Source organism: Phascolarctos cinereus, unplaced genomic scaffold (assembly GCF_003287225.1).
Source record: "Phascolarctos cinereus isolate Bilbo 61053 unplaced genomic scaffold, phaCin_HiC Scaffold_7;HRSCAF=346, whole genome shotgun sequence".
NCBI lineage: Eukaryota > Metazoa > Chordata > Mammalia > Diprotodontia > Phascolarctidae > Phascolarctos > Phascolarctos cinereus.
In genome coordinates, this window is record NW_027556180.1 from 386,677 (window position 1) to 529,945 (window position 143,269).

Consider the following 143,269-nt stretch of genomic DNA (forward strand, 5'->3'; position numbering starts at 1 on the left):
CTAACCTCCCCCTTCCCCCACCACTACCTTTTACTGTAGAGGACAAAACCATCCATCTATTCCCTCGGGCTCCCAACCTCAAGGATTCATCCTGGTCTCCTCACTCGCCCTCCAGATTCAACCTTTTGCCAATTTCACCTCTGTAACATGTCTCCAATCTGCCCCCTTCTCTCCTCTGACCCTTGCCCATCCTGGTGCTGACCCTCATCCCCTCACGTCTAGACTATGGCAGCAGCCTACAGGGAGCTCTGCCTTCCTCCAGGCTCTCCTCACTCAGTCCTTCTTCCATTAAATCACTAAAGGGATTTTCCTAAAGCCTAGGTCTGACCATGTCACCCTTCTACTGGGTCAACTCCCCACTGTCTCCAGGAGCAAATACAAAATGCTGTTTGGCATTCAAAGCTCTTCATCACCGGCCCCCTTTCCTCCCTCTCCGGTTTTCTGACACCTCACTCCCAACCCCATGACCCTGGCCTCCTGACCATTCCATCTCTCAGCTCCGGGCATTTCCCTGGCTACCCCTCTCCCCATGCCTGGAATGCCCTTCCTCCTCATCTCCTACTCCTGGCTTCCTTCAAGTCCCAACCAAAATCCCATCTGCTGGAAGCCTTTCCCAACCCTCTTAATTCTGTGATTTCCTTCTGTTAAGTGTTTCCTATTTATCTTGTCTATAGTTTGTCTGCATATATTTGTTGGTATCTTGTCTCCCCCCTTTAGATTGGAAGCTCCTGGAGGGCTGGGATTCTCTTCTGCCTTTTTTGTGTCCCCGGTGTTTAGCACAGTGGCTGGCATAGGATAGCCACTTAGTAAATATTGACTGACTGAGTTAGCCCTCAGTGGGCTTCTGGGTGTTGAGGTGGGGGTAGTCAGTGAAGGGTCAGAGGACAGCGCTTGCCCCTTTTCTGGTCCTCAGGGAGAAGGCCAGGATGTCACGGTGGGGGGGGGCAGGGGAACAACCCCTCACTGTGTCCTGCAGTATTTCTCTGTCATTTCAAAAGCCTCCAGGGTGGTCTCCAGGGCTTGGCTTATTCAGGGACCTAGCTGCTACCTGCTGGGATCTGACTGTGCTTTGAGCTCTTCCCACGTGGCAGAGACCAGACCAGAGCTACTAGTCAGCAAGCCCAGTCAGACTGGTGTCAGGGTCCTAAGAAAGCCCCAGCCCCCAGGCCCCCAGCCCTCCAGGCCCCTGGAGCTGGGAACAAGGTAGAAGGGCATGTGGAGAGGCTGGAGATAGCAGTGTAGGGAGGCTGGTGAGAAAGGAAGCCCAGAAGAGCTGGATACACCACTCATGTGCTCACACGTGAGATGTCTGTATTTTGTTTGGGCTGTGATTATTCTTAGTCAAGAAGCATTGATGATGCACCTACTATGTGCTAGGCACTGTTGGGGACACAAGGAAAACAAAAGTGTAGCTCTGCCCTCGGGGAGCTCAGAGTCCAGGGGAGGAGGTAACATTTGTAAGAGGTGTTTACAGGGTAAATGGAGGTGGTCTCAGAGGGAAAGGAGGGGGAGGAGGAAAAAGCCTGTTGCAGAAGGAGGGCTTCTAGTTGAATTTTGCAGGAAGCCAGGAGGTGGAGGCAAGGAAAGAGCACATTCCAGGCCCTGGTGGGGAACGGTTGGTCCCATATGAGAGGGAGCTGAGGAACCAGCAAAGGAAGCATCTGCATCCAGGGAGGAAAGTCAGGTCCAGGGCTGGCCAGAATCACCGGGAGCCCCCGGTCTTGGTTGTGAGCTAGTGTATACCACGGAGTTGATCTGCCTGCCTGGGCAGGCATGGGGAAGGGAAGTCACTGTGGAGTATAGTGTGTGTGGTGTGGGGGTATATTGTGTGGTTTGTATGTGAATACATGTGGGAGTGTGTGTATGGAGATGTATATGTATGTGTGTGCGTGAGTATATGTGGGGGGGGTGTATGGTATATTGCGGTGCGTGTGCAAGTATATGTGGGGGGTGTGCGCAGGTGCATTTCGTGGTATGTGTTTGTGCAAGCGTGCACGTGTGGGAGGGGGCGGTTATGATCCTCGCACTGGTTCCCTGGGTCACTTGCACATTGGCCCTGGATGTCCACTTGTGTTCCGGGATCAGTGATTTCTGTCTCTGCACCATCGAGCTCACTTGCGTGTCGCTGTGTGACTGTCTCGCTGGGTGTCACTGTGGTGCGGCTGTGATGTCTCAGTCACTGTGTTTGTCACCGTTTTGCGTGGCTGTTGTGCTCCCATGACTCTGTGTGTGCCTGGTGTCTGTGTGCCAGTGTGGGTTCTCTGATTCAGAGGGCAGAGCTGGGCACTACCTCTTCCCAGGTAGAGGTCTTGGAGGGCGGGGGGGGGGAAGGAGGGGGGACGCTGGGGCGGAGGCGACGGGACGTGGGGGGCTAGGGTCGAGAAGCCTCTGCTGGAACGGTGCCTCTAGTACCCGAGCGGGCCACTCATTGCTGGGATGCTGGGCATGTGCAGAGGAAGAGGGGGGAGGGAAGGAGGAGGAGCCGGAGGGAGGCGGAGCCCGAGCCCTAGCCAGAGTCTGTGCAGCCGGGCTGTGCAGGGCTGGGTTGTTCTGTGCTGTTCCGTGCAGGGTAGGGCAAGACAGACCTGGGCTGGGCTGTGCGAGCTGAGCTGAGCTGGGGCCACCGAGTGACTGACTGACTGACTGACTGACGGATCAGAGCCCCCCAGAGCTGGGCCGGATTGTGGAGGTGGAGGCGGGGAGGCTCCCGGGACCCTCGAGGTGGCAGCCGGCGGCGTAGGAGACAGCGGAGTCTGCTGACCGGACTGGAGAAGGGTCGGGAGGGCGGTAAAGAGAGAGAGGGGGTCAGGCAGGTGCGGCGGCGGTGGAGGCGCCAGCCCCCCTTCCCCCAGGATGCCCTCTGGAGCCCTGACGCAACGCGCTCCATCGCCCTGGACCGGCTGCTCCCGGACCTGCTCTCTGAGGTGAGTGAAGCGAGCAGTGAGCGAGCCTGGGCACGGCCATCGCTGCCGCCGCCGCGGCTACTGCTGCCGCCTCCGGGCCTCCTCGGGCTCTCTTGGGAAGAGGGCTAGGGGAGGCTCTGGGTCAGGGCGCCGAGATAACCTTCCACACATAACTTTGTGTGCTCTTCCCCACCCTGGGTCCCAGATGCGACAGTGTGCCCACTCCGGGCAGCCCCCTGCCGCTGGCACTCCTGCTCCTCTGCTTGGGACTAGAGGCAAATTTGGGGACTGGGTGGGGGCTTCCTTCCTCTGGAACGTGGAAGTGTGTGTGTGTGTGTGTGTGTGTGTGTGTGTGTGTGTGTGTGTACACAGAATTTGGGGTAAGGGAGGCATTGAAGTGGCTTGGGTGGGCATTGTCACACACACTGGTGTGCATACCCACCAACATAAACATACTCGCAGAGATCCGCTCGGAGCCCTGCCTGTCTTTCCTGGAGAGGGACGTAGGGCAGTGTGCCTGCGGCAGTCCCCCTTTGGTGGAAGGGCTGTGCATCTTCCTTCTGGTCGGGCCAGGAGCCCTTTGCCTGGTCCCCTCCCGCCCCAGGTTCCCAATGAGCTTGGATTTTTCTCTCATTTCTCTCTGAAAACTCCAGCTAAGGGACTGCTAGAGCAAACCTGGGTTTTTAGAACAGCACAGAGGCAGAGCTAAGCATCTGCCCAGATGTTGGCTAGCACTGGCTGAATGGGCCCCAGCAATGGCTTAGTGGGAGCCCATGATGGGGCCATTTCTGCCCGGGACTGTGGGCAGGGTGCCATCCTCCTGAGGGTTTGGGCACATGCCCAAATAAACACCAGCCAGATAGAGGTGTAGAGGGCCTGGCAGGGTCTCCTCTGCTTGCCCAGCTGTCACTGGGGCAGCAACACTGGGGAAGGCAATGGGGACATCTCAGCTAGCCTCTCCAGGGAGGCTAGCTGCCCTATTAGCCATGCTGTCTGCAGCTGCATTAAGCCCAACAGGACTGGCAGTTTGGGCTTCTCTGATGCCCTCTTGCCTTCCCCTCCTCCCTGTTTCTATCCCATGGGGACAGGGAGCAGAAACAATGTTTTCACCCTTACACATGAACTGCTCCCCAAATCAACCCCTTCCAAAGAAATAGCCAAAACCCAGGCTACTTGGAAGATAGCCCCTCTTGTGTGGGAGAGCCACAGGTGCCTGACTGACTGAGGCTCACTCTCCTGGGGTTGGAAAGAATGGCCTTTCTTCACCCCCCCCCCAACCCCAGGGTGTTACTATAATTGCGCTTCCCCAAGGCATCGCTGGTGTGGTGGCCTCCCTGCCTCAGAGGTCCCCCATGTTGTTGTGTGGAGCTGAACCAGCTCTTTGCTGGTCACTCTCTCAGGCCTCAGAGCTCAGGGGCCCAAACAGGCCAAAGACAGAAAGCCAGATCTAGGCTTCTTCTCAGCATCTTTCCCAGTGTGGAGGTGGAGAGCATGACCAGGCCAGCCCTTCTCTGCACCAGAGTCTGTCTAGCCCTGAATTGGCCCTCAGCCCTTCACATCATCAATCTGAAAGTGTCTCCACTCTGCCTGAGGACATGTGGCAGAGAGGAAGAGAAGCTTGAATCAGTGGAGGCTGAGAGCATCCTCCCCCCACCCCTCCACCCCAGCCACTTCCCCCTGCCCATGGGGAGCTGTCTACAGAGCTGAGTGTGATTGAGAAGTCTCTCAGGCTCCCAGAGGGATATGGGGAGAGCCCTCAGAACCCACTGCCTCAGGACATGTCAGGAGGGTGTGGATGGCCCAGTGTGGAGCAGCTGGTCACAGGAAGCACCCTTGAACAGACCCACTAAACCAGCTAGCATTGCCTGGTTGGCTATGGGGGTGATGTGGCACTGGGCTAGGGCCCTCATCCATCCTGGTTGTAGCTTCAAGGAGTCTGTACCCACCTCTGCCAGGCATGGCCCTCTGCCCCTCTTCTGTGCTGGAGTTTTCTATCCCTCAAGGCTGGACTCTGTGGCCAGGGAGGCTGGGATTCAAGCTTGCCACTTCAGGCTTTGAAAGGGAAAAGATGAAAAACAGGCTTCTTTTCTGGTCCCTCTTGTCCCTTCCCAGTCTCTTTCTCCAGAATAGACCAAACATTCCTGCCTACAGCAGGTTTGTGGGGTGGCCATTCTTGCAGTGACCCCACACAGCAGAAATGCTGCTCACATTGCAGAGTGAGTAGGGAGGGGTCCCTTCTTACTCTCAGGACTGGGTCACTGTCCCTAGCCTGCCCCCCACATTGGCTGGTCTTGGTTCTGCTCCCCAGTTACAGGCAGATGCTTTCTGGACCCCCAGGGACCCTGGTGAGAGGAGATCTACTCTTCCCATTCACCACTCAAAAGCTTCCTGATTCCACTATCTGTCTCTGTCTCTCTCTCCATGTTCAACCTCAGGGGACCTTGTCTGACCTCTTCCCCCAACCCTCAGAAAATAACTCAAGCATACAGTCATTCCTGGAGACCTAGCCTGATGACTTCCCCAAAGTGTCCTCAGCTCCCCCTCCACCTGATATTGCTAGGAGGGATTCTCCTCACCAGAGGTTGGCCCCCTCCCCCCAGATGCCTGGATGACTGGCACAGGGAATGGTAAAGAGTTCAGGCAGGTAGGGCAGCAGGTGCAGTGTGGACAAGAACCTGTGGGCCGGAGGTTTCAGAGTCTGGGATTTATCTGCCAGGATCCTGTTGTTAACAGGAGGATCCCAGGTCTAGAAGGGGCCTCAGAGGCTGCTTTGTACCCCCCTATATCTATGGCCTACTTGGCCTCTGTTTCCAGCCCTCCAGGAAGGGCAACCCCCTCCCCACAGGCTTCCCATCAGACTTACTGACATCTCTGAGAGGGAGGAAGTTCCTCCCGGGGATCTAATCAGCAAACACTTCTTTGCCACTCTCCCCCTCCCTCCCTGTCCCCCCTTTGCTTTAAGCAGCTTTATGGGGCCTATTGCCTAGTTTGCATTGGTGTGTCTGCATTGGCTGGGGGGTGTGGGGGCATCCCTGCTTTCTCTCCTTGCTTCCTAGAGCTGCTGTGAAGGTCATGGAAGTAAATGTGAGTGACTCACATTGTTACTGTCAGAGTCTACAACTTAGGCACCACTTGACAGGCATGGGCAGGGGAGCCTTCTCAGTACACTGCTTGGGTCTGAAGACGTTGGGGGTCAGAGAACGTGGGACACAGAGTTTGGGAAGGCCAGACTTCCTTCCATGAGCACCTCTCCTTGTCTCTCCTGAATCATACTCTCTGGCTGCATGGCCTTGTTGCAAAGGCATGAATTATTTGTTCTGGCAGGTGGTGGGGGGCACAAGGGGAGAAACAACCCAGTCTCTCTGCTCCTGTTCTCATCTTCACAAATCCTTGCCTCAGGAAGGGGTTGCCAGGGAAATATACCTTAGGAGAGAAGTTAGCCAAGCTTCCCAGGCAGGGGAATTGAATGGGGGAGGGGTGGAGAAGCCCAGGGGCAGGACTGAGGTCTGCAGCTGGGCTTGCCAAGGCAGAGGGAGCCTTCAATCAGGTGTGGAGAATCAGGGAAACTTGGCATGGGATGGGATCCATTTCATCTGGCCTCTCAGCAAACCACTTTTCCTTTATGGGTCTCAGTAAACTCACCTTTAAAATGGGGATACTGTTTCTTGCTTATCCATCTGCAGAGAGTTTGGGGAGGATGAGGCAATCTCTGTCTGGCTGGTGATTAAGAACAGCCAAGTGTAGAGAGGACCCCAGTGGAAAGGGTGCTGGTGGGCATTCTCTTAGGGAAATGCCATCCTCCAGGGGGAATGTTCTGAAGAAGTCAATATTTACAGGAATGCTGACCTGAGGCAGGCTGGAGACAGAACAGCCAATACAATGCTTGTTATTCCTGATCAGCTGGGGCCAGTGCCAGGTCTGGCCAGCCGAGACAGGGACCAGGTTGATAACATTCTCTGTCTGGATAACTAGCTCTGGAAGTCTTTTCCATGTTCCCATGGAACTTGCTATTGTATCTTTAAGACAGAAAGGGATCTTGGGGAGTTACAGTGTATCTGCCATCTGGGAGGAGCCTGACAGAAGTCAGTTTAGAGGAAGGCATGTGTGAGACAGCAGAGGAAGGACCAGAGAACTTTTCTCCTGAGAGACTGTGTGATGGGGCTCAGTGGAGAGATCTCCATGCTCTTCCTCTCTGCTAGATTGAGGAAACACTAAGATAGGTCTGTATTGTTTCTAGCTCAGCAGTTGGTTGCTGTCCTTCGTTTTCGTGGAGGACAAAATTGACATCACTGTGTTGGGGTCAAGGTACAGGGTGCATGACTGTGGTGGATCAGACCAGACTGATTGTTGATAACAATGTTAGTGAATTGTATAGTCGGTTACACTGACGTTTACTGAAACCTTCGAGACTGCGGCACTTGAGATACACATGTATGTATGTGTATATATTACATACACACATACACATGTGTGTGCACACCTGCACACAAACACAAACATGTTTCAGCTCAAACAAAATATTCCAGATCGAATGTTTGATGAACTCTATCCTAAGAATGGGAGACAGGATGGGATGAGGGCACTGAGCAGAAGGTAGGATCTGGTAGGGTCCTTACCACCTGGCCCAGCCCCTTCACCTTTATAGGGAGGAAGCAGGTCCAGAGGAGGTCACACATGTAGTCAGCCTCAGAGCAAATGGACCCAAGAACTCTGATCCCAAATCTTATGCTCCTTTTGCTGCTCCCAGTTTGAAAGTTCTGGGAGGGCAGAGTTGGGGCCAGGTCCTGAGGGGTAGGATGACTAGTTGCAGTCATTTCAGTGGGATGATAGATCTAGGGCTGGCAAGGTCACCAGATGCTTTTTAGCCCATCTCATTCTCCAGAAGAGGAAACCCAAGTTCAGGTTACACTACTGAAATCACAGCCAGAATTGGAATCCAGGGCTTCTGATTATACCTGTGGCACTTCTCCATGCCACCAGGAAGGGCTATAGTGAGTCAGGATTTTTCCAAGGCTTGCCCAGTCCTGCTCTCTAACTTTTTAGATAATGAATGTCTCACAGTATGAGTTGAGCTGGGCTTTGGGTTGGCGACCTGGTGTCATGTCCTGGCTCCTACACTGACTAGCTGGGTAAGACCTTGGGTCAATCACTGAGCCTCCGTGGACCTCAGTTTCCTAATCTATAAATGGGAATGATAATGCTTGTAAAAGTCAATCAGGGGAATGAAGGGAATAAGTATTTCTGCAGCACCAACTGTGTACCAGGCAATGGGCTGAACACTTTTACAGATATCATCTAATTTGATTATTAAGGCTCACTGTAAGCATCAAATGAGATGGAGGCTGTGAAGCGCTTGGTAAAATTCGGAGACAAGCATGATTTATTGTCATTGTCATAGTTGTCATCTTTGTTGTCATTGTCATGTTTGTCATCACCATCACTGTCATCATTGTCATCATCACTCCCAGGTTGTTGTCATCATCACTGTCATCATCCTTGCTGTCTTCATTGACATGGTTGTCATCATCATTGTTGTCATTGTCATCATTGTCATTGTCCCTTCCATGGTTGTCATCATCACTGTCATTATCATCTGTGCTATCATCATCATCATTGTCATTGCCATGGTTGTCACTGTCATCGCCATCATGGTTGTCATCATCATTGTCATCGTTGTCATTGTTACTGCCATGGTTGTTGTCATTGTCACTGTCATCACCATCTTTGCTGTCATCATTGTCATTGTTGTCATCATCATCGTTGTCGTTGTCATCACCATCATGGTTGCCATCATCATCGTCATTGTTGTCATCACTGTCACCATCATCTTTGCTGTCATTGTCATTGTCGTCATCATCTTTACCATCATTGTTGTCACTGTCATCAGTGTCACTGTAACTGCTGTTGTCATTGTCATTACTGATGTTGTTATTGTTGTCATCGTCCTTGTTGTCATTGTCCTTGTTATTGTCATTGTCATCATTGCTGTTGTTACTGGTCAGCATCATTGTGTCACCATCCTTGTTGTCATTGTCATTGTCATTTCCCATGTGTGAAGCTTCTCTCCTTGAAGCTGGGAATGCCACTGAATGTGGGAGCTGTGGCTTCCTGGGCTGCACCAAGAGCCAGCGTAGCCTTCTTGAGAACAGGCCGGGTTCTGTCTGCTCTTCTTCTCTGACATGACGACCACCCTGGCAGACTGGGGGTGGGGGATGCTGCCCAGGTCAGTTGTACAAATTTTAACAAAGCATCTGACAAACATGTTGACACTATTTTTCTAGAAACTAGACCAAATGGTAACAGGATGGGATGTCTTCAGAATGAATGGAATGGCTGTACCCAAAGAGGAGTTATCATGGTGCCCAGGGCTCTGTGCTTGGCCTCAAGTTGTTAGACATGCTTATCAGTGACAGGGAAGGTCTTTTTCTAGAATTGGCCCAGACAGAATATCTCATTGGCCTTCCCTACTGGCATCCTGCTGGCCTCACTGTGGAACCCAAAGACATGGAAGGTGATGGCAAAAGGGCATGGCCCTGGCACAAGACTAGGGGTTAACACCTTTCCTCTCTTCTAGGACAGGAATAGTCACAGATGGCCTGAAAGAGAGAGTAGGGTGTTCCAATAAAGGAACAGCCACTGTCTTCATTGATGTGCTTGCTGGAGAAGAGACCATGACCCTGGCCCAGATTAGGGACTGATGAGTTAAAAGGCTCCTTCTGACCTCCTCTTCCTCCCCTCCCCCAAAACTGACTTAGAGTTGTGAGCTACATTCTTCTGACCATCACGGCAGAGCTGGGAACCCCACTGGCTCCCTGCTGCGGGAACAGTCCGAGCCCAGGGTCAGAGCCTTAGACGCCAGGCCTTCTGCCATGGATGAAGGTCTCTGAGCCCAGCCCCAGTTTCTCTTCCTTAGCCTACAGAGGACTGTCCTCATCCCTTTCCAGGGTTGTTAGAGTTAGGGGAAGAACAGCCATAGATACCATATGGCGGAATCAAGAATTTGGCTGGGATTTCCCTGGAGATGGGATTGGTTTTTGTTTTCTCTCAGGGCCTGGCACAAATTAGGTGCCTAAGAAACATTGGTTGGATTGGATTCATCCAGGACATCTGACTTTGGTCAAGTTGATTTTGGTAGGCAGATGAATTTGAGAATTCAGGCAGAAAACACTCAAAAGTCTCCTCCCTTCCCCCCTCTCTTCCCCCTCCCTTCCCCCCTCCTCTTTCCTCTCCTTCCTCCCTCCTTGCTCATATCATGAATGCAGGTCCTGGGTGCTCGACAATCACAGACCAAGGGGCTGACCTGCCATGCTGTGCAGCCTTCAGGGTCCCTCTGCACAGTAGACTGTATTGTGTCTTCTCTCCATGACTTTCCTTCAGAGGAGGAGGGGATTTGACTGGGGAACTTCTTTCTAAGAACTCTCCCAGTGCAACAGCTGATGAATGTGCTCTGCATCCAGTCCTAGCCCAGAGCTGGGAGATGCCCACAAAGTGCTGAAGGAAGGGGAGCTGGCATGGTGCCCAGCACTGAGACCCAACTTTTCTGGTCTTGCCATAGATACCATAAGGAGGAATCAAGAATTTGGCCATAAGAAAGTCACACTCAGGGACTTTTGGAGAGCCCCTCCATTCATCTCTCCTGGGCAAGGGGTGGGGTGGAGAGGGAGGAAGGGGGAGACAGAGACCAGCAGACAGAGACAGAAATGGGGAGGGAGAGAGAGAGACAGAGAAAGAAAGGGGGAGAGAGAGAGACAGAGAGAGAGGGAGAGAGAGAGAGAGAGAGAGAGAGAGAGAGAGAGAGAGAGAGAGAGAGAGAGAGAGACAGAGACAGAGAGACAGAGAGAAAGAGACAGAGATGGGGCAGAGAGACAGAGAAAGAGAGAGACAGGGAGGTAGAGAGAGACAGAGATGGGAGAGAGAGAGAGAGAGAGTGAGTGAGTGAGAGAAAGAGATTGAATATTAGAGTGAGTGTAAGGGACCTTTAGAGTTGAGGAGAGTAGCTCTCAGAGAAGGAAAGAGAAGTACCTAAGGTCACACAACCTTGGTGTCCTGATTCCCAGGCCAGAGACCTGTCTACTCTCGCTGCCCCCCCCCCCAAAGTCCAGCACTGCAGAGAACAAAAGCTCTGACCGTGGTTGGGGGGCTTGGGCCAGGCCTCTGTTTGATTTCATTGGTTTGGAGCAATATAAATTAAACAGGAAGCAAGTGCCTGGTTTTGCATTAGCAGAGATGACCTCATGTCTGTCCTGTTCCGCATGTGTTTACTTCATTCATCCACAATGGTTGTATGTCTGCTCCTCCAGACAGATCCTAGCAATCCGGAAACCTCAGCTCATACAAAAACCAAGTAGCATTGGGGAGGCAGTGGTCAGGGGGAGGGGAGGGCAGTGGCCCCCGGGGGGGGGCAGCATCCATGCCCCGAGGAGGGACACACGGAAGGTCTGCCTTAGGTCAGACAAGTGGTCCCTGAGCACATTCTGGGCTTCAGCTCTAGCTTTACGGTCCAATCTTTCAGGGTTGATTTGGTCCAGGCGGCATCAATAAAACTTCCCTCACTTCAATGTGGGTCGTGTTGAAGAGGGACTGTCTCGACTCCTCCTCTCTTTCTCCCCACTGCAGCCCCATGCATAGGTCATGAGTTTAGGTTTGGGCCAGAAAAGGAGGTGATGTTATCCGTTCAGCACCGAGTTCTGCCAAGGCAAGATGGCCAGCCAAGGTGACTGGGTCAGGCAATGTCAGGTTAGGGTTCAGCTTAGTAACATCCTCTGTGTGCATCTGCCCCGCCCATGCAAAGGGATCATGGCATTGTCACTCTCAACTCGGGGCTCTGAGCCGGCAAAACAAAGTGTCATTTTCCAGAAGGTGAGAGGCAAGAGAATAGGGCAAAGCCCGAGGTTGCATGTTAAAAGTCTGCAATGATTTGTCAAGTCTCCTGCCTCTAGATCCAAACGGGTCGTTTTGCTGATGATGAAGTCAGCTCAGAGGGGCTGCCTGAATGTACCAGGGTCATGCAGCTGCCAGACGGAGATTCACATCTAGCCCACCCTAAATCTCAGCAAGGGCAGAGTCATAGCTCCTATGCTATTGGCTCTCTTTAAGTAAATGAACAAAGCAGGACTTCAAAGCAAGATGACTGGAGGTCCCAATGAAACAGTCGTATTCCCAATGACATGGGCATCACTGAACCTTGCTGGGTGGGCTCCACACCTGGTCTGTGTATCTGGAACAGACATGAGGCTGGCTGGTAGCACAGTCTAGGGGACCTCACAGGTCAGCCCTTTTCCCTCTGCCCTTTGGGAAAGGTGGTGTGCTGATAAATGTTTAACAACCGGTACTCCAGAAAAAAGTCTACACAATACACTTTTAAGTTTAATTTGAGATATTAACATTTTCTTAAGTCTGGATAATCAGTGAAACAAAATAAAGCACAGATTTGTAGTGTTGGCTAATTTCTGAGGTGTAAATGCTCGGGCTGAAAATTTGACAATCAGCTCTCCTAAGCCTGAGCAACAGTGAACAATTTCATAAGCTGGTTTGTGCTGACTTTATCCCCCGGCCTTTCCTTTTTCAAATCAGAAGCTGGAGATTTAAGTAGATACACCTTGTTACTGCAACTGGCTCGGTTTCAGTCTGGGAAAGACCCTTCTGGCATTTATTAGAACACCTACCACTGGCAGGCTCAATCCCTGTCCTCAAGGCACTTATAATCCAATGGAGGAAATAACTCGCTACAGAGAGGGAAGGTGCTAGAATTCAGAGGGCTTGGGGAAGGCTTCCTGTAAAACATGGGGTTATAGTTGGGACTTAAAAGAAGCCAGAGAGGTCTGTGGGAGGAGTTGAGAAGGGAGAATATGCTAGGCATGGAGGGTAGCCAGAGAAGATTTTTGTTGTTCAGTCATGTCTGACTTTCTGTGATCCCATTTGGGGTTTTCTTGGTAAAGCTTCTGGAGTGGTTTGCCATTTCCTTCCCCAACTCACTTTGCAGATGAGGAAACTGAGGTCAACAGGGTTAAGTGACTTGCCCAGGGTCACACGGTTAATAAGTGTCAAGTGTTTGGTCTGAGGCCGGATTTGAACTCAGGTCCTCCTGACTTTAGGGCCGGTGCTCTATCCACTGCACCACCTACCTACCCCTTGTGAGGGGCTTTGAATGCCAGTCAGGGTGTTTTGTATTTGATCCTGGAGGTGATAGGGAGAGACAGGAGTTTATTGAGTAAGGGACAAGATGGTCAGATCCGTGCCTTAGGAAAATTGCTTCAGTGGGTGCATGGAAGATGGACTGGAGCAGAGAGAGACCTCAGGCAGGCAGACCCCCAGCAGCTATTGCCATAGTCCAGGGGTGAGGCGATGGGAGCTTGTACCAGTGTTGAGGCAGGACCAGAGGAGAGGAGGGGGCATGTTGGAGAGATGCCGCAACACCTGTGCACCTCTGCAAACGTGAAATCAACAGGCCTTGGCACCACATTGGATATAGGGGGTGAGAGAGAGTGAGAAGCCCAGTATGACTCCTAGGTTGGGAGTCTGATGGTCTGGGAGGATGGTGGTATTCTCCGCCATGATGGTGCCCTCTTACCAGCTGGGAAAGTGTTAGGGGGAGGGTTTAGGAGGAAAGTTAATGAGTTCTGTTTTGGACATGCTTAGCTTAAGGTGTCTACTGAACATTCAGTTTGAAGTGTCTAAAAGGCATTTGGAGATGTGAGTTTGGAGGTTAGCAGAGATTGAGATAGATAGATAGACATGAGAATCATCAGACTAGAGACAGTAATTAAATCTAGGGAAGGTGATGGCATCACCAAGTGGAGTAGTATAGAGGGAGAAGAGAAGAAGGCCCAGGACAGAATCCTGAGGGTCACCTATGGTTAGTGGGCATGATCTGGAGAAGGATCCAGCAAAGAAAACTGAGGAGTCACCAGGTAGGAGAAGACCCAGGAGAAAGGGGTGTCTTGAAGACCTAGAGAGACAAGAATATCCAGGAGGACAGAGTCTCAGGCTTCAGAGAGGTCAAAGAGAATGGGGATTGAGAAAAGGCTGCTGGATTTGGGCACCAAGATCCTTGGTAACTTTGGGGAGTGGAGTTTCATTGGAATGATGAGGTCAGAAGCTGGGTTGGGAGGGGTTAGAAAGGAGTGAGAGGAGAGAACCTTTCAAGCAGTTCAGACACAAAGGGCAGATGAGAAATAGGACAACAGTGGAATGAGGGATCAAGTAAAGGTGTTTTTTTTTTTCAGGTTGGAGGAGACATGGGCATATTTGTAAGCAGTAGGAAAGGAACCAGCAGAGAGGGAGAGATGGAAAATAAGTGATAGAGATGGCTGTTTTATGGAGTTTATTTTAGGGAAAAAAGTTACTAATACAATCACAATAGCTCGGGGCCCCCAATAAAGAAAACTGTTAATGTTCTGGTAGAGGTTTGACTCTTTACCTTAATTTAATTTAACTTTTATCTCTGGCCAGCCCCATCTTCTTTATGTTTGAGGCAAAGATCAAGAGGTGGGACATGCTACATTACAGAAGTGAGCGGAGTGTTATGGTACCTGTAACTGGATGGACACGGGGAGGGGAAGTAGGAAAAGAGCAGACTTTCCTTTTGGGGAAACCTCTCTGTCCCTGTAGAGGAGAGCGCAACCAACAGCTTCAGCTTGAGCCCTAAGTTGGGAGACTTCTGCAGGGCCCTCTGGCCTCCTTGATGTCCCCCTTCCCTGCCACAGCCCATAGCCCTTCTCTTTTCCTCCTTTTTGGTGGTCGCTGCACTGAAGAGCCTTTCCATCTTGGTCATTTCCCTGCTGCTGCTGCTTCTCCTGAGCTCTTGACATCCCTGCCCCTTCCTCACATTCTCTTGCTATCTGTGTGTGTTCCTTTCATGGGAAATGAGGAGAAAAGGAATAAGCATTTATTAAGCACCTATTGTATACCAAGCATTGTGCTAAGTGCTTTACAAATCTCATCTTTTGTGATCCTCACAATAGTCCTGGTAAGGCTTATAATTATCGGGAGGGTTATTATTATTAGCCCTCTTTTTACAGTTGAGGAAATGTAGGCAAGCATTCAATTAGGGGACCTGCCCAAGGTCACACAGCTAGAAAAGTCCTAGCTCAGATTTGACTCCAGGCCCAGCTCTCTTACGAACTCCTGGGGCAGACTGATGATCATCTTCTTGCTCAAAGATCTCCATTGCCCCAAAGCGCTTTCAGAGCTGAGATGGTATTTGTCCCTCTGAACTGAACTTCCCAGAATGCCAGTCAGCCCTCAAGCATCTATTATATCATGGAGATGTATTTATACAAGGAAAACAATTAACTAGAGAGGGAAAGTGAGGCAGGGAGAATTTGGGTGAAGGTCAGTGAAGGAAGAAACAGAAGTAACTTTTGCCACCAGAGTGTAATATAGATGACCTGGACAGCATGAGGAAATCGAGGAAGCATTTGGGAGCCTTAGCACCAGCCTAGCATAGAGGCATTACAAAGTAGTAGAGAGACTCCAGTCATGAGGCATCTACTGGAGGCCTCTCTTTTTCTGCCGAAACCTAGAACACCCCATAATTCCTTGACTTCCTTCATTGATAACCACATCCTTCAAAAGACAGAGCAACCAATCAGGAGAAATTCTATTCTGAATCTGATTCTCACTGGTGGAAGTGGGAGATAATTGGTTGGTGGGGCTAGAAATGATGGCAACCCTGCTGTGTGGGGGGGTGACTCCTTCCTAAATCTGTCATGTAGGGTTTTTGATGTGCCCTAGATTGGGGAAGATCAAATTCCACAGGGTTACAAGGAAGAATAGGCAGGATCCCATGAACTAAAAGTCTACAGAAGTCACCTGGGATGGGATGGGAAGCTCTCACAAATGAAATTCTGAAGCCAAGGAGGTAATTGTCTAATGTTGAGGAAAAATGGGTCTCTCCAAAGAAACTGATGTGGATGCACAGAGAGCTCTCTAATTTATGTTCAATGGCCACAAACACACACAAAGACAGGAACAGTAATGGAAGCAAGGTTAGGTTTAATTAATTAATATAAAATACAAAAGAAAGGATTAATACAAAAGTATGACACGAGGTAATAGCATGAATGTAATATAAGGGGTTGCTCACCACTTGCATCTATTTGGGCATGGGGCACTGGGTTTGCATGGACTGTGCCTCTGGTAAGGACAAGGGGAAGTGAGGGAAGTAAGCCTTGCTGTAGTGCTTGACTCAGCCAGAGGTAGCAGGAAGGTTCTCACGGTCAAGAATCCAAAGTGGAGCTGGTGTAAGGCATGCTTGGTGAACGGACCTCACCCCCACCTCCTGGAGCTGAGGTCACTTTTTTTTTTTTTTGGTGAGGCAATTGGGGTTAAGTGACTTGCCTAGGGTTACATAGCTAGTGTCAAGTGTCTGAGGCTGGATTTGAACTCAGGTCCTCCTGACTCCAGGGCTGGTGCTCTATCCACTGCACCACCCAGCTGCCCCTCAGGGCACTTTTACCTCAAGGGCTTAACTCTGCTGGTCTATGGGTCAATTCAGTCTTGTTCCTCCTTTTCCCTTTATATAAAGTCTCCTGCTGGTAAGCATTTGTGCTGGCTTTGGAATATTCTATTGGTGCATCTCCATTGTGTCTGCACTCCTGCTTGGAATCACTGTCTGCTTGCCTGCCTACCCCCTCTGTGCCTCAGGCTGAAGCCGGGATGTTTCTCCTTCATCTCTGCCTTTCCCCCAAATCTGCACCTGAGCTAGCCGCATTCATCACACAACAAGGATTCCTGGCTACCAGCCAGGTTTTCTTTTATTTAAAGGGGAACAAACAGTATGAAGGGGAGTGTCAGCAAAGGGGAGGGAGGGGGAGATGAGAGCTGAAGCCGGCCTCTTCCCCCTGTGGGAAAGAGAGAGAGGCGGAGCTGGAGAAGGGGACCAGCAGCAGAGGAGGAAGATGAGGATGGAGGGTCTCCCCAGGCATCACTCAGATCTTGGTCAGTCTTCCCTCTGTCCCATACAGCAGTGACCCAGCAGCAGCAACAGTGGCCGCTGCCCATCAAAGTCTCAGGAGGATGGAGCGGGCAGTGCATATCTGGAAACCCAGCGTGATGCTCAGCCCTGGCCATGCCAAAGTGAAGAAGGAACCTCAAACCAATGCCTTTCGATTCCCATCTCCCCAAATCTCCACAAAGCCGTCCCAGAAGTCCAGCTTCAGAACGTATCACCAGCTGGTGGACCCTGGCATCACTATCCAGTAGCAACCCTTGTAGAGAGTATCGTAGCATGATTGGCAGGTTGCCCCTGGGCCCGTTAGCAAAACACAGGTCTGTAAGCTAGCTCTTCATGGGTAGGTCCAGTCAAGAAAACAGACTTGCCAGGGCACTCTCCCATGAGGAGTCCTTCCTGAGGGTCCAGAAGGAAATAGGATATTCAATCACCGTCCCCTCCCTGAGCTGCCTAGCTGGTAGCTGTCCGTTATAGAACCAAGACAATACAGGAAGCCTCCTGAAGGTGCTGGGCAACCTGCTCCTAGAGCTGGCCATGGACTCCACCTCCCTTATTTTGCAGACGGGGAAATGGAAGCACAGAGAGATCAAGTAACCTGCCCAGAGTCCCTCAGCTAGTCAGTATCTGAGATGGGATTTGAACCCAGATCTTTCTCACTTTAAGTCCAGCCCTCTGTCTACCATTCCTCAGGTACTTTTCACTCTCCTCCTTGGTGCTTCCTTCTCACCGTGGATCATCCATCAGCCCCGGTAGCCTTCTTAGCCTGGACCATCCCTCTGCCACGACAGTCCCTTTCTCCCATTGGTGAACTTCTCCAAAGGACTCCAATTTGGGGAGGGACCTAGAATGCCGATGTCCATTCCTTTCCTGACTGCGCCTCTTGTGACCTTGAGGACTTGGCCCCCATGGCCCCCAGGGACGGGGTGGGGTACCTTTCCCTCACCCACTTTCTTGTGGTGTCTTTCCCATGAGCTGTCTGGCACACAGCAGGCACTTAACAGAAGCTGATTGCTTGGTCGCTGTGTCTTGTCTCATGCTAACTCCCTCTCTCCATTCTCGGTGGGCTGTCTCCTGTGACTTTGGGCAGCCCTGTGGGCAGTCTGTATAGCCAGGTGACCTGTAGCAGCAACATGTGGGCCCATGCTATGTGGGGTGAAGCTCCACAAGTCTTTGCTTTGGGCCAGACACTGGGGGCTTCTGAGGGAGCCCCTGCCTGGTCCAAGAATGAACACGGGCCTTGTCTAGGACACCTGCTACAGGCAGGTAGGCGGGGCCACCATCTCCACCTCCTGAAACCTATGCCGCAAGTTTCCTGTTGGGCCCATGGTGTGGCCTCTCTAGTGGGTCTGGGGCTACCTTTGGTGTGGTCCTGGGGTCTCTGGAGAGGCTTGAGCAAGAGGGTGGGGAGACAGCTGTCCCACTCTGAATGGAGTCTGTGGAGGTTGGCCTGGTTGGTGTTCTATACCTAGGGTTCTAATTCTGTGACCTCATTGTCCAACATTTCTGAGACTCAGTTTCCTATCCTTTTCATCCCCAGTGTTTTATTATTCTAGGACTGTATGAAATTATTTTTAACTGTTCCATCATTTTTCCCCTTGGTCTGATATGCTTTTCTCCCATTTGGAGAGCTGAGGCCTGAGGTGTCATGGACTGACAGTCCCTGGATCAGGAAAAGTATGTGCCGAGGGAAGTTTTCCTTCCCCAGGGTTTTCTGAGAACCACATTCATCCTATCTTCTTCCAGCAGGGAGGCCAGGGTGTACTAGTTGTGGTGGGCTGTGGTCATGTCCTCTGGGCTGGTGGGGCTCCACAAGAGAGGATTGGATAGCAGGAGTGCAGGGGCTTGGGGGCGTGTGTGTGTGTGTGTGTGTGTGTGTGTGTGTGTGTGAGAAAGAGAGACAGAGGAGAGAAAGAGAGAGAGAGAGAGAGAGAGAGAGAGAGAGAGAGAGAGAGAGAGAGAGAGAGAGAGAGAGAGGAAGGACAGATGGAGCTGCCCTGATGATGCTCTTGGCTGGCTCTCTATTTCCAATGCTGACTGGAGATGACCCAGGTAGTTGCAGGCTTGCTACCCTTCCCTTCTTTTCTCCACTCCTTCCTCCCTGCTTCCCTCCCTCCCAGAACAGGATCTCTCTGCAGTTACAAGACAGTTAGACCCCTTTAAGTAAGTGAGAGTCTCCATTAGGCACATGATGATTCCAAATGTTTAACTGGAAAGTCCAGGAGAGCTGGGGAGGGAGGGGGTGTCCCCCTCCCCCCTGCCTTGGCTTCCCCCACCTGCCTCTGGCTGCTCACATTTGCAGGCAGGCAAGGGCCTGCCCATGTGAGGGGCACAGAGAAGCAATTGACCAGGAGGCTGGGGGGCCTCTGGCCTGGCCCCAGCTCTCATTAGTTACTGGCCGAAGGGTTAGTCACAGCTCACAGGATCTTTTCTTCCTGGGACAATCCCCCACCCCCTGTGCAGGGCAGCCTTCCTTATTGCTCAGCCAAGACGGAAGGCAGCTGAAGAGGCATCTGCCAGCCTTCTCCGAAGATGCCTGGCCATTGGAGAGCCCAGCCTCTGCAGCCAGCGGGTGGCGCTCTGTCCCTCTCCCCACACATTCTCCTCATTTGAATACAGGTGCACTGCCCCCGTCCAGGCCTGGCCTGTCAGCTCCCCACCCCCTGCATTCAGCCAAGGAAGGAGGCGGGGTCAGAGCAAGCCTCTCTGTTCTGTTCATTCCTCTCCTGTGGCCAGTTATGTCCAAAGGAAAGCTGAGGAAAGATTGCATTTGGTGTCTTGGAAACAGATCCTTCCGAAGTCATAGGACCCTGGGGGCTGTCCCCTTGCCCTCCCCAGGCTCCCTCAAGGGGAGGCTGTGCTCACCCAGTCCTGAAGCTGGGTCCCTCCTGCTGGCTCTGAGTATCTGTCTTTGCCCTTCCAGGATCTGTCTTGTTTGAGGGTCTGATGATGGAGTCGTCCCAGAGGCTGCTCAGGAGATGTCCGCAGCCACCAGGCTCCAGGGAGAGTTGTGATGGGGCCCGAGGTCTGACAGAAGCAGGACCCCGGTGATGGGATGAGCCAGTGGATGGAGCCAGCCCCAAGCCAGCCAGGGATCTGAGTGCCGCACAAACCCCCCCACCCCCACCCCAGCAAGGGCATGGCCAAACCATTCTTCAGACTCCAGAAGCTTCTTCGGCGTACACAGTTCCTGCTCTTTGTGATCACGGCTGCCTATCTGATGGCTGGAAGCCTCCTGCTTCTCCAGAGGTCCCGCCTGGCCATGATGCCCCAGGGGCCAAGGCCAGCACCCAGCCCACTACAGGCCCTGCCCGTGGCTGCCGTGGCCCTGGGTGTCGGCCTCCTGGACAGCAGCTCCAGCCCCCGAGAAGGCCACAAGCTCCTCCTGGGCATGGACATGCTTCGGCGGCCACCCAGGGCCGAGCCAAGGCTTGGGCCCCGCTGGCTCATGGCCCGCAACTCAGAGCTCCGGCAGCTGAGGAGGCACAGATTTCGTCACTTTGTGAGTGACCAGGAAGGAGCTCTGGGCCCAGGGTCCCATGGTGGGGACCCCAAGGTCCTGAAAGAGGCCTCTGAGAGCCAAGGTAAGCCTGGTGGTTCTGCCTGGGCTGTCGGCACATTTACACGTGTGCACAGGGAGGGGGCGCTGTTCATACCTGCACCCAAGAGCCCTCACCTCTGCTCTCTGGTCACAGGGCATCGTTTGTGGGCAGACTCTGAGGACCTGGGAGGGGGAGCCCCCGGCACCTGACACCCTCTGTTCCCGTCTTCCCTCCTCCCATCTCAGGGATCAACCAACATGCTTTACTAAAGCCTTGCCTTGTGCCTGGCAGTGTGCTAAGGCTTGTTTCTCCAATTCTAGTGCAGGGCTAGGCATCTAGAGGGCTAAGCCTCTTCTTGAGGTCTGAAAGGGCCAGAAGGGTCTTGGGCATGGGTAGGTGGAAATCCCTCATTTGACAGTTGAGGACCAGAAGGTTTGTGGGTCTGCGCAGTGGGGAGGGTGGCTCACGGGGCAGTTCTGCTGTGCCTTGTGTCAGCAGCTGTGCTGGGGCCCTTGCTTCTCTCCCTCATAGCATTCTTAGCCCCCGGGGCTCACCTCATCGGGTCCCGGGCAGGTCCCTGAGATGGAGCAGTCATTATGGTCCAAGGTGAACCTGGCTTGGGGCACAAAGAATAGAGCACTGGACTTGGAGTCAGGAAGACCTGAATTCAAATCTAGCCTCAGACACTTACTAGCTGTATGACCCTGGGCAAGTCGCTTTAGCATTTTGCTTCAATTTCCTCATCTGTAAAAATGGGGATAATAACAGCACCTCTCTCAAAGGGTTGTTGTAAGGATCTAATGAGATAATAATTGCACAGTACCTGGCATGCAGTAGGAGCTTAATAAGTGCTCATCCCCTCCCTCCTTGCCCCACTTCTTGGCTGTGACTCTCAGATAACTCTTAGGCTGCCAAGGGCTAGTAGCACCCTGGCCCTGGTGGGTGGAAGGCTTATGAATTACCTTGTCTCAGCTTGTGTTTTTGGACCTATCACATTCAGGTGCCTGGGCCAGACTCCAGAAAAGCCTGGATTTTAGGGGGGGCAGAGAATGTGGCAGATTTTCAGTGTCAGAGTAGAGTGGGGTGGGCCTTTTTCATGCCCCTCAGCTCACACCTTGTAGGGCACCCCAGCTGCTTCTGTAGATAGGACAGGTCTGGCCCCCAGAGCGAGAGTGAGCGCCTGCTGGGTTCCATAACAAGTTCATTTTGGGGTTGGGGGTGGGGGGGCAGATCTTGGGATCGCATGGGGATGCTTAACCTGGAAGAGAAGGCAGGTGGGGGCTGACTGAGCTGGCTTCAGACCAGGCCGTAGGCCCCGGCCCTGGCCTCCTTGCCCTTTCCCCAGCAGTCGGCCTGGAAGAGGAGGAGTTGGTGCCTAGTGCTTGGCTGGGGGTGCCACAGGGGCACTCCTGGGGTAAATGGCCACCTCCTACCTGGAGCCAGCAGAGACCAAGCCCAGGACCCCCTTGAGGCCACACTGCTGCTCTGGCTGCCTTGTGGTCTGGCCTTGTTTGCCTTTGGGTCACTGCCATGATCTGAATCTTCTCCAGCACTCTGACTTGTGGCCAGTGATTAGGGGCCAGGTAGAGTATGGTGGGCAGGGAGGAGGGGGTGGCTGCTGCCAGGGCCCGACATGAGGCTGGAGGGCATGGGGCAGCTCTCCCTACTCTAGATAGGCTGCACAGGCTTGCTGGGGCCCAGACCTCTGGGGATGTGGTGCAGGGCCTGGTCCTGCCAGGGGGAGGCTGCTGCCTGGGTCCTGGCCCTTGGCAGAGGGGGCAGAGCTCACCCTGCTCTGACTGCTGGTCAGAATGGACAGCTGCATTCTGATGACCTCTGGGTATGGGGTGCAGGGCCCGATGAGCACAGAGGGAGGCTGTTGTCTTGGTCCTGGCCTGAGAGCAGGGAGCTAAGCCTGCTCAGGCTGGGCTGACAGCCCTTTGGGGACCCTCTGGCTGCTGCTGCCACTGCCTCCACAAGGCCATCTGTTGTAGTTTTCCAGAGCTTTATTCTCACTAAGGTAGGTCAAGGAGGGGAGGCCTCAGCCTGGGAATGGCCCTCCTGTGTGCCCTCCATGAGAGCAGCATTGTCTTGGCAGGGGCCTCTTGGAAAAGGAATTTACATCCCATTTTTCATGCTGTACTTTGGGGTTGGGAAAAAATGAAGCTGGCCAAGTCCCAGCCCCTCGGTCAGCCATTGGGCCAGCTAGGTTTATTCCCAGGGATCCCAGGGTTCGAAAGGCATCTGCTCCTAGGCTGTCAGATGCCGTCAGAGAGGATGAAAGGGGTCCTGAAGGTAGATCTTCCAAGGCCTCCTGGGAGTAGGTCAGAGGGCATGAGCATTTCAGAGAAGGAGGGGACTGAGACACCGTGGACCTTCCGTTGGCCTTGGTGCAGGCAGACCAAAAAGCCCTGGAGAGTGGCCTGGGTGGGGAAGGGAAGACCCCTGCCCACTGCAAGCACCCTCTAGCCAGGGTGAGGGTCTTTGAGTCAGCAGTCTGCCCTAAGCAGGTGCCAGAGTCCTGCTCTGGGCCTCATCCTTATTCCAGTAAGGTGGTGATGGTTGCTTGGTTGTCTCTGGCTCTCTGTGACCCCATTTGGGGTTTTCTTGGCAAAGATACTGGAGAATTCTCCAGGATTCTCATTTTACAGAGAAGGAAACTGAGGCAAGCAGGATAAAGTGACTTGCCCGGCTAGTGTCTGAGGCTGGATTTGAATTCAGGAACATGAGTAAGGTTACAAGCCCCAAATCCTGTTTTCCAGGACAGGTTTCACTCCTGCTGAGATCCAGGTCTCCTTCTCTCTTTCTGTCTGACACCAGATCATGGTGGATATCTGTCCTTCCTCTTCTTAGCTGCCCTTGCTCTGTGTCCTGCATATGCCCCTCTGAAATCAAGGCTGCTGCAGCCCACGGGCAGTCTCAGATGCACCCCCACCCCTTCCTTATCATGGGATATGCCTTGCTTCTTTCTTCAGTCGAGTGATGGAGAGCTCGCCATTCCTGCAGGGATGACTTCTTTTCCTTGGGGAATTTTGGTCCTCAAGACTCTTCCTATCCTAAGCTCCTAAAGTCTATACTATTGACAGCATCTGTCAGGGCTGGTCACATCTGGCATGGGACATGGCTAATTTATGGAAGGGAGGAAGGAGGAAGGGAAGGAGGGAAGAATGGGAGGAAGGCAGGAAGGAAGGAAGGAAGGAAGGAAGGAAGGAAGGAAGGAAGGAAGGAAGGAAGGAAGGAAGGAAGGAAGGAAGGGAGGGAGGGAGGAAGAAGGAGGGCAGACAGACAGGCTTCTCTAAGATATTACATGGAAAGCTCACACTTACTTACCTTAAAGCACCATATTTATATATATATATGTGTTGCTGCTGCTGCTGCTGTCACCATCCATCCATCGCAGCCACCACCACCGGGCCACCAGCATGGCGCACAGGCCCCAGGACTGGGGGCTTCAGCCTAGCCCAGAGCATCGATGCCCTGGTGACACTGAGCATGTGCACGCCTTGGCCGGGGGTGGGTGAGGGGCTGGGGCAGGAGCACCCTCAGAATGGTCCCCAACCATCCCGCAAGCACTTCCTCTGCAGCAAGGACCAAGGGATTCAAAGGGCAAAGGTCTCCAGGAGCCCCCAGCCCAATGGAGGAGCCAATCTGCGAACCCCATTATGCAAGATGGAGGGCAGGGAAGCGAAGAGACATTTATTAAGTCTTTACTGTGTTCCAGAAACCGTGTTAAGAGCTTTACAAAAATTAGCTCCTTTTATAGAATGGTAACATATAGGACAGGCAGCTTGGGGTGCCAGAGCACGTGGGCTGCCAGGCCTGGAGTCAGGAAGACCTGAGTTCAAGTCTGGCCTCGGACACGTCCAAGCTGTGTGACCCTGGGCAAATCACTTCACCCTGTCTGCCTCTGTTTCCTCATCTACAAAATGAACTGGAGAAGGAGATGGCAAACCGCTCCAGTATGTCTGCCAAGAAAACCCCAAATGGGGTCACAGAGAGTGGGATGGGACTGAAACAACCAAACGACAACATATAGGATAAAGCAGAAATCACCTCAGGAGGACGTCACTAGAGTTTAGGAAGATCCAGAAAGACTTCTTTCAGAAGTGAGAGGTTTGATCTGAGACTGGCAGGAAGCCAGGAAAGCCAGGAGAAGGAAGTGAGGAGGGAAAGGAAGGGAAATGCCTGGGGCCAGGCGATGGAGAGTCTTGGTGGTGGAACCTCCAGAAGCCTGGTGTCCCTGGATGGAAGAGAAGGTGGGGGGTGGAGAGTGAGGGGTAAGAAGACTGGAAAGGGGGAGGGGACAGGATGTGAAGGGTGTTGATGGAGGCCACACGGAGCCACTGGGGTTTGCTGAGTGGGGGTGACACTAAAAGCTTGTGCTTTAGGAAAGTGCCTGTGGTGGCTGAATGGAGGTGGACTGGAGTGGGTAGAGACTGAGGCAGGCAGCCCCGGTGTGGGGTGAGTCTGCAGCAGGGTCGGGGCAGGGTTAGAGGAGAGGAGGGGGCGCATTGAAGAGATGTTGTGAAGACAGAAATGATAGGTCTTGACAAAACGTGGATATGGGGGGAGGGGGGAGAGATATTGAGGAGAAGACCTCAGACACACAGGTTGATGTCTACCCTTTTTGGGAATAGGGACGTCAGGAAGAGGGGAGCACAATGAGGTTTTTGCAGTGTTGGATTTGAGATGCCTATGGGACATCCAATTTGAGATGCCCAGAGACGGTGGGGGATGCCCTACTGGCAGTCAGCAGAGACGTCAAGGCTGGATCTAGAGGTCTGGAATTATCTGCTCAGCAATGATTGAGAACCCAAGGGAACCGATGCCATCCCCAAGTGAGATATCCTCGAAGGAGGAGAGGAGGGTCTGGACAAGGCGGTGTCTAAGCAGGGGCCTTTCTCCCAGAAGCTACTCCAGATGCCCCAGGGCCCTCCCCCTCCCCCCTGCCCCAGCCCCAGCCACATGGGGATGTGAGTCCCCTCCTGTTCTGGGTGACCTCTGGGGACTTCTGAGTAACATGACTCCTTTGAGGTCCCTTCCAAGTCTGGCTATAATCCACTGATCCCATCCAGCAGAGCTCAGATCTCGGCGGTGCTGGGGGAGGATGAAACAAGCCAGGACTTTCTTCCAGGATGGGGCAGGCACCTGCAGTATCCTCCCTTTACCTTGGGGCATCTGCCTGGCCTCGTATAGGCCTGGGAACAATGAGGGAGAGAGCAGGGGCAGGCTGCCCCTCAGGACAGAGCCAGGGACTCCCCGGAACCCCCCAGGAGTGACCCAGGGGAGAGCAGGGTGGTGGTAGAGGTACCTGGCCAATGGAAGGGCTCCCCCAGCCACGTTCTCAATTCAGTCCAGTACAACCTGGCTCCACAGACAGTGTCTTCTGTGTGCACAGCCCCGTGCTGGTCCTTACCTTCTGCTGGGGAATGAATAAATGCGGGACAATTTGAGAAGAGGCTTAGAAGCTGGGGCCTGTAGCAGTCAAAGGGGAGGGGGAGGGGGAAGAAGGTGTGTGGAGCTATGAGATGGGCGGAGGTGCGCTCTCGTTAGCCATGAGGAATGAGGAGTCTGGAAAAGTCCGGGAGGGCCCCGGGATGCTGGGCTTCGAATGCTAGGTCAAAGCAGCAGGGAAGGAGCCTCGCTGCTGGCCTAGGACTCATTATTCTGGGAGAGCTTTGTCCCCATCAGGCCCCTGGGCTTCCCGGCTGCCCAGAGCTGTTAGAAGAGTACTTCAGACAAGACGATGCGGGAAGAGATGAGAGGAGGCCCAGAATCCTCTGTGAGGGGAGCTGGCCAGGGCTCTCACCCCCGGGATGGCATGGGATGATGGCACGGGCCGGCTCCCCAAGCAGGGTCAGCGCATCTGCAGGAGGGGGGTGCCCGGGTTCTCCCTGGATCACAGACTGACCCCAGCACCGGCTCAGCTTGGATCTCAGGACTCACCAGCCGAGACTTCAAGATGCCACACCAGGACTTGGTTACGGTTAGCATTTCATGGCAGCTGCCCAGCGGCCAGCCTTACAAACTCATTGGATCCTCACCACAGCTCTAGGAGGGAGGCGCTGCTGTTCCCATTTCACAGATGAGGAAGTTGAGACAGATAGGGTCAGTCAGAGATATTCTTGGGGAAGGCATGCACGTCCTAGGAAAGGCATCTAGCACAGGTGGGATTTGTGGAAGGAGCCAGGGATGAGGTCAGCGGCCGACCCATAGAGTGAAGAAGAAAGGGTTCGGATAGTGTAGACAGCCTGAGAGGGAGAAGAGGTCTCAGACGATGGCTGGGATGGGATGGGGGAGGGGTGTGGAGTCATTCAGCCAATCAGAAGGCATGTGTAAGCACTTTCTGTGTGCCAGAGAAGAAAGGCAAAGCCCTCTGAAGGGAGGGGGTTTGTATGCAGGAAGGAAGAACCGGCAGTCAGGGAGAGACTGAGGCTCAGTGAGAGGGGAAGGAGACGGCGTGCTGTGGTGGCGTGGTGGTGCGCAGGGCAGGGCCCCCCTTTCCATGTGAGACAGGGGAGGAGGGGATGGTGTGGCAGATGGCATTCGAGGGGCGGGAGATGAGGGAGCTCTGTGGGAGTCACCTCCAGCCTTTCAATGAAACAGGAAAGGGGAGAGAGTTGGGGGGGGGGGTCTCCAGAAGTTTAGGGAGAGATGAATGGCTTTGAAAAAGGTGTGGCAGGGAGTGGGAAGGTGAAGACTTGAATTCTTAGCTGGCTTCAGGATTTTCTTTAGCTTCGTTCAGCAGCCCAAGTGGGGAGGAAAGCAGCAGATGGTGGAAGTGGTCTGAGGCTGGGACTTGGCAGGGATTTGAGGGAAGAAGACAGTGTAGCATGGCCCTGGTTCTCCAAGGGGTCCAGATGGGGAAGGGAGGGCAGCATACCTAGTGCCAGGGATGGCCCGGGAGGGCACCGAGAGGCTGAGGATGGGAGGGAAAAGGGCATGAGGTCACAAGGCCGAAGGAAAGGAGGGATGACCCCAGAATTGGGGCAGACCGGGGAATTTCAGCATTCATGGACATGTGGGTGACAAGATCAAAGGTACACCCATCTTTGCAGGTGGCTGGGGTGCATGGGGAGGGGGTCGTGGGAAGGTAGAGGGTTTGGGGGGTATCTGTATGTGTGCCGACATCCTCTAGTGAGAGCACAGGAGTTGGGGAAGGAGCTGGACTGTGAGCTGGCACTGACCTCCAAGGGGAAGAAGAGGGATGTCCCAGAGGTCTGAGGACAACAGTGGTCAGAATATTGTGTGGGTAATAGCGATGGAGGAAGCCACTGAATGCTGGTGATGGAGGGAGAATGTGGAGGTGGCCGTGGAAAAGGAATATTCTGACTGCCACCCCAACCAGCAACTGGGGAGGGGAATGAAAGGGCAGCCCTCGCTGCAAAGGAAGGCCAGGGAGGCTGGGCCCCGGGGAGGCTCTCCCCCAGAGCTGCACAGCCCTCATGACTCACAGGAGTGAATGGAGACCAAGCCCCACCCCCATCTAGGAGGCTGGTTCTGGAGCCAGCTGGTTCTGTGGGACCAGCCTGTTCATATCTGCAGGTTTCCCTTCTCCAGAGATCCAGTCAAGCCTACGGAGGCCTGCACCCTTTCCCATGCTTCAGTCCCAGAATGCAGCCTCCCTCTGCAAACGTCATGACTGCCCTTCCTCCCAGCACACCCTGCTAACCCCACAGCCCTCATCAGCTCCCTCCAGGCTCAGATCAGCCATTTCCCTGGCCCTCTTGGCAACATTGCCATTCTATTCCCACCCCTGCCTACCTCACCCCAAGTGTGGAGCTCCCCTTCTTCCAACTTTCTACCTAAATACCACCGCCTGAGTGTATCACATATGTGCACACACATGCACATATGCATGTATACACGACACATGTATGTCTTGCATACAGGGCCATGGGGGTTCACCCACACACGTGTGTATTTATGTGCACATATGTACACATGTGTACATACACACATGTATATAAACACATAGATAGATAGATAGATAGATAGATAGATAGATAGATAGATAGATAGATAGATAGCTGGTCAGTCAGTTAGCCTGAGTGCATGCTCTCAAATTGAGGCCCCTTTTAACCTACATCTGTAGAGATTTAGATACAAACAATATGTGGATGCTTCCAGGTGAGATACTGAGTAGGGTCAAAATGGACTAAAACTCTGAGATTTCCCAGGAAACTGTAGGGAGTGAGCTGAGCCGTGACAAAAGGTGGGGGCCCCAAAAGTGGGTCTTGTCAGAGTTTCTGGAGCTTGGGCATCTGAGCCAGGGGCTAGCAAATGAAAACGTGAGGTGCCATCTGCCACCAGGGAGCATCCTGGAACTCGGAGCCCTCCCTTTTCCGGCCTATATCTGTAGAGCAAATCATGATTCCTGACTTTGCAGACCACGGGGGATGCTTCCCTGGCCTTGGCCTAGAGGCCTCAGTCCTAGTGAATTCTTTTCCTAGCAAGTCAAGGTCACCATCCAGAAGGATGGGCCTTAGGACTGAGGGCCAGAGGTGAGCAGAGACTGAGGTGGGATCAGAATAGAGGCCTTACATCCCCTCTCAGCTGGAGAGGCCCCATCCTCGCAGTAGAAGACCAGGAGCCAAGCCTGACCAGGCTATTCCTCACTGGGCCTTAGCCATGCTCAGTTTTTTGGTGGGTGTATGGGCCCTTTTCTCCCTGGACACAGGTAACTGGATTCACCTCATGCTGTAGTAGTTAATAATAATGTTAGCATGCATTTATATAGTGCCTACTGTGCACCTGGCACTGTGCCTTTGAATGCTTTACAATTGTGATCTCACTTGAGGCTTACAACAACCCTGGGAGGGAGGTGCTGTTATTACCCTCATTTTACAGATGAAGACACTGAGGCAAACAGAGGTGCGGTGATGTGTCCAGGGTCACACAGCTAGTGAGTGTCTGAGGCTGGATTCGCACTCAAATCTTCCTGACTCAGGCCTAGAGCTACATCCTCTGTACCACTGAGATAGTTAGAACAATGATCATGGGTTCCGATCCAGCCCCTGTTGGCTGTGTGGCCTCCCTGAAACTCCATTTCCTCATGTGTCCAACGGGTGTAATAACAGCAGGGGCATCACAGGCTGCCAGAGAGAGTCAAGCGAGGGAGCAGGCATGGGGCAAGGCTGGAGTTCTTTGGTCAAGATGGCTTCTGTCCCGTCCAGTGCATCATCTCCGATGCTCTCACACTTCAGCCGGACCCCCCTCCCACTTGTCACTGCCACCCTGCTGCCTGTCCCCATGACCACAGGGAGCTTGCAAGACTGGCCTGACCCCCACTCTCAGGAAACACCCTGCTTGGCTTAGCCTGGGGTGTGTGAGAAGGGGGAACACTGGGGTCTTTTTCCCAGGGAGTCATGGGCCCGAAGCCACAGACAGGGAGGCCGTCTCTCCCAGAAGAACTTTAGACGCCTGGCAGCTGGCCCAGGGAACTTTGAAAACCAGGGGCTTTTGCGCTGCCTGGGTCAGACGGGCCTTCACCAGCTATTCCTGCCTGTACCTGAGAGTCGTGTCAGGATGGGCTCCCTCCCCCAACCCCGGGCGAGTTGTATGAGGGGGACAGTCTCCATCTCTGCAGAGTCTCAAAGGAGACAAGGGGAGCTAGTGAAAGCAGGAGGGGTCATGGTCAGACCCCTGCCTTCTGGAGGGCTTGTCCAGAAAAGGGGCCTGGAGAGGCCTTTACCACAGGTGGATGGAGGCAGAAAGGTAGGAGCTGCCTGCTGAGGCATGCAAGGCCCGTTATCTGTTGGAAGTTTGTGGACATAAGCCCCAGGCCAGCAGGGCCTCGCAGGCAGAGAGATGGCCCATAAAGCAAGGATGGGAGCTAAGCAGGAGTCTGCAGACAAAGCTGGCCTTTCTCTGAGTCCTGGGCAGTGTGCCATCTTCCTGAAAGGGAGGCTCTACGGGAGCGGGACTCCAGGAGGCATCTCCATCATGGCCAGTTTCATTACACCTTGGAAGGTGGCCAAGATGGAATCGTTGGAAAAATAGGAACTTCCCCGTGGAGGTTTATCTTCTATTGACAGTAATTTTCAGTGACACGCCACTGTTTCTGAGACTGGGTGAATGCCCTTGTCACCACGTGGCCATCCGGACGTTCCAGGAGCAGAGGCAGCATAGCCCAACAATCATCTGTGTGGAGGCTATAGCTCCGGGTGACAGAGGCGCCTCACCACCACCCTTCTAGGGTGGGCATGCGTCAGGTGCTCCGCACAGCTTGCACCAGGAGGTCAGCAAGCCCTTCGTCATGGCCCAGACTTGGGGCCTCATGCAGACATTAAACCCCGTAGTGAAAATGGGTGAGATCATCCAGAGATCGGCCCATTTGGAAGAAATTTCAGGCTCGGGACTGCGGTATCCCAGAGCCTGAAGGGGTCTCCGAGGCAAGTCCAAGTGATGCTCGACCAAGAAGCCCTTGGCCACAGTAGCTATTAATAGGCGGCTCCTTGAGGGCATCTGACTAGATTGGGCTTTCCGGTGGCTGGGTCCTCTGACACCACCTGCCCCTCCCCCTCTGCTCCCACAGCCATCATGTGCAGTCTGGCTGCCCTCCCAGCACCACAGGACTGAGTACCGGACCCTCTGCTGTCTCCATCCTGTTTCCTCTTCACCAAATCTAAATTCTAATCTCTTGGGTCTGCCACTTACGGCTTGTCAAAACTGGTCCCACTTGTGCTCCAAGTGACCACCCTTCAGACACTGGCCACGGCCCTCCTCCCCCTCCCCGCCCCCATTTAGACATCTGCAGTTCTTCCGCTGGTCCCTAGAGGGCACAAACTAGAGGTGCATCGGCGTCCTGTTTGCCCTACTCTGCACGTGGCTGAGCCTCTCCAGGTCCTTCCTGAAACGGGGTTTCCCGAATGTAACCTGGTGCTCCAGGCATAAACTAACCTTATCCCTAGACCAGAGGATCTTCTTCATGTAGCTCCAGCTTGTATCCATGTTTGTGGCTGTGGTGCCGACTTAACGTTGAGCTTGTGAAACAGTCACACTGCTAGACGTTTCCGGGATCAATCGATCAGCATTTATTAAGCACCTACCATGTGCCAGGCACTTCGCTACGTGCTGAGGAGGCAATCCGACTCTCAAGGAGGGAGTCTAACAGGGAAACGCCAGATACACGGGACTTGGCTGCCTCACCACTCTTCCTCAGCTTGTGCTCATGAAGTCCGTTTGTGAAGCCAGGGGAAGAATTTTCATTTATTCTTGTAGAATTGGGGTCTGGCTTGCTTTCCAGCCCTCTTGGGGGGATCTCTGTAGCTGGATTCTTCCCCAGATCTTAGGCACCCACACATTCGGGAAGTGGGTCATGTATGCCGGTGCCTCTGGGGCCACTTGAGCTGACTGCCAAGATCTGGTGGTTTCCTCTGCTCCCCCAAGGCTCCTCTTGTTAGCCTAAGGCTGGTTTGTGTGGATTATTCCAGTAGATACTATGTCTCTAGTCCTCACACTCCTAGAATAACTCCCTTTTCTCTTGCTCCCCACTGCGTTTCCTAATGGCCCAAACCTCCCAAGGACAGTCAGAAGAAACATTTAATTGAAGTAATAAGAACATCACGCTGTGAAGGGATCTGTGTGGGTCAGCACTGAGTCTCATTCATCCCTTCTTGCCAACCCAAGGTATAAGCTTCCCAAGACCCTCGGAGTGGACAGGAGGAAGGAAGGTGGCCAGAGCTCACCCCCTCCCAGCAGAAGACCCAGCTTCTGTCCGGTCTGGGCATCCTTTCCCCTTGTCCTAGGACCTCAGCTCCTTCGAGGTCCACTGCTCTGCTTCCACCATCACTCATGAAAACTTCTCATGGGCACTGCAGCTGCTTCCACTAACCAACCTATCTATGCGAGACCATCTTAACAGGCAAGATATTTGCTTCCTGGAGGAGCCATTTATTTTAGAAGCAAACATTTCCAGAATTAGTCAGCTGCTCACTGGTTTTCTTTTTTGTGCTAAGAGCCAAATGTTTTCAAATAGTTCCCACCTTTCCATGAACAGAAGTCATCCCGTTGGGAACACTTGCAATGGTATACTCTGGTATTGGCCAAGCTTCCTAGTAAATCTGTACATGGCTGCAATTTCAGGGACAGAAATATGCCTTAAGATAATAGAATCCAGAAGACATGAATGTCAAGATGACAGTGAACAGTTTTCAGCTTAACTCCCAAACCCCTCTATCTCCAAACAATAAGAATTAGATGTCAAAATTAACATTCCATGGAGAAGACAAGAAACAATTTCTCGTCAGGGTCATCACTCCCCTCATCCCCCTCAGATCACCCCTTTCCCCTGAAGGACTCATGAGTTAAAAAGTTCAGAAGAAGGACATTTTTGGTAAGTTGGGGCATGATGCCCCACACAACCCCTGGGGCTTCCAGGGTGCTTTCCGGAAGCACTCTCTCCTCCAGGGAAGCCTCCCCAGTGACAGAATGCCAGCTTCAGGACAGAAGGTGCTAGCCGCCTCTCACATTCCAGTGGAAATCAAACGACTGACTTCAGAAACTTTCTCTGTATTGGGGTGAATCCTCTTTGTAGGAGGTTGCTCTGATCTCCTTGGCATCCTGGCATGGGGGCATGCATGGTGTCTGAATTCTGTAATTGCATGTTTGCAAATTGCCAGGGACAATTCCTACAAATCTCTGTGATGTTGAGACATTTAATGTCTGATTCAACAAATTTCAGAAGTGCAGTCCTATGCTGGGCAGGGCACCTAAGAATTCCGAGGGCAGGTGGCTTGGATGGAGGACAGGGTATGTGTTGATATCAGGGGCCTGAGGTGAACGCTTTTTGCCACAATGGGCTCCCTGCTTCTCAAGCCTAGAAAAATGCAGAGAGGGCCAGCCTTCACCTAAAGCCCTCTCAAAGCCAGAAAGAGATCCGAGTTAGGCTGGGGGAGGGGGGTGGTGAGGAGGCAATCAGCCAGAGAAAGACCATCTATGGCAGGGGGCGTCTTTCTTGCCATCCTGCCTCCCTCCCCCAGTCTCTCCTACCATTCCGCCACACCATGCCTGCTGGGCTCTGTTCACTTCCCAGGTGAGGCGCCCCTACTCTGAGGGGGCTAATCTCTCTCCCATCCTCACAGGCTCCTACATGGGCTGCTTCATTGACAGTGTCCAGGACAGGACTCTGAAGGGAGCCGTGTTTTATGATCTGAGGAAGATGACAGTGGCAAACTGCCAGGAAGCCTGTGCTGAGCGGTGAGAGTTATAGGGAAAAGGGTGTGGGGGTGGGAGTGGGGAAGAGGTGGGGGTGCTCAGTAAGAGGCACAGGAAGTGGGAGGCACCCACCTTCACACCTTTCCCCCAACCCCCCTGCCACCTCTCCTAGAGTCACTCTCCTAAGAGTCACAGGGGGTATGTGAGGAGGGGGAAGAAGAGGAGTGGGTGCTCAGTGAGAGGTACAGATAGCAGGAGGTGCCCATCTCTGCCTTGACTCCTCTGTCTCCTGGCCGGCCACCTCTTCTAGGGTCACCAGGCTAGGGAAGGGCCCCATGGGGATGGCTTGAAGGAAGGGGGATGGTCAGGATGGAGAAGAGAAGGCTCTGGGGGGGCAGGAGAGTGAGGGATCAGGCAGAGTGAACCAGGTGCCAAATCACAGGGGACTGGGGCAGATGTGGAGAGAAGCTTCCTTACTCAGGGAGAGCAGGAGTTGAGTGCCCTCCCCATTGTCCTTGGGGCTCATCCAGTAGAGGCTGGGTGACCATTTCCCAAGAGGGGTCCCAAGGCCCTTGAGGTCCTGGGCAGCTCTGAGAGGCTCCTCCAAGGTGAGAAGGCATCACCTGAATAAACTAACAAATTTAGCTCATCAGTGTGGCCCCTTCTACTGTCCTGGGGCCACAGATGTTCAGAGCTGGACACTTCTGCTAACCTCGCCCATGCAATGAGTCAGCCATGCCTTGATCCACCTTTACCTGAGGCCTTGTGGAGAGGGGAATCTCATGCTATCTTGGATTACTCTGAGGAATGTCCTGTCCCCAGGGTCTCAGTGACCCACAAGCTCACTGAGAGTCGTGCCCGTGTTAGTCAAAGGCATTATTGAGACAGAATGTCCAGGACTGGGGCACAGAAAGCAGCCTTTTGCACTCTGCTCCCCAGGCCATAGCTAGAGTGGGGTGCTCAATTCTGGGTCCCCCATTTTAGGGAGGACACAGAGAAGTTGCAGTGTCCAGAGGGGCAAACAGGATGATGCTAGAGGAGATGACTGGCTTGTTGTGACAGGCGGGAGGGACAGAAGCTGGGGTGGGCATTCCCCAGAAGGCCACAGGTGCTTCCCTCAGGGAATGGCCACCCAGCCCTCCTCAGCCTCTCTGGTTTCTGTTCAAGCTGCTGCCTCCTCCCCATGAATCAGACTCTGCTGTGAGACTTGGGGGACTCTGGCTGCCCAGGGCCTTCCTCTCCAGGGCCTCCAGTCTCCTGGGAATGGCCCAGGGGTCTCCCTCTGATTCTGGGGATGCTTCTAGGCCATTTCCCAGACTCAGCCCTGGTCCCTAGACTGCAGTGGCCCAGGGAGGCAGAGTGAGGAGGTGGGGGGGGGCGGTGAAGGAGATTGCTGGAGGTCCATCCCAGGCTTCCCCAATCCTTATTAGGTCCAGAAAAGCTTCCTGACACATCAGCCCCCACAGTGAGGGCCCCACCCCTGCCCATGCAAGACTCCATCCCCATGTGAGAGGGGGAGGCCTCCAGTGAGCCCCCCTGCCAGAGGCTGCCACCCCACTCCAGGATAGATCTCCCTCTTAGTCGTTCTTTCTCTCCAGCCTTAATTGGCCTCCCTAATCTCTGCCGTGGGCAAGATCCCAGAGCCTTTCCAGGAAGTCCTGATGTGAGCATTTGAACAGGAACACTCTGTGGACCTGGGGTCCCAGCAGTGAACTGGCCTGAGCTCTGGGCAGCCCAGCCCCAGTCAAGCTCAGCCCTTGGGCCAACTTGCCCAGGGATAGATGGTCGGGTGTGGGCTCCACCCTGGCCCAGGCTCAGTTTTGCTGGGTCAGTCCCTTTGTCCCTTCTCTGTGGGGGCCTGAACCCTGCCTGACCTGGGCCTGTCTGTCCCCCAGGTCCTACACCTATGCGGGCCTCCAGTATGGTGCTGAGTGTTACTGCGGGAACAGGTTGCCCAAGAGAAGGTCCAAGGCGGAGGAATGTAACCGGGAGTGTCGGGGGGAGAAAGGCTCCGTTTGCGGGGGGCTCAACCGACTCTCTGTCTATCACGTCGGGGGGCTCTTGCTCAGCTCTACCAAACGTAAGTGCTGCTGGCAGCCCAGGGGGGCTGGAGACCCCGGAGGGCAGAGGGGGCACTGGGCTGTGCTGCAGGAGCCCAGAGGAGCCTTTTGTGTGTCTGGCCCCAGGCTGGCTGCTGAGGAGGAGAAGGAGGAGGAACAGAGATGAAGAAAGGGACCAGAGAGGAGGAGAAAGGGGAGGAGGAGGAAGAGAGAGGAAGAAAGGGACCAGAGAGGAGGAGGAAGAGGAGAAAGGGGAGGAGGAGGAAGAGGAGAAAGGGGAGGATGAGGAAGAGGAGAAAAGGGAGGAGGAGGAAAAGGAGAAAGGGAGGGGGAAGAAGAGGAGGAAGACAGGAGGGAAGAGAGACCAGAGAGGAGGAGGAGGTGGAGAAAGGGGAGGAGGAAGAGGAGAAAGGGGAGGAGGAAGAGGAGAAAGAAGAGGAGAAAGGGGAGGAGGAAGAGGAGAAAGGGGAGGAGGAAGAGGAGAAAGGGGAGGAGGAAGAAGAGGAGGAGGAGGAAGAGGAGGAGACCCAACTCCCGTGTGCTCTCAAGGAGCTACCAGTCTTTGCCTGCGTGATCCAGCCTTAGGCCACAGGCCCCATGTGAGAATCAGAGGATATACTTGTCTGACATGGCGGGAGAGGCTCCACGCAGGGGCTGGGATACAAGCTGGGCTTTGGATGTGGGAGAGGACCAGAGCCTTCCACAGAGGAAAATGCGTGCTGGAGCCCTCAGAGCTAGGGAAGCTGGCTATAGAGGCCCACACCTCCCTGGCTCCCGTCCCTCCCCAGACTTGGTAGTGGGACAGTTAAGGAGTGGAGGAGGCCAGGAGGAGCCCCTGGACCTCGGACAGGGACACTGACTTTGGCCCCCATCCTGTGGGGCTCTGGCGACTGTCTCCATGTGGTCCTTCAGGCTGGACACGGGCCAGTGCTTGGCTCCTATCAGCCTGTGGGGTCTGTGAAGGTTGTGCACAGTCAAAGGGATGTGCTGGGCCTTATCCTGGGCTCCCCTGGAGAAGAGGCAGGTGCTGGTGCCTGGGGCACCAGTGTTGAAGGTCATGCAAGGCCTCCATGTTCTGGTTATGGGCAGGGCAGGGCTGAAGGCTGGGTCTCAGGGTGAGGAAGCACCAAGGGTTTCTTTTCCAGCAGATTCCTGGGCTGCCCCCCACTATGGGGGGGGCCCTACCTGGGTCCTTCTGGGATGGCTCAGAGATTTCACCCAAAATGAGCACCTAGATGGGTCTGGGGGAGCCCACCCAGGTACAGAGAGCCATGTCACAAGGTACCAACCCGGTTCAGGTACCAGTAGCCCCCTACTTGGGACTGATGGGTATCGTACCCAGGACATTCATTCATTGTTCTCCGAGGTTCTCTCCCTGATCTGGTGTCTGTGTGTGTGCCCATGTAAACATGCTGGTGCACTCGCACACGCACATGCTCACACACAGGTTATATACCACGTGTCCATGTGGTTGTACATGGGTGCATATGCACATGCATGTGGACAGTTTTCCCCAAAGCCCAGACCCTACCCTGTGGGGAGGGGAGGAGAGGAGGGAAAGGACACAGCAGGGGAGGATCTGGCTGCCCCCAGGTTCCCCAGCCTGAAAGGTTGTGCCCCAGGTCCTACTGAGATTCCCCTAGGGCCTCAGCTGGCCTGAAGATGGCAGTGCCCACCGATTGCTTGGCTGAGTCATTCACTGACTCGTGGATTGATTACTTCATTCATTAACAACATGTAAATGGACAGCCAGGCTGACCCTGGGGGCAAACAAACAGGGAGTGGGTGGGGGCATCAAACGCCATGCTGCCTAAGGATGTCCAGAGGCTCAGAGACCAGAGAGAGTATGCAGTGACCCCTGGGGAGGGGGCCACTGCAGCTAGGCCTTGAAAGAAAGGTGAAGGTGGGGGAGGAGCCTACAGGGCCTGGGCAAAGGTCTGGAGGCAGGAAATCCCTTGGCATGTGGGAAGCTCATGTAGAAGGGCCTGGGTCTGCTCTCCTTGCATGCTGCCCCAGAGGCCCCCAACCCCAGCCCTAGCCAAGCCTCCCACTGCTCCTGGGCTGTCTCTCCCTCCAGCCTGACGAGGCTTTTCCATTCAGGATACTGAATGGAGTTCCATCCACTTGCTACTGAGCTGAGACTCTCTATGCCACAGCCCCCACGCAGCCCGTGCTTCCTCCTCGGCTTCCCTTTTCCCTGCCTTGGAGGCCCCTTTGGGCAGGTGGGCTGCCTAGCTGCCTGGCCTGGAGGCTCCCTCCCTGCTCTGCACCCCCGTCCCGCACCCCCCCTCCCCCGGGCTTCTCCTGTTGACAATGGAGAAAGGGTTTGTTGTTGCCATGGCAACCCTGTGGGCCCTGATTCTCCACCCACCCAAGGCCCTTGATGAGCTGAGAGCAAGTCTGTCCAACACAACCCTTTGAAGGGCTGACTTTGGTCCTCTCTGAGCCAGAAGCCAAACATGTTGTGCAGTCTGAGACAGGCAGGGCCAGAGCAGGCCCAAGACCTCTGTATATGGCTGCCCACCAGCCCCTCCTTGCTTTTAGAAGTCTGGTGTCTGCATGTGGATTTGTGGGCTTCCTTATCTTGTATGTAAGTGGTGTGGGGGGAAGATGCCAACCCCTGGAGCCTGCTCGCTGCCCAGAGTGAGGGCAGTCTTGGGGTGGGGCTCCTCTGGCACCTGCTCGGGACCATGTGTCCAAGAATAGCCGAGCTCCCTGGAGCACCGGTCCTGCGCCCAGCCTGGCCCCCACAGCTGCCAGTGGGGGGAGTAGGTCTTATAGAGAAGGACACAGCTGCCCCCAACACCACCACTGACCCCAACCAGCTACAGCCCCTGCCCCCTCAGCAGCCACAGCTTCTGCAGACCCAGAAGAGACGTCCAACAAACGGCTCAATCTCAGCAATGGAAACTGTCTTATCAACAGACTTTGCCCTTTCCATCTGCCCCGCAGCGGAACTTCCTAGAGGCAGTCAATTAATAAGCATGTGTGAGGTGTCTACCAGGCATCAGGCTCTGGACTAAATGCTGGGGATACAATAACAGCCCCTACCCTCCAGGAGCTTCCAGTCTAATGGGGAGTCAACATGCAAATCACCCTGTACAAACAAGCTAGGAACAGGATGAAACAGAGAATTAACAGGGCAGGCACTAGCATTAACGGGAAACAGAGTTCCTTGAGAAAAGGGATTGTGTTTCTTTCCTGTTTACATCCCCAGTTGGCACAGAGTAAACGTTTAATAAATATTCATTCATTCACTCACCCACTCATTCATTCATCCACCCATTCATTCACTAACTCATTCCTTCATTCACTCACTCATTCATTTATTCCAGGATTCTCACTGCTTAGCTCCAGAGAAGCAGGTCCAGGAACTGAGCGCAGAACTTTGCAGTCAGAGGCACCATCATCCTGGGACGGGGCTGGAGGAAAGACCAATTCATCAGCTGAGGTTGAGCTGAGAAGCTTGGAGGAGGCAGTCTGGGGTGGAGGCTGGGATTTGTGCCTCAGTGGCCCCTTTGCCCACCAGGAAGCCCTTTGCTAGAGAGCTTACCTGGGCAATTAGAGGAGGGGAGAGCTCTCAGCCAGTCACCAAGCATTCATGCAGCACCTACTTGCTAGGTCCTGGGCCAGCCAGGACAGAGAATTATCCCTGTTTGTTGGGACCTCTGAAACAAGTGCCTGTAAAAACAATGACGGCATCTATATAGAGGAATGCCAATACACACAGTTGTTCAATACAAGGGAGGTTGGGAGGGAGGGCTCTGGCAGGTGTGGCAATCAGGGAAGGCTCCAAGAGGAAGAGTATGGCACCTGAGCTGCATCCTAAAAGGAGAGAGAGAGAGACAGAGACACAGAGACACAGACACAGACAGAGAAGGGGGAGGAAGAGAGAGAGACAGAGACAGAGAGACAGAGAAGGATAAAAGGAGAAAGAGAGGGAGGGGGAAAGAACAAGAGGGAGAGAGAAGTGGAGAGGGAGAAAGAGGATAGAAGTAGAAAGAGAAAGAGATGGAAAGAAGGAAGGTGGGGGGGAAGGAGAAAGAGAGTGAAGGAGAGAGAGGAGAGGCAGAGGAGAGGAGGAAGAAAGCAGGAACGGGGAGAGGGAGAAAGAGAAAGAAAATAGGAAAAGGGAAAAAAGAAAGGCCCCTTGGTGTCCATGTCTTCTGGTCTGGCACCCATCATGAGATTCCAGCCAGATGTCTGTTTTCAGGCCCCCTTCCATGGATCTGTAGCTAGGATGGGGCAGCCATGCATGTCCCAAGACTGAACAATTTGACCCATGACATATAAGGGGCTAGGTCTTGTTGGAGATACATTGCAAATGAAGCTGATTGGGGGGCCATGGTGCACACAGCTGGAGCAGGGCAGAGATGGTGTCAGGACAGCAGGCATGGATGGGCTTGGGATGGGAGCAGCTTCCCCACTCCCCCCACCCCAGATTCTCTCTTTGTCCTCTGTTTTCTTGGCCCTATTCTCTTCCAGTTCCACCTCCTGCCTCGACCATAGCCATGGTTTGTCCTGTATCCCCTCCTTGGGGTGTCCCCTAAGGTTCTGCCCTGGGGCCAGTTCTCTCCTCCGTCAACCCCCTCCCGATGGTCCAGAGTGTTTCCTCTGAGTGGGAAATGGGCTAAGCTGGGGATCTTCTTTGGGGCAGCTTCCTCCCCCCTCTACTTTCCCCTACCCCAGCACTGTTCTCACTGTTCCTAAGGGAGATCTTGTTGCTGTCCTGGCAGGAAGGACCGTCACCTACCGGGGATGCTTCCGAGTGCCCAGGAACCTCACTGACACGCTGGCCAACTCATTAACTCAGCCCAACCTGACTGTGGAGACGTGCTCACGGCTTTGCTCCAGTAAAGTAAGAGCATCCCTTGTTCCTCAGCGCCCTCCTCCTCCTGCTGCTGCTCAGAGACACGGTGGTACTTGGAGGGAGGGTGGCTAGACCCCCAGCCCCCATAGAGGAGAAGGGAGCTAGCAGTCACTCACAGCCTCAAGGGACATAAGGAAAAGCCGGTGTTGTATAGGTGAGCCAGGGCACCACTTCTCACAGATGGTGCCCATGGGTGCTATGGTTCACCAGACAGAGCAGGATCCTTCAGGCTCACCAGCCATGTCTTAACTGCTTCCATAAAGCTAAGGTCTGAGAGTAGTCCATGGATGGCAGCTCTGGGCACAGCTGTTGGCCCCATGGGGAAGCAGGCGGCCAAGGCTGTTAGAGCTGACCCTGTAATTAATGTGGATCTGCTTCTGCGAGTGGTCTTTGACAGCCCTCCCAGCAACTCCCATGGGCTCAGAGATGTCCCCTCTGCTCTGTCCTCATGGTCCTATGACCCTACAGCAGGGAGTTTCTATCCCATAGATGTCCAAAGTCTGGGACAAAAATCAATGGCTGGATGGACCCATCAGGGCAGTGGTCTTAGGATGTGCAAGCCCCTCGCCTAGTCTTTGGGTCAGGGAGGTCTGTCTTTGTCTGGGTTTGGAGGGCATTCTGTCCAGGGTTAAGGATCAGGCTGTGGCCAGTTGACAGCAAGCTGTGCATGGCTAGTGTTAGGGGTCAAGCTGTGTCCAGCTAAGGGTCAGTCTGTGTGGCTGGAGGTGGAGGGGGGGGGAGTCATTCTGTGGCTGGCCTTGATCTTACTCTCCCAGTGGTCTCAGCCTAGGGGCAGTTTATCCACAGGCCTGTTTTGATGTGGGCTGGGCCTCCATCTACCATATCCAAGGACACTCTGCCCTATGTCTCCACATGGGTGCATCTTTGCAGATCTGGTCCAATCACCAGCAAGCCCCCACTGAATACACCCCTTGTTTCCTTTATGGAGAACCGCCTAAGAGGCCCCTGTGGTCACTGCATGCTGGTACCACAGTGTGAGCTCCTGGACAGCAGGGCCTGCTTATAATCTGCCCAGGTGGTACCTGTCACAGGTTCATGAAGTAGGGGGCTAATCCAAGCTAGGTGACGAACTTGGTCCAGGTCTTCCAGGCTCAGTACTGCCCAGAGGGAGGGCTCATTCCTGGGGCCTGGTGGTAGAGGTTGGCTCCCTGCCCACCTGGGTCAGAATAAAGCCAGCAGAGGAAATGGGTCAATAAACATTGGTTAAGTGCCTACCCTGTGCCAGAAACCATGCTGCGCCCTGGGGATACAAAGAAAGGCAAATCCTCCTGTGGGGCTCTCTGTCTATGGGGGAGACACATGCAGATGGCCAGGTGCAAGTAAGCTTTGTACGGTGTCAGCTGGAGCTAAGCAGCAGAGGGGGCCAGTATGGTTTTAGCTGGACCTTGAAGGAAGCTGGGGCAGGGGATGTGGGGGTGGGGCTATGAGGTGGAGATGAAGGGGGAGGACAGCCAGGCCTGGGTGCTGGACAGCCAGAGAGCATGTCCAGAGTCAAGAGATGCCGGGTCTCATTCATGGAACAGCCAGGAGCCCAGTGTCCCTGGACTGAGAAGGATGAATCGGGGAGTCAGGTGGGAGAAGACAGGAAACGGAGAAAGGGGCTGGTCATGAAGGACTCTGAAGGCCAAATGGGTTTTGTATTAGATCCTGGAGGCCATAGGGAGCCATGGGAGTTCGTAGAGTACAGGTGACATGGTCAGACCTGCACCCCCAGGCTTCTAAGTGAGAGGTGATAAGGGTTGCCCCAGGGTATGGCAGCAGAGAATGGAGCATAAAGACCCGTGTCTGCCTCTGGGATGCACAGGTGGTGGCTGTAGTGAAGATTATGAGGGGCCAGCTTCCCAGGGCTTCCAGCAGAAATACAGGTTAGCCTCTGCAGAGAACTCTGGGCTGGAATCAATGCCTGGCAATGACTGATTGATCCGACATCATTTCCATGATCTTCAAGATGTGTCCTCATTTGGACAAGATGCCCCTGGCCTGCTGGCGGCAAATGAGGTTCATATGGGGATGTGTACGGGCCTCACCATTGGGGAAGCTCAGGGTGTTGTCAGATCTCAGAAGTCCTTGATGACTACTGTCCACTGTGATGCTAGAGTTTTGAATGCTAGTCATGCCCTCCACCCCCACCCCAAGGATGCTCTACACGAGCCATACCAAGGTGTTAGAGTGGGGAGTGTCCAGTGCTGTTTGGCTGGCCACTCCTAGGACCAGTCAGACTGTCCCCTCCCGTGCTAAAGGATTCCTGACTCTGGGTGCCCACCCCTCCCATTCCCTAGCCCCTCCTAGAAATCCCAGGTGAAATCCCAGAAATCCCAGATCTAGACTGAAAGGCTATGAATTCTTTACTTGTTAGAAATCTTTGCTCTGATAAATCTACCAAGGATTGGTCCCCAGTGGTTAATCTCGAGGCCAGGAATTGATAGGTCTTTCCTCTAGAAATTCTTTTGTGGCTTCTTGGTTTGTGTTTCTCATTTTGAATTGTTTGAGATCATTGTTTCTTTTTAAAACATTGTTCTTAAGATATTTTATTTGTTTAAATCAGCCAAGACCTGTCCTCTCCCCTCCCCCACCCACTGAGAACACTAGAAGAATAAAGACCCATTGCCCCCACACAGAGCCAAGCAAAGGGAATTTCTGCATTAGCTCTGTCTAAAAAAACATTTATCTCATTCTGTGCCCTGAGTTCTTCTCTCTGTCAGGAGGTGGGCAGCATATTTAATTATTAGTCAGCCAGAATCCTAGTTGGTCATTACACTGATAAGAGATCAGCACAATAGTATTCCATCACATTTATAAGCCCTAACTTGTTAATCTATTCTCCAATTCATGGGCTCACCCTCACATTTTCATTCATTTCTACCTCAAAAAAGAACTATAAATATTTTTGAACATCCTTAGAATTTGTTTTGTTTAGGACTAATCCCTGCATTAATCTTCTCTTCCTCTAATTCCCCATTCCACTTTTCCCCTTTACTTCCTATTTCACTGTTCAGTGAAATGTGTGTGTGTATGTATATATATATATACACATATATATATACACATACACACACACACATATACATATATATACATACACATACATATACACATATATACATATATATACACACACACATATATATATACATACATACACATATACATATACATATATACATATATGCACACATACCTGGTTCTCACTCTCTCTCTCTGTCTCTCTGTCTCTGTCTCTCTCTCTCTCTCTCTCTCTCTCTCTCTCTCTCTCTCTCTCTCTCTCTCTCCTTCTTTTGACCAGTTCAGAAGAGAGTGAGGCTTAAGTGTGAGCTGCTCCCTCCACCCCTCCTCCTTGTTTGTATGGATGTCTACTTATGTGCCCTGATTATGTGAGATAATTGTCCCCTAACCTTCCTTTCCCTCCCCCCCGCCCCTCCACAACCCCTAGAGTATTCCTCTTGCCTTCTTTTTCCATTCTTTTCTTAAGATCATCAGGATGTGATGGAAGCACTCTCGGGTCTTGTCTAATTGGACTCCCCCTAAGATTCTAGATGGTGCTGGGAATCTGAAGGAACACATGTATCAACTCCCCAGATTTCAGTGGAAGCAATTTTTCCTTGTTTAATCTTTTACCATTGTTCATTCACGTTGATCTTTGTGTGCTTCTCTCATCTTCTTGTGCTTGTCCTCCAGATTTTCTGTACAACTCTGATCTTCTCATAGGAATGCTTGGAAATCGTCTATTTCATTAAAAGTCTATTATTCCCCTGTAGGATTATACTGTTTTGTTGGGTAAGTTATTCATGGCCATAAGTCCATATCCTTTACCTTCCAAACTCTCCAACCCTTCATTGTGGTGGCTGTTAAATCATGTGTGATTCTGACTGTGGCTACTCAGTATGCCAATTCTTTCTTTCTGGCTATTTGCAACATTTTTAATTTGTCCTGGAAGCCCTTGACTTTCACTATGATGTTCTTGGGAGTTTTCAGTTTGGAGATGACAGACGGATTCTTTCGATGTCCACTCTGTCTTTTGGTTCTAAGAGACCTGGGCAGTTTTCTTTGAAGATTTCTTGAATGTAGGCTCTTTTCATGGTCATAGCATTCAGAAAGTGCAATGAGTTTTAATTTTTTTTCTCTGATCTTTTTTCCATGTCAATTGTTTTTGCCATGATACTTTACTTTTTTCTATTTTTTTAACCTTTTAATTTAATTTTTAATATTTCTTATTGTCCTGTGGCTTCTATTTGGTCTGTTCTAATTTTCAGAGTTTGTTGCTTGGGCAAAGTTTTATATCTTTTGTACAAAAATGTTAGCTCCTTTTCCAGTTCTTTCTTTCACAACTCTCATGTTTTTGTTTTGTTTTGTTTTTTCCATTTTTTCCCTTATGGATCTCATTTCATTTATTAAAAAAAATCAAAATATTTTAACTCTTTAAAAAAGAAATTCTTGCTTTATTTATTCTAGGGATTCTAGTTGAATTTGTGCTCAAGGTGGGTTTTTTCTTAGGCTTTGCTTGTAGAGGCTTTAAAGACATTTTCTTCTTCTATATTTATATCTTGGGCATCCCTGCCACAATAATAGTTCAACGTGGTGGGATTCTCTTTTTTTTTTTTTTTGTCTGCTCCTTCTTCCAGCCTGACTCCTGACTTAAGATTTTATGTTAGGGCTGGGCTTCTAGAGGGAAGGTTTGAGCTGGTTCTTGGGGTGTTGAGTGTAAGGTTATTCCAAGATCTCAGGGACAGCTCAGACCTGTAAGCTCCCAGTGCCTCCGGAGTGGCCTGATCTAGGAAAAAGGGTAATTGTTACCCCTCTGACTGAGCTCTGCAAGTTCTTGACTTGGATTTGGGTCTGTTCAAGAGTAGACTGCTGCTGTATTTAGCCCCTATCAGCCAAGTGGGAAACTCTGTTGACTCAGAACAGCAGAACTGCAGACTGCTCTTTAGTCTGGGATCCCTGCCTCTGTAGGCTGGTCTGGATGTTGGCGATGAGACCCTGCTCTTTGTCAGGGGTCTGAGCCACACTTATGCTGCTGGCTTTCTCCTTTCTCCATATACTGCCCCAGGTGTCCCAACCAGAGATATCTCTAGAAGCTCAGGAAACCAGGGCTACCTAATGCAGTCATCTTGGCCTCTGCCTGTAACAAAAGGGCTAATTTCCTCACCCCTAGCCCTCACCCCCACCCTTCTTGCATTCCTTCCTCCCTCCTACTCAGGAGACAGTCATCATATCAATTACTGCTGGAATTAGGGTTTGTTAGTTGACTCTCCTATGACTCCTTTGACCAAAATTCACTTAATTGGTCCCCACTTTCTTTTTTAGACTTATCCAAAACTTTTTAAAAAATTGCACTTAATAGTACTTTATCTTTTTCCAATTGTTTGTAAAAATAATTTGCAACATTCATTTTTGTAAGATTTTGAGTTCCAAACTTTTCTCCCTCCCTCCCTTTCATCTCCCCTCCCCAAGACAGCAAGCAATTTGATATAGCCTATACATGTACAATCATGTTAAACATACTTCCACATTAGTCATGTTGTGAAAGAAGGATCAGAACAAAAGGGAAAAACCACTAGAAAGAAAAAAACAAAAAAAAAGCAAAAAAAGAGCAAATCGTCTGCTCCGATCTGCTTTCAGACTCCATAGTTCTTTCTCTGGATGTGGACAGCATTTTCCATCATGAGTCTTTTGGTTGTCTTAGATCATTATATTGCTGAGAAGAGCTAAGTCTATCATAATTGGTCATACACAGTGTGGCTGTTAGTGTGTACAATGTTCTGCTGGTTCTGCTCACTTCACTCAGAATCAGTCCATACAAGTCTTTCCAGGTTGTTTTCTGAAATCCACTTGCTCATCATTTCTTATAGAATAGTAGTATTCCATCACATTCACATACCACAACTTGTTCAGCCTTTCCCCAACTGATGGGCATCCCCTCAATTTCCAATTCTTTGCCACCACAGAAAGAACTGCTATAAATATTTTTATACATGTGGGTCCTTTTCCCTTTTTTATGATCTCTTTGGGATACAGACTTTGTCTCTACTTTCTTATGAATGTTAGGTGACCCTATTAATTGTACTTCCAGGTTCTTGAGCACTTTGGGACTCTCTTTTCCATTGATCAAATGAGTTAATATTTGGAAAGTGCTTAGCACAGTGCCTGGGGCATAGTAGGCACCCTATAAAATTCTATTCCTTTCCTTTCCTTTGTATCCCAAATTCTTGGTAGGATGCCTGGCACACAGGAATTTAATAAAGGCTTTCTTCATTCATTATTGGTTTGTGTATTTTGTATTTTCTTATCACTTTCCTTTGAAGTCTTGGTTTTGCTGACATATAATTATGTGTTGTAGTTTCTGATCATTCTTTTTATATTCTTGATTTTTTTGTGAATTCTCTTGTTCACTTTTTTGGGATAATTTTATTTTCCTCTTTAGTTGACCAGGTTGGCTAATGGTTTATTGATTTTGTTAATCTTTTAAAAATAACCAGCTTAGTTTTGTCAATACTAGAGTTTTCCTATTTTCCATTTTCCTGATTTCTTTGTTTCTCTTCCAATTTTCTGGATTTCTTCTTTTGTGCTTGTGTTAGGGCTGCTAATTCATTGATTTCTAGTCATTTGAATGACATGCTTGGTTAGCTAATCCTCTCTTTTTCTATTTTGTTAACAAGTTTTCAGAGACAAACACTTTTCTCCCAAAATTGTTTTAGTTGCATCTGTAAAGTTTTGGAAATTTTAAATTATTACTATTTTAACATAATTATTTTTATTTCTGTGATTTTGACTAAGCCCTTATTCAGGATGTTGTTACGTAGTCTTTATTTTGGTGTGGGTGTTTTGCTTATATTTCTTCTATTAATTATTAATTTCCTTGAAGTGTTGTTTGGTTGTTTCAGTTGTATTTGACCCTTTGTGACCCTATTTGGTGCTGTCTTGGCAAAGATACTGGAGTGGTTTGCCATCTTCTTCTCTGGCTTATTTTACAGATGAGGAAACTGAGGCAAACATGGTGAAGTGACTTGTCCATGGTTACAGAGTTAGTGTTGGAGAGCAGATTTGAACTCAGGAAGATGAGTCTTCCTGGCTCTAGGCCCAGAACTCTATCCACTGCAGCGCCACCTAGCTGCCCCATCTATAACTTAGAGAGGAATATTAAAGACTCCTACTATTACTGTGTTTTTGCCAATATCTTCTTGCAATTTGCCTAGTTTTTCTCTTAAGAACTTAGCCACCATACCATTTTGTGCTTATGCAGGTAACACTTTAATTTTTCCTGTTTATGATGCTGTCGACCACAATACAGTTTCCTTATCTCTTTTGACTTTATTAATTTTTATTGTTGCCTTATCTGAGATCCAAATTATATCACCTACTTTTTTAGAGTAGTGTGAAGCATAGTAGATTTTGTTCCATCCCCTTATTTTCATTCTGTATGTGACTTGTATTTCTTATATGCTGCAAATTGTGGGAGTTTTGTGTGTGTGTGTGTGTGTGTGTGTGTGTGTGTGTGTGTGGCAGTTGGGGTTAAATGACTTGCCCAGAGTCACACAGCTAGGAAATATTATGTGTCTGAGGCCGGATTTAAACTCAGGTCCTCCTAACTCCAGGGCCATTGCTCTATCCACTGCACCACCCAGCTGCCCCCAAATTGTTTTTTTTTTGTCTTCTTATTTACTCAATTCTCAATTCTTTTTCTTGTTGTTGGAGAAATTAATCCATTCACTTTTAGGGTGATAATGATCTCTCTCTTTCTTTTTTTTGTTTTCTTCTACTTACTATTTATGTTTGTATGTGAAGGATCAAGAGTGGGAAAGGAAAGGAACAAGGGCAGACCAGGAAAGATAAGTTTAGAGAACAGGGATGGATGGATGGACCTGCAATCATGGTGAAGAGTAAGTTTAGGAGGAGTGATGCAGAGGGAAAAATGATGATGGATAGAAGGGAAAATGATGATGGATAGAAGGTGAAATGGTGGATAAAGATCAGAGAGAGGAAGTTCACAGTCCTGGCTCATCGAGGTAGAACAGTTGTGGGTAATGGTCAGATCGAGGTTTGATCATCCTCATGTATGGTTGAGGTAGAGTAAGGATAAACCTGCCCACCTCCCAGTTACCATTTCTAGAGGGTGGCTGGGTTTGCAAAGCACTTGCCACACACTGATTGTTTGTCAAAGTGGCATTATCTTCATTTTACAAATGAAGAGACCACAGCTCAGTCTGGGTCCTATATGGTGGGTATTTATAGTTAGATTTGAACTTGTCCCTTGACTGCAAGTCAAGGCATCTAGGTAGCACAGTGGATGGAGCCTAGACTCTGAGTCACGGAAACCTGAATTCAAATCCTGCTGCATACTCTCCCTGGTAGCAATCCTGGGCAAGTCAAGTAACCTCTCAGTGCCTCAATTTCCTTATTTGTAAAACAGGGTTAATAATAGCACCTACCTCTCAGTGTTGTTGTGAGGATCAAGTGAGCAGACACATATAGGCTTCATAAACCTTAAAGTCCTCTCTAAATGGTAGCTAGTATTATTAGTAGAATCGATTATAGCAATAACAATAGTGAAACTTAGTATTCGTGAGCCAAGCATTCTTTCTTCTGGATCATTCTTCCCTCAAAGGCTGATTAATTTTGGTCACTGAAAGAGTCTTCATTTTAGCCACAGACCGAGTCCTAGGCCAGGCCACTGAGTGACCCCCCCCTCCACCCCCACCACTGGCCTTTGACAGATTTGGCTGGAAAACAGATGGTCAGAAAGGCTTGTCTGAATTCATGAAAGGGAAGGTGGACAAGGTCCAGTGAGCTCCGCTCTTAATGGCCTCAGATCACCAGGAGAATTTGTATCTGAAAAGGCAGCCTGTTGATCCAAGGCTTCTGATTGAAGAGCTGGTCACGTAGCTCCTGCCTGGCTGAGAAACGGCCAGCAAGTCTTTGGGGAGGGAATCAAATTGAAGCAATCTCTCGTATTTATAAACCTTTCATTCTTCCACTTACAAACCTAGTCCTGCCCCTCCTGGAGCCGGGCAGATCATCCTTCTGACAGGAGGTCCTCTGGGGACATGGGGGGCTTCTGGAGACATGTGATGGCCACCAGGATTACAGGAACACTGCCCTCCCCCTGCCCCCTACTTGACCCAAGCTGCAGGGGACTCTGGGACAAGCTGGAGAAGCTTTGTAGCTGCACAGGAATAATCTATACCTAGCACCCAACATGGTGCCTCACACTGAGCTAGAGCTTAATGCTTGTTGCTTGGCCCCAGCCTCCTGAGTGCTGTGCTCTTAGAGGTCACTGGATGAAAATATCCCAGAGACCCTGAGATTTAGGAAGGCCTGAGCAGAGCTGAGGATGCTGGGGCTGTCCTTCCTACCACAGCGCTGGGCTGCAAATACTGACTGAGCACCCTAAGGATGTGGGGCTTAGGGTCTAGAACAGCAGTGCCCTTAGCACTGGCCATGTCTAACGGAAGGTCCCTGATGCAAAAAGGGAGGAAATGCAGTTGGAATCATGATTCTTCTGTTGCCCAGATCTCTCTCCTCTCCATAGATGTACCATGTGTCACAGGGAGCCATGTTGGACTGGAGGCCCATTGGTCTGGTCAGTCTGATTGTGTCCTCATATTCTGCAAGGTCACCCAGGCTTTCCCTGCAATAGCCCACCAAGAGGTGTCTGTACCTGCCTGTGAACAGGTGACTTCACTGGGATCTTGGTCAAGGCTTGGGTTCAGCATAAGACGCTCTCTGGGCAGTGGTCAGTGAGGGAGGCCATGCGTTCTTTGGTACAGTTGAAATGAAAGGGTAGAGAATATGCATTTTTATTAAGCACCTACTATGTGCAGGCACGGTGCTAAAAGCTTTTACAAATATGATCTCATTCGACCCTAGCAACAACCCTGGGGGTAGGTGCTTTTATTATCCCCATTTTACAGATGAGGAAACTGAGAAATAGGTAAATGACTTGCCAAAAGACACACAGCTAGTAATTGTCTGAGGTGGGATTAGAGCTCCAGGTCTGGTGCTCCATGCACTGTGGTGCCCCCTGCTGCCCTCAAAGGAGGAGAGCAAGAACACTGAGTCCTTTCCAATGACCGAAGATTTGGGTGTGGGGGAATAAAGAGCATTACATTTGGGCTTCTTGGGGCAGCTAGGTGGTGTAGCAGATAAAGCATTGGCCCTGAAGTCAGGAGGACCTGAGTTCAAATCTGGCCTCAGACCAAACATTTGACACTCACTAGCTGTGTGACCCTGGGAAAGTCACTTGACCCCAATTGCTTGAAAAACAAAAAAAAATCTGGACTTCCTCAGCTTTGGAGGTCACAGAACCTCAGAGCTGGGCAGGAGCTCAGAGCCCTCTTGTCCAGCCCCACCCCCAACCTTCCCACAAGGGGTCCCTCCATCACCCCTAGATAGCCTAGCATCTGTTGGGCTGGGAGTGACTTAGGGGTAGGTGGTACGAGTTATTAGACCCATTTTAGAGATGAAGAAACTGAGGCTCCGAGAGGTGCCAACACAATTAGTTATTAAATGGCTGCCACTTCATTTTTGGCTTCCTTCTCCAGCTTCTGCAGCACAGGGTGACACCATCTTTGCATTTGTCCATGAGCCTTCTCTCCTCCTCCATTTGCTCTGACAGGAGTTTCCACTGGCAGTCATCAGAGGCCCTGAGTGCTTTTGTGGCTATCCTACCCCGAAGTTCAGCCTGCATGATGCGGTGGACAGCTCCCTCTGCACCTGGGACCCTGAGACCCCGGGCTGGGGGGATTACTGTGTGGTCTACCAGACACCCATCCAAGGTGAGGTTTGTGCCGAGATGGGGCCAGGGAGACTGCCTCAGTGCCTGGAGTAGACTTACCTAGCACTGGCAGGGGCTGCTCTGTAAGCGGACACTGCAGTTTGGCACTGGGGGAGAGGAAGGGGGCCAGGGCTGGGAGTTTGGAATGTGGGGAGAGTGATGGGGGAAGTGTGTCAGTGCACAGCGGGCGGCTGAGAGGAGGCCCAAGGCATAGGATGCCCTGCTAGCCTTGGCTTCAAATGGGAGATGACTCTGGAAGCTGGGTGGGGATGAGTGGGAAGGACCACCAGTGAGAGTGGCCAAGGCAAGCCAGAGATCTTCAGGGAGGGTGTGGAAGTGAGGAAGGCTCAGATGTCCATGCCGATGTTCTCATTAAGGTGGCCTGTGTGGTGCTCAGGTCCTGAGAGGGGCTGGCCAACGGGCCATCTAAGACCCCCAGGACCCTCGGGGGCTTGTTGCTGCTTCTGTGCTTACACGTGTTCCAGTCCCCTGGGAGGGGCAGCCAGGAGCACTAGTGCGGTCCTCACTACCTCTGTGTGCCATGGTGTGTGGCTTCAGATCCTGCATGAATGTCATCCCCAGAGGGGAAGATGAGCAATGTGGGCTGTATCCTCTTGTGGAAACTCCCTCCATCAAGGCAGGTGGGGAACTCAGTAATCTGAAAGAGGTGCCTGGGAGCCCTGAGGGTCTGGGTGACTTGCCCAGAGTCACACAGTCGATTTGTGTCAGAAATAACACTAGAACCTGAGGCTTCCTGGCTCCAAGCCTGGCCTTCTCCACTCTGCTTCTCGGGGGAAAATAGAGGTTTTAAAGATGGTCAGGGCATATCTCGGAACAATTTAATGTATCACACTGTTCTCCAAATGGAATCCAACCCTCTCTCTTCCTCCCACTGAATTCTGGGCCCAGTGTATCATCCATCAGAAGGCAGACATCCCAATGGATAGCATGGAGGAACTACCAATGCTACTGCTCCAAGGACCCTCAGCCCTGGCTTCTTCATCTTGTGTTGCCAGTGTGGATGACTAAGCTGATTTCTTTTGAATGACCCTGAGTCTACGTGAGGCATCCCTGGAGTTTCTGGTGATCAGCACCACTAGCTCAAGGCTGTTCACATCTGGAGGACCCCTCAGTCCATGGGGGAATCCTCTGCCCATTCAGATTCTGCCCTGGACAGTCTCCACTACACTTCTGAAACCCTTAGGTGAATGGGTGGTGACGGTCCCAATGATACACATATATAGTCTTTAGGGTGCTCCCCCAAGGAAGAGGAACCCAAGCAGGGTCTGGAAACCTGAAGGGAGCCCCAGGGAGCCAAGGCTTCAATGTCCTGGTGGACATCAATCCAAGACATGGAGGCTGGTCTTGGCCCCACAAACTCTGAACCCAGAAAAGCTCCAACTCAGAGCTGTTCCCTAGTACAACCTCCTTGTCTTCCAGAGAAGGATATGGAGACTCAGAGAATTAGGGTAAGTTCTCAAGGGAAGAGTCAAGACCCAGCCCTTCTTTTCTACATGACAGTCCCTCTCATAACTGAATGAACAAAGTGCATTTATTAAGCACAGTCTGAATGCTGGGGATACAGAGTGCAAAGCTCAGACAGTCTCAGCTGGCTAGGAGTTCACATTCCAGTGGGGGAGACAAGTGGAATGTCTCAGCTAAGAGTCAGATAGAAAAGTCTCATGGTCCTTAGGCAGAGCCAAGCTGATAAAGTCATTTCCACTGATAAAACCCTATCAATGTCTGATGTTGGACCATTGGATAGGGCCAAGGACTTTGGGGGCCAGCCCTTTCTTTTCTGGGTCTCTGATAGATGTGGCCAGAGCACCTGCTGGTGCTCTCCCTGGGTGGCATTCCCACAGGACTGCTTTCCAAGAGGTGACTTCTAGGATGCCATTCCCAGGGCTCTGGAGATGCAGGGTGCTGGTTGTCCAGCAGATGAGGCTGGGGTTGGTGGGGGTGAGGAAGCAATCATTCCCCTCAGTGATAGCTATGAGGGCTGAAATGGAAGCAAGCTGATGGTCTGAGGGATTCAGGGCAGTCTCCCATCAGGGTCTTTGGAGAGGTGGTGGCAGTCATTGGACTTGCCTCCCTTCCCCCACACTGGTGACTCTTGGTGGGGATGGCATCATGACAGTAATGATGTGCATGACATGAGGACATCCCTCACTGGCTCCTGCCTGTCAGCCCCGTGTGGCTCTTGGGAAGTCCCTTCCCAGGGCTCTGCAGTAGCAGAGATCAGTCCCTTTCATGCTGGAGTGGCAGTAACTGTGGGGATGGGTCAGCAGAGCCAAGAGACCAGGGTATCCTAGGCTGATGATTTCCTTTTACAGTCAAGTTGTTGAGTGCCCTCAGTGGAGAGAGGTTTCATGCCGGGAGTCACCCACCCTGAGGCACTTGTATATTGGATCTAGAAAAAAAAATCATGTGTCTGGGAGGTGGGCATCAAGAGGTCAGTGGTCTGTGATGAGCACATAGGTCTCGTCTCCCACCTGTCCAACTCTTGCCTGCAGCCAAAAGCTATGAGAAGGCTGGGGCAATGGGCCATCGATGTCCAGGATCTTGGGCATAATGTTCTGGGATCTTGTGGCTGGGGTTCAATGTGGAGTCCTACTCTGGGCAGGCCCAACTAAGAGGGGTCCCAGGCTCTGGCCGAGGACAAACAGGCCTAGAAAGGAGAGTGAGGACCTGGAGGTTGGGGGAGGGGTGCTCCCTAGGGTGCCCCTGGGGCCCAGAAGTCCTCAGGTGGCTTGGGCTGGAGAAAGATCTTTGCTTGGATTTGGGGATCCTCCTATCCCCTCAGCCACTGCTCTGAGTGATGACTGCCTTCCTTGTCCCTGGCCTTGCAGACACACGATGCATTGACAGGCGCTTCTTGCCCAACAAAGCTAAAGTCTTCGTGGCACTGTCCAGCTTCCCAGGTGCTGGCAACACATGGGCCCGTCACCTTATCGAGCATGCCACCGGCTTCTACACGGGCAGCTATTACTTCGATGGTGCACTCTACAATAAAGGTGGGTCCTGGCGACCTTGGAGGAGAGGGCAGGGGGTACAGCAGGGAGGACAGCAGGAGGTGTCCAGTCCCCACTTCTCTGGGTTAGGCAGATTTCTCCAACGAGGTCTGGTCCCTGTGCCGGGCCCTCAAAGAAGCAAGCAGCAGTGCCTCACTCCTTAGGGCCTACTGGTCATGAGGCACCAGAGAAGGGCTTCTTGGCTGTGGTCTGTAACCTTTGTTCCCCCCAAACCTCCAGGTTACCACATTTCCATAGGGTTGGCTTCCTGGTCAATGCTGACTATTTTATTTTATATATATACAAACAGGTTTCTGAGGAAAGTTGGCCCATTGGCATTCCCAGTTAGCCCAGAGGTCCAGGACTCAGGAAAGTGGAGGGTCCCAAGACTGCTGAAGGTCATCCGGAAATCTGGGAACATTTTATCTCAGGGACTTTCTTTTCCTTGTGAACAAATGGGAGGCCTCATTATGCTGAGGAGATATACATAAAGGATAACATTTGGGGTTTTTTAACTGAGCATCTCAGGGATGGAGGGTCAGGGCCTGGACTTGTCAACGTGATTCCCACCATCCATCACCAAGTGTGTGTATGTGTGTATGTGTGTATGTGTGTCGGGGCTGGGGTGGCAGCTGCTGTCCAAGTCACTGCCCTGCTACACCTGGAAGGAAACTTCCAGAGCATCCGAGCCTCATCTCCTCCATCACAGGTGAGGAAACTGAGGCACAGAGAGGGGAAGGGATTTCTTGCAGGTCACACACATACAGTGAGTCAGTCAGCAAGCAGCCACACAACCGATCCTCATTCTTGATGCAGGGAGAGCCCAGGCCAAGAGAGAACGTCTCCTGCCTCACTGCCGGCATCTGACCCAAACCTTCTCAAGAAGTCCTTGGTGGCAGCAGACCCTGGAGGCCTTGCTCCTGTACCTCTGGCCCAGAGCTTCCTTGTGGAGATGGACTTGACTCAGCTAGTCTGAGAGAGGATGGAGGATGGACGTGACTGAAGGGGCCTGGGCAGGCAGTCCTGGTCTGGCTATGGCTGGAAGTGTTCAGTCCACAGCCAATGCCCCCCTCACTTAGAAGGTGTGGGAGCTGGCCAAGAAAGCACTTGTTTTTATCTGAGTGGGCAGCGAAGTTCTTTTAAAACAGCTGTTGTGTTGTGGTCTGGGGATGTTATGTATTGTAGCGTTCAGCTCCTTCATTTTACAAATGAGGAAACGGAGGTCTCCAGACAGGAAGTAACACTGCCTCAGTGAGACTGAATGTGTGCCTCTTGGCATGACTGCCAAACTCAACATGGCTGTGTTAGGCACCGCCTCATCCCATCAGGCTCACAGTCTGTGGAAGCAGCAGGAGATACACCCACAGACAATGAAGTGTGGAGCTCAGTCGGCCAGGCTTGCACCCTTGTGCTGGATCCTTCACGCTCACTCACCCCACACAGTCAGTCTGTCAGTTCTCTTTCCACGTGCATTGCATTTCTCCATCACACCCCTGCTCCATGTCTTGGCCCTGGGTGTCCTCTGTCTGGTCGTCCACCTGCCTGGAAAGCTCTCCCTCCTCCACTCCCACTGCTGAGCGCCCTCGTTTCCTTAAAGTCCTGACTAAAATCCCATCTTGTGCAGGAAGCCTTCCCATTCCCTCTGAATTCTAGTGCCTTCCCTCTGTTGATTAGGTTCTGCCTATCCTGTATAGGGCTTGTTTGTCCATAGCTGCTTGCTTGTTTTCACCTCTGTTAGGCTGTTACTCCTAGCACCTGGGATTTGTACCCAATCAGTCAATCATATTGAGATAGCAAGCTTTGCAAGGGCAGGGACTTTCTTTTGCCTCTTTTTTATCCCTGGTACTTAGCACAACACCCAACACATAGTAGGGGCTTAATAAATGTTTTTTGATTTGTTGACTGATTATTTTACTTCTGACTTTTCATTCCCAGCACTTAGCACAGTGCTTGGCACATAGCTGGTGCTTAATAACTGCCTATCTCTGTGGGTGAATATTGCCTGGTTTTAACCCCTAATGGAAACCATCGACTGACCCAAAGATGGTCTAGAGACCATGTCTACACATTCCCTGAATGTCTGAGCCTGTTAACCACTAGGCAGACTGGCGGGATTTTCAGAGTTGGGTGCTGTAGTGTGTGGTCTCTGGTGTTGAGAAGAAACAGCCCAGTCTGGAACTGTCTGATGCCCTTTCTGAGATGAGAACAGCTCCATACTGAAGCACCCATAGAGTTAGAGACCAAGTGAGCAAGGCCGCATGGTAGTCATGGAATCTAGCCTTCTTCTGCAAATGGAAAAATGAGGGTCTCTAGATAGGGTAAGGGACTTTTCCAAGGTCTCATAGTGAGACCAAGACCATGGCAAAGCCAGACTCAAAGCCAGTTCTGTGGTCTTTCACCTCACCATGCTCCTTCTTCCAGAATGTTTGCTGAACACCTTCCATGTGTGCAGAATAGAGGCAAATGTTCTCAAAGATCTGAATCTACTTGTATATGGATCAAGGAAGGGCCACAGACTTAGAAGTCAAAATGGTGGCACTGACTTTATATCTCCACCCCACCTTCCTGTGGGAAAGAGGAGCATCCCTGCATGCTTGGGTCTAATTTCCTTTTTTTCATTTAAGGTTTTAAAGGGGAGAAAGACCACTGGAGGAGCAGAAGGACCATATGTGTGAAAACCCATGAAAGTGGAAAGAGAGAGATTGAAACGTTTGATGCTGCCATCCTGCTCATACGGAATCCATACAGGTCACTCATGGCAGAATTCAACCGGAAGTGTGCTGGGCACTTGGGATATGCCACAGACAGGAACTGGAAGAGTCAAGGTAATTTGAGAGCCGGGGGCACCAGGGAAGCAGGAGGTGGGTGGACATTAGACTTCACAACAGCAAAAGGAGAGAGCTGGACCAGATGGCCTGCAGGACCTCAGTGGGACAGGCTGACGGGAGCAGAGACACTCAAAGCCCCCCTCCCTTTCTTTTAAAAATGGCACCAACATATTTTGTCTTTACCTTTAATTTTGAATAAGTCCTCTCACCATTCCCTATGCCTTTAGAATAGAAGCCAAGCCTTTCTTGGAACAAAGAATAAAACTAAGAAAGAAAGCCCAGCAGGTCCACAACACTGCCCAGTGTGTGCATCAAGCCTGCCAGCCATGACGGCAGTGTTGTACACCCATGGCTCCCCCCTGCCACAGAGGGAAGGGGGCTCCTGGTGTGGGAGCCAAGCTTGGGCAGTAGAAGGATGCAGCCCTCGGTTTCTCCTGCTGGTGTTATTCACTGCATGTCTGCTTTACTTTGCATCAGGTTAGGCTGCTCTCTGCAGGCTTCTCTCTACTCATCATAGCCCTTGTTTCTTAGGGTATGATAGTGATTTCCCAAGATGCCCGTGCACCTTGCCAGTGTGACCCTCCCTCAGTGGGCATGCATTGTTTTCATTTCTCTGCCAGTTGGCTCCCATGAGTGCCCCTATCCTAGAACTGCTCGGCTCTGGACAGGCCTATAGGGACCCAGCCTTGGGGTGCAGACCCTCACCCTTCAGAGGTCTTTTCAGGGTAGGGTCAGTGCTAAGGGTGAGAGCCTCTAATTCTGAGGTGCTAATTCACTCATCTCTCAGTTTCAGCTGAGGCTTGGTTGGTCTTCCAGACTCTTATGACTGACTGGCATCTTGCACAGGGGTTGCTTAGAGATCCTTGCAGCACTACTTTATAGGACATCCTCTGGCCCTAGGGCTATGTGACCAGGGATGTGCTTGGGGCACTCCTGTGCTCCCACTCTCCTCCCTGTAATAATAATAATAATAATAATAATAATAATAATAATAATAATAATAATAAACAATTAGCTAACATTTAGATGGCATTCACTGTGTGTCAGGCACTGTGCTAAGTACCAGACAATTATTATCTCATTTGATCCTCACAACAACCCTGAGAGGTAGATGCTATAATTATCCCCATTTTACAGATAAGGAAACTGAGGCAGACAGGCTAAGTGACTTGCCCAGGGTCACATAGCTAGGAATTGCCTGAGCTGGATCTGAACTCAGGTCCTCTTGGCCTACTGCTCTATCCACCATCCCACCTAGCTACCCCCTACTGTGTGAAACTTGGTTTTGGGTCTTGCTCCCACCTGTGGCTGGCTGCTGCCTACCCATCCCAAGGAAGCCCTCTGTCTGTGGTCAATGTGGTCCTCAGGCAGCCCATAAGGATAGGCCTCAGAACTTTCCTAGCCTTTGAAAATAGAGCATTTCCTAAGACTGGGGAAAGTATAAGCTGGAGACAGCCAGCTCTGAAGGACGCTTCCTCAGACTCAGGAGCCTTGCTTAGGTGGTGCTCTGTATCAGTCTGAACACCCAGAGCAAGGGTAGGAGGCATAAGGTGCCTGAAGCTGGGGCAATGGGAGGGGCAGGGAGTGTGGTAAGAGCAGAGCCCTAGCCTGGCTTAGCCCACAACTGGCACCCAAAGCAGAGCCAGTGAAGGAGTCAAGGAAATGTATGACCCTGCACTGGCCAATTCCACAGCTGGGTAGGATGAGACCTACCAGGAAGGGATGGGTGGATGGAGAGGCCATACTCTCCTTCCCGGCAGGTCTCCGAGTTCAGTGCATGGGACACCCTCTTGCTGATTCTCATGCCCCACTCAGCCCCAACCCCCCAGCACACCAGCCCTCCACATGCTTAGGAACCTACTTTGACCTCAGTCTTGGCCAGACCCAATCAGAAATGTGGTGGTCTCTCTGTGTGTGTGTGTGTGTATGTGTGTAAAAGCACATGGGGGCCACTCTTCCCTGCCCCCCCCACCATCTGTGTTCCACAGAACACTGTCCCTTCTGAAGCCTGATCCTAGTACGTACTTAATAAAGGTTTATTGATTGGTTAACTAAAAGCCAAACAGAGGTTCTAGATGTCAAAGGGAGCCACTGAAGGAGGATGAACTAGAATGGGGAGAGACCTGAGGCAGGCATTCCCCCACCAGCTATTGCAATAATCCAAGTGTGAGGTAATGAGTGTCTGCACCAGAAGGGCAGCTGTGTGAGTTGGGAGAATGGGGTGGAGGTGGGGAGATATGTGAAAATTATTGTGACAGTAGAGACAACAGATTTTAGCAACACATTAGATTGGGGAGGAGAACTGGGTTACTCTAAGTTGTGCACCTGGGGGACTGGGAGGATGGTAGTGCCATCCACAGTAAGAGGGAAGTCTGGAAGAGGGAAGAGTTTTGGGAAAAGAGTGCTTTCAGTTTTGGACGTGTTGTTAATCTCGAGATATCTACAAGGCATACAATTCAATATGTTCAGGAAACTGTGATGTTAGGAGAGAGATTCAATATGTATAGACTGACCTGGGAATCATCTGTACAGAGATGCTTGTTGAAGCCTTATGAGCTCACCAAATGCAATAGCATGGAAGGGAAAGAGAGGAGGATCAACAGCGTGTCCTTAGGAAACACCTAAAGTTAGTGGGAGCGAAGTGGAAATGTCCCACAAAGGAAACTGTGAAAGGCTGGTCAATGGGGTAGAAACATCAGGGTCATGGAAACCCAGAAAAGAGAGAGCACCCAGGAGTATAGGGTTAGTGATAGAAGGGTTAATATAATCACTATTGTTATGGGGGTGGATTTGTTTCATAAGTTAGCTAATGATTTAATATTGGTTGTGGATGTTAGGTTTAGGGTTAGAAATATAGTTAGTGTAGCAGTAATGTAAATAAGTAGGTTTAAGAGAGTTATGGTTGTATTAATTAGGATAATAATAGTTATTCAGCCTATGTAAGCAATGGATGAATATGCTAGAATTTTTTGTAGGTGTGTTTGATTTAGTCCTCCTCACCCTCCTAGTAGTGTTGATAGAATGGCTAGGGTTGCTAAGATCTTTATGTTTAGTGACGGTGAGATTTGGTATATGATTGATATGGGGGCTACTTTTTGTCAAGTTAGTAGGATTATGCTGGATAGGAGTGGAATTCCTTGTGTAACTTCAGGTACTCAGAAGTGGAATGGTGCTAGTCCTAGTTTAATGGCTAGGGCTAGTGTTATGAAGATTGAAGCTAGGTGGTCAGATATTTGGAGTAGAGTTCATTGATTTGTTATTCAGGCGTTATAGATAATAGCGAATATAATCATTATTGATGCAGTTGATTGTGTTAAAAATATTTGATGGCAGATTCGGTGGCTTGTGAGTGGTTGGGATGATAAGATAAGATAAGTACCATGTCAAAGGCAGAAGAAAGAGGATTGATAAAAGGCCATTGGGATTGGGGACTTTGGAGAGAGCAGCTCCAGTTGGCTGATGAGGCTGAAAGCCAGACTCCAGAGGATTTATAAGAGAGTTGGAGGAGAGGAGTGGAGGCATTGATTGCAAAGGGCTCTCTCAAGGAGTTTCCATGGAAGAGAGTTACTAATGGAAGAAACCTTGGGAGAATCTCTTAAAGAAACAATTGGCTGAGACAAGGGGCTGACTTCTTTATTGGTCTAAGAATAATCATGGGTCAATCTTTAATTGAACATTATCTTGGTGTGTGTATATTCATTAAGGAAATTGGTGTATAATTTTCTTTTTTCATGTTATTTTAACCTCATTTTCAAATTACTACTGTATTTGTCTGATCAGAGACATTGGGTAATGCCCTATCATGCTCTGCATATGAATCATCTGTGCAACACATGGGGTACTTATTCCAAGAAAATTAGAAAGAATTCCCCTAAGAATTCCCATTAAAGAAATTATCCATCATGACCAGGTAGGATGTATACCAAACCATGCAAGGCTAGTTCAGTATCAGAAAACACAGGAACAAAACCTGACTAGAGACCCCATCTAGTACCTGGAACTATCTGGCCAGAGCACAGGCAAAATAAGAGGGGCCACTGATATTGGAGCTGCTTTTGAAAAAAATTTTGGACCAATTATCATTATGGGAAATTGGGTAAAACCAAGGAGCTAAGAAGGCAAATGTGCCCAGAGGCAAAATGGAAGATAAACAGACCAGGGCATGGCTTGAGGACCCAACCACATGGATGCAAGAAATGGGAAGGTGGAAGCTTCTCATATCTAGGTTTGCTTTTTTAAAAATTTTATTAATTTATTCTGATTTATCAACAATCACTTCCATATGCATTTGAGTTTAAAATTTTTCTCCCCCTTCCTCCCCACCACCCTCCCCAAGACGGTGCACAATCTGATATAGGCTATACATTTATATTCCTATTAAACATATTTTCACATTAGTGAAGTTGTAAGCTAAAATTAAAATCAATAGGAGGAACCATCAGAAAGAGAAAACAAAACTCAACAGAAGAGGAAAAAAAGATAGGGATTCAACTTTTACGTTTATGATTACTATCTGTGTCTTTTTCTCCATCCTTTTTCCCCCGTTTATGCTTTTCTTTCTCCTCTCTCCCTTCCCCCCCTCACCAGTACTTTGCTTTTGACCACCGCCTCCTTCAGTCTCTCCTCCCTTCTATTATTCCCCTCCCCCACTTCTTCCTTCCCATCCACCCTCCCTTTTCTTTCCCCTTTTGCCTCCTACTGCCCAAAAGGCGGAGTTAGATTTCCATACCTAACTGATTATGTTATTCCCTTCTTGAGCCAAATCTGATGACAGTAAGGTTCAAACAATGCTCACCTCCCTCCCTTCTTTCCCTTTGCTGTAATAGGATTTTCTGTCTTTTCCTGCAATGTAATTTACCCTTGTCTGCCTCCTCCTTTCTCAGTACATTTTCTAAGATCAGACTAATCCTCTTACTTGGATCCATTTAACCCACTTGATTAGATTTTTTTTTATCATTACATCAAAGTCAACTAATATCCACCCCCTTTATGTATACTCCTTTAACATGGTGTAGTAACAATACAGTTCTCAAGAGTTGCAAGTGTCATCTTCCCTTGTAGGGATGTAAACAGTTTGCCCTTTATTAACAACATTTTGTATCTTTCTGTCCCATTTACCTTTTTATGTCTTTCTTGAATCTTGCACTTGAAGATCAAATTTTTTTGTTGAGCTCTGGTCTTTTTATGAGGAAGGTTTGGAAGTCCACTGTTTCATTGAATATCCATCTCCTCCCTTGAAAAATCATGCTCATTTTTGCAGGGTAGTTGATCCTTGGCTGCAACCCAAGCTCCTTTGCCTTACTGAATATCATGTTCCATGCCCTGTGGTCTTTTATTGTAGAAGCTGGAAGGTCCTGTGTAATCCTGATTGTGATTCCATGATATTTAAATTGCTTCTTTCTGGCTGCTTGCAGCACCTTCTCTTTCTTCTGGTAATTTTGGAATTTTGCTCTTATATTCCTTGGTGTTGTTAATTTGGGATCTCTTTCAGGTGGTGAGCGGTGTATTCTTTCTATGGTTATTTTACCTTCTGGTTCTAGGACTTCAGGTCAGTTTCCCTTTATGATTTCCTGAAAGATACTGTCCAGGCTCTTTTTTTTTTTAATCATGATTTTCAGGTAGTCCAGTGATTTTTAAATTGTCTCTCCTGGATCGATTTTCCAGGTCAGTTGTTTTACCGATGAATTATTTCATGTTTTCATCCATTTTTTCATTTTTTTGTTTCTGTTTGATTCTTGCTCTCTCATAGAATCATTAGTTTCCATTTGTCCAATTCTAGTTTTTAACAGATTGTTTTCTTCTGTTAGTTTTTGTACTTTCTTCTTCAATTGGCCAATTGTATTTTTAAGGGATTTGTTTTCTTCAGTGTACTTTTTTTTTTTTCCAGTTGGCCAATTGTGTTTTTTAGGGACCTGTTTTCTTCAGTGTACTTTTTTTCCAATTGGCCAATTGTATTTTTTAAGGACTCTTCTACCTCTCTCATTAGACTTTTAAAATCCTTCTTGAGCTCCTCTAAGAAGGCTTTTTGGGCTTCAGACCAGTTCATATTCCCTTTTGATGTTGAAGATGTGGGTTTGTTGACAATGATGTCCTCTTCAGAATTTCTGTCTTGATCTTCACTCTTCTCATAATATGAATCTATGGTAACATTTCTACTCATGGTTTTTCATTCTGTTTGGCTTTAAAGAGATTGAGCTCTCCTGCTGGGGAACAGAGGGCACTAACCCAAGCTTCTTGTGTTGGGAGCCTAGGTCTTGGTCACTGGCTTCATGTGCTGGGGCCTCTTATGTTGGCAATTGGAGGCTGAAGGGTTTTGGCAGCTTACCTGGTGATGGGCTGGAATCAGCAAGGCTGGAAACTTTCAGGCAATTCTAGTTGCTACTTTTCTTTCCTTTAGCTTTCTTCAGCTCCTTTTAGATGGGTGCTGCAGGGTGTTTATCTGCCTGGGGCCCCTTTCAATGCTGCCTCCCTCCTTTCTGCTAATGCACTGGGAGATTCCTTTGTGGTAGAGTGCCGAGGCACCTGGTGGTTTTCTGAGCTGGTTTCCTCTGGTTTCCCCACCCTCACTGAGGCAGTTAGAGGTCCAGGTGTTGGTGTTTGCCTGCTCTACCACCTGGGCTTCAGGATCTCCTCCTGTTTGACAGTTGGAGGCTGTAGGGTTCTGACAGCTTACCTGGTGTTGGGTTGGAGTCAGCAAGGCTGAGACTTTAGGGAGGCTTTAGGTTGTTTTCTTCAGCTCCTTTCACATGAATGCTGCAGGATGCTTATCTGCCTGGGGCCCTTTGTAGTGCTAAGGCACTGGGAGACCGGTTTGCTGGGCTGCTGCACTGCTGTTCCCTGTCTTTCTTCTAGTTCAGGTGTTCCAGGTATTTTTTTTCTAGGGTGTTATTTTCTGGGTTTTCAGAGGTTGATAGGGGAGGATGAGAGTGACTACCTTTTTACTTCTTCCTGGGTTTGCTTTTAATCAAGCTGGGGAATGGTCTGAGCTGTTAGCCAACAAAAATAATAATGATTAGAAAGTCCCACTAGAAAGACAAAGAAATCTACAACCAAAATAGTGAATTTAAGCTCTGAAAATTTTAAAGCAAAAGTGTGGAACTGAACTAATTCCCCAAATATTGTCTTATTAAGTAAAGGAGAAAATAAAACCCTGCTGTGAGTCCACAGCAAAGTGAGCCCTGACAACCAACTTGCTCCCCCTGAGCAACAGAAGGTCACGCCTCACTCTGGAGAAGGGAGATACTGGTGGTGCCCTAAGTAAAGCCAGACTGGAAAGATGAGATTCCTGTTGTGATTTGCTGTTGCTTTGAAGGTAGTTTCAGGTTATTTGGGACTGCTGAATGAACAAATAAGTCATTTATTAAGCATTAATGTGTAAAATGTTGCTAAGTGTTGGGACACAGAGAGGCAGGCAGTTACTACCCTCAGGGAGACAAGACATGAGGATTTCAGCTACAAGTCAGTGGGGGGAAGTCCTCTGGTCCTTAGCAGCCAGCAGGAAAGCCTATGGTCAGGCTTCTTCTCTGATGCTTGATTAAAGTGCTAAAATTGTATCAGTTTCTGATGTTGATTGGATAGGCTGAGGATTTGTATGCCAGGGACTTTCTTTTCTGGGCCCTCTGCAGGAGCAGATAGTTTCCAGGTTATGTCTCCACAGGGGCTGCTTCCCAGGACCATGGCTACATGTCCTAGCCTGGAAGCCTGGCTCTTCCCAAGGCTCTTGGGGCTCCAGGTCCTGGGCTGTCCTTATCAAGGTGTGGAGGAGAGATGGCTGTCAAGGTGGTGGTGGTGGTGGCTCAGCTTGCCTGACATACGCCACCTCCCCTGCTTTCACTGGGCTGGTTGCCAGTCCAGTCAGTGGCGGTTGGTGGGGATGTCTGGCCCTTCCAGCTCTGGGTGTAGGATCCTATAATTCTCAGTCTCTTTCCCTCCTGGTCCCCAGTTTTCTTATCAATAAAATGTGCCTTTAAGATTCCTTCCAGGTCTAGAGCTCTGATCCATGTTTCTAGATATTCTCTTGGTGAAACCTACCAGGACCTGCTCACTGGCACAAACAGGAGAGAAGAGATCAGTCAAAAGAAACTATAGTAGAATACTAGAATACAAATCCCTTGGGGTCATGATCTTTGGCATTTACCACCACACTTGGGGCAGAGTAAGCACTTACTAAATGCTCCTCTATCCATCCACCCATCCATCCATCCCTCCAATACTCCATCCATCCATCCCTCTAATCCTCCATCCATCCATCCACTCATCCATCTATCCATCCATCTATCCCTCCCTCCAATCCTCCATCCATCCATCCATCCATCCATCCATCCATCCCTCCAATTCTCCATCCATCTATCTATCCATCCATCCATCCATCCATCCATCCATCCATCCATCCATCCCTCCAATTCTCCATCCATCTATCTATCCATCCATCCATTCATCCATCCATCCATCCATCCATCTACTCATCCATCCATCCATCCATTCATCCATCCCTCCAATCCTCCATCCATCTATCCATCCATCCATCCATCCATCCATCCATCCATCCATCCGTCCATCCATCCATCCATTCTTTCACAATGACAGCAATAACACTATCTTTCTTTTAAACTTTTTTAACACTTAAAAAGCACTTTCCTTCCAACAACCCTGCAAAGAATATGTTATAAGTAACATTATTGTCATTAATCCTTTGTTCTCAAAGAGGGCCAATGACGTCAGGAGGGTGATGTCTTGACTTGTAAGTCAATTGGATTTAAGTGAGTTAGAGCTCTGCAAAGTCATCAGCCACACTCTCTCCTATAGAGTCATTGGAGTCCAGTGGCAAGACATAGGTCAAGACAACTGGCAATGGCCCCCACAAGTAACATTATGCCCATTTTTCAGATAAGGAAAATGAAACCTGGAGACGTCAGGTGATTTGTCAGGTATTTATTTGGTAGCAGAACCCAAAGGGAAACCCAGGTGTCCTGACTCTTAACCCAAAATCCTAATTCCACTCCACTGGACTGCAGAGAGGTACATGAGCTGATGCAGAGTGAAGTAAGCAGACCCAGGAAAATGGAAATAGCTCCTGAAATGAAGCCTGAAGCTGTAATATTATAATGACCAAAGCCTGGCTCCTGAGGAGAGGTGGGAGCCTATACACCCCTCCATTCTTTGCAGAGATGCATGGGGAATCCTTCATCATTAAGAGACAGGAACATCCTTTCAGGAGGGTTGGCTGCACAGCTCCATGAATTCTGGGCTTCCAGCAAAGGCCTCACCACAGCCCAGAATCCCAGACCGGAGCTGGAAGAGATTCCAGGAGCATCTCACTCCCCTTCTCCTCGGCAGCATCGCTGACCAGGAGCATTGCAAGCTTAGCTTGAGGACCTGCAGGGAAGGCTCCTGAGGCAGCCTTTTCCACTGTGGAATGGCTCTGCATATCAGGAAGTCCTTCTTGACAATCAGCCTGGCAGTGTCTCCCTCGACTAAATATTGCATCAAACGGAGGAATGTGCCAGGTGGGTCAGTGAAAGACTGAGCCATTTATTATTCTGAGGGTCCTGGTTATATAGTGAAAGCTAACAATCATCCCCGAGGCATTCCCATGATTCTTACTGACTAATCCCAGCCCTTATGGCATCCTTAATTGTTCACACCTGCTTTTCATCAAGGTTCAAGGGGCAGAATATTCTAACACCTTCCAGGCACATATTCTGAATAATTAAGCCCTTATGGGTAGGAAAGGAAAGAGTCAAGCTCTAACCTAAATTCCTTATCCCATATTAAACTCTTCAGCTTTGGCCCTCAACATAGCAGAATGAGCCACAGCTTTGATCTCCCCTCCAGCCTTCTCTTCAGCCAGTCTTCACTCACTTCACTCACCCTCAGCTTCCTTTCATTTGGTTGATAATAAGCCCATTGAGCTGGTTCATTGGTACCTAGATCTTGGGCAGACATGGAATGTGGGCAATGAACACAATCCAGAACTGAGCAGCAGGAGGAAGACAGCAGGCTGAATTGCATCTGGGAAATGTTAGCTATCTCTGAGTGACCCCATACTTCTCTGTGAAATGAAGGGTCTCCCTCTTTTAAAAGAAACAAAAAGCACCTGGACATGCTGTGTGGCTGCTGCCCACAGAACAGCCCCACCCCAATCCAGGAGTCTCCGGCAAGGTGTGGGAGAGGGCTGTAAAGTGGGCAGCCCTGGGGCTCATTGTCTCCAGAGGGGCCATGGCCAATCTGTCCCCATCAGGGCCTCTCCTAACAGCAGGAACACCCCCAGCAGCCAGGCCTGACACCATCAAGCCCTGGCACAACAGTCCCCCTTGATCCTGATCTGGCTGGGTGCAAGAGCAGACTCATTCATTCTCCCCCTTTGCAAAGACCCCCAAACTCAGAGATCATGAACTGCTGAGGTTACGCAGCCATCATATGTGAGTGGGAGTCAAGTCCTCTGCCTGGAGGGCCCTGCCCAAGAGCAAAAGACCACGCGCACTGTCCACAAGGCTCCCCTCAGTGCCAGGCCTGCCAGGCTATGGACATTCCCCAGGGAGGGCTGAAGGGCCTCTCATGGGCTCGGGGGGGGGGGTTATTGTCCTTGGTTGGCTCTGAGGGACTGGGGCTGGGGAGGAAAGGGACCTTGACTTTTCCCTGACTCTACTGTTCTCTCTCCTGCTCCAGAGTGGCCTGACTTTGTCAACAGCTACGCATCCTGGTGGTCATCCCATGTCCTGGACTGGCTCAAGTATGGCAAACGGCTCTTGGTTGTCCACTATGAGGACCTGCGGCGCAGCCTCCTCCCCAAGCTGAGGGAGATGGTGGCTTTCCTGAACGTGTCAGTAACAGAGGAGAGGCTTCTGTGTGTGGAGAGCAACAGGGAAGGGAGCTTCCGGAGGCTCGGTGGGCAGCCGAGAGAGCCCGAGCAAGCCTTCACAGCCGAAATGAAGGCGCTCATCGATGGCTACATCCGGACTGTGGACCAGGCTCTGCGGGAGAGGAACTGGACCGGCCTGCCCAGAGAATACATGCCCAGATGATGGAGTCCTGGCATGCAGCTCCCGCACCACCTCTCTCCCTTTGGTCTGACACTCGTGTGCAGAAGCACACATGACCACACTCACACATGCACACATACACTCACACATGTTCATTTGCTCACACACACATATACACTCTCCCTCACATATGCACACTCACACATACATGCAAACTCACCAACATACTTACATACCTCCTACACACTTATAAATGCACACTCATACATATTCATACACTCACTCACACATACACATATACACACTCTCCCTCACACATGCACTCGCACAGACATTCACACATACACTCACCCATACAGAATGTACTCAAAAACACACACATGCACACACACACACACACACACACACACCCCGCATACACTTAAACATACAGTGGCTTTCAGAAGCCCATAGGTTTACAGCCCCGGTGCCTTGCTGGGGTCAACCGAGGAAGGCAGTTTTCCTGGACTCTGGGAGGCTCCTGCGACACTCCCTAATTGTGTGTGCCAAAAGCTGGAATTTGAACATGAGGTCACAAACTGAGGCCCAGCCTGTTTTGGGGGGGGGTGTCGTATGGAAGGGCTGGGGCCTCTGAGCAGCTATGATGACCAGCTTGGGCTGCTAGATCCAGAAAGAGTTGTCCCCTCACAGGTGCTCAGTTCTGCAGAATGGGATTGATTGTCATACTCCACAAGTCACCCTTGCCCAGACAAACATGCTGGCCATATCTCAGAGACCCCTCTCCTCCAGGCTGGCTTCAGTTGCCCAGCTCATGCTCCCCAGAAGCTCTGCTCAAGGGGTTTCCCTTTGGTCTGTGGGGGATGAGTAGAGAGGGAAGGAGGCAGCACCCAGAAGCTGGACCCAGCAACCCTTGTACTAGTGGCTGTGAAGGAACCCTGCTGGAGGGTTCCTGAGATGTGGCTGGGCTTCAGGTGGGAGACACCCTCATGGGAGGCTGGTAACTTTCCTGGGGAAACCTGGATATGGGGGCAGGGAGAAGGCAGTCAGGCCACTGCTCCTAGGCACCTCAGGGCACACAGAGAGGGGTCATCAGTGCCTGCACTTGGCTTGTGGACACTACCAGCTACTGAAGGAGGGTCCTGGTCCAATTCCTTGGGAAAATGGGATGGTTGGATCTGTTCTGTGTCTCTGTGTAATAACTTGGCCTTTCTGGGTCTGCCTACATTCTCGGTGTGTGTCTGTCTATCTCTGCCTGACACTCCCTGCATCCTCCCTGCCAGCTCTTTCTGGTTTTCTGTGCACTGGGGATCCTGAGAATATAGCCTGTATATGGCTTCTGCCAGTGAAGAATGCTGGGTTGAGAAAAGTGACCTAAGCCAGTCAATAGGTACTAAGCATGTTTTAGCACCTACAGTGTTCCAGGCACAGTACTTAGTACAGAGGATATAAGGAAAGGCAAAAGACAGTCCATGCCCCCAAGGTGCTCACAACAGACTGGCCCTGGCCGGAGGGAAAGTCCCACTCTCTGATCTCTTTAGAACTCAGCCCCACCTATGCATCTTCTAAAAAAGGGTGGCCCCAAAGTGGACTGGGCAGCTGAGGAGTTAGGCAGGGCCTTGCCTGGGGCTGGGTCACTGCTTGTTTGGGAGGCTGCAAAAAGGATTTGGGGAGGTGTCAGAGGGCTCTCAGAGCTTGGAGATTCAATCATTTCCATAAGGCTCTGAGTCTCTGCTCCTACCCAAGACTCAATGAGATGTCCAGAGGCACACATGATGGTCATAAATTTTTATGGGCAACCAGGAGGTGAGGGAAGGGGCGGGGGAGAAAGGAGGCATCTTAATGCCTTCTGGTCTCAGTGAGCCACTGCAACTCATCCTGGAGGGAGGCCAGTGTGAGCTCAGGGGATGGGGATGACTCCTTCCAGTGACCTGGTATTTGTCTCACCTGGGCCATTCCTCTGAATCCCTGCGTGGTCATGGAGAATTGCTCCCCATCAAGATAATTTACCTTCCTGTAGTAGCCTATGGCTTCCAAAGCTCTTTCCTCCCAGTAATCCTTATAGGTTATGCAGATACCACCTTCCACATTTTACAGATGAGGAAAATGAGGATTAAGTAGTCCACATGGTTAAAGCCATGACCACATGGTTGAGCTTTGGCCTCAAGCCCTATGATCTTAAGTTTAGAGCTGGTCAGTCACACATTGTTTGTGAAAGTTGACTCACTGGAGTTAACTTTGATGCTAAACATGAATGCCCCTTCTAGGCATATGAGCTCTGCTGCTTGCAGTGGCTGTTTCTGAAACCAGTGGGAATCCTTCTCTTGCTATTCTTAAGCCCCACTTGCCTCTGCTGTTCTCCTTAGACCTGACTGGCTTTCAGCAGAGTCCTGGACAGTGCCCCTCCCCAAGGTGGCCCTTAGTGGCCCTGTCCCTCCACTTGTTGGGGAGATCCAAGGTTTAATGCTAAGGGAATTTTGGGGCTCTTCTGGCCTCCTCACTTTGGAAAGTGTTCTGTATTGGTTAGACTTAGCTGGGAACTGATGAGAGTCTTTGGCTTCCCTTTTCTCTGTTTTCCATTTTTTTTTTTAATGAAAAGCTCTTTAAAGCAGGTTGAGTCAGAGCCGCATTGTGTCACACAATGTCTTCCTGTCCCATTTCTCTTTTCTTCTTTGGGATCTGTTTTCTCTTTTACTCTGTTTTTTTTTCTTTTTTTGGCCTCTGTGACCTATGTAATGAACAAAAGCACAAGATGACCCTGTGCTGGGTCACCCTTTCCATATTTGTACTGATGGGGGATAGGGAAAGGGCCTTGCTAGGAATCAGAGTCCTTCAACTATATGTAAGCAATATGTAGCTTTTGGGGTCCTCTGGATGAGGCTTCTGGCCAGCAACCAATGAGATACTAGGATCAGTAGAAGCCTGTCTGTGCAATAGCTAAGTGGGAGCAAGGTGTACATGTGCACTCCTCAGAGTAGCCAGTGAGGGAGTTGGTAGAGCCAGCTTCATCAGATGCTCCAAAGCTCAAGAGCTGTACACTTACAGGGCATATGGTCACCTTGGCTAGAAGTGCTCATGGTGAAGGTGACTGTGGACAATCGTGAAGCTAGTTTTAGCTTTCATGCTGATGTATGGTTCATAGCAAAGAATCTGCCAAGAATTCACAAAGATCCCTCAGACAAAATCAGCCTAGTTTGATCATTGGGGTCTTCTCTGTGAACATGGGCACAGGTAAGGTTTCATTCAAAATCAAATGATGAAAGCAGCCAAAGACTTTTTTGTGACTGATTCCCAAATGTCTTACTTGCATATCATGTCTATTTTCAGAGTTGGACTTGGTAAGCACGGAATGACTTCATAAAAGCTAAACTGACTTTGTTTTCATAGATAAGAAGGCAGCAGTGGCAGATGTAGCGATCATTTTGGAATTCATTGTCTTCATGCAGCCTGGTTAGAGCCGAGGTTGGTGTTCACTGGCCACCATGTTAATGGAGTCTCTAACCTATGAACTTTGAAAAGTGAAATTAGGGTTAGAGTTGGCATGGCCTCAGCATTGTGAAGGAGGGTGGCTCCCTTGGGCAACTCAAGTATGAATGAAATAGTGCTGCACATGCAGGTAGCATGCCCTTGTCACAGCATCATAGGGCTTAGAGCTGGAAGAGGCCTCAGTAGCCTTTAAACCAGACTATACCCAACAAGGAGAAGGAATGTATCACTGGCTGCCCAAGGCATCCCACTCCCCCTTGGAACAGCTCAAATTGTAAAAGTTTCTCCTGACTTTGAGATCGAGTCAATCTCTTTGAATTGTCCAGCTCCAGTGCTCTGCCCTGTGGGGCCAAATAGAGCAACTTAAAGCCCTCTTCCATACAACAGTCCTTCAGATCTTGAAAACAGATCTTATAGAAATAGTTATTACAATCATTAGTAGAAATGCAGAAAATAGGCTAATGAGTGAAGCACAGGCTCCCAGACTTGAGGACTCTGGGTTACAGGTGTGGATTGGACCTGGTGGCCTACAAGGTCCCTCCCAGCTCCAAAACTCAGGGGTTCTGGGATCTCCCAGACATAAAGAGCTTCAGTGACCATCTAGTCTGATCCATCGCACCTCAAGCCAAAATCTCCTCTACCATCTGCCCAGCCAGTGTCCATCAGATTCTCAGCCTGCCCATGTCCTTGACCCTTTGAACAGATTGAATAGAAGTTTTTTCTACAAATCAAGCCTAAATTTGCACCTTTGCAACATCTACCATCTTCTCTGCTCTCTGAGACCAAACCATGCAAATGTAATCTCTCCTAAACATGGTGCCCTTTCAAGTACTTGAAAACAGCTGTCATATTCCCCCAGGCCTTTTCTTCTTCAGTCTACACATGCCCAGTCCATTCACCCAATCCTGGAGTGGCCCAATCTACAGGCCCTTCTCCTTCATGACTATCCTTCTCTGAATGCACTTCAGTTCATCAGGGTCCTTCCTAGAATGCATCAGCTTTGATGAAACCCAAATGTGTCCTCTTCAGGACTGGTACCCTGGGACCATCTTCTCATTGAGGCTCAGTGTTTCCTTAATGCAGCCTAAGGCCACTTTAATTTCTCCTGTTTCCATATGGCACCACTGGCTTAGGTTGAACATTAGTGTCTTGTCCAGAAGAGGCACATGATAGCTGTTGAACTGGCTAAATTCCCAGGTTATACCTCACTGATCTACTTTGGAGGTGAATGTTGAAATTCCAATTTAGGACTTTACATTAAATATCATCCTATTAGATTCAGCCCACACTCTAGCTGTCACAATTCTGACTCTGCTATTTGGGGTGTTAGCTCTATCCCTCTCAGTAAATTAAATCAATACCATCTGTGCCTTCATACCAGTCATTAATCAACATTTTGAATAGCTCAGGACCAAGCACAGCTCCCCTGGGGCATCTTACAGCTTCATCCTTCTAGGCTGATGTCAGGTTGTTACTGATATTACTGACATTACTCTTTGGCACTGAAGAGAATTAGAGCTCATTTCAACCTTTCTGAATTCAACTAACTGTATTATGGTCTAGCCCCCAACTTTCTGTATGGGCCACAGGGAAAGGATAAGAGCTTTTGTCCCATACTTAGTGGCTAGCCAGGTAAATAATATGTGCAGTATTTCCTCAACTTACCAGTCTAGTTATCCTGGGGTAGGGGTGGGGGTGGAATGAAGCTAGACTAGCTTGATTTTTTCTTGTTGATACCGGACTAGCTTTGGGGAACCATTGCTTACTTTTTTAGATAGACTCACTGACCATCCCTTTCATGATACATTCAAGACTTTTGCCCAGAATTGAAGACAGACTCCTTAGCTTATAGTGTACAGACTCTTTCTTTTTTGGAAGACCATAACATTTGTCTTTCTCCACTCTGACCACACGCACCCTTGGGACCTTTTGAATGTCACATATTTTCATATATTTTAATATTTCTGTGGTTCAGAAGCCACATCTGCCACTTCTTTCAGCACCAAGGGAAACAGTTCTTCTGGGACAGGTGACTCGACTTCAGCCAGGGCAGCAATTTCTCTTCTCAGCTATTGTGATAATAACAACCACAATGGAGCCATCTTGACATAAAGCTTCAGTATTTTCTAAATGCTGTATATGCACTCTCATTAGATCCTCACAATCACCTGGAGAGGAGGCTGTTCTTAATATCCCCATTTTACAGACGAGGAAGTAGACTCAGGTTAAGTGACTTGCCCAGGGTCACAAAAATACGAAGTGCCTGAAGTGAGATCTGACTCCAGGTCTTTCTGACATCAAGTACAGCTCATTATACCCCATCACATTGCCTCTTTCCTTTCTTACATGAAACGTATTGCCAGCCCTAGAATACTACATAGATGTCAGTTAATTCAAATGTCATCGTCCATGGCGGAGAAAGAAACAAAATAGAATTTGAATCATTCCACTTTCCATTGTCACTTACTGTCATCCCATCGACCCCAAGCTGGGATCTTGTCTCTTTTATGATATTTTCCTCTGAAGACAGCTTTAAAAACCACAATAAGACAGTCACCAAAATCATCAGCCTCAAGTCATCTGGCCTTTAGGATCTGGGAGACTGTTCTTACAAGGCCATGCTAATTGTGCGTATTCATCCTTTGTTACTAGCCCTTGCCGCCACTTCTGCAAGGTTTTTCAGAATCCACCTGGATGGTAAGTTCCCTGTGCATGCCCATTTGCCCCTTCCGGTGACTATGCTCTTCCCTCTTCACTGGAAGGGTTCTTCTTGGTGCCTTCAGAATCTCATTCTCAAGAGTTTGCCATCTCCCCTGTGCTTATTTCTCTTATAAAATTGTAATTCTTGAGCTCTTTCCTTGCACCCTATGGAAAGGCTACTCTGAATGTCTTCTCTTATTTATAGACATGAGTTCTGGATCAGTATTTGGTCTTGTTGTTTTTGGTGTTGGTTGGTGGGGACAGCCTGGATCTGTAATTGAATCAGCACAGGGAATGCCTGGAGAGTAAATCCGTGGCACTCTTCCAGACTGGGAAAGTAAGAGGTTAAATGACTTGCCCAGAGTCACATGGCTAAGGTGTATCAGAGATAGGATTTGAAGGCAGGTCTTCCTGATGTGAGGACTGCTCTCTAGCCACTTCCCCAGGGTTGCTTCTGCCAGCACCTGCCCATGATTAAGAGTGGACCACAAAGCTGATGCATGCAGAGGAGTGGGAAGGAAGAGTGATGCTGGAGCTTGACCCAACCAATATTTCATCTAAGTGGCCCCTTCTGGCAGTGATGGAAGCTTCCCAAGTGTGAGATTCAATTCATTTTGAGGATGCATCATAAGTTTTATTAGCATTTGCTGCCAAAATGCCTTTTGCTGCTTCTGTGTTAATTACTCAAGACCATTTACAATTGACCCATGAGAGCCAGCCAGATTAACCTTCTGGTCCTCTTCTATATGGGCATCTTGTCTAGGGCACCTGGCCTGCATCATCAGAAGAAGGGAGGATGGAAAGTGGGGGCCCAACTGATAGAGGGGAGAGCCCTGGGGTTCTGACCCCAAGCAACTGCAGAAAATGCACAGCCTTTGGTTCTCCCAGATCTCAAGGGTAGTGCTGGTCCTTGGTATAACTGCCCCCTTTAAGCAGTGCAGTTCTGTGTATATGTTGGCTATGTGCATTCATGTGTGTATATGTGTTTGCATACATACATATATGTGTGTGTATATACATATACATACATATATGTATATTGTCATATGTTCCTGTAAGTTCACCTGTATATGTGCTTTCCACCTGGGATCACTGAAATTCGGAGTATTTTGATCCCAGGGTCACTGGGGCCTATAATCCCTGCAAACCATACTGAAAAAATGTATCCCCACTTCACTCAACTGTTAGCTGCTGCTTCATGCAGAAGCAGGCCCCAAACCCAGATATAGGGCAACTGTCCTTTGCCAATATCCCAGAAGGGTAGTCAGGAAGCCTCAGTACATTTTCCAGGAGAAGAGGGGCTTGGGGCCATCCATATTGACTGTTCAGTCAGGTGACTATCTATGCTGGACTCTGTGATGGCAAATTAACATGAACAATTCCTTGCTTTCATAGATGTGTGTGTGTGTGTGTGTGTGTGTGTGTGTATGTTGAATGTGGAGAGATAGAAAGAGACAGAGACAGACAGGCAAAAAGATAGACAGACATAGAAAATATCCTGGGAAAAGAAAGCTCTATGAGGTTCCCCCCCCCACCCATGGACATTCATTCTGGATCAGTCTTTAGTCATGATATTTTGGGTGGTGGGTGCAATACCAATAGTCTAGAGAATAAGTGGAGGGGAAAGTTTTTGACTTTGTGTAACCAAGTCCATTAGGACGTCTTTAGCCAGTCGCAGAATCTCAAGTGATTCAGTGGCTTATAAATTGTTATGCCATGGTGGGGGGGCCTGGGACCACATTCCTGGATCAGTGAGGTCAGGGATAGGGCTCTGGCCAAAAAGGGGGGACCCAGGTCATCATCCCCTCCAGTCAGAAGCTCTCTGGATGACCCTCAGAATGTCCCCACTTTCAGCCTCAGTTTCCTTCTCTGTACCTTTTATATTATTTACACCTTGTTTATTGTTCTGTGACCACCTCTCTATTTCCTCCCTCTCCTTCCACTGACATTAATAAAGTAACATAGGCCTGCAGCTAGAAGGGACTCCCTAGAGTGACCTGGCTTGGGTCCCTCTCTCAGTACAAGTACCAGGAAGCATAGGAGCCGTGCCTGACCCTCTTCTGAAGAAGAGGGCCCTATAGGCAAGAATGGCATGATGGGGCTTGGACTGGGAGCCCACCCATGATGTCATGACCTTGAGCCTTGCCTAGATCTCCATACTGCAGCTTAAATGGACTTCTGGTGCAGTTAAGGAAATTTGAGGAAAGCTGTCTCTCTCCCCCAAACCTTCTCCACTGTGGATAAAATGAAACTTCCATAAAATAGTCCTTTCCTTGAGAAAATATTGACTGGTGAGACCAACGAGATACATTCATGTGGAATTCATAACTTATGTTTCCCTTTCCCAAAGCCACACTCTTTATTCTCTTTAGGAAATAAAATCTCAGGTCTTGACCATCCCAGAAAATGAGGACATATATGTTTACAACAAATAGCACCAAGCTTAGGATCTTAAGCATACCAGACACTCAATAAGTATTTTATGAATGAATGAATGAGTGGTGGGTGGGTGGATATAGGGACAAAGGGATGGATGGAGGGATGGGCACATGGATGAAAAACCTGGTTCATTCACATTTGCTTTTCAAAGGACTAGGAAGGTATGGTTCCCAAACCTTCTTCCTTTTCTATGGACCATATAAACACAGAATCTGATTGGAAAATACCTGTTTGAATTTCCTCCTACAGATTTTTTAGAAGGCAGCTCTGGGGGCTAAATTTCAGTATTGTCCTTCCCTTTCCTGAGCCAGATAGAGGGTATAAATCTGCGTTGGTCCAGAGTTACATTAAATAAGGCTCTATCTAGGTCACTGGAGATGTCTGGTGGCAACAGGGCCTAATAACCAAGACAACTTCAGCCATCCAGTTGCTCCCTTCCCCCCCCCCCCAACCACTATGGCTCCTGGCTTCAGTTTTGATATATATGCTCAGCTTCTCACCCCTGTTATATGGCCCCACTCCTGCTGCCAACTTTATTAACAGTGGAAGGAAAGAAAGGAAATTGGGACTTTATAGAGGCAGGGAGAGGAGAGAGAGAGAGAGAGAGAGAGAGAGAGAGAGAGAGAGAGAGAGAGAGAGAGAGAGAGAGAGAGAGAGAATGAGAGAGAATGAGAGAGAATCACTTTTGTTCCCTGTTCAGATTAAGGGAACTATCTCTCCTCCTGGGATCCTTCCCATCACCTGTTCAGTCTCAGACTGGAGGGATGCTGCCCCATCATCTCTCAGCTATCCTTTTGCTAGAACACCTCCTATTTTTCACCAGAGTCTTCCCTGATTGCTCACACTGTGCTCACTTTTACCAAAACAGAGGAAAGTGAGGCAGGGCAGGAGAGAGGGTCTTCCTGTTTTCATATCCCTTCATAGGCCCAGGACAGCCCACTGAGAGGCTTCTCTTGTCCTAGGGGCAGGCTGACCCCTGGTGCAGGCAATCTACTTAAAACTTTCCAGGTAATGACTTCACATTGCACTGATCTGGGAAATCAAACCAGCCTTGCTATTCCCTCATTCCCATTGGCTCTTCCAGTTACCTTCAATGACGTTGCTTTTCCCTCCTAAGCACTTGGTTCATTTCCACTGAGTTTCCATTGAGATCCACTGTCTCCACTAATGTCCAGCCCCTTCTCCTCTGGAGCTACTTTACCCTTCAGGACTGTCTTTCCTGGGGGTAGGCTGGCATTTGATTCTCCTCTCTGGGACTGTATATGTCTTTCAATGGAATGGACAGGGTAAGATGATCAGGCAGTCAGTGTGATTTCATTCCTTATCATTGACTTATGACCTTGGATCTCCTCTTTAAGAGATCTCCTGGTTAGCCTCACTCCCTTTATTAGCACTTAATTAAGATAAATGAAGGTATAGTCAGATGCACAGATTCTATCAGGGAGGTGATTCCTTTTCTCCTTGGACCCCAGTCTAACACCCCCAGTCTCCCTCATATTCCAAATCCATGAAACCTTAGATCCCCAAACTGGCTTCTCTCTCATGAAAGGCTTCCAGGTGTGGGGAGTGTTAGGGAGGCATTATGGGGGGTTGCATCATTGGGCATGGTGAGGTGAAAAGAATCACTGCCTCAGAGGGATGTCTTGTCACTGACTAGCTGGTGACCTTAGGGAAATAGCTTCACTTTTAAACCTCAGCTTATCAGACTTTATAAGGGAACTACCAGCATCCACCTCACAGAGATGTATTGAGGATTAGTGGAGACTGTCTGTCAGATACCTGGCTTGGCTTGGAGGTGACAGAAAGTTTGCCAGGCTTCAGCCAGGCTGAGCAGAGGACTGTCCCTAGGCCACAGGAAGCAGGCTGTGGCTTCCTGACATGGCTGTGGAATGTGTGGCAACCCTGAAAAGAATGGGTGGCGGTGCTTAGGTGCACCTGCACAAGTGAGGGATCAGGGAGAGGAAGAGAACATGGGACCGGAAAGTGTAAATTCATGCTGGGAGGGGGGAGGCTTAGGCATGGATCCCCAGGAAGCACCCAAGCCCTGGGCTGTAGGCCACTGAGAAGCATGGGGACTGGAGGAGGCCACAGCTTCCACAGAGACCTCATGGGCCCACTGAGTTCTGGTCCTTTTGGAGCGCTCTTAGTATTTCTCTGAACAGGGAGGGTAAGTGACCCAGAACAGATCTGACATCTGAGCCCATGAATCCCTCGTCCTTATGATCGCTCAAAGCGCAGCCATCAGACCCAAGCTTGGGGTGTGCTTGAGATGCCCATGGTGGGTGGGGGAAGTTTCTGGGTCTGGAACTGCAAGGTCATTCCTAATGGCTTCCGGCTTCAGCCACGTTGTCACCCCCCTGCAGAACCGACCTGGTCTGACTTGATCATGTTTTGTTCCTGATAAGGCCAGGAAGGCCTCTGCTAATGAAGATCTACAAAAAGCATGTTGTCTTCAGGAGACATCGGTATTCCAGCTCCAGGAAGGGTGTGATCCTGGCTCTGATGGGAGCTGTTGGAGAAGTCCTTCTCTCTCTCCCCTCCCTCACCCCTCCAGCATTTCATTCTCCTTCAATCACATTGTCTGTTTCTTTCCTGATTTGATGTGTTCTCTGGGTGCCCTTGTCTGGGCTCCTTCCTGCTGAGTGCCCAGGCTGGCAGAGCCAGCAGAGGCAGGGCTAGGAGGATGCCCATGGGCAGCTGCCCTTCATGGCAGCCTTTCCTGGCCTGAGAAGGAGAAAACAAGGCCTGCAGCCATTTGGAGGAGGGCAGGGCCACCCCTCCTGCCACAGCCCGACTGTGCAGCCAGCAGAGAAGCCTGGACCCAGCCCGGGGACTTGGTCCAGGGGATGACACAAGGCATGGCCAGCTGACCAGAGCCAGCATCCACTTTTTAGGGCCAATGGCATTTCCCACAGAGGCTTCCTTTTTGAACAGCTTTGTAGCAAAAGTGCTATTTTAATAAAGATTCCTGGTGAATTCATTGAGATGTTTCCCCATTTATTGCTAAAATTTCAAAAGGTTCTATTTTAAAAGACAGAGCTATTAGAAAGAATTAAGAAATGTAAAAGACCCACACCATTTTTTCTGACCACAGCCCCTCTAGGGCAGGGACAGGAGTGGGGAGGGTAGTGGTTGAAAGTCTGTGTTCATCTTGGTACCCTCTGGTAGAAGGACCGAGGTTCCTTATGGGAAGTTCCTAATCCCAGTGACATATTTGGTCCAAACAATCAAGAAATCCCATCAACCTCTTTCCTGGCTGCAGATAATGCCCCTCCCCACTCTCATAAATGGAGAGTCACCCCTCCCTCAAGCCCAAGCAAGAAACCAATGAGGAGAGGCTGAGGATGGGACTGGGGGATGGGCTGGCGTTCACATTAACCTTCTCTCTCCTTGGAAGCCTCAGTCTAGGAGCGGACAGCCCTACCTAGGGGCTTCTCTTCACGCTGGAAGCTAGGGAGCAGAACCTGGAGAGGGTGGCCCTGGATAGACCCTGACTCCATCAGAGGCCTTTGTGAGGTTTATGAAGGCCTTCCTGGGCCAGTGTCTGGAGAGAGGGTGAAATCCCAATTCAGCACCCCTATGGAGGTCAAGAGCAGAAGGGAAGGAAGACTCCGGAGCACAGGATATAGGAAGCCCAAGAAAGAGGTGTGATTGGGGGGGTGTCACTGGCGTCAATGTTAAGGTGATGGCAGCCCCTCAGTACCTTTGAACGCAAGCCTCTGGGTGCTGCCTGATGCCATCTCCTGTTCTCATTCCTGTGAAAAATCTAGATTTCAGTCTCATCCCTTGGGCTTTTCCAGTCTCCTTTGCCACAGGTCTCCAGGAAGGAATTCCTAACTCAGTCCAGCCTTAGCACATCCTGTGGAAGCTTGATAAGTGATCCCCAGAGTCTGATGTCTCCACTCCCGAGCACATCAGAGCCTGCAGAGCCATGGATGGGGCAGCCCTGCACAGCCTAGTTCTTTCCAGCTGCAGGCTGGCAGGGTCCCCCACCCACAGGGCCCAACTTCATCCCTGTGGGACAACATGCTTTCTTCCTGATTCCTGGCTGTACAGTAACTGTGGGTGAGAGAGACAGATTTTAATAGTAATTCATCTCAGTGTGGACTCTCAAACCTCAATTTATCTTTGTTGCTGCCAACGTTTGGATTACTCTGTGGCTCTGTGTCTCTGTCACTGCTGTGAGGCCCAGAAGGATCAGAGGGAATTGATATACACAAGGAACTGAATTTCAACTAATGTGAGCTTGTTGCTAATTTTCTAACACATAACCAAGAAACATTCTAATTCATTACTGTTTTGTCATCGCCGTCCTCCAGAGGAAACTCTTCTGTGTATTCATTTTTCTTGAAGCCTTATTCATCAAGCTACAGACTGGATCCCCTTCCCTCCACTACATCAGGAAATGAGGCCCTGCTCTATTGTACTCTTCAGGACTCCCAAGGTCTGTCAGGATACTAATTTCTAAGGTTGGCTGCCTGCTTGGACACCATCTGGGTCTCCACTGCATCATCTGTGGGCTGCTGATGACTTGCCCAGCCGGGAAGGGCAAGGAAGGGAAGGGAAGGGAAGGGAAGGGAAGGGAAGGGAAGGGAAGGGAAGGGAAGGAAGGGAAGGGAAGGGAAGGAAGGGAAGGGAAGGAAGGAAGGGAAGGGAAGGGAAGGGAAGGGAAGGGAAGGAAGGGAAGGAAGGGAAGGGAAGGGAAGGAAGGGAAGGGAAGGAAGGAAGGGAAGGGAAGGGAAGGGAAGGGAAGGGAAGGGAAGGGAAGGGAAGGGAAGAAAGAAGAGTGAGAGAAGGAGGAAGGGTTGCCTCTGTCTGGACCAGCTCTTCCCATCCCTGTGTGTTTTATAAATGTATTTAGTGGTCAAGTACTGGTTTTAAATATTAATGCTATTATTTCTTTCAGAGACATAGTATCTCACATGTGTCAAATGGAGATGATGTATTTGTCCTTGTAGCTGAATAATATGAAAGGCTTGACAGATCCTGTTCATTGTAGCCAGTCTGTTCAGTAGCCTGAAGGTCAGGGCACTTGGGAAGCCCTGTTTCTGCTGTCTGTGAGGTTGTCTTTGGGAGCTACAGGAAGTTATCTTTTCTAATATTCCTGATGATCTGGGTTTTCTCTACCATGAATGCCCTAGAAACCTCTCCCCTGTAGACATTCACTTTCCCTTGGACTTCTCACACTTGGAAGTACCCTCTGCCCCTCTGGCCCTCTTGAACTAGCTGGTTCCTCCCAGAACCTCCATTGTAAAGAGGATGCCCAGTCCAGCCATGTCTTTTATTCCTCTCCAGACTGCACTTCTTACTCATATGACTTTCTGTACCATGCCCCATGTAAGATTCCCCCATCCCTTTCCCACCCCCTATATTTTATATAGTGCATTTCTCTATTAGAATACAAACTCCTTGAGGGCAGGGGCTGACTCTCTGCTTTTATTCACATTCTTAGAGCTTAGCATATTGTTGTTGTTCTGTCATTCAGTAATATCCGACCCTTCATGACCTCATGGACCATAGCATGTCAATGCTGTCCAGGGGTTTTCTTAGCAAAGATACTGGAGTAGTTTGCCATTTTCTTTTCCAGTGGATTAGTGCGAACAGAGGTTAAGTGACTTGCCCAGGGTCATATAGCTAGTAAGTGTCTGAGGCCAAATTTGAACTCAGGTCTTCCTGATTCCAGGCCCAGCATTCTATCCACTGAGTCAGCTAGCTGCCTCTAATGTGCATAGTAAGTACTTAATAAAGGCTTGTTGGCTTCTGAAACATTGGATTTTACTGCAAAAACATGCACACACAGAGCTAGTTATGCCCTTTCCTCGGTCTTAGAGATATGAAAGAAAATGAAGAGACAATAAATAAAAAGCTATCAATTCATCAGTCAATGAGCATTTATTAAGCACCCACTATATGGCGGGCACTGTGGTAAGACTCCAAGAACACAAAGAATGAAGCATTCCCTATTCATAAGGAGCTGCCATTCCAGCAGAGGAGACACTAAGGACATATGTGTACAGGATAAACAGAAAGATAATAAATGCCCAAAGTAATCAAACACAAGGTAATGAGGGAGGGCACGAGGATTTGGGGGGATCAGGGAAGCCTTAGGTGTAGGAGGGGGAGCCTGAGCTGGTTTTCAGAGGAAGTGGAGGACTGATGAGACAGGTGTGAGAAGGGAGTGCATACTACACAGCCCAGGCAAAGGCCAGGAGGAGGGAGGTGGAGGAAAAGGGAGGCCAATTTGGTGGATTCCAGCATGCAGGAAGACAAGCAGTATTCAATGACACTGGAAAGGTGAGTCAGGGCCAGGCGTGAAGAGCTTCAACAGCCTAATACACCTGCAGGAGCAGCACTTGGGGACCTACCCCAAACCCCACAGCCCAGTTCACATCTGTGCTTGAGATAACCCAGAGGGCTAGTCCACCCTGACCCTTGTATCCATTGGCCTTTTCCTGGTGGCCATTATTCAGGGACTATCTGCCTTGTCATTTCTCTCCAAGGACCCTGGGACCCCACCGTCTGTCTTATCACTTTGCAGATTGGACCCTAGGGACCACAAAGCCCTACCATCATCACCACTGCTCCATTCTATGGACCATGAGGTCCTCCTATCTTCCCGGAAGCTGAGCCCTCCTGCATGTAGTGCCACCCCTCTTAGAATGTAAGCTCCTTCGGTAAGATCAGGGGCAGAGCTTGGCACAGAGTAAGTAAATAACAGATGATTTTCCATTCTGCTTGATCTAACTGTTGGAAGTAGAAGAAGTTACAGAACAGTGGGATCCATCATGTCCTGGAGCCTTTGTCCTATCTAAATCTGTTATCTGTATCACTCCTGTACAGCCCTTGCCTTTGGCCCTGGCAATACCCTTTGAAAAGTCACCCTGGCACCCAGACCTCATACACTTGTGGACAAAAGTCCCAGCTTTGCACCTAGCTGCCCGAGTGACCTTGGGTAAGTCACCTCATTTCTATGGGCTCCAGTTTTCTCCTCTGTTAAATCAAGGGGTTGGATTCAATGACCTTTGAGGTCCCTTCTAGCTCTAGATGAGGCATCTATGAGAAGAGGTGTTGATTAGGGCAGATACATGAGCCTGACCTTTAACAGTGGCACAGGGCTGTGAGGGAGGTCTAAGGGAAGCTCAGTCACTTTGGGATCTCGACAGCAAATGCAAGAGCAAAGAAAGAGCACTTGCTAGGGAGGGGGCAATGGAAAGAGGGTAATCATAAGATTTACAGCTGGAAGTTTCTTCAGAGGGGCTCTAATCTTTGACCTCTGTTATACAGAAGAGGAGAAGGTCTTGCCAAGATCACAGAACAGGGAAAGCTCTCCTCTCCCCTGCCTAGAGTCTGGGAGTGAGGAGAGGTTGGGTACTATCTCTCCGTCCTCTGTTGTAGGACCACCCTTTCATCTGGGGTACTGGAGATAGCCAGTCACCTGTCTAGCCTTAGTAATTGATATTTTGATCAGTTCATCCACCATAAGCATGTACCAGGTGCCAGGCACCATGATAGGTAATGGAGATACAGAGACCAAAGTTAAACTTTCAAGGGACTAACTTTCCTGGTGTCAGGGTGGATACTTAGTACTTCCCCTCCCAGGATAAATGGACATTTACAGTGTAATTTGTGGGAGGTAATTGAGTCAGAGATGTAGAACTAACCTATTCAGATGGACCTTGGATTAGAGACGGGGAAGCCCATCCTCAGTCCATCCCAAAGTCTGGACTCTTGGTTCCCACACTCCTGAGCTCTCCCCCTCCCCCTCCTGGAGAGCTAAGAGAAGCAAGCTTCTTCTCATTCCCTGGGTGATGGGAGGTTTCCCATCCATGTGGCCCCCAGAGAAATCTGCTTTTATTTGCAGATGGTGGGAAGCCAGGAGGATTTATGCTCTGGGCAGATGTAGTCCATGTATCCTCTGGGTCATCCTTATCTCAGCTCCCACTTTCATGAATGAGTTGGGTTCCTAGAGAGACAATGGCTACACCTCCTCCTCTTCTGGGCCACACCTGATGGAGGCAGTAGGGCAGCTTTCTCTAATGTCATTGCCCCCACTGGTGCACTCCTGCCACTAGACAGACTATCAGCTTAGAAAAGAGTGTTTACTAAGGTGGGACCAAAAGATGGTCCCCACAATGGTCTGTGACACTCTCCCACCAGTACAGAGTGTTCATGGAAATGTGGGCCTAGGTTAGTGAGCACATGTGGCAAAGGGGAACCTCACAGTTTCTGGATGCTAGAAGTTCTTTTCTCCCTTCCATGGGTTGATCAAGAATTGCCCCTTAGATATAGAGGGTCACTCTTTGCTGGGCACATTGTAAAGCCATGAGTCCTGTCTGTCCTTGGCTCCCTGATGACACTGGCCATACCACCAAATGATTCCCAGGGATACCATTTAGAACCCATATTGGAAGATGTAGAGTCCAACATCTTCTGGACCTTTCAAAGCTGGAAATCTTCCTCTGGCCAAAGATGAAGGAGGAGGAATCAGGGACCTCTCCTTCCCTTCCAGGCTGTTCCTTCTCAGGGAGATTTAATTAGAACTTCACACTCACTCTGACTTCTGGAATTTACTCCTTTCTCAATTCAATTGATAATTTATACACTGTTTTTAAGCAAGTTTTGGAACTTAATGTAAGGCCCTTTGATTGATTGATTGATATGTGTTTTCACCTCTCAAGGTCTCAGAGATAAAGTAGGGATGAGAGTTTCTACTCTGCTCTTACACAGGCAAAATCTCCAAATAATGACCTGGACCAGTACTTGAAGCTGACTGAGCAGATCGAGTGTGTTGGGATCCTTTTAATGGAGCTGCAGAAAGATGTTTCTGATTTCTGCTCAACCTGTAAGCCCCTTCTCCTGACCTTAAGACCCAGAACATGAGCCCAGAGATGTGAGGCCTCAGTAAAAGCTGAATCTTTTTACAGAGCTCTGAGAACAGAGAGAGGAGAGAACAGGAAGGGCAGGTAGGGCAGAGTAGGAAAGCTACAAGGGAAGGAAATAATGGGGGGAGGGAACAAGAGGGCAGAGGAGGGAACTACTTAACCTGGAAATTTACCTCCCCCTCAGACTGCTGGTGACACTGGATCAGATGTCCTGCACTCGGTGGGCCATCCCAAAGGGGCCTTAAATCTCTCCCGATAAGGGGGTGACGTTTCATGGAGCCTAGACAGGAGGGGCAGCTTCCTATCCCTTGGGATCATCCAGGGAATCCTATTGATTCTGAAGGGGGAAGGCATGAAGTCTGAAAGGAGACAATGAGACTGTTCCCCCACCACCCTCCCTAGCCATTGAGAATCAGCTCCAGAGCTTCATCTAAGGTCCTGCCCATCCCCTATTGGCTCACTTCTCTGGGTAAGGAGGTTAGTGGCAGGGACCGGAGTGGAGGAAATCATGTAAAACCCAAACGAGTCAGTCATCTTGGAAACAAAGACAGGTGATGTGTGTCCAGAGTGGGAGTGCTCATCTTTACAAAACCCTAATCCCTCATGGCCATTGTGCAATTGAACTTAAACAGAACCATATGTATGGGAAGTCACTGAGCCATCCAGACCCTATGGCCAGAGGCTGCACAACCCAAGAAATTGAGGGCAGAAGAGAAGTCCCACAGAAATGAGAATATTCATTACAACTTTTTGTGGTGACAAACTCATTTTAATATCTTCTTTTTATTCCCTTGCCAAGCTTAGCTCATTCAGTTCGATTCAATAAGGATTTATTAAGTGCCTACTATGTGCCAGGAACTGTGCTAAATGCTGGGAATACAGATAAGGAAAAGAGACTGTCCCCGCCCTCAAGGAGCTTCCAATCTCATAAGGGAAGACAACAGACAAAAGAAGGCTTTAAAAAAGGAGTAGGAGTACAAGGGGTACTCGGTGTGGGAGCGTGTCATTCAGTGGAGCAAAGCCAAGAGGAGCACCTAGTGGAATTGGAGTTACCATGAACGTTGTACAAAGGGAGGAGTCAGAGCTGAGAGGCAACTGAATGCAATTTGAGAAGCTGTAGAGTATTCAGATCCTAGTCATTCTTCATGGTGATGAGATTTCAGGGGAATCAGCTTATGGAGGAGGGAGAGCAGCATGTTTCATGGAGTGGAAGCCAAGTAGAGCTTCTAATGAACAATGGAGTTCAGCCAAAGCCTTAGTATGCCTGGCCCTGTTTTCCTGGGACCCCTTCAGCCCTTTGTAGTTCTCTGTCACCACCCCCATTGCTTCCTGCTTCCCTTCTTTTTTCCGTTACCTCATCAATACTTTATCAGCTCCTTACCACATTGAGCATCCTTACAACCTTCTTGTCCTTTGTCTTGCCAACTTGTCTTACCTGCCCATCTCACCAACTTCTCTTTCCTTCTCTCCAGTCACTTTTTTCTTTCCTTCTTGAGTCCTTCTCTTACCCTTCATGCTCCTCCTCCTCCTTCTGTCTCTCTTCATTCTTTGGACATTTTGCTTTAATCTTCCTCCTGCTTCTCCTTCCTTCCCTCCTTCAACATCTCAAGTCCTCTCAACTTTCCTCTCCCAAAATTCATTCTCTGGTGCATCTTCCAATTACTTTTCATAAGTTAAGGGGGAAATGGGATAAATAGAAAGTGTTAGAATTCAAGAAACATCTTTTGATCGGTGACAGGTAAAGAAGTTAATTAAGCCAGACCAGGAGGCATCATTATGACAAGGTCAACTTAGAGCTGGAAGGAAAGTCTCTGGAATGTTGGATAGATCCCTGTCATGGTGGATATGTCTGGGGTGATCCAAGGGTGGCTACCAAAATCCTCTGATTCATGGAAAGACCCAGCATTTTTTGCTGCTTGTGGAAGTATCTACATCTACGAATTTTTGGTGTATTTTGTGGATCATCTGCATTCTGAATGGTTAGAATTGTAGGTGTTGGGGAAGGAAGACAGACCAGTTTGCATGTGGTCCTGGCAACATCCTGTGTTAGAGACATAGAACCCAGCTTGGAAGATGCTGTAGAGGCCATTCCACCCACTCAATGTGCCTGCTTTTTCCTTATTTGACATCAGCATTCTCACCACCATCATGGAGCTAATGAAGAGGGAAGAAAACATTGGGCTTGAAGCCAGAACCCCTGGGTTTAGTCTTTGGCTCTGTCACTGGATTCTTACTTAACATTAATAATAATAATAATAATTCTATGTAGAAATCAAATGTTTTCAAAGGGCAAACCCAACCGCAGATAAATCATTCAACATCCCTGGGCCTCAGTTTCATCATCTACAAAATGTATATAATAAAACATGCACTGGAGGCAGTGTGGTATGGTGGATAAGGTGCTAGGTTTAGAGTCAAGAAGACTTGGGCCCAAGCCCAAGCCTGGCTGTTTGACCAGCATGTGCCACTACTACCACCATCATCATCACAAGAAAAAGGGATAAGAAGAACCATAGAGCTTCTCAGAACCCAGTAGAAGGGGAAGCCTTGCAGGATGAGCAGACCTCACTTTGAGGAGCAGCAGGCCAAGACTCGCAATAGGCGTGTGCCAATGGATTTCTCAAGTGAAAACCAAAGAGATTTACCTCGAGGTAGAGCCTAGGAAAAACTGTCATCCAAATGTGTAATAGAAAGACCTTCTATGGGTGACATGCATAGCAATTCAACTGAATGTCAATGATGAGACATTAAACAAGTTGTTGCGTTATGTAAATTTGTTTGCAGAAATAGAGGAACTTATGATAGCAGTACAAGACCAAGTCACTGTCACTAGAAATTATGGCAGGGTTCTCCCAAAGGAACCCAGATTTACTGATCAACACAGATTATGCAAGGGAATGATAATGACTATACAAAATGTCATGAGTGACAAAAAAATCAGCACTTCCCAAGGACCAAGTAAAACATAATTGAGTGGGCAGAATTACACACTGGAAGCTCAAGGTCTTTCGTAAACTAACGAATAGGAGGTCCCCATACTATAACGGATCCCCAAATATCCTTGAGAATTCAGCAAATAACTGTACTGGGTCCAGAGAATGATCACAGCTAGACTTGTTGCCTACAATCACTCAGACATAATGTGTATTCATGAACATTTAAGGTCAGTATTTTTCATACTGAAAGTTTATAATATCCCAAATTAGTGGAATGAAGAACTTTTAAAATATAGACACCCAGAAGAAATAAAAATAGCCCGGAAAGAAGATGGGGTTTACATCATCCCATCATCCTCTCTGCTCCAGCAGTTGCCTCAAAGATTCTTTCAGTGACTGTACAGCAGGTAGACTTAAATCTCAATAGTTTGTTCGATCCAAAGATCAGTCATTTCCCCACCATTACAGTAATTCAGCAAACATTAAACATGAAAGAACAATGGTAGGATGTTGACTTGTACCAGGAATATTTCCATCTGATCACCATTAGATACAAGATGAGAAGAATGAAGATGATGGTTGTGATAATGATGATGACAACTATTGTTTATGTATCATTTAAGATTTGCAAATAGCTTATGAGACCAAAGGAAAGTCATTCACCTTCTCCAGGACTCAGACTCTTGGCGTGTAAATGCAGATAACAGCACTTGCTCTGTGAACCACATAGAATCCGCGTGGGAATGAGCTCTGAAAATGCCATACTGCAGAGTCCTCTGGAGATGTGAGCTAATGCTATTCTTTTCCAAGGTGAATACACAATGTGACAGTCGTACCTTGGGGAAAGTCCCCTTGCTACAGAGGACTTCCCAAGGTGGAGGCAGGGTACATAGCCCTGAAGGGAGAATCAAGCAAACAAACCCCACACCAACTCCTCCTGGGATGGCTCTGCATGCTTGTGGGAATGAGTGTTCTCTCCTCCTCCACTTTCCTGGGCGACAAAGAGTATGCAGTGCATGCATTAAGCCCACGTCAGAAGCAAGGCTGCCGTGATGCTTTAAATGACTCTTAACAATAAGAGACCCCCTTCCTAATAGCATTACCACACCCCAGGGGGTGCTTCTGTCCCATTATACATCATGCCTGGCTGGGTCTCCATTTGTCACTGAGTACCAGGCATGTGGTAATAGTCCTGTAAAACATGCCCTGGTGGGTCTTAATGCTTATTTAATGACACCTGCTACTTCGGTGCCCATAAAGGAAAGCATAATGGGACGGAAGAACATCTTAGGGCTGGAAAAAGAAAAGTTCTCTGAGTGACAGGTCATTTCCAGGCACATTTTAGTCACTGACTGTGTACTTCTGATAATCACAGAGCAAGGAGGCACTTCATGCCTTGTATTTCATAGTGGTGGCCCCAAGATTCTGGTTTAATCTTGGCTCCTCCTGTGGCTACAGTTCTGCTCAAGGCAAGACACTCAGATTCACAGAACCTCAGCACGGTCAGGGACCTGAGGTGTCTCGTCCAACCCATACCTGAACCAGGAACCTAGCAAAGGACCAGCCAGCCTCTTCCTGAATACCTCAGGTGAACAGGAATCCAGGCCAGGCACCTCCTCATGCAGCTCATCCCCACTTTGGGGAAAATTGTAAAGTCTCATGTTAAAAATGAAAACCTTAGAGGCACAAGTGGTGTTTTACTGAACAATAGATTCAGAAGAGAGAAGGGCAGACTTGGGAAGTGAACAGGGGATTAACAAGATGCTGTTTGAGAATGGGATCTAGATTTCTGGGACTCTGGCCTAAAATACAGGAAGAAAAATCTCTACGTAGGGACAGAGAACAACTATCAAGGGCTGGATAGTAAGTATGGACTTGCTTGGAGGTGTACTCACCTAATCCAAAGGGCTCTCAACTGAAAGGAAGAGAAGGGAGAAAAATTCTATCAATATTCGTGAGTATCATGCAATAATTATAGAGAGTAACAACAAGATAGAAGAAGAAGAAAGAAGAAGAAGGAGAAGGAGAAGAAGAAGAAGAAGGAAAAGAAGAAGGAGAAGTCTAGCATCTGAGATGCCCAGAAGTTCACAGGAGACAAAATTCAGGAGAGGAGACAGGAGCAGTGTGCACGGACTCTGATGTCTACACACAAATACAGAAAGTATGGTGGATGAGCAGCACGAGCTTGGGTCCCAATGCACTAAGGCAGATGCACTAGATGGTCTCATATGACTGGGAAGGATGTGATCTCTGACTAGAGCTCTGGAAGCTCTGAAGGTTAGAATTTTTTCCTTACATTAAGCCCAAACCTGCCCAGTTACAACCCGTACCCACTACTCATAGTTGTTTCTACTGGGGCCAAGTGGAACAAGTATCTCTTTTGAAGGCAGACCAGACCAGAACACAATGCTCCCGATGTGATCTGACAAGAACAGAGGACAAGGGGACCAATATCTGTCTTGTTTTGAATGCAATGTTTCCCAATTCAGCCTACATAATGTTTGCTATTTGTAATATCACATTATGGACTTATTTCAAGCTTGTGGTCCACTGAGCCCAGATCTTTCTCAGATAAACTGCTCTCTAGTCATATCTCCTCCATCTTGTACTTTTGATGTTGCTTCTGCCCCCAATCCAAAGTGGGATTTCTGCTCATGGGGCTCAGAATCCCAGAACCACAGACTGATCAGAAGCCACCCAGTGCAATGCCCTTATTTTCTGTGCTCATGTAAATTTCACACAATGCTTTTTATGAACTCCATTTCCTTATCTGGGAAAAGCTGGGCTATGAGCTAGACAGAAATAGTACAGGAAAGGACATTGTGCTGTGAGTAGGGGAGCAGGGTCCTAGTCCTGTCTCTGATGGAGCTGCAGGAAATTTTATCAAGTTATTTCATGTCTATGAGTTTCAGTTTCTGGGTCTGTAATATGGGCAGATTAGACTGCTGAGTCTAGCTGCTTTGATCTGATGTTCTCCATGAGACTTCCCAGTGGGTGGGGCCCACTCATCCAATATGCCCCCCACCCCACTCACATTTCCTTCTTCCCTTCTCATTTCTTCTCTACCTTGAATCCCCTTCTTGGGCAGGAGAGCAGGGACTGGCTTAGTGAATGAGTGGGAAGCTAAGTGGTACAGTAGATAGAGTGCCAGGCCTGGAGTAAGGAAGGCAAATTCCTGAATTCAAATCTGGCCTCAAACACATACTAGCTGTGTGACCCTGGGCAAGTCACTTAACCCAATTTGCCTTAGCTTCCTCATCTGTAAAATGAACCAGAGAAGGAAATGGCAATCCATTCAAGTATCTCTGCCAATAAAACCCCCAATGGAGTCGTGGAGAGTTGGGCATGACTCAAGCAACTGAACAACAAAGGAAGTGAGCAGGAAGGAGACAAGGCACCTGGGACCTGGTATTTAAGGACCTCCTGCCATGAGCTTGAGTGACTTACTGAGCCCCTCTGGGCACTCATGAGCCTCTTTCCCAGTTCCATTCCTGACTCTTCAGGCTTTGACCCCTCACTCCTAGTGGCCTTTGTACCCTGGAAAGGTCTCTGCCCCTTCAGCCTCCTCCTCCCAATCGTAGAGTTCCTGGCCAGAGCCTCCATTTGGAGACATGTCCAGGGCAGCCAGACTCACTGCCCTCCTGGTTCCACTCATGATTCTCTAGACTAGCCTCTTGCCCCTCACTTTGTAGTTCCTTTTTGTTTTTGTCTTTTCACCTCATTAGAATGTAAACTCCATGAGGACAGGGATTCGCTTTCTTTTTGCTGGTATTTGTGTTCCTAGTGCTTACCACAATATGTCACATAATCAGTGCTGAATAAATGTTCTACCTACCTACCTACCTATATTGCTCCATCCATCTATCTACCTATCATCTCTCTCCATCTATCCTGTCCTATCATCTACCTCCTCTATCTATCATCTATCTGTGTATCTATTTATGTATGTATGTATAACTGATCAACATTGGTGATCCCAATCTGTAGTGATCCTTCCCTACTCAGACCTTGTGCAGTACTTGGTTTTCACCCCTCAAGTCAACAAGTCAATAAGTATTTATTAAGCACCAACTATGTTCTAGGCATTATTTTAAGTTCTGGGTATGCAAATAAAGGCAAAGTCTCTGCCCTTCAGGAGCTCACAATCTAATCTTCTATTATCTTGTATCTCTGCATACTTGGCTCCCACCCAGTCAAGTTAGGGTTGGACCAGACAGCCTTTGAAGTCCCTTCTGCCTCTGAGTTTTTGAATTTTGGTGGTTCTATAGTCCCAGCTATAAATGGCCTTTGGAGAGGAAGGCTGAGCCATCATGTGTCCTTTCTCCCCTTTAAATCATGATGACAATGATGATGATGATGATAGCTAGAATTTAGACAGTGCTTTAAGGCTTGCAAATTGCCTTAAATATGGGGTTTCATTTGATCTTTCAAGGTGTGAGATAGATGATGAGGAAAATGAGTCAGACAGAGGTGAAGTGATATGTCCCGAGTCGCACAGCTAGTGAGTATCTGATGCTGAATTTGAACTCAGGTGTTCCTGCTTCCATGTTTCTGTACTCTATCCACTGCACTACCTAGCTGAGAAGGATGATCATTTACTAGGGCTTGTAGGAACCATCTTGACAAAAGGAAGAGTCCCAGGGGTCCCCACCAGTGTGGTGCTGTCCGGCCTCCACCACCCCAAAGTCTTTGAACCAGGTGTTCTGACTCCCCCCTGGCTCTGCAAACTGCATTCCCATCCCCAAACTCAACTTGCCACATAGTGGTGGACTTGCTTAGGATTGTCCTCATTGAGACGAATGTTTCTAGAAGGTTGTAAATATTTTCCTAGCCCTGATTCTGCACATTGAGGTAACTGCCAATGAAAAACTTCAGCTTACCATGAATGGTTCCCTGTGAAGCCCCAGCCTCCAGAAGGGTGCAGAAGGCTCCCCCAAAGGAAAATGAGCTCAATAGTGATATAAGGTAAAAGTACACAACATGGTTTTTCCTCTCAGGCTCCTAGGCTATGTGTGAAACTCAGAGTTACTCTTTATTTTATTATTTTACACCCCTCAGATTGTGGCTTTCAAGCCCAAAACACAGCTTTCCCCATGATGAGTGGTTTGCTCTTATTTTATTTGCTTTAGGGAGAGCCCTATGGCAGGGGCTTGAAAGTCGTGGTTTAGATCTTCTGCTCCCCAGAGAAAGGGTCAAGAATTACATTGTAGAGAAGCATATGAAAGACTTCACCTGCATCACATCACTTCAGGGAGTAGCAGAGTGTGATGCAGTGGGGAGATGGTTGGATTTGGAGGCAAAGATCCTAGGTTTAAATCCTGGGACCACGCATCATTCCCTTTGGTGAATCCCCACCTTGGACCTCAGTTTCTTCAACTATAAAATGAGGAGGTTGATCTAGATAGACTCCAAGGTCCCTACCAGTTCTAGATTGAGGAGGCAAAAACAATCCCTGATCTCAAGGAGCTTACAATCTAATTGGGGAGACAACATGCAAGCAAATATATAAAAAGCAATATATGGGATAGATAGGAAATAATTAACAGAAGAAATTAACAGTCACTAAAAGTGAGAGGACTTGGGGAAGGCTTCCTGCAGAAGATAAGATTGTAGTTTAGGCTTCAGAGAAGCCAGGGAAGTCGGTAGTTAGAGTGAGGAGGGAGAGCATTCCAGGCCAGGGGACAGCCAGAGAGAGCCGAGAGATGGAGTGTCTTGTTCATGAAATAGCCAGCAGGCCAGTGTTCCTAGATCAAAGAGCACATGACAAGGAGTAAGATGTAAGCAGACTGGAAGAGTAAGAGGGGGCCAGGTTATGAAATATTAAGTACACTCATTCATTCATCTAACCTTGCTTTATACAGCTTGATCTCCAGTCTTTCTTCATTCTGACCGACCTCCTGTGGACACTGTGCAGTTCCTCGGTGTCTTTCCTATGCCCACCCCTAATTAAGCACAAGGTTTTGGTTGCAATGTGATCCAGGCCAGGATGGGGTCTATCCCTGGATCTAAGTCATTGATAGGAGTAGCACATGGCCAAGCACAGACCTTTGTGGCACATTCCATGAGATCTCTGTCCAAGGTGGCAATGAATCATTAGTAACAACTCCCTGGGGCTGCTCATCCCAACAGTTATGGAGCTGCCTGTGTATGTCTTCCTGACTAGCTCATATTGCTCCATCTTATTCATAAGGCGAATGTAACAGACTCTGTAAGAAACCTTCCTGAATATTCTATTGCCAGCATTCCCTTGACCTTCTAGTCAAGTACCCTGTCATAAAAAGGAAATGAGGTGGATCTTGTGTGACCTAATCTTGCTAAAATCATGAAGAGCTCTGGGGCAGCTAGGTGGTGCAGTGCATAGGGCACTGGACCTGAAGTCAGGAGGGCCTGAGTTCAAATCCAGCCTTGGACCAAACACTTGACACTTACTAACTGTGTGACCCTGGGCAAGTCACTTAACCCCAGTTGCCTAGAAAAATAAAGAAGTCGTGAAGAGTTTTACTGATCACTACTTCCATTTCTAAATGGTTAAAAGGCATCTCTTTGATAATACTTCCTAGTCCTTTCAACATTCTGAGCCTCACTTTACTCATCTGTTAAATGGGGGTAACAACACTTGTATCATTTATCTCATAGGGATCATAGAGAATGTGATTTCCAGTCTTGTGTCTCCCATTTAATGACTGTCACATGGGCAGGTTACTGAATCTTCATGAGTCTTATTTCCCTCGTCTGTCCAGTAGAGTTCATAATACACCTATCATCTGTTTCTCTGGGATCTTGAGGGCTAATTGAGCATGATAGCACATACGAGGAAGTGCTGGGCATGTTTTGGACAGGGAAGTCACAGAGATGAGGAGTGGAGCTATGGGTGATTGATGGACATGTTCTCTACAGGAGTAGGTGGCAGTGGAAGGGGAGAGGATGGAGCCACAGGAAGGGTACACAGACAGCAGCGTGGCATAAAGTGGCCAGAGACTGAGTCTGGCTCTGGTTAAATATGGAGAATTCTCACCAATCAGAAGCCAGGGTTTTGAAGAGAAAACCCTTGGCCAGATCGTTTGAGTGGCCTCAGCTTCAGCAGGAAGGAGCAGACATGAAGTACCACATAGGGATCTTCAGAAGATCTTTGAATGGCTCTTTCCCCCAGTTTTTAAGGGAAAATGACTGTGCATGGTCTTTTCTTCCAAGTCCTCCCATCTTTCAAGTTTCCTCCAGTATCTCAGTGGCATGCTTCAGGCACTGTGATGGACCCTTCAGTCTTCCTCACCTCACATATCCTGTGATTTCCTCACCTCAAGCCTCACCACTCTAGGCCATCCTTCAGAGCACCACCAAAGTAATTTCCCTTTAACTCAGATCTGATCACATGACTCTCTTACTCAGCCAACTCAAAAGGCTCCCCATCACCTCTAGGACCAAAAATAAGTCTATCTGTTTTCCTTTGAAAGCCCTATAGAGTCTGGCCCCAACCTGTCTTTCCAGCCTCATTGGACATCACCCCCCATCTCCTTTTAGCTGCATCTCAGAAATCTGGACACGTTTCATAATTATCATTTTCTTTCACATAATTGTTATGTTTCTATTACTTTTTTCTTCACTCATTATTTGGGATGTTACTGTTCAATCTCCACTTGGGGCTGTGTCATTTGCTTGCACTCCTGGATCTGTTTACATTTTTGTTGTGTAATGGTCTGTAGAAGAAGTATTACTGTTCCTACCTTTTTGATTTTTGTTTGCAATATTTCTGTGCCCTGACACATGATCAATTTTTGTGAGAGTTCCATGTGGTGCTAAGAAGCACATGCATTCTTCAGCAGTGCCATTTAGAAGAGACTGTTAAGTCTTTTGGCTCTGGTTTCTCCAGCAATTTGTTCAAGCCTATATTTTTCATTTTTATTCCTCTCTTGCTATTGTTTTACTCTCTGTGTCTTCTTGTATTTAAGTTAATTTCTCCCTTGTGAGTTTAAGTGGTAAGGCATTGGAGCATACAGGTTTAATATGGATATTGATTTGTGTTTCACGGTTCCTTTCAGCATACGGCTCTATCCCACTTAGTGTGAATAGTGACTACCATGAAGTATTCGCATTATTCAGATTTGCACTATTTGAAATTATAACCACATGCGAAATATACGAATTGGCTCCGGCCTAATAAGAACAGGCAATGAAAACATCTTAAAAGAAATTTTTCTGTTTATTAACACAATAGGATAAGAAAAATGCATTTCTGGTTCAAGCTATCAAAAAGTAATAGAGTAGTTGTAGAAAGCAAAATTTTAAAATGACTGAATATCGTACCTAAATGTGTCTACACAGATGCTACAATGAAAATATCATTACTGTTATTTGAAATATTTTAGCAGCAGAGATTGAACTGCCCTCTTTCTCTAAATCTTCATACATGCACTGGTAGATGCAGAGAATTTTATCCCCATTTCTGTAAATTTGCACGCTCACAATTTCACACAATGAACCAAGTGTAGATGGATGACCTTGAATGTTATCTAAAATCAATGTGCTCCAAATGTGACATCGTTGGCCTTGTAATATTTTTTCAACAGTTGGGCTAAAATAACTTGAAAACCAGTTTTTTTAAATAGTATTTTCCCTTAATTACACATAAAAAATTTTAACATTTTTTCCCTAAATTTTGAGTTCCAAATTCTCTCCCTTCCTCCCTCCTCTTACCCCTCCTTGAGATGATAGGCAATCTGATATGGGTTATACATGTGCAATCATGTAAAACATTTCCATATTAGTCATTTTGTGGAAGAAAACTCAAATAAAAAAATAAAGAAAAAAGTGAAAAATAGTCATTTGTAGTCTGCATTCAGACACCATCAGTTCTTTCTCTGGAGGCAGATAGCATTTTCCATCATGAATCCTTAGGGATTGTTGTGGATCATTGTATTACTGAAAACAGCTAAGTTATTCACAATTCATCATACAATATGGCTGTTACTGTGTACGATGTTCTCCTAAATCTCTCTGAACCAATGCATGCGAGTCTTTCCAGGTTTTTCTGTAATCATCCTGCTCATCATTTCTTATAATGCAATAATATTGTTCAGCCATTCCCCAATTTATGAGCATCTCCTCAGTTTCCAATTCTTTCCCACCAGAAAAAGAGCTGCAGTAAATATTTTTGTACAAATAGGTCCTCCCTCCTTTTTATCTCTTGGAGATACAGACCTAGTAGTGGTATGGCTGGGTCAAAGGGTATGTATAGTTTTATAACCCTTTGAGAATATTTCCATGTTGCTCTCCAGAATGGTTGGATCAGTTCACAGCTCCACCAACAGTGCATTAGTGTCCCTATTTTCACACATCCCCTCCAACATTCATCATTTTCCTTTTCCTATCAGCCAATCTGATAAGTATGAGGTGGTACCTTAGAGTTGTTTTAATTTGTGTTTATCTAACCAATAGTGATTTAGAGCATTTTTTCATATGACTAGAGATAGCTTTGACTTCTTCATTTGAAAACTGCTTTTTCATATCCTTCAACAGTTTATCAATTGGGAATGTCTTGTAGTCTTATAAATTTGACTCAGTTCTCTATATATTTTAGAAATAAGGCCTTTATCAAAGATATTTGCTGTAAAATATTTATTCCAGTTTTCTACTTCTAATTTTGGTTGTGTTATTTTGTTTATATAAAACCTTTTTGATTTATTATAATCGAAATTATCCATCTTATATTTTGTGACACTTTCTATTTCTTTCTTGGTCCTAAATGTTCCCTTATCTATGGATCTGACAGGTAAACTATTCCATGTTCCCCCAATTTGCTTATAGCATTGCCCTATATGTCTAAATTATGTGCCCATTCTGATATTATCTTGGTGTATGGTATGAGATATTGGTCTATGCCTAGTTTCTGCCATAGTGCATTGCAGTTTTGAAAACAGCACTTGAAAACAGCTTCCTAGCTGTGTGACCCTGGGCAAGTCATTTAATCCTGTTTGCCTCGGTTTCCTCATCTGGAGAAAGAAATGGCAAATCACCCTGGTATTTTTGACAAGAAAACCCCAAATGGGGTCACAGAGACTTGGAAATGATTGAAATGACTGAACAGAAATTAGTCATACAGGGTTTCTGATTTGGCCACCAAAGAACTGGAAGCAGCCAAAGAGGCTGTAGCCTCTCAGAGCATGAGGATTCTGGGATGGAAAAACAAGCATTGGTTTTAATATAAAATCTCCTTCTGCATTATCTCAACAAAAACATTAATTCATCCTTAGACACTTTAAATCTAGATGGAATGATTTTTTCTTTCTTAGAAATGTACATTATGGAAGGCATCTTTTTCCAGAATAAGTCTGTTTTATCTACATTCAATGGATCAGTGGATATATTTACCTTCTTAATGATTTGCTTCAAAACACCAGGAAATTTTGTTCCCTTCGTCGTCATTATGGGTTGGGGTAGAGTTGGATTTACCTTCAGCTCCTCTGTTCATTTTTACATTATGTATCCAACCTGCTTTTAAAGCAATCAAACCAGCCAACATTTGTAGTAAGTGTAAGTTGTCACTCTCTCCTTCATTTCCATTTTTTTTGTTGGTTTACACCAACTTGATGCTTTTGACTGATTGGCTGCTCTGTAAGAGGAATGCATTTTTTTTTTATTGCAATCTTCAATCTATGCAGCCAAAAGATGTTCCATTTCTGTCATAATAACACCTCTATCCCTTGTGGTTGTTCATACACCAACAAAGACTGAGGCAACTTTGCCCTTTTGTTTTACTTTTATATTGTTTCCAACATTCCACACTGTAGATTCAGACATTTCAACATCTCGTCCTATTTTAGACTCTCCAGAACTAAATCAATGTGTTTCAATCATGTCAAATGTTGATCTAACAACAAAACACCTTTTTGTGATGCTTTTATCTGAAGCATTCTTTCTTTGTCCATTTTCTTTTTTGTCAGTTTTTAACTTAATTATTTTTTTAAATCAATTTATTTTTAGTTTTCAACATTCACTTCCACAAGATTTTGAGTTCCAAATTTTCTCCGCATCTCTCCCCTCCCCTCACCCCAAGATGGTGTGCATTCTGAATACTCCTTTCCCTGATCTGCCTTCCCTTCTATCACCTCCCCATCTCTTCTCTTATCCCCTTCCCCTTCTATTTTCCTGTAGGGGAGTATAGATTTCTATACTCTATTGCCTCTATATCTTATTTCCCAGTTGCATGTAAAAACAATTTTTAACATTTGCTTTTAAAACTTTGGGCTCTAAATTCTACCCCTTCCTCCCTGCCCACCCACCCTCATTGAGAAGGCAAGCAACTTGATAGGGTTATACATATGTAGTCATGCAAAACACTTCCATAATAGCCATGTAGTGAAAAGCTAACTATATTTCTCTTCATTCTATCCTACCCCCTATTTATTCTATTCACACCTTTGACCCTGTACCTCCTCAAAAGTGTTTCTTTGTCCACTTTCTTAAGGGTTCTTTTTAAAAAGGCACATTTGTTGGGGATACCGTCAGGAGCAGGACATCACATCAACCCATGATGACAGGCAAATGCAGGTAGAGGATGTAGAGAGATGATAAAATTCTCAACTGGCTCTCATGCACTGCATTAATTATATTTTGCCCCTATTAAATGAAACTGGGCATCATTTTATCATTCACAGTAAATGAAATTTTGCATAACCTTGTCCATCTCTTTTTATATTGTAGGCATTGGCTTTTGCTTTGTCTGCTAGCATGCTTGTAATTCCTGCTTTTCTTTTGATTCAGAAGAATGGAAAGGTGGAAGAGGCTGGGTTAGTAAGGGCTCTGAATACTGAACAGCGGGTTCTGTGTTTGATCCTGTGGGTGATCATGAGGTACTGAAGTTTATTGAGTAGGGGAGTGCTATAATCAGGCCTGTGCTTTAGCATCAGGGTGGCAGGAACAGAGGACAGAAGGGGTCCTATACAAGAGATGCTGTAGAGGTGAAATCAATGGGACGTGGCAACAGATTCGATGTGTGGAGAGAGTTTAAGTGAGGAGTCCAGGATTACATCTCAGTTGTGAGCCTGAGGCCTGGGAGGATGTAACAGTAGTGAGGAAGTTCGGAAGAGCGGGGCTGGAGAATGAGTGCAGCGTCAGACTGAGGAGTTTGAGAGGTCTGTGGCACATCCAGGGGAGGCATGAGTCAGGATTGACCATTGATTCCATCAGGACACTTGATTGTGGGAGGAGAGGCTGAGATTCGGTGACTCACAGATCCTTCTCCCTCAAGGAAGTCCCCTGCTCTGGGTAATGGTGCAGACATCCACAGAACCAGCTCTCAATTCATGGTTTCCAAGGAAACAGCAGAGGCTTCAGAAGTACCCACAGTTTTCAGCTGTTTGCTCCAGCACGTAGGAGCTGAGCTGATGTGAAGGACTGCTCCCACCCCCTCCCTTGGGCAGCTGCTGAAAAAGCAATGCTGCCAACGTCTTGCTGAATGACAAAAGTATTCCTTTCCTGTTTTTTTCATTTCATGAAGCTCCTGATCAGCTGAGCAGTGAGGGTGGGGTACTGAGAGTGGGGAGCTCATGGCTTCTTCCATGGGTTTGCTTTAGAATCGAAATGACTGTTCTCTGGAGAGCCTTTGTTAGTCCTGGCATGTGAATGTGCCCAGGTTTAGAAGTGTCTTTCCAAAGTCACAATCTCTTTGAGAGCCTTCAGGGTGCAGGCAGCCAGGGCTCAGCATCAGAGAGCTCAGCCTCATCTCCTTTCCTGACAAATGCTTTTCCAGATGATGTGGGGTAGCCTCTGATTTTGTGGTGGAATGTGTAGAAGAGATGTGAGTGGGAAGGTCACCTCAGACGCATACTAGCAGCTACATGATCCTGGCCAGGTAATTGCATTGCTCTGAGCCTCAGTTTCTTCATCTATAAAATAGGTTAATGATACCATTGTCCCTGCCTCACAAAGTTCCTGTACGAAACCAAGGAGAGAATGGATATAAATTGCTTTACAGAGGTCAACTTTTCTTAGTGATTATTACAGTGGTGGAAAGAAACTCTTGGTAGACTTAAAATCTCTGGTTTTCTTCAAAGTCCAGCTCAAGAGGCACCTTGTACATCATGGGCTCTTTTCTGGACTCAGCAAGTGTTCCTTTCCAAAATATGGCCTTGGATTGGTTTCATATGCATTGTCTATGTACGCACTTTGTACTTTTAGGTGTGGTGTTCTCTCCCATTGTGGCTTGTAAGCCCGCTGGGGGCAGCAGCTGCTTTCTTTTTGTCTCTGAATATGTCTGGTACATAGCAGGTGTTTAATAAATGCTTGTGGGTTGATTGATTGACTGACTGGCTGGTTGATTTGTTAGGAAGTGGGAGCCAAGGAGCTGCCTTAAGTGAGCAAGGAAAAGCGGGTATTAGCATTTAGCATTAGAGAGTCAGAGTATAGAAAGCCAAAGGAAGGCTCAGCCCTGAGTGCATGCATGGAAAGTGAGCTGGGTCTGGCAGTGCCTGCTGGCATAGAGCAGAGGAGCTGCACACTACAATGGCAGCCCAAGTCAGTGGTATGGGAAAAAGGTCCAGATGCCCTCAGAAGTGCTCCTAAGCCCTGAGGGGGAAGCCCAGCTGGCCTTGGAGGTCCTGCCTCATCAGCTTGAGCTGGAACCAGGACACAAAGGCTGCATGTTGGGCTTCATCTGGGACCAGCCCTGGGCCCTTGCCATCTTCAGGGACCCCGGAGAGATTCTCCACCTGGGCTTTTGTCTTTGGGTGCCCTAGTTCTCAGGCACAGCTACAGAAAGCTTGGCTTTTTCCCTTCTTCTGTTTTAGGCTGTATTTGCGCTGCAGCTTTTTCTAGTGTGTTTCCTTTTGAGTTTGGGCCAGTGTGTTTGGAGATGATTTTTGCATGGTTCAGTATTAAAGTTCTGTTCCCTCCTGTGTCACTGAATCCTTTACAAGTATTGGGACTCAGGCTGCTATGAGAAGGGTAGATTTTGCTGATAAATGCTTTCATATTTCTTCTGCCTTTATACAAACCCACGAGGCTTGTGTTATTGTGAGATGTTCAAGTACCACATGCATGCTTACAATCTGTGTTCTCCCACCTCAGCTGGGCCCTCACTGCAGCAAGGCAGCCCCATTTGTCCTGCACTTACTGTGTACCCGGCACTGTGCTAAGCTCTGCAGATACAACTACAAGCCAAAATAAAGACTTGCCATCAAGGAGCTTACATTCTTATGGGGGAAGACAGTAATAAAAGAGCTGAAAAGTGGGGAGGAGAAGGACCCAAGAGGGAGTGAGGCAGAGAAATCCAGAGAATTGGAAGTGCAGCTGGGGGAAAGGGAGAGGCTCCAGACCTAAACCACCTATTGCTTATTATACTATTTAATGTGACCCTCCCATGACTCTCCTCCTCAGCCCCTCACCCACATTCCCAACCAGTTACCAAACCTTGTCCTTCCTGCCTTCACATCATCTCCCTCAACCTATCCCATCCCATCCCATCCCTCTATTCACCCAGGAACCACCTCAGTTCAGGCTCTCAGCACTTCTGCCTCATTGCTACAAGAGCCTCCTAATGGGTGAATGCCCCAGGGCAGCCTCCACACTGCTACCAACAGGATTTTCCTTAAGCTCAAATTTGACCATGTGAGTCCCCTACTGATCAATTCAGCTGAAGTGGCTCCTGATGGATTCTGGAATAAAATATAACACCACATAGATGATAGATAGATAGATAGATAGATAGATAGATAGATAGATAGATAGATAGATAGATAGATAGATACATAGATAGATAGATAGATAGATACATAGATAGATAGATAGATAGATACATACATACATACATAGATAGATAGATAGATAGATAGATAGATAGATAGATAGATACATAGATACATAGATAGATAGATAGATAGATACATAGATACATAGATACATAGATACATAGATAGATACATAGATAGATACATAGATAGATAGATAGATAGATAGATAGATAGATACATACATAGATAAATAGATAGATAGATAGATAGATACATACATACATAGATAGATAGATGCATAGATAGATAGATAGATAGATAGATACATACATACATAGATAAATAGATAGATAGATACATAGATAGATAGATAGATAGATAGATAGATAGATACATAGATACATAGATAGATAGATAGATAGACCTTAAATATAAAATATAATCTTCCCAACCCCCTTAGCTCCTTGCCTCTGAGATCGTTTCCCATTTATACTATATATAGATCTTATATATAAAATGTGGGCTACCTGAGGGAGGGAGGGGAAAGTGCTTAGCACAGTGTCTGGCCCACTTAGATGCTTGATAAATGTTTTGTTAACTGACTGGCTAAATCTGTTTATCTTCTAAAACTCCTCATGATAGCGGTTCAGTCTACTTTTCCAACCCGATTGGACACCACTTCTCCTCTTGACTCTGCAATCCAGCCAAATGGCCCTTCTCTGTCCCTCACCCAGAGCCCTCCACAAGTAAAGCAGAGCCAGTAGAGCCCAAGCAGGTGTGGAACATCAGTAGAAACTCCCTAGCGCTGCCTTGGATGACACAAAACATGACCAGGCACCCAGCTCCTTTGGGGAGATCCCAGCCAAACAAGGCTTCCGGGAAACCTCTGAAGAGCACCTCGCTCTAGGCTAGGTTTGGTAAATGCCTCAGGACTTCTGGCAGTGTCTGAGGCTATTCAAAAACAGGATGTTTGCTGACTCCAAGGAGTCTTGAGACCCCCCCCCCCCCGCCCCGTTTCCTGCCCCAGAGCCTGTGGGCTCACCACCCTTTCCTGGCGTGCTCAGCCAAACCAGATTACATTCTAAAGCAGCTGGAGCTGGGAAGCCAAATGCTCCTAGCCCACACAGAATCCCCAGAGGCTTCTGGCAGAAAGTAGCAACATTCCAAGAGAACACAGTTTCAGCCTCTAGTCTGGGGTGGGGGTGGGTGGGATGCAGGAGAGCCAGGTTCTAATTCCTAGCTCTGCCTTTACCTTTCTGTGCGGCCTGGGAAGATTCATTTAACTTCTAAGTTTCTACACATATCAGTGATCTGTATAAATAAAAAGATTGGACTGTAAGGCACTTTCAGCCCCGAAGGTCTGGGAATAAGGCAGGTCAAGGATAGCTCTTCCTTTCTTAGCCATCTAGCTCCCATATTTCATCCCAGATGTTACACAATGAGAGCTGGAGGGAGCCCCAGAAATCACCAGGACATGCCTTCATTTTACAGCGAAGGGCACTGTGGCTTGGAAAGGGGAAGGACTTGTCTGTGGGCAGTCAGCTAGTAAGTGGGCAGCTAGAACCTAGCTCTGAACATCCCAGGTCTAAAGCTTTCTCCTCATCCCTGCGGCTCATATGGCCTTTGGGAAAACAGATTCAGAATGGCCCCAGGGCCCTAACAGAGGCAGTCCTCACGGGTCATTCCAGAATCAGAGATCCTTAGACGTTCACTCCCCCTCCCCCACATTGCAGAGGAATTGAAGCCCGGGAGAGAGTGACCCCTTCCATTGTCTTGGGCTCTTTGGGAGAGCTGGGCTGAGAAAGAAGGTTAGATGTAGTGTCTCAGTGTGGAGGGATCACAGAACTGGACATAGTACCAGGCTGAGGTGGCTGGAGAAGACCTGGCCCAGCCTGGCCTCCATATCAATAAGGAGGGGGTGGGGAATGAGCTGCTCATGATCCCCACGGAGCCACAGGATGTTTGTGCACAGGCTGGGATTTTGGAGATAAGGGGCTAGGAATCTGACAGGCTTGGGGAGCTTTCAAGAGGGAGGGCAGATGGCAGAGCTCCTGTGCCAGTCCCCCCTCCTAGCAACACGATGAAGATGAAGTGGGTGAAGTATGTGATCTCAGATCTGGAAGGAATCTTCAAGACCACTTAGTCCCACCTGTGCCTCCCCTTTTGCCCAGGAGGAAGTTACACAGGCAATAAATGAGAGGTGAGACTTCAACCTAAGGTCTGTGGCCCCCAACCTGGTAGTCTTCTCCCTATGCCAGGAAGGTAGGTTGACGGCAACACCACATGCTTCTCTCACCCAGCCCTTCCCAGCCGGCAGAGTACTGGGGCATCCATTCCTGTGGTAAAGCAGGACAGAGGCTGGTGTGGCTAGCATATCTGAAGAAGATCTGGGGAAGTCACCAGGATACAAGCCCAATACAGCCAAATGGGATTTCATTCTGTATTGAACAATGGCTCATGTTCATTTATCACCCTTCAAGGCTCACAAAGTGGTTTCTCACCACACACTATGAGGTAAGTGGTGGAGTCATTGTGATCCTCACTCTACAGAAGAGAAACTGAAGCACAGAGAGAAGTGGCTTGTCCCTGGTCATATAGCTGGGAAGACTCAGAGGTGAGATTTGAACCCAGAGCTCTTGACTCTCAAGGGCCAGCTGTGGTTCCATTATGAGTTCCACATACATATGTGTCCAGAACAGGGAAGAAAACAGTCACTTAGTCCTCTAATGGCCCTTTTGAAGTAGACAGCACATGCATGGGGGAGAGTGATCATGATGGCTAGGGTCCAATATCTGAAGGCCTGCCATACAGAAAAGGGACTGGCCCTGCCAGAAGGCAGAGCTAGGAGCAAGAGGGCAAGGCAGTGGAAAGGTCAATTTCAGCTTGGCATTGCCCCAAAGTGGCTCGTGAGCTTCCCATCCCTAGAGTTCCTCAGAGGAAGGCTGCCTGACCCTTCCTCTGGAATGCTGTAGAGAGGCTTCTTGGCAGGGAGTAGCCTGGAATAGGTGACCTCAGGCATTGTTGCACCTCTTCGAATCTCTGTGTGTGTGTGTGTGTGTGTGTGTGTGTGTGTGTGTGTGTGTGTGTGTGTGTGTGTGTCTGTGGAGGGGGGGTTTAGTGACCCTGCAGGCCAGAGAGGAGAAGGATTCATTCATTTGTTCATTCGTTCATCCCTCCTTGATGAAGCACCTTCTCTTGGGAGATGAACAGCGATCTGGAGGTAAATGAGATCCAGCCAGGAGCTCCAGGAGCTACCAGGGTCTCCTAGGAAAAGCCCCTGACTTCAACAGCCACAGAAGAATCAGGATTAGCTCTGACTCTGTGAGCTTCATCTCTCAATTGGGGTAATGTCTAGGCTATGCTTTCCTCTGGCCTCCTCTAACCAGCCTTGAAGCCTCTGAGGATCTCAAAAGTCTTCTCCCTTCCCTTTCTCTCTAAGTAGCTAAGTATACAGTGGTACTCACGAGATATCTGTTGAATGAATTAATGAATGAATGAATGAATGAGTGAATGAATGAATAAAAAGAAAGCAGATTGTCAATCTCAGCTGAGCTTCATTTGTCAGTGCTCTGCTCTGAGGGATGCCAAACCTGAAGCACCTGTCCTCGAAGAGTTAACTGCATTAGAGAGGTTAGACAGTGACAAGCTTTACATATGGAAACACTGAGGCTCAGAGAGGGCCCCTGGCTTGCTCGATGTGCCAATAGGGGATCAGGGAACTTCCTTGGTGATTCTGGTTGTGGCCAGGTCTGTCCCTCTGCCCCAGAGCCTTGGCTACCAGTGGCACATCAGGAGCTGCAGAGAGCAGCTCCTTCTGTCCAGATAAGTGAAAGCTGCTTCTCACTTTGTCCAAGCCCTTGCCAGTGTTGTGGAATGGCGTGGACCTGCAGGTGACCACTGAGCCCCGCAGCCTCTAGGCACTAATCAAAGGGAAAGTCGATATTGACAGAGGGGGAGTGACCCTGGCCCTGGGAATGAGAGAGAAAAGAGAACTGGTGTTTTTGAAGTGGGTCTGTAGAACCAAAGCCCGCACCCCACTCTTCCTTTCTTGATTAAAAATCCTTGTATGTGTGTGTGGGGGGGGGGGTTGATGTATCCTGTTTTTATGCTACCTAAATATCCACAGTGTCTTTCCTTCTCCCCCCTCCCGGGCAGCCATCTCTTATGGCAAAGAAAATTTTTAAAGGGAAAGGGGGGGGGGAGCAATCCGCAAAACTGATTGATACATCAGCAAAATCTGAAAATGGATGCAGAGTTCCACACTTAGGAAACATTGCTTATCTTAAGTAAGTCATACCCCTGGGAGGCCACAGACCTGGTCCCACAGCCAGGAATGGTAAATGTGGAAGTGGTGGGGAGGCCAGATGAGGGATGGATGGAGAGATGGAAGGAGAGATGAAGTGAGTGGAAGGATGGGGGAATGGAAGGAGGGATGGAAAGTGAGATGGAAGGGTAGAAGGAGAGATGGAAGGATAAAAAAGGGAGGGAAGGAGGGATGAAAGGATAGTGAGATGGAAGGGTAGAAGGAGAGATGGAAGGATAAAAAAGGGAGGGAAGGAGGGATGAAAGGATAGAAAGAGGGAAGGAAGAGTGAAGGAAGGGATGGAAGGGGGGATGGATAAGAATCACAATGTAATTATGAAGAAGTACCCTCTTGTTGGCATTTATTTGCTGTTTTGTGCTTTACAAAGTGGGAGGGGAAGTCTACAAATGATTTTCCTCATTCTACAGAGGAGAAAACTGAGGTATGGAGAGAAGAGAAGCCACTCACCCAAGGATGCGCACCTCTGTGCAGAGACCTCCCCCAGCTTTGCATCATCCTCCAATCTGATAAACAGGCAAGCCATATCTTTCTCCAAGTTACGGATAAAAATGACAATGGCACAGCCTGAGCCAGCATCTCTGGGGCCCTGCCCTGGAGTCTACTTCCCAGACTGACCCCAGCTCCTACTCTGGGTTCCGGCTGGTCAGCTGCCCTGGCATGTCAGCTTCCCGCACCTTTCCACTGCCTCCGGGCAATATCAGAGACTTTGCTGAAATCTCGTCAGCCCTCGGGGACACAATCCAGGCTTTGTCTTTGAGGCTGAGGCGGGACACTCTGCAGGTTCCCACCTCCTTCTCTGCATGCCCAACAGTGGTGTCTCTACAAGAGAAGTGAAGTAACATTTGCCCTCCGGCTGCTGTGGCTGCTGCTGTCGCTAGGACCCCTCCCGCTCTCTGTGCTTTTCAAAGGTCACCACAAGGCCTGGGCAGTCACACCCGTTGGTCGCTCCTTCCAGGACCAAGGATGCGGTCATTTGGGTCAGGTCGCTGAGGACAGCCGGGCACCCTCTTCCCATCCCCTGCCTAGTCTGGGGTTCCGGTTCCCCCGTAGCTGTCTTTGCTGTCCTTTTCAGTCCAAAGCTCCTTCCTTTTGTCTGACAGGAGAGAAGGAAGAGGAGAGGTGAGCGGCCTTATGTCCTGTGCAGGGTCCATCATCCCTGGCCCCTGTGCAGTGGACGTCAAGGCCCCTCTTCTATCCTCCTCTGGCCCCTGGCAGAATGTAAAGGAGTCATGGGTGGTGCGTCTTCCTCTGGGACTGCAACGCCTCTCGTGCTCTCGCTGGACAGCGCCAGGCTTGGGAAGCTGTCCTTGCTTCCCTCTCGGAGGCGGACCCCAGGGAGGTAGTTCTGTCCAGGGCCTATCTAAGGAGCTGTCTCTGGGACTCTGGGCTTTCCAACACCGATCGACCCCTCCTCGGCCCACCGGATGGTTGGTGCACTGAGGGCACCAAAAATCAAGGCCTGGGTGCTCCCCACCTCTAAGCGGGTCTGGAAGCCCTGACCAGCAGGGGGCACCTCAGGGACCCCCTAAGGCCCACCCACTGCTTTCACAAAGTATGAATGCAGGCCCAGAGGGGTGAGGTGACTCTGCTGAGGTTACCAGGCAGGGATCACCAAAGCCAGGATCTGAACCCAGGTCTTCTGTACCCCATCATGAGCTCTCTCAGGCACAGCTACAGTGAATGATGAGTGGGGACTGCAGCTGACTTGGGCTTCCAGGCCCCTCTGGTGCCTAGGGCTTATCTGGTCCAACCCTCTCCCTGCCCTCCCTCAGTCAGACATCTCCTGCACAGTTCCCTGTGAGGTCATTGTCAGGCCTCTGTTTGAACACCTCCAGTGACAGGGAACTCACTACTGGATGCAGCACCCTGGTCTCTTGCTTGGTGGAAAACTGGCAGAACATTCTCCTTCTGCCACCACATGAAGCAAGGCTGTCCTGGGCACTACCACTTACAGAGGGCATTGATGGGCTGGCGGGGTTCTGGAGGGGGATCCGAGGAGGGAAGACTCAAGGGGAGTTGGGGAGCATCCTCAGTTATGTGGAGGGTTGTTTGCCCTGTGGAGGGATGAGCTCATTCTGCTTGGGCCCAGAGGGCAGAACCAGTTGCAGCCTGGACATGGGGGAGAGGGTGAGCTCCCCATCCCTGGAGGTATCCAAGCAGAGGCTAGATGGCCATTGTCAGGGCGGTAGAAGCACAGAGATGCTGGGATCCCATGGGAGTCTAACTCCCTGCAGGCCTCACACCATCTCTCCCAGGTGCCTTTCTTTGGATATCTGTGGATGTTTAAAGCCTCTCTGTAACAGTTACTTTCCTTTTGTTTGCTCCAAGCAGGGCCTGAAGTTGACCCAGGAGCCAGTGCCAACTTGATGACCCATCCAGTTATAGACGCTCTGAGCAGAGCAGATATCTCTTTGTGGCTCATGGGCACTGGTTTTCTGATGGATGGAACTTGTCTCTGCAGGCCTGCTCGGGGGCATGGACGGCAGCAGAACATACACTGGAAAGGAGTGGACACGCCCCAGTGAAGACTGGCCTACAGGGCTGGCACAGACCCTCTCCTGCAGAAGTCTGGCTGGACCGTTTGGACAAACAGCATCACAAAGCACAAAAATATCTGGGACCTGTGTCAATGAGGGCATGCCCACAGCTGTGTGCCAATGTTAACCTCCCTGGAAGCATCATAGGGCCTCATGTGCCCTGGGCCAGTTACTGAGATCGCGTGCACCTGCACACCCTCCCTGTGGCCTGGCTCTCTGACTCCAGGAGAGATCGAGGCCAGACGTGGTGCTCTCTATCAGTGTGGTGAAGGGCCAAGCTGGCCGGGAAGTCCCTGATCCCGGCCTCAGCACCCTGGGAACATTGGCCTGAGGCCACTGGATCTTTGGATGTTTCCTGTCATAAATCACCTTGGCACCCAAGTGGAGGGCAGCCTGGAGTGGGGAGAGACTGGAGGCCAGCAGATCCACCAGCAGCTACTGTGACAATGTGGGGGCAAGGGGGCGAGGTGCTGAACCAGGTGGCTGGCTGTGAGGTAACAAAGGAGAGAGAGTTTCCCTGAAGGGAGGATGGATGAGACATGGTCACATATCACAGAGGCTGTGAGGGAGGGCAGTGGTGACCTTGGCAGTGAGGAAAGGTGATGAGTTCAGTGTTGACTCACTGAGGTGGAGATGTCTCCAGGACATGCAGGAGGAGATGCCGTGAGGCAGCTGGTAATGGGGGACCAGGAGAGAGGGAATAACTGATGTGAAGATGAAATGAATGTGTGATGGCAGTTTCACAGAGGATGACGTGAGTCTTTGAGAATGCAGCTGATCATAAAATGGCCGTGAGCAAGATGTACAGATGCCCAGCCCCCAACCCACTTCAGGATGAAAAGTGAGGGCATCCTGCATGATCAGGGAAGGCCCAACTTGGCCAACAGTGCTTCATTTTTGTGGGCAAGGAGATTGGATCCCAGGGAGGGGAGAGGAGCCCCCAGCCTCACACAGCCAAGAACCCAGGGCTGGGCTCCCTTCCCCACTCCATGTGGCGGCCTTCGGGTCTGTGGCTCACCCACATCCCCCAAGGATGCTTACCCATATCATACACAGGGCACTTGTTCAGCTGTAAGGATATGGTAAGAGAGGGACCATGGCAGTGATTAACCTTGTGTCACTCTACCAGGAATGCGCCAGGACAGACTCAGCAGCACCAGACAGTGTGAGCATGTAATGTGTTACTTACTGGAAATTCAATCTCAAGATAATTTGTTATCAATTAGGCAGGCTAACTATTATTTATTCTGGCTGTTGCCTTGAAGACCCAGCGCATTCGGAGGTGAGGGCCGCCTCCTTGGCACCTGCCATGCCTGCTCAGCTGTCATCGCAGCCTTGCTAATGTGATTTGCGTTAAAGTTTACAACCTTTTATTAGATGCAATTGGAGCTGGCTTATGGCCTGATACTGAGCATCGCAGCTGACGAATCCACAGAGCAGCCCCTGCCTGCACCTGAGCAGAGAGTGAGGCCGCCGGGCCCGCCTGGCTGGTGTTTTTCATTCTTGCCTCATCTCTTCCAGAGCTCGAGCATTGATGCATCACCACCAACTCTCGCTGGCTTTAATTAAGTTTTACTTTTAATTAATGGAATTGCTTTGTAATTGTCTCGATGCAGACTGATATGAACTAGACTGTTTTAATTACTGCAGGCCTCCACCCTCTCATAAATATTTTTAATGCACTAAGTTGTCGGGAGTCAGAGACATCTCTCAGGCTGGTTCCCACTTGCCATGAAGGCTCTGGCTTGGCCAGATCAATTTTTTGTAATAATTATTCTTGATTGGTTTAATAAGATTTCATAATGGGTTTGTCCAAGCTGAATAAATATATCCAGGGCCTCAGATCAGTGGGCCTGGCAGCACCCTAGCACCTACTCCCCCAGAGAATGAGAAAGTGCTGGATGGGCAACCTTGAGAGAAGGAACAGAGAGTCTCAGATCTCTCTGTCTGTCTCTGTCTGTCTCTCTGTGTCTCTGTCTCTCTCTCACACACGCTCTCCCATGGGGCTGGGCACTCTCCATAGTGACAGTGGCTGCTATCACTGATCCTTGGGCATGCCTGTGCACCTGGCAGCCTACAGGGCTGTGCCCCATGAATGGGGATCTCTGTCTCTAAGAGTTTTGCCATCTGAATGGACCTTTCTGTTTCCCCACCTCTGCGTCTTTGTCCAGGCTACTCTTTGTCTTTTCACTTTCAAAGCCCAGCTCATGGGCAGAGAATGCCTGATCTGGAGCCAGAGCACCCACTTTGAATCCCAGCTCTGCTCTTTCCTGGCTGTGTGACATGAGGTGAATCACTCAACCTCTGTGAAATGAGGAAGCTGGACGAGATGATCTAGGAGGTCCCTTCAGACTTTCACACTACAGAAGTATTCACAGGTTGGGTCTCTTCTCAGCTCCCAGCTCAAGTAGGCAGATCATGAGATGAATAAATGAAAGGATAGATGGATGGATGGATGGATGGATGGATGGATGGATGGATGGATGGATGGATGGGTGAGTGGACAGATGGGTGGGTGGATGGATGGATGGATGGATAGACAGATGGATGACTGGATGGATGACTGGATTGGTGGATGTATGAATATCTGTGTGACTGTATGTGTGAGCATGACTGCCTGGGTGAGTGTGTGAGTATGAAAGGCTAAATGTGCCTCTTATCAGAAGGTAGCTTTTCAAAGCACTCTGAAACTTACCAGCCAAATCAGCCTAGACTTCAGACTCTGAGATTGGAAGCCAGGATGGGGCTCACCGTTCATTGCTTCCAAGTCTAGGAAATATGTCTCCCACCCCCTGCCTCCCAGAACAGGGTCTCTCTCCCCTCCCTTATTGTCTTCAGAGTCAGCCAGAGCCCAGGCTGCCATGTGGGGGACCCCAAAAGACATGTGGGAGAGATAGTGATCAGGAAGGGACATGTGACAGAGAGACCTCATTCCAGTGGAATTCTGTGTGTGTGTGTGTGTGTGAGTTTGTGTGTGAGTGTGTGAGTGTGTGAGTGTGTGTGAGTCCTTCCTCATTTCATTTAACCATAAAGATTTATAAGCATATCTCATCACTGCTCAGATGATCCTGGGACTCCATCCATGTGAGTGGTCCCTCCAGAAGTGCAGAGAGCAGGCTATCTATGCCTTGTTGTTGGGTGTGTCTGGCCTGTGTCCTCTTTCCTGTGGTTCTCCAGGGGCTCCAGCCACCATGCAGAAGGGCTGCTTTCTGGGGGTTGTGGGGGTCTTACAGACACCTGCTGCTCATCTAATATCTCTCCCTTTGGATACACGACCAACTTACCTTTACCCATCATTTGGGTTTTTGAGGAAGTTTGTTAACACAGATGAGTCCTTGTGTACTGAGATCATTTTATTTTGAGACTGAAAATCATTGAGTTAAAAATAATTTTACAAAAGTTCTCATTCTTTCATTCCAAAGGGAAAATCCTTACAACACAGTGTTAACAAATCAAGTCCCCTGGACAGAGTAGGGAGAAGTACAAGGAGCTTCCCCCTCACCCTACCCCACAAAAAAAATTCTCCAAGTAGATCTAGAAAACTCACTAGACCTAATCCTGATTGGGAAGTCCAAGAAAAAAAAAACACAGCAAATTGTCTGATCAGCCCAGGTCTACATAGGGAGACAGACAGAGAGGTTTATGGACACGAGGTACATGGTCTTCTAGGAGGGTGCTACACAGAACATTCCAGTGCAAGGAGAGGCTGTATACCAGTGCAAGCAGACCCAGTACAGAACAGGTGCCAACCAGCAGCTAAGCTCCTCACTACCTATCTCCAGTTCACATGTTCAGGATAGACTGAGAAGGGAATCTGTGAATGGGGCAGCATTCCATGGTGAGGATAAGTTACAGGCCTTGCTTGAATATCCAACAATAAGGAAGTTCAGAAGCTCAGATCCTAGGAGCTAAGTGAGGGTCTCAGTTCCAGCCTCTCACCCTATCTGAAGCCTGCTAAAGAATAACAAGGACAAGAATCCCACACCATGGGAGAACTTACATTTCTGTCAGTCTAAACCAACAGAGCTTTCCAGTGGGCTGTTGATGGCTGAGCCCCAGCACTCTACTGGGAAGCCAAGTGGGGGAAGCCCACAGGAGTGTTGCTTAGACTCCAACCCAGCTCAAGAACTTGCAGAACTTGAACTGAGAGGGCAGTGATAATACTTGTCCTATATTGGTCCACTTTGGGAGCACTGAAAGCTTTCAAGTCCCCAGCCTGAGTTGTTGCCAAGATCCTAGAATATCACAATACTCAATACCTCAAGTAAATAGCATTCAGTCCAGCCCAGGTATTCCCTCCAGAAGTATACAAAGCTTGGCCATAACATAAAGTCAGAAGTCAGGAAGTAGGCTGGAACAATGAACAAACAAATAAAAGTAGAATACTACCATGAAAAGCTATTACAGTGGTATGGATGTTGGAGATAAACCCAGAAGAAGAAGAGAATGACTCCAAAACATCAATAAGCAAATTCTCAAAATAAAATACAGCTTGGGCACAAATTCAACTAGAACTCTTGGAAGAGATAGATCAAGAGCTGAATAATATTTTTTAATAAATGAAATGAGAGCACTAAAGGGAAAAAATGAAAAGAAATGAGGATTATGGAAGAAAGAATTGGAAAGAGAATTAACAGTTTGACACAACTGGTATGAAATCTTTTCCAAGAACCAAACTCCCTGAAAATTAAAACAAACCAAATAGAATCCAATGAAAAAAGAATTATTAAAATAAAATTAAAATACTGAAAAATAAAAGAGAATGTAAGGTATCTAATAGCAAAACACACACACACACACACACACACACACACACACACACACACGTACACACAACCAAGCAACTGACCTGGAAAATAGATCAAGGGAAAGTAAGTTAAGAATAATGGGCGTACCTAAAAGCCATAACCAAGAAAGATACTAGACATTATATTTCAAAGAATCATAAAACAAAACTGCCCAGACCACAGGGCAACGTAGAAATAGGAAGAATCTGCCAGTCACCTCGTGAAAGAAATCCTAAAATGAAAACTCCCTAGAACATGATGGTCAAAATTCAGAATTTGCAGCTCAAAAAAAAAAAATTCTACAAGCAGCTGGAAAAGAAGAATTCAAGTCTTAAGGAGCCACAGACAGGAGCACACACAATTTAGCAGCTACGACTCTAAAATCGTGGATATCTTGAAACGTAAAATTCCACAAGGTAAAGCACACAGGTTGACAGCCGAGAATGACTTATAATCCTACAGGGGGAAATGGACCCTAAATGAAATAAAGAACTTCTAAGCATTCCTGATGCAAAGGCCAGAGCTGCAGAGAAACTCTGAAGTGCAAACACAGGAGTCAAGAGAAGCATAAAAAGGTAAACACAAATAAATAATCATAAGGAACTCAGCAAGGATAAATCATATACAGTATTCTATGAGTTTATACATGTGTCTCTCTACCAAGCTATCATCATCAAAGATCATAGAAGAAATCTAAGTAGACAGAGGGCCTGGAAGTGGGTCTGTTGTATCTTGATTTTAAGAGAGACATGGAAAGGGAGGATAAGAAGAATACACTGGTGAGGAAGGGAGAGGAAGGTAGGGGGAAATTATCTCACATAATCAAGGGGCTCAAGTAGAAGTCAAACAAAGAGGAAAAGGGATGGGGGAACACTTGACTGACAAGTCAAGCTGACATTTGAACCTATCTCTCATTTGAATTGGTCAGAGGACAGAAGAATACACATGTAAATACAGCTGGATACAGAAATACGTTTCACTAAACAGGGACACAGAAGGGAAGGGGAGAAGAAAAAGGAGGGATTAGAGTCAGGGTAGATTAAGGGATGGATTAGTTCTAAGCAAAACAAACTCTAAGGATGTATCTCTTTGTGGTGACAAGGAATTAGAAACTTAGAAGGTGCCCATCAATTGGGGAATGGCTGAACAAGTTATGGTATGTAAATGTGTTGGAATACTACAGGACAGTAAGAAATGATGAAGGGGAGAGTTTCAGAAAAGCTTGGGAAGACCTGTATCAACTGATGCACAATGAAGTGAGTAGAACCAGAAGAACAATTTATACAACAACAATAATTTTGTAAAGATAAACAACTTTTTAGAGAATTAGGAACTCTGATCAGTGTAATGACCAACCACAATTCCAGAGGGCTAATGATGAAACATGTTACCCACTTCCTGATAAAGAACAGAAAGACTTAGAGTGCAGAATGAGATGTTTTATTGGATGTGGCCAAAGCAAGCTTGACTTTGCATATTTGTAATAGAGAGGTTCCCCCTCCCTTTCTCTCTCACTCTTTGCGGGGAGAGGTGAATTTTTGCTGATAGACAAAAAAATTCAATTTTAAAAAACCACAAAAACAAAAAAATTCTATCTCCCCTATGGTGAAGAAAGAAGACTGGTCCAATGCCAGCCCCACCCCAACACTAGCTGGGAGACCTTGGATCTCTGAGAAGATGAACTAGGCCTGGGAAGAATGGGAGGCTGAACTGTGTTGTTCTGAGAGGAGTACCTTGAACGTCGGCAGACACAACCACAGAAGCAGACGATGCATCTGGCTCTCTGAGCCAGAGTTGGGGGAAGCCCTTGAATCCTGATTCTGACACTTAGGAGCCATGTGAAACAGGGCAAATTGCTCAGCTTCTCTGAGCCTCAGTTTCCTCATCTATGAAATGGAAGTACTAAAAAGATTTGCACCCTGACCTCATAAATGGTTGTGAGGAAGGAGTATGATGGGAAAGTGAGGGATGAGTCTGGCTGAAGGACATCCAGAGCTGGGAGGCATGTGCTTCCTAATGGAGCACCTCACTCAGAGAGGGGGGCCACCAGAACCCCCTGGGGCTGAGAGAGGAACATACCAAGAGGGAGAAGGTGATCTATCTTAGTCTAAAGACTCCCTTGGTCACTGGCTGCCTAAATCAAAGAACTTGGCAGGTTTTCCAAGGGAGAATCAATCTTGCTGTCTCTGCAGTAAATACTGTAATCCCTTTGCCAGCACAGTTTAGTGAATGTAACTGCCACATTTAAGATATATTAGAAAATATTCTTCCAAATTGTGTGAATGTGCTGAGCCAAAAGGCTTTTAAATGGGAAGTCAACACTCTGAAAATGTTTCTTTACTCAGTCTTTGCTGTGACTCCACGTTAGAGAGGAAAAGGGAGGGGAAGGAGTTCAGTCATACATGCAAAGAATAGCCCTAATTAAAGGCAAGCTCAGTTACAGACCCCTTCAGGATACAGAGTCAAAGGACCATGCAAGCTCACTCAGTGAATCTCAGAGTGACAGAATCATGAAGTCTCAGAATCCTAGAATTTGGGAACCGCAAAGTAGTAGATTTACAAAATTTAATGGTCATCAAACCATAGGGTCTCCCAATGAACAACAGACTCTCTCAAGCCTGTTCTGTATCCCATCGATCACTTACTGTTGTCTCCCCTAAGTGACTGTGAGCTCCTCAAGGACAGAAATTGGCTTTTGGTTTTCTTTGTATACTCAGCCCTTAGCACAGTACCTCACATACAGAAAGTGCTTAATAAATGTTTATTGGCTGATTGACAACCTCAGAACCACAGGGGGAAACTGAAGCAAATAGGATTAGGTGACTCGCCTAGGATCATATGGCTAGTAAGTGTCTAAGGCCACATTTGAACTCAGGAAGATGCATCTTCTACTATCTATCTACTGTGCCACTTAGCTGCCCATACCCAGTACATAGTAGCTGCTTAATAAATGTATTATTTATTTTTAACAGTCTTATTTTTTAAAATTTTGAGTTCCAAATTCTCTCCCTTCCTCCTATTCCTCCCCTATCCTCTGGAAAAGCAAACAAAGTAATATCAATTCTACATATGAAATCATGCAAAACATATTAATCATATCACAAAAAGGCAAAAAACCAGGAGAATTACACTTCAATTTACACTCAGAGTTCATCAGCTCTCTCGTTGGGTGGAGGGCATTTTTTTTTTATCATAAGTCCTTTGGAACTGTCTTGAATCAGTGTGCTGATCACAGTACAGAAGTCTTTCACAGTTGATCATCACCGCTGCTACAGTGGGCAATGAGCTCCTGGTTCTTCTCAATTTACTTTGCATCAGTTCATATGGTCTTGCCATGTTTGTTTGTTTGTTTTTTAATGAAACCACCCCCTGTCATTTTTACAGCACAATAGTATTCCATCACAATCATATACCACAACTTGTTCAGCCATTCCCCAACTGACGGGCATCCCCTCAATTTTCAATTCTTTGCCACCACAGAGAGAGCTGTTACAAACATTTTTATAGGTATAGGTAAATTTCCTTTTTCTTTGATTTTTGGTTTACAGACCTAGTAAAGGTATTGCTGGGTCAAAGAGTATACACGGATTTATATCCCTGTAGGCATAGATCCAAATTGTTTCCTGGAATGCTTGGACCAGTTCACAACTCCACCAACAGTTTGTTAGTGTCCCTATTTTTCCTTATCCCCTCCAGCTCTTGTCATTTCTTACATGTGTGAGGTGGTACCTCAGAGTTGTTTTAATTTACATTTTTTAATCAATAGTGGTTTAGGGTATTTTTATATGACTATAGATAGCTTTGATTTCTTCTTCTCAAAACTGTGTGTTCATATCTTTTACCATTTATCAATAGGGGATGGCTTTTATTTTTATAAATTTGACTCAGTTCCCTACATATTTGAGAAATGAGGTCTTAATAAGGGAAATTTGCCTTTAGATTTTTTTGACATTACTTCATTTTCTATTGTTCCTTTTAGCAAAATGTAGTTTCCCTGATTATCTCTTTTAATGAGATCTACTTCTGCTTTTGCTTTGTCTGAGGTCATGATTGCTACTCTTGCCTTTTTCACTTCAGCTGAAGCATATTAGAGTCTGCTCCAGCCCTTTATTTTAACTCTGTGTGTGTCTTTCTGTTTCAGTGAGTCTTTGGTACACAACATATTTTTGTATTTTGATTTCTGATCCATTCTGCTATCCACTTCATTCTATGAGTGAGGTCATCCCGTTTCTATTCAGAGTTAGGAGGACTAATTGTGTACTTCCCCCCACCTATTTTCTTCTATTTATCCCCCTCTCTCTTTTTATCCTGTCCCTCCTCAAAAGTACATTTTGCTTTCCTTAATCCACCCTCCCCTTCATCATTTCTCTCCCTGTGTCTCTTATCCTTGTAAGATTGATTTCTATACCTGGCTGAGTGTGTATATAGTCTTACCTCTTTGAACCTCAAATTCTGATGAGATGTCATCCCTGGTGCCATGTCACACTGCTTCTCCCCCCCCGCCCCCATCTTCCTTACAGAGGAGCCAGGGCAGCTCCAAACTGAGGACCATATTGGCTTTTCCTTCTTGCATGGGACCCTGTGGTCAAAGAATCTCTCCTCCCACAGCCAGCCTCCAGGGGATTCAGCCCTTCCTTCCTTGGCTGGGCTGGTCCTTGGACAGACAATAGAGTCTGTCCTGTCAGGGCCTGTTTTCCAGGCCTTGTAGTCCTGTCTGTCTCATCTCCTGGAGCCTGGATTCTCCTGACCCCCCCATGGGCCCCCAGGGTCCCTGAAAGACCTCAGATCTGCCTCTGAAACATCTCTGAAATCCACCTCCTCTCTTTTACTCCCACTCAGCTGTCAGTGCCTCAGGCCTTTATACAAGGTCGGTGGTGGCCGCTTAGGGTCAGATAGACTCAGAGTCCTCAGTAAGTCACTCCTTCCTCAGGTACTGATTAAGTTCTAGCCAAAGGCCAGGTCTTGTTCTGGGTCGTGGGGTGCCAAGACAAGAGAAGAGGGATCCTGTGGGATTGGTGAAGGAGGGTCGGTCAACAGGGAGGTGGCTTCAGAGGTACCTCTCTGTGTGCGCCTGTCCTCTCCCCAAGAGGCTGTAAGGTCTGGGAGGTCCCAGTGCTCGGTGACAGACTGAGGAGGTGGTGCTCAGGCATCATGCCTTTGTGCCCCCTCCAGCCTCCCCCTTCCTTTTTTTGGCGCTGTGCTGTGCCCTGGGCTGGGCCTTCAAGCTGGGTGTGTGTGCCTGTGTGTGCATCACACATGTGCACATGTGAGCATGTGTTTTGTGTGCACATGTTTGTGTGCTATGTATATTGGGTACATGCACTGTGCATGTGTGTGCACTGCATTGTGCGTACATGCACACATGTGTGTGTGCATATGCATATGTATGTGTGCCTGGAAGGAGTCAGGGATCTGCAGAGCCCCGTTTTAGGCCTGGCATCTTGAGACCCTGCTCAGCCTTTGCCTCTTCACTGGCAAATCAATAGGAGAAGAAAGATGATGTTTCCAAGGATCCACAGATATGGATAATCTGGCTACAGCAGCCCTGGCACTTCCTATTTTGTGTTTAATAACACTGACACAGACTTCAGACTCGTAGCTCCTTGCTTAATCCATTATTCATTAATATAATAATGAGCTGTCGCCATGATGTGACAACTTCAAATGCACATTATTAATTAACAGCACCAGTTGCAACTAAATGACCACAGCATCCCAGAATCAGAATGATGAGGTCTCAGTACCCAGGGTCCTCAGGGGCCTCTAGTCTGACCCAGGTCGTGACCAATCAATTAATCAACAGATATTCATGAAGCACCTACTGTGTACCAAGCACTGTGCTAAGCATCAGGATCGCTCAGATTCCTCAACAGCATCCCTGAGGAGGGAGGAAGCCGGCCTGCCCATGGTGGGGATGCCACTCAAGCCTGCTCTCCCTGGCCTCTGCCCTGCCCCACCCTGCGGCCGGCCTTGTGGGTGAGAGTCTGCATCTGCCTCCTTTAGTCACTACTATCTGTCTAAAACTGGGGGTGGTGACTCAGAGCAGTGTCAAGAATCCTGCCGGAGTCTGCCACCAGTCATTGAGCACTGTCCAGGACCGGCTGAGTCAGCTTCAGTTCCAAATCTGCAAAATGCCCTGCTTTGCCGTGCCTATGTCACAAGGCAGAAAGGGCTGGAAATGAAGGTCATCTGGGAGAGTCGGCCTTCAAGGCCTCCCTGGGCTGGCGCCCAGTCCTCGGAAGCTGTCCCCACAGAGCACAAGCTCTGGAGTATTCCGCCAGTCAGAAAAGACTCAGTCCCATGCTGGGGATGGGGATCTCTGAAGACAAGCAAAGGAAGCCCGAGGTGTGTGTGTGGGGGGGGGAGAGCCCGGAGAGGCCAGCAGCAAGGTGAGGGGCCCCTGAACCAAACAAGAGTACCCAGTGACCGTCAGTCACTTGAGGCCCTTCCACAGCCAGAGACTGGGGCAGAGGGAAGCAAAGGGGACCCCTGGAGCCCCTAGTCCCCTGGGGGTGGCCATTATCAGATCAGTTCAAATGAGATCCTGCCTGCAAAGTGCTTGGTGACTCTTCAAGCATCGGGGAGATGTAAGGACAGCCCTTTCCCAGAAAGGGGGCCGCGGGGAAGCCGCCTTTTCCCAGCTGGAGGGAGGGACTGAAGAATCATGGGAGGCCAAAACCACATCTCAAAAACATGTGAGGGAAGGGAGGGAACTCCTTATCTCAAACTGCATATAGTCACAAGCAGTTGGAGCCTTGTCTGACCCGCTGACCTGTTTCTGGAGCGATCTGCCTGGAGGGCTATTTCCCAAAGTCACACAGCCAGTTAGTGGCAAAGCCAGACCTGGCATGTGGGCTTCTGACTCCATCCCTATTCTCTAATCCTTCTGGAGGAGGGAGCCAGAGACACAGCCTACATAAGGACCCTCAAAGCAAGACTGCTTCTGGGTGGCCATGTGATTGTGGGCAAGGCAGTATCTCTGACATTCTCTGGGGTCTAGGACAGGTGCTTTGCCTCATTCTCATCTCTCTAGTAAAGTGAAGGCCTCTGGGACCAGGGAGGAAATTCAGTGCACACTCACGGGTCCCTTGGAGTTCATCTCCTGGCATTCTCTGGATTATGTTTGACAGCAGTCATAGCCTCAGGCATTATGGATTGGGAAAGGGCCCAAGTAGCCTGGAGGTGGCCAGAGCCCTTGGGAGAAATGCAGCCATCATGTGTAGGAAAGCCGAAACTAAGGAGGAAGATAGAAACCTCCAGCTGTCCTTAGTGGATTCAAGGCACTAGATGCTGGTGAAGCAAGGATGAAAGGTAGGGTGGCTAGCATCCTTCTGGGGCCAGGGTTTTAGTCTGGGACTGCCCAGCTCACCCTCGTGTGCCTTTCCTGCCCCCTTAGGCTGTCCAAAGGCATGAATTCTAATCTCCTCTGTTCGCCCTTGAACTGCCCCCACCCTAGCTCCAATGTGGCAGAGGGAACCATTCTGGGACCAGTCTGAGAGCAGAGTAAGCAAGTGGGGGCAGGGTCTGGGGGAGCTTTTCCAGATGCTGTGACGGCGTGGGGATCAATGCCCGACAAGCTCAAAGAGCTCATCATTCTTAGGAGTCACTGGGAGTGGAGGTCCAAGATAGGATCTATCTAGTTCTCTACAAGTGGGGAAGGCATTCTGTCAGGATTTTAGCTGAGCAGATAGGGTCACATGAACAGTTCTGAGATGCAGGGGTCCAATGAGAGAAAGGAGCCATCTGTCCTGGCATGAGAGTGACAGAGGTGGAGGGACTGTCATGGACACCAAAACTGGAGCTGGTGAGGCTCTGGTGGACCCAGACCCCACTGGAACTGGCCTGGGAAGGATTTATGAAGCTACAGCTCCTACAAAGGAAAAGGGCCAGTGAGAAGGAAGTGGCCTAGAGGAGGGGTCAAGCATTTATTAGGCACCTCCTATGTGCCAGGAACTGTGTCCAGTGCTTTACAAATATCTTGAGAATCTATCCCATGAGGGAGTGGGGGGAGAAGGGGAGAAAGCCAAGAACCAGAGCAAGAAAGGGTGGTAGAGAACTCTTAGGTAAAGGTCAAAGGTAGCAGGAACAGAAATGATTCCACAATCAGCATAAACCATAGGTCAGCCAATGAGGAGGAAAGAGATGAAGAGTCTGGGAAAGACATCACAAGCTGGCACCCAGACAAGCTGCAGGAATTATTATGGGCTATGAGAATGACTGGCAGACTGGTATTTGGACAGTTGGCGATGTTCCCTTCTCCAGAGGGGTAGAGAATGGGGAGGGAGGCAGAAGCTCACAGCCCAGCTCTGCCACTAACTAGTGGGTCAGCTAGGGGGCTGCGGGGAGTGGCATTTTCCCAGCTGGAAGGGGGACCTGAAGGATCATGGGAGACCCAAATGCCTTCCCAGGAACTTTGGAGCCCTTGGGAGGGTAGAGGGGTAGGTGCTACTTCCCTCAAGCTGCTGCTAAATTTGTGCTCATTCAGCACCTCCTCCCCTCCCACTGTTCTTCTGGCATCAAGGATTTACTAGCCTACCAGACCCTATGGGTTCAGCCTCACTTTTTCTTTTGGAGCCATCTGAGTCCAGTGGCAAGATATAGATCAGGACAACTGGAGATGGCCCTGGATGCAGTGGGAGACCTTAGCCTTTTTAAGCCAAGGTCTTTTTGTGTGTGTGTGTGAGGCAGTTAGAGTTAAGTGACTTCCCCAGAGTCACACAGCTAGTGAGTGTTATGTGTCTGAGGCTGGATTTGAACTCAGGTCCTCCTGACTCCAAGACTGGTGCTCTATCCACTGTGCCACCTAGCTGCCCCCTTAAGTCAAGGTCTTTAACAGGTCTCAGTTTGACTGAGGCAATGCCCATTCAGTGATTAAGGCTAGATAAGAAATGAGGCAGAGAATGGCCTCTTTACCTAGTAAAAAAAAAAAATTGATCTGAGAGGGGAAGACCCTCAGGGTTGGCCAGAAAACTGATATTGTTTGAATATAGGCTGAAGTATGCTGTTTTCATTTTTTTTCATTTGAGTCTTCTGGTATGAAATGAATAATATGGAGATGTTTTCCATGATTGCAAATATACAATCTATAACTGATTGCTTACTGCCTCAGGTGGGGGAGGGAGGGATAGAATTTAGAACCCAAAACTTTAAATAAAAATGTTTAAAAAATTGCAGGGAAAAAAAAGAAAGTGAGCAAGAGAGGAAAATAAAGGGGGTGGGGTGGGGATGGGGTAGGGTTTGGAAAGGACCAAAGATCTCTGGAGGAAGAAAAACACAAAGAGCTTGAGCATAGGCAAATAAACCAACAGGGAAGACAAGGCCAAGAACAGCCTCCAGGTCTAGTACATGAGTTCAGGCATCTTTGAATAAATACTGCCAGCAAAGGAAAATCATTTAATACCTGGTAAATCAGGGGAGCTTGTAGATTTGAGGGCTTCATGAGACCACACCATGCTGTTCCTGAGTAATTTAAAAGGAGAAATGAGAATTCTGAGAGCAAATGTATAGCTTTCACTATTGACATAGCTGGTAGAAGAAAAAAACTTGAATCCATGGTGGAAAGCCTCACCAAAGAAACAAAAGAGCAGCCATCTGATGGGGAAGGCAAATGCACAGAAGTGAAGGAAAATCTGGAAGAAGAGAATTTAAAAGCAATTATATTAAAAGAAAACATGCTCTTCATAGAAGCAAAACCTATTGATCTCCAAGACAGGATGCCTAGAGACAAACTGAGAATTATAGATCTCCCAGGAGACCATGGCAAGCCAAAAACAAAAAAACAAAAAACAAACCCAAGAAGTGGAGCACCTCAACTTAAGAAATGATACAAGAAAACTGCTAACAACTTCTGAACACAGAAACAAAATGCCCATCAAAAGAATCAGTAGATCATCTCCAGGAAAAACAAAAACAAAAGCACATTCCAAGACAGATGGTGGTTAAACTGAACAATTCCATTGAGAAACAACAAAGTCTACAAGTTTCCAGGAGACCGACCTTCATATTCGAAGGAGAGCAAATTCAAATAACACAAGACTCATCTGTGCCCATCAAAAAATTCAAGAGGGAATGAAATAATGTGTTCCCAAGACCAGTATACAACAGAGTGGGACTTACTGTGCAAATCTGATCTGAATTGTAAATGTTTTTAAAATGGGTATTCAATAATTAGGAGGCATTTGAAACCAAACGCTGAGAAATGATAAGGACCAAGCTCAGCTCTGCCCAAAAGAGAAGATATTGAAGGTTTCATGAAGCTCTCCATTTCTTGGCAGAGGTGAGGGACTATAAATGTGGAATGTTGTACATGATTTCAGAATTTTTCAATGGGTCAATCAGTTTTGCTGGATTTTTTTTCTTTCTCTTTTTTTTTAGAATCGATGGTTCTCTGGTAGGAAGAGGAGACAGTGGAAAATGTGGTAGAAAAACAAACTACATAAATAAAAAGTATTTTATTTTATGTTTTTACATTTTTAATTAATTTATTTTGATTTATCAACAATCAGTTCCATAAGCTTTTGAGTTTTAAATTTTTCTCCTTCTCCCTCCCCACCAGGGTGAACAATCTGATGTAGGCTATACATATACATTCTTGTTAAACATATTTTCACATTAGTGATGTTGTAAGTAAGAATTAGAACCAATAGGAGGAACTGCAAGAAATAGAAAACAAAATAAAACAGAAGAAAAAAAAAAGCAAATAGTATGCTTCGATCTGCATTCAAACTCCATAGTTCTTTCTTTAGATGTGGATAGCATTTTCCATCATGAGACCTTTGGAGATGTCTTAGATCCTTGCACTGCTGAGAATTATTTTAAAAATCTGAGTCCAGTCATGAAGGAAACATAGCTGGGCTCATGCTAATGCAGCATGCCTTAGTTAACAAGCTCACTGAAAGCCAAAGGACCCTTTGACAAACCCTTGAGTTTTGGGGAGAAGAGTGGGATTGCCATAAGCCAGGCTCAGCTCAGGTGGTATTTGATGAGGTGACTGCTCTGTGCATCCTATATTTGAAGTGTAAATTAGTCCTTGTATTTTATTTAGTGCAACATAATGGTCCATTATGAACCATAAATGGCATGTTTTTCTTACCTTTTATGACAATTCAAAATAAATTATTCCAAAATGTCTTTTAAAAAACAACACAAGAAAACAGAAAGCCATTCATCTGAGTGCCAGTGATCTTCTTCCAATCGAGTGGTGAGGTGGCCTCAGGCTTCTTGAGTCTCACTTCCTCTAGCTGGAATTGCTGGCCTCTGCCCCCCTACACACAGGTGCCCTTCCCAGCTGGGGTCAGCTTCCAGAGAGCCTTTGTCTGTTCCCCTTTGACAGCCCATGGCAAGTCCAGTTCTTCCCCTTCTTCTCTCCTAGGCCCTCCCTGGTCTCTGTGATGTACATGTACTGTTCTGGTAGTTCCTGGGAGCCCTGCCATCTGGTCTGTTCTACCACATCAGAGGGCTTAGGGCAGACCCCGGGTCTGGGGGCTGGGTGGTGACTTCCTCCTCAAGCTTATGGGGGGAGGATTTCTGTTGTTATGGCAACCAAGAGATGTATGGCATCTCTGAAGCTGGATCAGAGGGAAAATTAAGTTCCTCCCCCCTTATGGTAGGATACACTACTATTTGCACATAGATTACCTTCCTCAGATCTGAGGATCCCTTCTGAGTGGATCCTTCTTCCACCAGGATAAACCCCAAGACCTCTGAGCATTGCCAGATTGCATAGCCCCAAACTCAGGACACCCTGGTCAGCCCCGAGTCATGACAAGGGTCAAGATTAGGAAGGGACCAGAGCTGAGCCAGATCAGGGCATGGGAAGGTGCTGAGGAAGAGTGGGTGGGATTGAAGGTCAAGACAAGGGTGCCAGACAGCTCTGGAAGGAGTAGGCAGAAGAGAAACGGGTCAGCCAGGGGAATATTAGAGGTCTAGATAGAAGGGGAAGAACTCAGAGCATCCTTCTTCTTGGGTTCTTAGGGTTCTGGCCTTGGCTCTGGGAAATGTGTCCCTTCCTTAGTGCCTCCTGCTCCCCTTTACCTCCCCCCAACCCCAGCCTCTGAGAGGCTCCAGGAGCCTGCATGCACATGAAGACCCATAAGCCTCTCCTCCAGCAGAGCCTCGCTTGGCCCTGGGAAGCCAGACTCTATCACCCTGGGAGGGGACACCTGGTGAGGACAGATGCTTCTGGAGGTAGCCCCAACAAGAAGGGTCTAGAATAGTCATACTTTGCTCAAGCAAACATCAAATCCCACTTGTGTTTGCCAAGGCAGCAGCCGGGGCTGGGGAGCTGCCCTGAGAACCTCTGGAGGGGACAGGCAGAGGTCCTGTCAGGCTTGAAGCCCAACCTATCTTGGACTGGGAGAAGAGTCTGTTCTAGTGCAGGAGTTAGGAGGGCTAGATCAGTTCTGACCAGAGCAGGCTGTTTGCACCATCACAGATCCTAAAGAGAGAGAAGCCTGAGCACCAGGGACCAGGTATGAGCCTGGCAGCTCATACCCTGCTACAGCAAACTCTGTACCCCAGGCTGCATGGACAGCCCCCACCCATGCCAGCTTGAACAGCTTGGCTTTTGGGGTCGTACAGAGATGTGGTAGTGATCCCTGGCACCAGGAACCATTGTCTGGTGAGCAAGGTTTGATGATGTCCTACTGGGAGTCAGGAAGGCCCCAGTTCAAGACCTGTCTCAGACACTTCCTAGCTGTATGACCCTTAGCCTCTATGCCTCAGTTTCCTCATCTGTAAAATGAGCCAGGAAGAAAATGGCAAACACCCCAGTGTCTCTGCCAAGAAACCCCCAGAAGAAGTCATGAAGAGTTTGACACCACTGAAATGACTGAACAAAACAACATGAGGAAGTTGGAATCACTGGCCTCCTCCAAGGCAGCTGGTGGCACAGTGTGGTGGAACACTGGGCCTGGGAGCCAGAGGACCTGAGTTCAAATCCCAGCTCAGATGCTTCTGAGCTGAGTGTCTTCCCCTCTGTCTGCCTTGGTTTCCTCAGGGGTAAGACAGAGACCATAACTGCATCTGCTTCCCGGGGTTGTGGGGATCCAATGAGGTCACGCTTGTAAAGCATGTAGCATAGTGCCTGGCACATAGTAGGTGCTTATTCCATTCCTCCCCCACCTTTCAGAACTTAGTTATGAATAATGACTCCTAAAAAGGAGAGAGAGGCCAGAAATCAGCCTCCTCCCGTGCAGGGTGGGGGGGGAAACATTTGACCACTGGCTTAGGTCAAGTCCAAACTGGTCCATGGAATGACTGGCTGGCTGTATTGGGCCTCAAAATAAAAGCAGGGTCCTTCTGGGTGGGCCGCCAGACCTGAGGGCAGAGGCTGGGCACTCTACCCTGCCAGGTGGCGGGTCTGCCCTTGGATGTCACTTGTGGTTAAGCTGTGGGCCCTTCCAATCTGCCTTCCTGGCCTCAGGCCCGAACTACTCAGCTCCAGGGCCCTGCTTGGCTCCCCCTTCCTCCTGGACGACTTTGTCATGGCTGCTGGTAAAGATATAGCTCCCCTCTATTTGTAGCCCCCACTCCAGGCCTTTGCCTTCCCCCTGCCCCCTTCTCTCAGGCCCTGATCCAGGAGAGTCCAAGCTTGGCCAAATGCCAGTGCTCAAGACAGTCTTCATTATATTGTTCTGTGTAGCTCATTTAATTTATATTGTAATAAAAACTCCTACTGATTTTAATAAAGTTGGAGAATATCTTTTTGAATGAGCTCCCAGAGGTGCCTGCTCCCATGAAAGCTGATTTTTCTAGTTTTCTGTGATTTCTACTGTCCCAGGGCATTCTGGGCCAGTGCCCCTCACCCGCTTCCCTGAGCAGAGCAGTCTGCCAATACCTTGACCCTCCAACGGGGCCAGACTGGCAGGGAGCATGTCTGAGCACCTTCTGTATGCCAACCCAGTGCTTGGCCACAGGGGGAGGGAGGTAGTGGGGGATGGGCTTACCCTCAGAGTGGATCACAGTTTCACCAAGAAGAAAAGGCTGCATACACATGACGAGATTCAGGAAGAAATCCAAGATGGCGTCTGACAAAAGCTAGACCTTCCCGAGATTCAAATAACTAGGAAAGCTAGAAAGGGCATGTACTCAGGGAAGGCTTCCTAAGGGAGGGAACTTAAATCTGGGCAGACAAATGGGCACAGGAAGGCAGACATTCAGATGGGGGAATGACCTGAAATGAAGTATAAAAGTGGGAATGAGTGTGGGGTGTCAGGGGAAGAGTAAGGAGATGGCTCTAGAGGCTGGGGAGGTTGGTGGCAGGGCCTTGAACGACAGGTCAAGTAGTCTGCACTTTATTCTGTGGGCAATGGAGAGACCAGAAGGGTCTTCGGTATGCATAGTCTGGCCTACTCAGGGCTCCTTCCCTGACCATTGTCCCGGAGAGTTTATGGGAGCAGGGTGGAAGGAGAGGTGGCCACAGACCATAGAGTAGGGCAAGGTCCTTTGTGGCAGAGGCTTCCCTAGAGACCCAGTCATGGAGTGGGGCCATAGGGCCAAGGGCTATGGCCAGAGGTACAGAGGGAGGTTCAGATCCCAGGACGGCAGCCTCAAGGGTCCTTTGGAGGCTTTGTGGGAGTGTGTCCATGCTCCCTCACTGATGCCCTGAGCACCTCTCTGGGAGGCAGGGAGGCTATTTGGGATCAGTCCAAGAGAGCTAGTCTAGCTGTCACTTCTCAAGCTAATCTGAGACCATGGCCTCACATGTCTGGAAGTGGGCATGTCCCTCATTTCTTTTTCTTTTTCTTTTTTTCTTGGTTAGGCAGTTGGGGTTAAGTGACTTGCCCAAGGTCACACAGCTAGTAAGTGTTATGTGTCTGAGGCCAGATTTGAACTCAGGTCCTCCTGAATCCAGGGCTGGTGCTCTATGCACTGCACCACCTAGCTGCCCCTATGTCCCTCATTTCTAAGCCTCTCACAGACTTCACAGGGTACCATCTCATGGGGTCAGGATGGCTCCACATTCAGCTATTGGAGACTTTCTTCCTCTGACTCCACCCCTGGCTCTGCTGTCCAGTGTCCTGAATGGACCAAGAGCCAGATAGGAGAGACTGGGAGACTTCTATCAACAGCTCCCTATGTGACCCTTGGCCAATCATCTCACCCCTCATCTCCTCACCATTCACATTTCTGAAATGTGGACAATGTTGTAATGGCTGAGCCTCCTTGTAATCTCCCTGAAAGCAAGTATCCTGTTATATTCACCTCTGTAGCTCCCCATGGTAGAACAGCTAGGTGGCACAGTGGATGAAGTCTGGGGCCTGGAGTCAGGAAGACCTGAGCTCAAATTTGGCTTCACACACATGCTGTGTGACCCTGGGTAAGTCACTTAACCCTGTTTGCCACAGTTTCTTCATCTGTAAAATGAGCTGGAGAAGGAAATGGCAAACCACTCCAGTACCTTTGCCAAGAAAGCCCCCAATGGGGTCACAAAGAGTCGGACATGACTGAAACGACTTTTCCATTTGGGGCAGCTCCATGTCTGCCAGTATAGGCTGACTTAGATATTCAGACTATTGGACAAGATTGACAGAGTGTTCATTCAGATACAGGTTGAAATTTGAGCAATAAGTGTTTTTCATCCATTTGGCCTTTCCTGTGTGAGTGGTTGGGCCAACCTCCTTTGAATAATCCCAGACCTCTTATAGAAGGTTCTAGAGTGCCATGGGGCTTGATGTAATCAGCACAATGTTATGTGCCAAGAGGAGCTTCTAGAGGATGTCACCATCCCCAGAGGATCCTCCTTTGACCTGGATTCTCCTCACCCCACTAGCTTTCTTGAATCATGGTGGCAAATACTTTTGGCAAGCAGACACCACCCTGTTTTGTACTCAGCCTGGTGTTTATTATCAGAGAAAGGGTTATTGAATAGATACTTCTGTTGTTTCACCTTCCAAAAAACCTTGAGTGATTATGTGGTTATGTGGTTGAGGAGATGGTGGTCTTTGTCCAGCTAAGTGGAATGGCTTGTTTTTGTAATCAATGAGCACAATGGTGTCTTCTCTCCTCTAAATCTTTTGGTCTATTTTGAGAAGGTAAAGATGCAGTCCGTTGGGGTATCACTTGCTGAAGATTTCTCATTCTTCCCCAATAGCCTCATTGAAGATGCACTCATTTCATGAAATTGATCACTTTCATAACAGCAAATTCCAATACTGGAGGCACTTTTAAAAAATGGTGAAGCTCCTGGGTGCCCAGCAAGATCCCACTTCCATCCTTCTGTTTCAGTTATGTCGGCCTCCTAGCTGTTCCCTGCATGTGACATTTGGTCTCCTTCTCTTACCACCACCTAAGGCACCCTTCCTTCTTACCTCTGCCTCAGAGCATCCCTAGCCTCCTTCCAAGCCCAGATTGGGTGCTGCCTTCCACACAAGGCCTTTCCTGATTCCCCTCATCCCCAGTGATTAAGACTTTCCTTCCACTTGAAACTACCCTGCATATACATAATTGTATACATAAGATATAATGTATATGCATATAATATATACCCTCCCCCAGTAGAATATAAGCTCCTTGAGGGCTGGGATTATTTCATTTAGGCCTTGGTATCCCCAGAGCCTAGCACAGTGCTTGGCACATTCATTGTTGTTTTTCAGTTGTTCAGTCAGGTCCAACTCTTTGGTACCCATAGACTATATAGCATGCCACTATTGTCCAGGGGGCGTTGGCAAAGATACTGGAGTAGTTTGCCATTTTCTTCTCCAGTGATAGGAAAAAAGAGGTTATATGACTTGCCCAAGGTCACACAGCTAGTAAGTGTCTGAGGCCAGATTTAAACGAAGGTCTTCCTGTCTCCAGGCCCCGCACTCTATCCACTGAGCCATCTAGCTGTCCCAATTGGCACATAGTAGGTGCTTAATAGACGTTAGTTAAATTAAACTGAATTGAGCTGAATTGGAAGATGCATTTCCAGCAGTAGAGATGGGGTGCATTATTTTATTCATGCTTTTGTACCCTTCCTCCCATGACCAATAGCACACATTTGTTAACTAGTAAAAAGGTGATAGAACCCCGGTCCCAGACTTCCTCACAATAACTATCCAAAGGTGTAGTGAGGCACCTAGGAGGTGCCAGATTGCACAGAGCACTGGGACTGGAGTCAGGAAGACCTGAGCTAGAATCCAGCCTCAGATATTTACTGTGTGATCCTAGGCAAGTCACTTAACCTCTGTCTGTCTCAGGTCCTCATCTGCAAAATGGGGGTCACAATAGAACCTCTCTCACAGGGTTGTTGCAAGGACCAACTGAGGTAATAATTGTAAAATGTTTTGCACAGTGCCTGGCACATCATAAACACTATACAAATTTTAACTATTAGTGTTCTGTCTCAGGAGGGAGGGGACCCTCTTATGAGATGGTTACCATGCCAGAAGCTATCTGCCAGTGAAAAGGTAGAGGAGATTCTTGGGAAGGAATGGGGGCATTGGGATAGATGCCCACTGGAATTTCTCTGAACTCTAAGATTCTCTCACAAAACCATAATAATAATACATGCCAATTATAATATAATATAACATGATATAACATGATATAACATGACATAACATGATATAACATGACATAACATGATATAACATAACATAACATAACATAACATAACATAACATAACATAACATAACATAACATAACATAACATAACATAATATAATATAATATAATATAATAATATAATATAATATAATATAATATAATATAATATAATATAATATAGTATAGTATAATGTAATATAGTATAGCATAGTATAATATAATATAACATAACATAATAGAATAGAACAGAATTAATGCAATACAACACATTATAACATAATATAACATAACATAGCATAATACAACATAATATATATAGAAAATATAATGTAAGATATAGCCCATTCTGAGTCCATGCTCCTGTCTTCCATACATCACTCCAAAGCTGTTCCCACACCCATTATTTGAGGGAGGAGGAGTCCCGAGAGAAGGAGTGAGGACCAACTGTCCCGTCCTGGTCCCTTCTCTCTCCCTCTTAAGGACATTTTCTCACTCTCGCACCCAGCTTTGGGATCTCAGTGGATGGGGTGCAGATAAGACAAGTAGTACAAAGTGCCCCTGATATAAAGAGCCCCAAATGTGCCTTCAAACATAGTTGGGGTGGCCTCAGAACCAGTGGCTACCAGTTTCCTACTTTAAATTATTGCACACTTAACTTAAGAGTTTCTCCTCCATGGAAGGACTTCAAATGCTGTCCTCCCCCTCTACATTTGGGTGTCCTGAGCCAAAGCCCAGGTTGTCCTGGTCTGGTTACTGCTTTATAAGAGAGATGTAATGACCTACTTGTAGGAGCTGGAGGGAGGATCACTAGAAGTTTCCCCTACCTTCCCTGGGCCATCATTTTCTAGCCTGTGTCATTCTCAAGGTGTCTCCCCACTCTATCCTTCACATCATCTCTGTCCTGGAGCCCTCACAGAGGGAGGAGGTGGGCCTGACAGGTGGCTCACTTCTCCAGAAGAGGCCTCCTCAGTAGTTCTCTCTGACATGGGGTTCTAAGCCCAAGGCTGCCATAGGTGCCATAGGTGCTATCCCTGAGAGCTACCTGAGGCCTGGGCTGAGTTCCTCAGGCTCCCCTGATATGCCTTCCTTCACTCTGCCTCTTCCTTCTCTCTGATGGCAAAGCCCCTGCTACCCACTGGCTTTGTCTGTCAGCTGGAAAAGCCAATGAATTCTGCCCCCCCCCACCCAAGGCACTAACCCTGTGCCTTTTTTTTGCAAAGTCCTCAGGATTCCACCTCTGTCCCTTAAACAGCCCCCACCAGTGTTGTCCAAGGTGCTGAAAATGCCACACTGAGAATTGCTCCTCTTGGGGCCTATAGTTTTCCAAGTTCTCTAAGTTGCTGGCTAACATCAAAGGCCATAATTAACTCTTCACACTTTGGGAACACTATAGGAACAATACAGAGGCTGGTCATGGTCTTGGCAGGAGGTGGATGGACACAATTGTGCTTACTTCTCCTTCAAGGTCATCACCCCCAGTGCTAGGTCCCCTAAGCAAGAGAGGCCAAGGCCCAGTCTTTTCAGCCTTTGGACCTATGCAGCCAAGTCAATCTCAGTGGTGGCCACAGGACTAGCAAATTCCCATGACAGGATGCCAGTGGGACGCAGAGCCAAGTGTCCAAGGATGCACAGATTTCCGCCTTTAGTCCTTCCCCTTTATATATTTATGTCAGCATCGTTAGTTCATTTGAGGCAGAATTCATAAAGTGACCCTGCTCCAGAACTTAGTGGAACACTCTCTCTCTCTCTCTCTCTCTTTCTCTCCCTCTCTCTTTTTATCTGTCCATCAGTCCTCTGTCTGTGTGCATCTCTCTCTTTTTGTCTCTCTCTGTCTCTCTGTGTCTCTCTCCTCTTCTCTTTCCCTTTCTCACTCTCTGTCTCTGTCTCTGTCTCTCTCTCTCTCTCTCTCTCTCTCTCTCTCTCTCTCTCTCTCTCTCACACACACACACACACACACACACACACACACACACACACAGAGCTTAAACACTGAGCAAGGCTTTGCTCAAGCCCACCCAAAGAGCTTTGTGGAATGGAAAGTGGCCCTTGAATTGTTCATGGAAGGACAGTGGGCCTGCTCCTTTTACACAGTCCCAGAATCACAAGTTTAGGGCTGGAAGGGATTTTGCAGCAAGGACACGGAGGCATGGGGACATTAAGGAGCTTTTCTGCTAGTGTATCATCCTCCATCATCTTGGGAGAAGGCAAAGGATCTGGAGCTGAATGAAATTAGTCTGGCCTTGGGCACCTGATCATGGGTGTTTTCAGATGTGGATGTCCAATCTGACCTCCATTCTTCTCCCAAATGTGAGACAGAGCCAACACTACCCTCTGTCATCACAGGATTCTGGAGGTCAAAATGCACCCACACCCCCATCCCATGGACAACCCACTTCCATTTCCTCCTCTCTGAGGTATTGGCATCCCAGGGCTCTCAGTTCCTAGCTGTCCAAGCAAATCCACTCATCTTCTGCAATAACTCTCTGTCCTCCTCTTCCCAAGTCCACACTGGGTTCTACTCCACCCATGGGACCCCCACCTTCTCATGTACATTCCATCTTTTTGCACTCACATTGACCTGGCTCCCTCAGCCCCAGAAGGCCACCTACCCCAATCATCCTCTCAAATATGAGGTGCAATTTCCTCCTTTCCCTGAAACACTGACCCAGGAGAAGAAGTGGGTAGACCACCCTCCACCATTGCCAGACCTTCACATGAGCACATGTCAAGCTCTCTTCTTTTGAGCATCACTCTCTCTGTATCTCCCAGTTCAGATCTGGGCTATTGTTATGAATGCCAAGACTTGAAGGTCCTGGAGTGTCGGGCCTCTGTGCGAGGTATTGGCCAGATGACTTGATTACTGAACAATTAACTGACTCTGCCTAAAACAGCTTTTGATTGCTTTCAAACTTTAAGATGATGAGAACATGAGTGTATGCAGTCCAGGGCCAGGAAGACAGACACTGACTCCTGTTGCATGCAGAGGGCCAAGGTAAACCTGGAGTAGGAGATTGCCCTTGGAACCCACCTCCCTCTCCCTCCTCAGTAAAGCCCTTCCCCTTTGCTCCAGCAGGTCTCCCCAGAGAACTTCCCATCCCCTGTAGAGAGCAGCCAACCATTCCAGAGCCATGAGGGAGGGCATGAGAGCTGACACACTGGCATTCTTGGTAGGATGAGGCTTAGCCAATTACCTGTCTTTTGCAAGGGGACCATGTGGCACATGCTGGAAGAGCTGGAAGACATGAGTCATCATTGGGCACCTTGTTATAACAGGGCTTCAAAGTGATACTGAGTCAGAGCAGTCATGCTCCCAGGGTGAAGTCTGTCATCTGGATAAGGGCCGTGGGGACTCCCAGGCTCCCTTGAATTTAACTATTCAGCAGAGCCTTGTCCCCCCAAAGTGGGACTGTGCCACTGGGAGCCAGGACATGGGCCCATCCCAAGAAATGTGATTTATAAGTTTTCGAGGGGAGTCACTTGTCATGTTGACAGAGAATTCAAAGAGCAGCTGCTGTAAACTGAAAAGATTTGTGATCCCAAGTTGGGTAGACTAAAGAAGTCAGGTAACAGTGTTGGGCAAGAAAAGCCATCTGTAAACATGACAGCGGGGGTCATAGGAAACTCAAGGAAAGGCTTGAGAGGAGCTCAAGTGAAACCACTAGTTTAGGGCTGTGACTTTGAAGGATCAGGCATCCAATCCACCAGCAAACCTCCACACTATCTTCTTCCTCTTCATCATCATTGATTTCCAGTGGCTCATTGAATAGTACCAGCAGCCCAGTGTTTGCCCCTGAGGTCAGCAGCAGCCCCAGCCAAAGTCCCTGAGAGCAGGAAAGGGTCTGGGGGTTCAGCTGGGCTCTGGCTGTGGACACAGGAGGTTTCTGTGGGCAGCCCTCTCCCTCATTGCTGAACTGCCCACTGCCTGGAGTTTTAAACCCTCTGGAAAGCCTGCCCTTCTTTCTCTGAGCTCCTTTCCTATATTCCCAGCCTTGGCTCCCAGTGAGGTAAGCAGCTTTCTATTCACAAACTCAAACCCTAAGTGGCCCGAGCATTCTCAGGAAGAGAGGGCATGCTCTCTCTCTCTGCTGAGGGGTGATGTTCATCCTCCATAAACAGGGAGATGCCCCAGCTCCCTCTTCTTTGGTAACTCCCTTTCCTGGCTTTATGAAGGGAAGGTATTAAGGTGAATTACTGCTGCTGTTTGCCTTCATTCTGCCCATCTATTATGTGCTTAGGTGGGATGCATGGTCTGTGGAATGTTGCCTCAATGGGCCAGCTTCACAGTTTGGCACTAAATAGAGACACATTGTCAAGGGTCCTGGAGCTGGCAGCTCTGGTAACACAGGTTCTTGACAAATTCATTTGGCTCCCACAGATCTTCAATCAGAATGATGGAGCCCCCTGCAGACCTCTGCAGCTTCAGTCTTTCACTACCAAAGGTGGGTCTGGGTTCCACTCCCTCACAGAGTCACAGATGGATCCAACTTAGGGGCTTCCTCTGAAAAGCACAGAAGGCCTGGGAGGCAGATGGCAATGTACATGATTGTTGTCACTATCCTTCCTGCAGAGGAATCTCCAGCCTCCTGATCTGCAGCTCAACAGAGGCCCTCACTGTGAAGGGAGAAAGGCTTCATTGGTGTTAGAGATGCTGAGGAATGTGAAGGAGAGAGCCCTCTGTAACTCCTCAAGCTAGCACAAGGAATTAGTGTTGGGAGCAGGGTCAGATGCAATGTCACAAGGTATTCTGGGCTGCCTGAGACTCAAGAGGGCCTTGCTATTTATTCAAGTGATTCCTCCCTGAGGTTCTGGTGCCCTAAGCCTGAGAAATGAAGCTTCCTCTACACTGTCACATTCCTAGACAGGAAATAGCACTGATTGTCTGTACTCTCATGATATGCCCAGAAAAGAGCTAGGAATGAAGCTCTACACTGCTAAGGGAAAAAGCCATGAAAAGTGATGAATTTAGTCAATGCCCTGTGGGCACCACGATGAGCATCCAGGCATTCCCGAGCATGCAAATGCTTGCCACCATGATAAACATGACTCATTGAACTTTTCACTTCCATTTACATATTTGAGTCATGTGAAGGCACAGACTGCCCCTGCTCCCTTCTACCCCAGGATCAGAATGTCAGGGAGAGGATGAAGAGGAAGAAAGCCCTGGAATCATCGGTAGTCTTCCATGTTGATTGATGACACCTCTGTGGTCCAGGCAGCACCCCAGGGATTGTCACCTTCACCACAATTGTCTGGGATAGTTGTTATGGCATCCGAAAAGGGCCATGAACTCAGCCAAGGAAACATGGTCTTCATTTAGGGAGCTTTCTGCTCAGAAGCTTAATACCCTTGCCCAGCCCCTGGAGGAGGATAATCAGCTCCTGAGGATGCCCAGCCCATGTGGGGATGCACAGCACACTCATCTTGATGCAACCTCCCAAGCACGTGCTGGAGAATGCCTACTTATGCTTTAACATTTCCCATCCACTTACCACACAGCAAGGAAAATGTCTTATCCAAAACTTAGCACACACAAAAGGTCCCAATGACTCACTCTTGTTCTCCTTCCTCTCTGACTTCATTTGAATGAGGAGGCAATCACCGCTCTAAGACTCTGGGTGGGGAGAACATCCCACTCAGTAAAGAGTGACAACCTACCCTTTCCCCCTAGGGAAGGAATGAGACATGGTCATTCCACTGCTTCTGTCTCAGGTATGTCCACTGTTGCCTGAGGGGAAAGAATATTGGATGTGGGGAGGATCAGGCTGTCAATTTGTGAACTTTGAAGGCCAGGAGAGAATCAGGGATCCCAGCAGTGGGATCTCATCCCAGATCCTATGGGAGCCATCCTGGTGAGTGATCTCCTTGAGATAGGCCAGTGACCCTGGTTTCTGCAAACAAGGGAGAAAGGGGCCCCTGCAGTGTCTTCTTGGATCTCCCAATCACTACTGACTGGTGCGACTCTTTCTGTTGGGGCAGCTATGGAGACAGCTGGGCTGTACCACCTCTGCCTTCTCTGAAATCTTTGCAAGGGAGCACTTCAGTCATGTGACTGGGCCCCATTCAGAAGCAACCTGGGTGGGCTTGCTTCTCTAAGACCGCTTTAAATGGGAGACTACCCTTCCCAGGTACTGAGATGGTCTGTGGGGAATGTGGTCCCAAGTTGGGGAGAGGGTATTTGTACATTGGATCTTGCTAGGTCTTTTTAAGTAAATATCCCTTTGTGTAAGATGTTAAAAGGTAGAATGCTGGCAGTTGGGACTGAAGGCTCTAGCCAATAAAAAGAGAAGATAACCCCAAACCCTTAGGGATAATGAAGAGCCCTGAGCCTTGGTCAGGGAACACTGCTTTCCAGTGAATGTGGGACAGAGACTGTTGGGACTACTATTGGCTGCAGTTGGAATGACCACTGGGCACAGAATCCAAATGGACATAGGAAGGGAGGAAGCCACAACACATAGGGGCAGCATTGAACATCTAGAGGCTCAGCCAGAGGGAAAGGAAGGGAAGAAGCTTTTATATAGCACCTACTAGGTTCCAGGCACTAGGCTCCTCACGATAACCCTTTTTATCCCCAAGGATGATGATGATGATGATGATGATACCTACCTCTTGAGGTAGAAGTGGGGGTGATTGGATTTGCCTGGCACATGCTGTCTCCTCGCTGCTCCAGCTGGGCTGGGTTGCTCACCCCATGAGTGGGAGTTGGTTGGTGGTTGGTGGAGATGACTGGCCTCTTCTTCATAGGAGCTGCTTCCCAGGATGATAACTAAGGCCCTGGGCTGGGAGTATGGCTATTCCTAAGGCTCTTGGACTCAGGGTCCTGGGCTGTCAGGATTCATCAGAGTCTGAGAAGAGATGGTGGTCAAGATGGTGATGATTTGACTTTCATGGCACATGCTGCCTCCCCTCTCTCTCTCTCTCTCTCTCTCTCTCTGTCTCTCTGTCTGTCTCTCTGTCTCTCTCTGTCTCTGTCTCTGTCTCTCCCCCTTGCTACTTCAGCTAGATTGGCTTGCCTGCCCTGTTGGTTGACATTTCCTGGGAATGCCAGCCCCTTTTCTGAAGAAATTTCTTTCCCTGATGATGGCTGAGGCATGAATGGAAACAGGAAAGGTGTGAAGGGGGAGGAATTGCCACTCCAAGTGATCTTATGTCCATCTGTCTGTTCATGGCACCTGGTCAGCAGTTACTGCTAGTAATGATTTGGAAGGGAGCTCTCTCTCCACAATGATTTCTCCCTTCAATAATGGCTATGGGGACTGAGCTGGACATAGGTCTGGTGGTTTGGGGGACACTGCTATTCCTATGGCTCTTGGGTTCAGGATCCTGAAATGTCTCTATAAAGGTCTGAGGAGAGATTGTAGCCAAGATGGTCTTTCCCTCAGGGTACCTTCCTACTTCAGCTAGGCTGACTTGACTAGGGAGAAATATAACCATGGCTCTGCCTCTTGGAGATGGGGGTAGAATTGCTGACCAATACTTCATGTTCTTCTTCCTCGATCTTGGGGGGAGGGGCATGGTGAAGCATCCAGCTCTGACCAATCTCTTATCCTTTGGGTTGGGCTCATCTCCTCTTCCTCCTCCTCCTTCCTTCCCTTTCATCTTCTTCTTCCTCTTCTCATTCCTTCTCCTCATATCTTCCCCCACCCCTGCTCATTTTAGACATTGCCATGGGAATTCAAGTGCCCTCCTCCTTCCTATGGAAACCAAATGAGCTTAGGAAGGAGCCTGCCTGAGGTCTGTCCTTCACTGGGTCTATCTGGCCTGTTATCCATGAATGACTCCAGGACAAGAGCCAGTGGTCCAGAAGCAGGAGGCTCCATCACTTTGATCATGGGCAGAGGTCACAAAGCAGTTTGGAAGCTGAAGCACGAGCATTTGTGGAGGGGAAGGCCAAGAAGGATCCCACCTGAGCCTCTTATTAAAGGAAAGGAGCACTCTGGGAGCAGAGGAGAAGGGGGTGTGCATGCCAGGTGTAGAGGTGGCCAACATAAGTATGGAGACAGGAGCAAGAGAAGACCAGACGTGTTCTTGTTGGACGGCAGATTCTGGCAAGGGGAGCGATGTCCAATGAGGCTGGGAGAAAATGCAGGCTGTGTCCAGGTTTCTAGGGCTTTAAAAGCTAAACAGAGGCCTCTGTTTGATTCTAGAGGCAATAGGGAACCATGAGAGCTATTAGGTATGGGACCCGCATGGTCAGATATGCAGGTCAGGAAAATCATTGCAGCAGCAGCATGGAGGATGGCTGAACAAATGAACGAATGAATGAATGGAGTCATCGCTGTGTGCCAGGTGCTGTGCTAAGGTCCAGGGCTATAGCACCAAAGGCAGGACAGTCCCTGCCCTCAACAAGCTGATGTTCCAATGGAGAGGGACAATGCATATGGTCTGGGGGTCCCAGGGTGGTGACTGCAGCCAGCACATCAGTATGCCTTTTCCAGTAACATGGCAGCACTGGTTTGATGGTGGTTTCAGAGGAATAAAGGGGGAGAGCAGAAGAAAAGAGGAGGATGTTGTGGGGGATGGGGAAAGGATCGGGGTTCCAGAACTGAACGGCCAGAGCTTCCAAGCTCGTGGTGCAGTGTTGTGCCTGAGCAGCTGACCCTCTCTGTGCACACCCATGTCCTTCTTTGGTATCTTCTTTCCATACCTGGCTGCTCATGTCCACCCAGACACCAAGTCTATGCCTGGATTCTGTGTGGGGTAGGGAGTGGTAGGTGTGAGGTGAGGGGGAGCAGGAGGCAGGGTAGAGGAGGCCCAGGCATCTGGGACCTCAGAACACTCCCTGCAGTCAGAACACCCAGCTCCAGGCTCTGGCAGCACCTGGGGAAGAGGTCTGGGATGGATTTTATCACTTGCCTACCTCTTGTCCCTCTGGCGGCTAGCTGTCTCCTTAAAGACTACTGAGAAATTCTGCAGGAAGAAAGAAAAATTATGTATCTCTGAATGAAGAAACACACACTCTCTTCCTCACAGGAGTGAGAAAAATGTAACCCTGTAAGAGTCTGGACATGAACCAAATCTCCTGCAAGCCCCCAGCCAAGCTGGCTCGGTGATAAAGTGTAGAATTATGAGGGCCATTCCAGGCCTTTGCCAGCGCAGTGCTTGTAAAGGTACTCTGTAAATCGAGGCAAAGGCAGCAGGTCTTGGCTGGTTCCTCTCCTTTACTGAAGCTGCTCTCAAAGGGTGTGGGGGAGGGGGGAGTGTGTATGTGTGGGGATGAGTGTGAATGGGTATGTGAGTGTGTGTGTGTGTGAGTATGTGGGTGGGTGTTTGAATGTGAGTGTGTGGGTGTGGGTGAATGTGGGTGTGGGTGTGGGCCTGTGGGTGGGTATGGGGTTGTGTGTGTGGGGGTGAGTGTGAATGGGGATGTAAGTGTGTGTATGTGTATGTGTGTGTGTGTGTGGATGTGGATGTGGGTGTGTGAGGATGTGGGTGGGTGTTTGTGTGTGACAGTATTGTGTGGGTGTGAATGTGTGGGTGTGTATGAGTGTGTGGGGGGTATAGGTGTGAGTGGGAGTGTGTGTGGGAGTGGGAGTGAGTACGTATGTATATGAATTTATGGGTGTGAGTCTGATGTTGTGGGTGTGCTTACGCACATGACTGTGACTGTTTTTACAACAATTGAATGCTCTCGAGATACGTAGGCTCCTCACCCTCCCCACAAAATTGCCAGCCATAAGCAATAAATCGGCTTCCCTGGGAATGCAGTGAGGTTTTCCGAAGAATGACTCTCTAGCTTTGTAAATGCACCGGGCTGCCATCCATTTAATGGAATATCATTTTTATAACATGGCGCCAGGAGTCCTAAACCATGGAGTGATAAACCCTGAGTCACTGACGCCTGGCCGTCACTGCCAACGTTATCCCTGGAAAACAAGCACCTGACCCCATAGACACCTCTGCTGGCCCTGGCGATCGATGTGGACTCAGCCCCGCCAGCCAGCAGGCAGCCTTGGGGGGAAGAGCAGGGGCAGGAGGGGTCTGTGCTGCCCATCCCTTGTGCCAAAAGCACATAGGTCCGTGGCAATTCTCCAGGGGCTTCTTCCTCCCTCCTCCCTGCCTATCTACCATCCACCTGTCTGTCTGTCTAACTAGCTATCTCCTTCTGTCCATCCATCCATCCTCCTTGAGTTTTCCTTTTCCAGACAGGCTGCTTCTCATTCTTCTTGCCCTAGGCCCAGAAGGAAGGTGGCTTGTGTCTCCTCTGCCCCCTCCCTGACATCCAAGGGATGGAATGGCTTGGGACGGCACATTCTGGTACACCATTCTCATGTATCAGCCAGGAAGCCAGCTGTTCTGCAGTCTGGATATCTTGTTTGGGCCAAGATGGAAGCTGTGGCTCTGGGAAACGTATCTCCAGCTAATTGGCTAAAATTAGGTCAGCACATCTAGCCTGTTTAAAAATCCACAAGCTTGGGCTTAATGGGCATCATGAAGAAGAGATATGCTTCTCAGTGCAGACAAGTTGGGTCTTAATCACCACGAGAGACCTGGACATGGAGACAGCAGACAGGATTCAGTCCTGGCTTTGCAGTGGAGTCTCAGCACTGTCACTGCATGGGTGAGAGGGGCCTCAGGGACCCTTAGTGACCAAAGCAGAAATGCTCTCTGACCCCCATGTCCCAGGAGGGGTCACCCAGGTGACACAGAGGGAGCCAGGTCTCAGTAAGAGCCAGAAGACAGAGGTTTGAGAAAGGAAAAGGGTCAAGATGAAGGCAAGGCTGTGATGATGCATCAGGCATTCCCATGAGCCTAGTGGAAGGAGTGGGTAACTCTCACTAGGGGATGGTGGGGCAGGGTTGAGGGAGAAAGGAGTGAAGAGAACTGGAAA

At 48.7% G+C, this 143,269-nt stretch overlaps 1 protein-coding gene across 2 annotated transcripts; it reads left to right on the plus strand.

Annotated features, from left to right (window-relative positions):
* Nucleotides 1–2,543: 2,543 nt before the first annotated feature.
* On the plus strand, nucleotides 2,544–79,700 carry WSCD1 (WSC domain containing 1). Of its 2 annotated transcripts, XM_020964759.2 has the most exons (9): nucleotides 2,544–2,924; nucleotides 19,778–20,438; nucleotides 33,482–33,596; nucleotides 35,450–35,634; nucleotides 40,351–40,472; nucleotides 51,118–51,277; nucleotides 54,126–54,290; nucleotides 56,912–57,112; nucleotides 67,784–79,700. In XM_020964759.2, the coding sequence occupies exons 2-9, from the start codon at nucleotides 19,994–19,996 to the stop codon at nucleotides 68,137–68,139; spliced, it is 1,749 nt and encodes a 582-aa protein (XP_020820418.1). In that variant the 5' UTR covers nucleotides 2,544–2,924; nucleotides 19,778–19,993; the 3' UTR covers nucleotides 68,140–79,700. The 2 variants fall into 2 exon arrangements, with proteins under 2 accessions (XP_020820418.1, XP_020820420.1); XM_020964761.2 differs by lacking the exon at nucleotides 2,544–2,924 and having other exon boundaries at nucleotides 19,618–20,438.
* Nucleotides 79,701–143,269: the final 63,569 nt, after the last annotated feature.

Coding starts and splice junctions, on each gene's coding strand:
- WSCD1 (XM_020964759.2), top strand. CDS start 19,994: ATGGCCAAACCATTCTTCAGACTCCAGAAGCTTCTTCGGCGTACACAG. Junction 20,439..33,481: donor AGAGGCCTCTGAGAGCCAAG/GTAAGCCTGGTG, acceptor CCATCCTCACAG/GCTCCTACATGGGCTGCTTC. Junction 54,291..56,911: donor TGGTGCACTCTACAATAAAG/GTGGGTCCTGGC, acceptor TTTTCATTTAAG/GTTTTAAAGGGGAGAAAGAC.